Genomic DNA, 144,179 nt, shown 5'->3' with positions numbered 1-144,179 from the left:
GTTGGCAAAACAGTCAGTTCAGGAACTTCAAGTAACAATTACTTACAAAAGCAGAACTATCAGCGAAAAATGATTAACATGACCTATAGATAACTTTTAGGGGGTTATTTATCAAATTCCGAAATTTTGATAAATGTTTTAAATAAAAAATTTATTTCAGATTGTCGCACAGAAAAACTGAATTTTTCAGATTTGCTGCCCTTAAATCTCTGAATTATTCATGCAAATCTGCGGAAAAGCCGTAAATGTTTGGATTATCATACAAAACCCAGCGCAGACAATAATATCTTCAAATTGCAAATAGGACCTTTGCCATAGCATATCTAAAAGCAGTTCCATTGCGAAGTGCTGGCTCTTTCTGAAAGCACAGGATCAGGCAAAATGGCCTGAGATGGCTGCCTACACACCAATATTAAAAAAAGAATTTGTTGGTTCAGGAATAAAATTTTGAGAGTGGTAGATTGAATTATTTGTAATGTAAATAGTTTTTTTTAAAATAAGAACTACACCATAAAAATCATGACAGAATCCCTTTAAAAAGCAGGAAGCTATCTTTTTAACTGATAAATGAACTGCTAAAGAACTGCTTTTTTTACTTTGATTGATTAACACATGGCTTTGCACATAGAATGTGGACTGTTAATGAAAATTTACACATTGACTACTTTTTAGTTTAGCTGATGATTGGAATGGTGGTGCAAAATATCAAGTTATCTAGTCATACCCTACTATAAACATTATTAAAGAAGAAAGGGAGGGGTGACATCTTTGTTAACTGCATGTAAAATGCAGCATGTATAAGACTGTATTTGATGCTACTGAACAGCAATGAATATGATTACAATAAATATAATTTAAACATTTAGGGGGTTATTTACTATTTTCCGAATGCAAAAATCACGAAAAATTTGTTTTTTTTATAAAATCGGACTTTTAAAAAAATCATGACATTTTCGGAATTTATCAGCATCTCAGACCTGTTGAGGTTGCATAAAAGTCAATGGGAGAAGTCCCAATGATTTTTTGATGTGTGCTGGGTTTTTTCGGGTGAAAAATCTGAAAAATTCATGAAAATGGGATGAAAAATCCACTAAATTGGTGAAAATCGGATAAAACCTCAGGTAAAATCATTTTCGGGAAAATGTAACAATAAATAACATAAGCATAAGCGGGTTTGATCTGAGTTTGTAGCAGAAAATATTGAGATAAATTCGGACTTTGATAAAGAACCCTTAGACTGGAGTTCTATGCTGTGAAAAAAGTGCATTTGTAAGGAAGTTCAAGGTTTTACCAGTGCTGGCAATGAGTCCAACTGGTCTGAGGAAATCTACTGAATCCAACATTTGTTGCATTCCCAACACAATTAAACAGTTATGGATGATAACCGCTTTTACATTGGATTTTCAAGTGGCTACGGCTTGTTAGGCTGGATTTTATGCAGAAAAATGTAAAGTTTAAAGTTGAATGTCTATACACAGCTTGATAAATATGTAATTTTGTCTGCGGATCTTGATAAACTAGCCCCCAAACATATTGCTCTAAAGGGTCCAGTAACCTGTCCACATGGTATGTTTCTCACAAGCCACAGCTATGCACCCCAATTAATATGGATTTCAAAATAAATTACCAGGAAGGTAAACATTTCCACTGAGCAGATACACATATTGGACCTGCTATCCAGAATGCTCGGGACATAGAGTATTCTGTATATGGAGTCTTTCTGTACTTTGGATCTTCAAACCTTAAGTCTGCTAAAAATCATGTAAACATTAAATAAACCAAATAGGATTATTTTGCTTCCAATAAGGATTAATTAAACATTAGTCAGGATTAAGCACAATGTACTGTTTTATTACTACAGAGAGAAAAAAAGAAAACATTTTTTTTCAACTTGAAACATATCTGTTTTTAATGAAGAGATGAATGATGGCTTTCCTGAAATAACAAGTTTCCAGACAAGGGATCCCATACCTGTCAGATACACAGGTGACTTTGTCAGCCTTATGATTTTTATCATCATCTTAACCACATTTGCTGCCTGGAATACACAGAAGACTGCATGCTGTATGTTTCCTATCTTGTTCACTATGGACCATAATAGCTGGAATCAGCAGGATACAAGGGTTCATTTAAATTCAGTTAATTTGGCATCTACCTGCACTTTAGGCACCATAATTCCATTGTAATGTCTATGTGCAGGAACTTACTATTGTCAATGAATAAATATTGTATAGATTTACATATTACTATCATCATATAAAACATACAACTACATACATACATACTAAAGACTGCTTTCTTTAGTGAGCTATATCAGATTACAGCCTTAAATACGATCATGGTTAATCCAGCAGATAAGGAACTGGGGCATGAGATCTGATATTCTGGTGGGTTCTTTGGCATTGGCTGATTGTGAGTTACAAGCTGAAAGGATAGTTAGCCTTGGCACACCAGCTGGCAGCATTTTATATAATGACAGTGACATACAGACAGGTTATAAAAGAGGCCCTCCCAGCAAACATTTGTGACATGTCAATCTTACAATACAAGAACAGTGTAATACTCATATCAGTGACTCCCGTACTATTTCCAATACAAATCTAAGTGAGTTTTGGGATTTCATATACAGTTGATTCCGCTGTTATTCCTGAAGGAGAATTCTCATTCTGACATTCTTTTGGAACATGCTTTTCTGTCGGATCACAGTAAAACTTAATACGAAATAAAAAAAGAGTTACCAATCTGACCAATAAAGACAAAGGAAAGTAAAGTTAGTTAGACTAAAACTGTAACACAGAGCACTTAAAGAAACACCACTAGTGATGGGCGAATTTATTCGCCAGGCGCGAATTCGCGGCGAATTTGCACGATTCGCGGCAGGCGAATAAATTCGCGAAACGCCCGCGAAAATTCGCCGAAAAAATTCAAGTCAAAAACGGACGCCGGCGTAAAAAACAGGCGCCGGCGTCAAAAACGAGACGCCGTTTCGCGAATTCCGCGCGAAATTCGCGAATTTTTCGGCGAAGCGAAACGGCGCAAATTCGCCCATCACTAAACACCACCTCTATTTCTATTAACAATATAGAGACAATTGAAGTACATTGTCCTTATTCATGGGTAACCCATTTACAAATAGAAATACAAAAGAGAACTTAAATTACTATGAGAAAAATAACACAGAAGACAATGTTAGGATAAAATAAGAATAGGTACATAATAGTCCAGTACAATATTTACTCAAATGTACAATAATGACAGACACAAAAGAACAAAACAATGATAACATTAGTACCTGTTAAAACCCATGAGAAACATACATGAGTACCACAACAAAAATACAGATATGTATTAATTACAGATGTGTCAGACTCATACAACCTTCAATTCCTTTTCTTTACAGCATACACACAAGTATTACATTCTACAAATGTGCTAAAAAGATATGCAGAAACACACAAACTACAACCTATGTTACAATGTAAGAATGCAAAAACGCTTAGCAGCAATCTGTTAATGTTTATTTATAAAAACAGGGGAGACAAACATACATATACGGTATACTCGAGTCTTCTGCAGGCTATACCTTTATAAACATACTCACACCACGGAGTCTTCTGCAATATAACATACTTCAGATTCTTCAGTCATCCAGCAACCGGCTTCACTATCACGTAGGGGTCACCATCTAGGGGCAGATTCATCAAAGGTCAAAGTGAAAATTCAAATTTAAAAAATTCAAATTTTGAGCTAATTTTTGTGTCCTTTGACTAGGGAATAGTCCAAATTCTATTCAAATTATAAAATAATTAGAAAGTTCGAATATCGAATTATCATGTACTGTGTCTTTAGAAATTCAACTTCGACCATTCACCATCTCAAACCTGCCAAATTGCTGTTTTATCTTATGGGGGACCTCCTAGAACCTATTTAGCGTCAATTGGTGAACTTTGAAAAAAAAAAAAAAATTCAAAAACTTTGAATCAAATTCGATCGAAAATGGACCTATCCACCCAAAAAAAAAAACTTAGATTTTTTGATAAATTTCGATTGGTCTCAAAAAAACCTCTTCCCCTTAATGTTGATAATTTTCTTACCAGCACCTTATTATTAAGCAAGACTACAAGACAAAAAAGGTTCTTTAGAATAACTTAATTATTTATTAGACAAAACATTGGAAACTTGGGAAGCTTGTCACACTTATCACGGAGAGCTTCCAATATCACACCTATAGCTCCAAGCTTAAATACCCTTTGTCTGGCATTTACGGGAAGAAACAAGGCATAATGATATCCATAAATGGTAATAACCTTTCTGCGATCAGGCCAAGACTCAATTTCAGTGAAGCACATTTCCCAACTTAATGGTTTCCTGAGCACACATGGAGCAAGTGTTGCAGTCTTGTTCTGCCAAGTGCAGATTGGGGTAGATGCTGTGTATAATCCTGTCTCATATTTCACTATATGATAACCCTTTGACCTCTGGTATGAGGGTCTTAACATTATTTGACCATGGGCTTATATTACTTACTAGATCACCATTAACACCCTCCTGCCCATCTGCCTTACGCTTGCCTTCTTTGGGACTGGGGGTGCAGTAATCATTTTATATTATTTTCTATGTCGTTTGGTACAGACAAAAACCTGTCATTGATCAGCTGCCTCTATTATTTCCCATCACCTCCCATCGCTATTAGGCGCAACTCATAGCTGACCACACCAGAGGATTTCCAACCAGTCTGGGAATTCCAGAGCATAGGGGAATTTAACCCTAGGGACCCCTACAGGTACATACCTACAGATGTACTTGTCCCCATCTGATCTCCTCTTTGTTTACAATCCAGTGTAGTAGTAGCAAGTTATATCAGTATAATAACAGATGAGTTTGCTAATGACAATCTCAGAGTTACTGTTCCGAAAGCAGAATAATAGGAAAAGCAGCATTTGAGCATTTGTCTATGTTTGGAGGATAGATCTGCACTTGTTATCATTTTACCCTACATAAATGATTATACTAAAACCCTCTGTTTTACAATTTACTGATTTTGCACCAAAATGAAAAATAACTGCTGACCCAGCTTAAAGGGGTTGTTCACCTTTTTTCAGTTCAGTTGGTTTCAGATAGTTCACCAGAAATAAAGACTTTTTCCAATTACTTTCCATTTTCTATTTGTGGCCATTTATGTATTATTGAAGTATAAAGTTTAATTTTTCACATTCTAAAGCAGCTCGGGGGGGGTCACTGACTAAATTGATACATTTAGTTGATATATTTGTTATCTTTTGGGTCTGCTAAACAAAATCCCTGAGTTTCATTAAAGACAGCTGTTAGAATTAATACAATAGTTGCTAGTATTCCACAGATGCTGCTAAAAAATGTATCAACTAATTGTATCAACTAAATGTAGCAAATTGTAACAGTTCAGATGCTCCTGGATCACTGAACTGCCAGATTGAAACACCAGAGGCAGGAACATTAAACTTTAACTTAAATTTTAAAAAATAAAAGATGGAAAGCAAATGAAAAAAGTCTTTGTTTATGGTGAACAATCTGAAAACAACTGAACTGATAAAAGTGTTTGGAAGATGAACAACCCCTTTAAGTTGACCTGTTTCCTTTTTGTCTGTAGCATATTAATAAATATACAGATTTCTTTCGTGAATGTCAGAGAGATGGTTTTGATTTAAACATTACATACTCCAAGAAAAACGTGCACACAAATATATTGACATCCAAGTGAGAGTAGTGTGAATAATTAGCAATATAGTTTAATGGACTCGAGAGACTCAATAAATAACATTGGCTTACAAGAAATATAAACATTCCAATAACTCTAAAGCAGTAAGGATAAGATAATTATATTGCAGTACATTTCAATATTTTAATTATTAATACTTAGAGGATCTTTGTTTTATTAGCAGAAAGGTTTGTGTTTAAATTAGGTGTAAGTGTTGAGAGAGTATTCAGCTACACAGCTAAATAAAGTACCAGCCATTAAGGTTGGTTTAAGCCTAATCACTGACTGATCCACAGTTATTTAGTCTTTTAACGTGTTATAGTTAGAAATACACTGGAGAAGGATATTGGGCAATATTGCAGAATATCTCATTATCTTAGAGTTATCAGTGAATTAACACTAAAAAGCGATAAAGCTATTTCTCCTAAGGCAGACATAGAAATAAATTAAAAAACAAAATAGCCATAGACTAATTTAGAACATCACCCCAACTGATCTAACAGAATATATGCACCATTATTTCGCTGAATTAAAATATGTTAGCATAATGTAGAATAAAAGGGACAGCATGAAAGCCATTTATTGACTTTTAAAGACCTTTTTTATAGAAAGTTCATGATTTTACAAGACCTACTTTATGAAAATGGGTATAAGCATAATATAAACGAGTAAATAAAATAAAGAAGGAAGACTCCAAACAGTATTTAAAATGTATTTTCCTGCATTCAGGGTTCTGGAGATCTCAACATGTTTAGGTTAGAACCTTATGAACCATATGAAGAACTACTTGAATTTATTGCAGGCTAATTTCAGCATTGGTGTTGCAGTAGCTTGGCTGCAGGAGTAGCACATAAAGCCCACAGGTGATGAGTGCGGTGTTCGAAAAACAAAGGTTAGTAGACTTAGGTCCAAATTTTGACAGCAGAGACTGTAAATACTTGATCTTTTATATGATTATTACACTAAGGGTGGAATTATCCAATTAATTAAGTAACCAATCTGTGCTGCTTTATTAGTTCTTAAAGGGCAAGTCGACCCCAAAATAAAAATTTGCCTAATAAAAGAAAACAGAATGTCAGTTCTTTAAAAGTTGTTTGTAAATGTAATTGCTATTGAAAGCAGCATTTGCTTAACGCCTGGTTGTTACTTTTTAAACAATGTTCCCCATTAAGGACAGGTCTGTTAATCAGCTGCCTTGTCTTATATTGTATCAACAGTCTGATACCCAGTGGCGGAACTACTGGGGTGTGCAACCGGACCAGGGCCCACACCCCTTCAGGGTCCCCCGGCAGCCCACTCACCACTGCTCACCAATGAAATCCGGCGTGTGCGGAGGGGGGGGGGGCGGCTGCGTGTCACGCACCAGGGCCCGCCCCCCTCTAATTACGGCACTGCTGATACCAGGGCAGAGACTAGAAAGGGACAGAGAAACACTGCTTTCAATAGCATTATATATAAAAATAACTTAAAAACTCATTTGTAACCAATGTATATTTCACAGTTGCTTAGAATTATGTTTTCTTTTATTAGACAAAAAATATTTTTGGGTTGACATTCCCCTGGATGTCTAAAATGGCTAAAATGGCTATAGAAGTTTTCAAAAAAACATGTTTTAGCCCAATACTTACGGCGGAGGACCCTTACTGATTTTGTGAATCCCTTTACCCATTCTTTTCAAGACATATTTTAATCCTTTATCTATTCTTTAAGATAACGAAATAGACTCGCTTTGTATTAGCTGTTTAGTTAGATTAATCCTGGGAGGGGTGGGTTGTCTACTTAAATCTGAAAATATCTCACTATTTTCTTAAAACTACTTCGACCAAACTCGTGTACATTTTTATCGTATTTATCAATAAATAAACTCAAACAATTCTGGTGCAGGATAAAACTCAATAAAATCATGAAAAAAAATCTGAATTGTATGATTTTGTTCATATGTGTCGTCCGAAAACTAGGACTTTTATCAAGTTAAAACCTGAAAACCACAAATTAATTGGCTTATTGTTAAAAACCAATCACAGATCAGGATATCTTTGAATTGTAAACAGGACATCTGCCATTGATTCTTCATTACCTCAGCAGGTTTGAGATGGAGTACTTTTTTATCTAGATTTTAACAGCATCAGGTTTAATAAATCATGAAAAATTCTAGGTTTTTTTTTGTCCGAAAAAATTATATTTTTCCCCTTTAAAATTCCGACCAGAAAAAAAACAGACTTTAATAATAAATAACCCCCCTGGTGTTGTCCTTGTGATACTATAGCAATGTCAAAGGACAAAGAAAAATGAATACAAATCTAAGTTGAGAAAATGTAAAATACATATATAGTGTGTGTCTGCATTTATTTTAATATGTAACACTAGGTTTTTGATGAGGTAGATGGAGTAAAACCATGTATATATATATATATATATATATATATCTGACATTTTTATCCGACGTTTCGGTCCCACCTGGGGACCTTTTTCAAGGATATTGTAGTGTAACAAGCCATGGTTTAAATACCCACCCCCTGAGTGAATTCTGGCGCCAACATGACGTCATGTTGGCGACAGAATTCACTCAGGGGGTTCATAAGACTATATATATATATATATATATATATATATATATATATATATATATATATATATATAATATATATATATATATATATATATATATATATATATATATATATATATATATATATAGAGACAAATACAAGATTCCTCTGCACTCAACCCATTATCAATATATTTAAGACAGCGACATTTTGTGCATACTGCTACTGAAAAATGCCTTACCCTTTAAACAAAACAGGGATTGTTTGTCCATATATTGCAATATATTTAAGCTGGCCAACTACGTCAAAGTCATCCCATATCTGGCCAGTCCTACGCTCAATTTTCATCTGATTCATTAAGAATTCTATGGTTTAATTATACATTTTATAAAAGGGACGAAAACGTTTTACCTGCAACTTACTAGCTGCTTTCAAAGTAAAACTCCCAAACTTGGCTGCCCTTTTATTAGACACCAGTGGGATCACCTGACTATAGTTGGAGGGGGTGGGATAAAAAATTATATTTTTCCCCTTTAAAATTCCGACCAGAAAAAAAACAGACTTTAATAATAAATAACCCCCCTGGTGTTGTCCTTGTGATACTATAGCAATGTCAAAGGACAAAGAAAAATGAATACAAATCTAAGTTGAGAAAATGTAAAATACATATATAGTGTGTGTCTGCATTTATTTTAATATGTAACACTAGGTTTTTGATGAGGTAGATGGAGTAAAACCATGTATATATATATATATATATATATATATATATATATATATATATCCGACATTTTTATCCGACGTTTCGGTCCCACCTGGGGACCTTTTTCAAGGATATTGTAGTGTAACAAGCCATGGTTTAAATACCCACCCCCTGAGTGAATTCTGGCGCCAACATGACGTCATGTTGGCGCCAGAATTCACTCAGGGGGTTCATAAGACTATATATATATATATATATATATATATATATATATATATATATATATATATATATACATATATATATATATATATATATATATATATATATTTAAAATGTCATAAAAATAAGAACCAGCCAGCATATCTTTGTGTGAGTGGAAAAGAATACAGTTTGATGTAATGAAGCTTTCTGAGACATTTGATTGCTGGTTAATTGGGTTAATTTGGTTGAAAAAAATTCAACCTTCGAATTTCAAAGTTTTTTCAAATTCGAATCGAAGTACACAAAAAATAGCTTGAAATTCAAAGTTTTTCACTTCGAAACTTCACCTCGACCTTTGATAAATCTGCCCCTTAATGTTTACATGATTTTCTAGTAGACTTAAGGTATGAAGATCCAAATTAAAAATTGAAAAGATCAGTTATCCGGAAAACCTCAGGTCCCGAGCATTCTGGATATCAGGGCCCCCTATGTATCCAGAGGTTGTCCAATATATGTTGAATTTACTCTTTATTGGGGCCTCATGGGCCCCCTATACCTCCAGGGTCTGCTTCCTCTGTAGTTACACCACTGAACATGAGCCAATTAACAGGCAAGTTATGTTTTTTGCTTCCACACTTCCTTTTATAGTTAGAGTTGTAGTATCAAAGCAAGTTCAAAGCAAGAGATGTTAATGGGCAATATTTACTTAAATATATATTCCAGTTCGGTAAGATTCTTTAATATGCCCCTTAATTTGATATAAACTATCTGTAACTTAAATATTCATTTTGGGGGTATAGTTTTCCTTTAATGCACTGGGGAGGGACCAGACCATATGACAGTAGTCACTAGGGGTTTAGGGAAGGCCCATTAAAGAGATATAGCCTGGTATATATTATCTACCTATTTAAAGTGGACCTGTCACCCAGACATAAAAAGCTGTATAATAAAAGTCTTTTTCAAATTAAACATGAAACCCAAATTATTTTTTCCATTAAAACATCCATACCTGTTATAACTGCATTTAAAGATTTCAGCTGTGAATCATATATTGCCTGCCCCTCTTCTATGAATTAGGCTAGATTCCTGCAGCGGGTCGTGTACCCGTGGGTTACTCTCAAAAACCTTCGGTACTCTGCTGGTTGGGGGTGCGGGTATAGACGTGGGTCAGTGGTTCTGTGGGTTTGCGGGTCTTCTCAATAGTGATTTCTACTCCTTTTTTCTGATTACACCTACTTCCGATGAGGTCACTTCCAGTTTACAATGACAGCACTTCCTGATTCTTGATGGTCAGCGGGTCACGGGTCAAGGTTGTGGATAAGGTACTTCCAGGTCGGGTCGGGTAGCAGGTCCAAGTGGGTAAGAATGCGGGTTGCGGGTCCGGGTTGCGGATTTCAGGTTGCGGGTAAGGGTCGGGTACAGGTTCCAAAAAATGGACTTCTACCTCGCAGGACTCTACCTTAAGCATAGAGGCAGGGCAGGCAATTACTTTCGCTTTCTATTTTGCATTTCCTACATTTCCCTGCCCTCCTCACATTCCACCTCCCTGCTCACAGTCTATTACTGTGTAGCTAGTAGGCATGGGCATCAAGTCTCCCATACTGGCACATAAACAAGATTTTAAAGGTGTTACAAGCTTATCTTAATAACAGTGTCCGCAAAATGGCTGCTTTCTGTGGTTGTGAGTTCGAACGCAGGTGGCAACAAAGATTTAAATAATTTATATAATGTAAGAAAAGTTTATTTTGCTTAAAAAACACAATAGATGAGAATTTGGAATTATTTCTTACGGTGACAGGTCCCCTTTATTCTATGATTAGTTTAGCTTCTGTCAGAAATAACTTGTAACCTGTTTTGGTCCTAATAAACAGGTGAATTAGCAAGTTTTTCATTGCAAATCCTGGTAAGTGTGTTGGTATAGCTCAAAGATTTTCCTTCCTATTATGGTGTAAAATCCAGGACAATGTAAAATCAGGGATACGCATTATGCATAATATGAAAAATGAGCGAAAACTTAAAATCAGGGGATGTAAAATTGAGTTTTTGCTGTATAAGGAACAGCCTAGTGCTTTACATTCATAGACAATTACTTAGCAGTAAGAAACTGATCTGCAAAGATAGGAAACTTCAAGGAATGCCAGATTCTGGATCAGGATTTAGAGGCTTAAATCCATTTAAATGACAAAATAACCAAACTGCCTCATCCAGATTATATTTTAATCTCCTAGTAAGGTTGGTTGTATTATATAATATGTGTTCAAGGTTATCATTGTTTGGATGGATTCATTTTCTTGTTTGACCTAGCACAATGACATTCCTTCCAAAAGCTTCTGTTTTATACCAGTTTCATTTTATCCTACTCGTCTGTAGCTACTTAGTTTAATTCCAATTCAGGCCATCTGAGCTTATCTGAATACAGTGTCCCAAAGCCAAGATAAGAAGTAATAGACTTTAATAATTCATTAGAATCAATAAAACAACCTTTGCAAAAGCTTAAAAAGCCAGTACATGATATTTTTAATGTTTTCACTGTAAGTGCCCTACAGTATAGCTCTCTCGTATAATCAGTTATCAAACTCATTCTGTTTTTGGCATGCACATAATCTTCAGCTACATGCTTTGCTTTTCTCTTCGTTTAGCTCTAATTTTAAATATATATTTTCTTTTTAAATTAATATTGATCCTTAAAAAGGAAATTAGCATCCACCTTTTAAATGCAACATTACATTCCATCCCCACTAGAATGTATAACTTTTACAATTCTCTTTTTGTTCATGCCCATGCACCATGCTTATTATAACATGTGCCCTTTCGTGAATTGTTCCCCGAGTTATTAATTTGGTGCTAGTTAGTGTTATATTGAGGTAACATGCCAGAGAAACCCTGGTTTATACTGTGTCTTTGTGCATTATACAATCGCTCATTATTATACAAAGCATGTCTGGCTGAATGCCATTAATGCACACACAATTTAAGCATGCCACACTTGTAGTTGTTTCTTTATAAACATAGATGAGAAGTCTCATGTATGACCACGTGTCGTGGACATGGCATGTGCAAACTGCATCGGCATAACAAGCCCAGGGGCGTAACTACAGAGGAAGCAGACCCTGCGGCTGCAGGGGGGCCCAGGAGGTACAGGGGCCCCATGAGGCTCTCATTGATGAGCAATTTCAACATATATTGTTAAAACAGGACAAACACTGGATATGTTGGGGGCCCTAAAATTAATTTGCTGTGGGGCCCTGTAACATCTAGTTACGCCACTGAACAAGCCGGTACCAGACCCCCCCACATAAGGAGGGCCCTCCATGCGGCCACTCTTACCTGGATCCCCTACATAACCCTCCACATGGCCACTCTTACCTGCAGACCCCCCCCCCCCCGTTCCCTCTCCCCACGACCGCAAGGTCTCCTTCCTCTATAGTTACACCAGTGGCAAAGTTCCACCATTCATTTCCATGTACTTCCACTGAACGCCACTACAATGCATATCACTGACCCACTTGTCACCATAAGGCAGAATTCATACAGTTATCCCCCAACATATATGATCAGAGTGCTTACGAAAAAGACAGCACCCCCCCCAAAAAGAACCCAGTTCATCATGTTTTGACAGAACCAGAAAACACTTGACGTCTGTCAACCCTATTGACATGTCCTCAGCTAGGAAAAGTTATGTATAGAATAGAATACTACCTACTACCTTCTTGTAGTGTTCAGGAGAGAAACAAACAGAGTATGAGCAGAAGGGCTTAATAACAAGGCAGTTATATGATACTTACAGTGCTACGCAATATGTTGGCGCTATATAAATACATGTTAATAATACTTGGGGAATAATGATATAAAATGCGATCCATATATATATATATATTTTGTGAAAAAAGTGGTTTTCTTGAAGTTTAAAAACCACGTGACCTCAAAAAAAATCAATGAATGGTGTTATAGTCATTCTGAGAGCTCATCAATTTTGTGCAGTAAATCGAACTAAACTAAAAATGAATAACTTCAACACCTTTCACACTTACGTCAACACCAGGATTTCCTGTTCTGTCTCATCAAGGACTAAATACCTGGGAGACTTTAAAGGGATACTGTCATGGGAAAAAACATTTTTTTCAAAGTGAATCAGTTAATAGTGCTGCTCCAGCAGAATTCTGCACTGAAATCCATTTCTCAAAAGAGCAAACAGATTTTTTTATATTCAATTTTGAAATCTGAAATGGGGCTAGACATTTTGTCAATTTCCCAGCTGCCCCTGGTCATATGACTTGTGCCTGCACTTTAGGAGAGAAATGCTTTTTGGCAGGCTGCTGTTTTTCCTTCTCAATGTAACTGAATGTGTCTCAGTGAGACATGGGTTTTTACTATTGAGTGTTGTTCTTAGATCTACCAGGCAGCTGTTATCTTGTGTTAGGGAGCTGCTATCTGGTTACCTTCCCATTGTTCTTTTGTTTGGCTGGTGGGGGGAAAATGGGAGGGGGTGATATCACTCCAACTTGCAGTACAGCAGTAAAGAGTGATTGAAGTTTATCAGAGCACAAGTCACATGACTTGGGGCAGCTGGGAAATTGACAATATGTCTAGCCCCATGTCAGATTTCAAAATTGAATATAAAAAAATCTGTTTGCTCTTTTGAAACATTGATTTCAGTGCAGAATTCTGCTGGGGCAGCACTATTAACTGATTAGTTTTGAAAAAATTTTTTCCCATGACAGTATCCCTTTAATGTAGATTCCTTCTTTGTACATACCAAAACACATCCCTGCAATGCAAATCTGAAAAACCACAATTATTCAGATACTCTCAGCTGAGACATACTTTTCCTGTTCAATCCTCCTCCCTTAGACCAAATTTTATTCTCCTTAAAACTGAACACATACTCTGTATTTCAGACCCCACCAAACTCCTCTCTTGGATATACCACAATCTTCTCCCTGTGGATACAGTAATACACCACAATTGTCTCAAGAGGACTGGGTAGAAGCTACTGGTTGCTATAATCTCCTGATTGCTATTATCTCCTGATTTAACCATAAACAGACTCATGCAATACAAAAGTGAGCACCAATTGAAACTAAGATTCAAGATATAGGTGACTTGCTAATTACTGTACTGATTGTAACACTTCTTCAGCTAATGTTAACTAGATGTTAGCCTGGGCCTGTCCCACTATATCAAAAGATACTGGACCAGAATTATTACTGTACTTGCATATAAATTGCCTCAGATTGGCTCACCTTCAGTCTGCCTTCAGGGAGAACTTGATTTTTTTATTTTACTTTACAAACATCCAGCGTTAAAGACAAACGTTGGGTTTTCCCACCAGAAAAGAGACAGTAAAGGAAAGAAAGAAAGTTAAAAGAAGAGAATAGGAAAGCAATAAGAGAGGGGATGGTCTCTTTGACATACAGTGGTTACTTAGAAGGTCTGGATTCCATTTTCCTGCTATCCTGATAGAGTCAAGTGGCTTTTAAATTTAAAAAGCAACTATATGCTTACTTGCTGAGGTAGATTGTTTTTTCCAAATCTTTTTTTTGCCATATTTGAGACTTCTTCCCAGAATGGGGCTAGCAAGGGGCACGCCCACAAAATATGACAGAGTGAACCTTCTGTTTTATCACATCTCCAAAATGTTGGGGGTACTAAAGGGAACATTTGGTGAATAACTGATGGTGTAGAACTTAATTAACTGATTATGATCAGACAAGCTTACATTAGATGGAAAAGGTTATTGCAGCAAGGAGTAAAAAAATCTGTAAAATAATTAAACAGGAAGGGGTGGGCCCTTAATATCAGGGGGGGGTCAGCTGGTTGATGGGAAGGGAACAGAGAATACCAGACATTCTGCACTGTTCTCATCTATCTATACAAATGAGGAACCAGTTAATGAAGGTTTCCTTATTAATAGTCCCAAATTTAGTAATACAACAAAGAATGCATGATTCATGCAAGAGGAAATTCAAAAGATTTGTTTAGGTATTTCAAAATATTTGATGAATCAGTGGCCAGTTGGACAATACTTACAGACCTAAAACTAAGTAAAAATATACAATAAAAGAAACACATTGACTACTTAATGATAATGTTTCATCTTATTGTTTGATTTTTGTTGTCTTTTGTTGTTGTTGTCTATTTAAATCATGAAGAAAGTGCAGCTGATGGAAGCGGGTTAGCATCTGTGCTCCCAGAAGCAAACAACAAATAATCATACCCTGTCACACAGAAGAGCATAGCAAATGGTGTCAAGTATTGTTTCAATTTCAATCTTATGTCAAGCATTTTGCTTTTGCAGTGATTGGTGTTATCATTATTTCTTGTGCTTAGTCACTGATCTTTCATTAATTCCTACAAGAAAATACAGTAAAAAAAAAGACTACAATTCCAATTGTAACTACTAAAATATTCAAAGAAACCAGAAAAAAATATGACAGACAGCAAAAAATGATCTCCTACAATCTGTCTAAAATGTCCTCTAAAGTACTTGTAAAGCATAAACATGTTGTGTCTCAAGCACCTTTTCTTCAAAGAAAACAACCCCACAAAAACAACAAGTCCAAGTCTTTCCATAGTTTAAATCTTCCCCTTTGGAAAAAGGCTGGGGTTTTAAACTGGAAAACAATTTTTTTTGTGGTTTACTATACCCTGAGGCTGGTAAAAGTCAAAATCCGAAATACTCCATCTTAAACCTGTGGGTCATGATGAAGTCAATGGCAGATGTCCCTTTTACAATTGGAAATTATCATGATCTGCGCTGGGTTTCGTACAATAATCGGAATAATTTGAAGTTTGTGGGTGTCAAATCCAAAAAATTTGATGGAAGACAGCTAAGCAGGACTGGTGTTCTTAGGTAGGGGGTTTAGTTCTCTTTTAAGGAGTGGAATCCAAAACTGTACTGCATACTGAAAGCTTTATTTGCCTTAGTAGCTATTGAATGACACTGCCTAGAGTTGCACAGATTATCCACTCCCTCCTCGATCTTACCTATTTAAAGATATCCCCAACACAGTACCATTTTGCCAATTTGCTGCCAAGTTTTCCATTTTAGTAAAGTTTCTGCAAAATGGCAACATCCTGCATGGAACTTATTGTTTTGCACAATTTAGCTTCACAATTTACTAAATTAGTGTTAGTAGATACAAGATTGGTTTCCCAATCATATATAATTGGCTCACTTATGATATTGTCTTGCCAGACTCTTCTTCAGTTAGAGCAAACAAGAAATTATTTTAAAGCTGTGAAACAGACAACTGTAGGCCAATTCTATTCTTACATTTTTTTATTACAAAACACCACACTTCACATTGTTTCACTTGACATAACTAAAAAAATACATTCATTTTGTATTATAAATGTATTGCAAAATTGATTACCGTATATACTCGAGTATAAGCCGAGTTTTTCAGCATCCAAAATGTGCTGAAAAAATCTACCTCGGCTTATACTTGGGTCAGCAGGCAGTAGCTGAGATTGCAGTCACTTTTAATCATTCCTATACCAACAGTTCGCTTGGGGAGAGACTGCAATATCACACAGCGCCCTCTGTTGGTTATATGAAAGAATAACAGTGCGCCCTCTGTTGGTTATATGAAAGAATAACAGTGCGCCCTCTGTTGGTTATATGAAAGAATAACAGTGACTGCAATATCACACAGCGCCATCTGTTGGTTATATGAAAGAATAACAGTGCACCCTCTGTTGGTTATATGAAAGAATAACAGTGACTGCAATATCACACAGCACCCTCTGTTGGTTATATGAAAGATTAACAGTGACTGCAATATCACACAGCGCCCTCTGTTGGTTATATGAAAGAATACCAGTGACTGCAATATCACACAGCGCCCTCTGTTGGTTATATGAAGGATTAACAGCGATGGCAATATCACACAGCACCCTCTGTTGGTTATATGAAAGATTAACAGTGATGGCAATATCACACAGCACCCTCTGCACATGGTAGTGGGACAGTGGGACAATGCACACAGTAATCCGTTTGGCAAATCTCTGTCACCATCAACTTTGCAAAGAAGTCCAGTTGATCGCTGGGGGGGTCACTTTGGCGGAATGTGCGCTGCTGGGAGACAGGGCTGTAGTTGTGTCTAGGCTTATACTAGAGTCAATACGTTTTCCCAGTTTTCGTAGGTAAAATTAGGTACCTCGGCTTATACTCGGGTCGGCTTATACTCGAGTATATACGGTAATGTCTGTAAAGCTGAATCAATTCCACAAAAAGATCCAAGAGACATCTAATAACACCAAGAAGAAGTAGTGAAATGATGTGCAGAATTCAAATAACCCAACTAGAAGAGCCAGTGCCGGGCCGAGTCGGCTGGGCGCCCTAGGCAACCCAGCCGACTATGTTGCCATCCTCCACGAGTGTGCTCGCGAACAGGCGTGCGCACATAAGCGAACCAGCGCGCGCATGTACATGAAGTAGAATGAGTGGCTGGAATTGCTGCCGCAGGTAGGGAAACAGGGGTCTGAACTAGGGGGAATCCCTAAACGCCAAAACCTCGTTTAAACGTTTGTGAGTACCCTCACATAAGATTCACTTCACTGTGTGAATTCTAATAAGTGACACGGCAAATAGTATAATCTGTAAAGGGCACTTTTTTAGTACTCTAATTTCACAAAGTGGTGTATTACATATATGCAAAAATACTACACTATATGAGAATCATTCTCTTGTTGTCTATACCTCGTGCTGGATGAGCGCTGGTTTCCTTTCGCAACTCTGAATTGGATTTCCGACAGAAGAGGTACCATGCCTGGCGCCCCTTCAACTTTGCGCCCTAGGCACATGCCTCTTCTGCCTACCCCTAGTTCCGGCCCTGAGAAGAGCGCTCCAACATTCAAACAATCACACAGAGCAGATTGATATAGGTCTAAAATTGTTATGCTTTAGGTTCTCCAGGTGTAGGCAACCGAGTCCTGATATGAGCATATTCCCTTATGCATTTTATGCAAAAAAATACTTCAAGCAAAATGAGACAGAAAGGGGGTTATTTATCAAAGTCCAAATTTATCTCAATATTTTCTGCTACAACTTACTTTTCTGCTACGCTTATTTATTATTACATTTTCCCAAAAATTAGCTTTGCTGGAAAAAAAAATCAGGTTTTCACAAATTTTGTCGGATTTTTTCATCCAACTTTGACGAATTTCCATTTTTTTTCGGAATTTTCACGCGAAAAATCTGAAAACCTCAGGGTATTGCACAAAACCCGGCTCACATCAAAAAATATTTGGGACTTCTCCCTTGACTTGACTATGCAACCTTGACAGGTCTGAGATGCCAGATTTTCAGATTCAGACTTTTCCATCCTCAGGGTTTAATAAATTCCGAAAAATGTGTGATTTTTTAAAGGTCTGATTTTATAAAAAAAAACGCTCATGTAAAATTTGTAAATGACTAGCCAACAAGTATAAAGTAAAGCTATTTGCATAGGTTTTTCATCAACAATCGTATAAATATTTCAAGATTTATGAGAATTTGGCATGACTGCCAAACACATATTTTCTTGCAATGACTGTTTATTTTCTCACAATTAAAAGAAAAAAAAGATATCAAAAGACAGAATGCTCAATAGGCATAGGTGGCAAACTGTGTATCTTTTGAAAAATAAGCTTGTTTGTTTTTTAAAAAAAAAAGTTGTGGAAAAGGGAAGAAAATCTAAGAAAGATAATGTGGGCAAGACTATGATCTTCTGATAAATCAGACCCTAAGCATCCAATATATCAGTGATGAAAATTATACATGTAACCTTGGCAAACTTAATGGTTAATTTTACTTATTTATTAATTTTAAACTTGAACTCTATCCAATGTCTTGAACTCTATCCAATGTTTTAAAATTTTAAACCCTGCAGCTAGTATCAAGGCATCAAATTCTAACCTATATTATTATTTTATGTATTTGTTTTCGCAAGCAAATAAATAACACAGTATTGTACTCTATGAACAAGACTCCTTGGTCCCTCCAGATTCCTAGGCAATGAAGTCCTCTTTAGTCATCTTTCCTGTACAAAAGCCTTGGCATTCAGTTACTGTATTGTAATCAAACCCTAAAGAAAAATGAACATATAATTAAAATGTTCCACTGGTTGATTGGTTGCAATACATTTGTGAATTTGAATTGCACATATTTTTGCCATAAATAATTTGACATTCTTTTTGCAATTTTGAAAATTCAGATTTCTTATGCTTTTTGCCTGAAAACTTCAGGGTATTGCACAAAACCCAGCGCACATCAAAAAATCATTGGGACTTCTCCCATTGACTTATATGCAACCTCGACAGGTCTGAGATGCCAGATTTTCTGATTCTGACTTTTACATCCTCGGGGTTTAATAAATTCTGAAATATTCGATTTTTTAAAAGTCCGATTTTATAAAAAAAACAAATACAAATTTTTGGGGATTTCTGCATTCATAGTTTTGTAAATAACCCCCTTAGTATTTAACAACCCACAAAAAGTAGTGCGTTTTGTATTTTGTGGTATGTGGCTATTACAGTACTATACATCTTATTTGTGCTCAGTCATTTTCTGTTATGGATTTATGTTCTGGAATGTTAATATGTTTTAATGAAATATTTAATTAGGATGGAAGTTCCCTAATATATCTGCAGTTCCATGGTCCATAAAGTTGCAGAGTAATGGTTTAATACATTGTTTCCTGTTAGAGGCCGTAATCAATGATCCATGTTGTTTTCTTTTTCCAAACAATCAGTGGACTTCTCCCATTGACTTATATGCAACCTCGACAGGTCTGAGATGCTGGATTTTCTGATTCTGACTTTTACATCCTCGGGGTTTAATAAATTCTGAAATATTCGATTTTTTAAAAGTCCGATTTTATAAAAAAAACAAATACAAATTTTTGGGGATTTCTGCATTCATAGTTTTGTAAATAATCCCCTTAGTATTTAACAACCCACAAAAAGTAGTGCGTTTTGTATTTTGTGGTATGTGGCTATTACAGTACTATACATCTTATTTGTGCTCAGTCATTTTCTGTTATGGATTTATGTTCTGGAATGTTAATATGTTTTAATGAAATATTTAATTAGGATGGAAGTTCCCTAATATATCTGCAGTTCCATGGTCCATAAAGTTGCAGAGTAATGGTTTAATACATTGTTTCCTGTTAGAGGCCGTAATCAATGATCCATGTTGTTTTCTTTTTCCAAACAATCAGTGGAAGTCAGCTGTGCCCAATTCATCATTTGATTGTACTAATTGTGTTGCTTTGCAATAATTATTCAAATGTGGTACCTAACCAAATCTGATAATTATTACACTCCTTCACGCAACTTTCGCTCTGCTTCTGATCTTCGCCTCGCTTCTCCTCTCATAACTTCTGCCCATTCTCATCTTCAAGACTTCTCTCGGGCTTCTGCTTTTCTCTGGAACTCTCTGCCTTGAGCTGTCAGACTTTCTCCTTCTTTCCAAACTTTCCAAACTTAAAGACCCACATGTTTAAAGGAGCTTATTTAATGTACCTTAATTAATCAATCATTGCTGTATCAAAAATCACAAATTGTTTCTAAAATCCTAATGTCTCAATTGTACCATAACCTTTAGTTTGTAAACTCTAATTTGTAGGGCCCTCTAATCCTATTGTACTCTGTAACCCTTGTTTGTTATCCACCATGTATTACCTGTTTGTTATAACTAAGGTAAAGCACTGCGTATCTTGTCGGTGCTATAAAAATAAATGGTGATGATGATGATAATTATCCTATGTTTTTTTTATCAATATAAATGTTATACAGGGATGTGAAAACTACGGTCGATGGGGATGCAGAACAAACAACTATAGTGTTGTGAATACTCACTCCAATTGCCTTTGCATCCATGGAATTAGTACTATTTAATAAGCATGTAGAATTATATTGATATTAGGTAAAATAGTCAACTATGTTATTTGCTTTAACTCTACATAGTGTATGCATAGTCAGGCACTGGTGATCTAACCAAACCACTACAAACAATTGGGCGCTGATCCATTATAAATTATGATGAACAACGTTTTTTGCATGTGAACCTAAACTCAACAGGAATTTAGTTACTAAATATTTAATTAAAAAGTTTCTTTTAACTGGATATCTGCACTTCATTCACTGCTTGGGAACACTTAGGGGCAGATTTACTAAGGGTCGAATATCGAGGGTTAATTAACCCTCGATATTCGACTAGGAACTAAAATCGTTCGACTTCGAATATCGAAGTCGAACGATTTAGCGCAAATCCTGCGATCGAACGATCGAAGGATTATTCGTTCGATCGAATGATTAAATCCTTCGAATCGAACGATTCGAAGGATTTTAATACAACGATCGAAGGAATATCCTTCGATCAAAAAATCACAGGCAAGCCTATGGGGACCTTCCCCATAGGCTAACATTGACTTCGGTAGCTTTTAGCTGCCGAAGTAGGGGGTCGAAGTTTTTCTTAAAGAGACAGTACTTCGACTATCGAATGGTCGAATAGTCGAACGATTTTTAGTTCGAATCATTCGATTTTAAGTCGAAGTAGTAGTCGAAGGTCGAAGTAGCCCATTCGATGGTCGAAGTAGCCCAAAAAACACTTCGAAATTCGAAGTTTTTTTAATTCGAATCCTTCACTCGAGCTTTGTAAATGTGCCCCTTAGGGTCATTTGATGGGCAGTGTGAGATTTAATGGCTTTAGTGGTCCTCTAGCACATGATAAGATGATGAGGTCATTTCTGATATGTTTGTACAAATGAAAGTTAGCCTCATTCAGAACATAACTTTTAAACTAGCTTGTTGGTTTGTTTGTTTGTTTGCTTGTTTGTGGTAACTTTTCATGTGCAGCAATCTAAGCACAAGTTGAATTATGCACGTAAGAAAATATTTATATGTGCTGAATATTTGTTTATTTGTGCTGGTGTCATGTATTTTAAGCCCACACACAAGGGCATGGCTTAGTAGGAATATGTGTCGGGGTGATGACCCATTTCACTTTGCGAAAATTTGCAAAATGGTGAAACTTTGCTGAAATGCATTCAAGTCTATGGGTGACAATTTTTTTTTGATGCCTGACAATTTTTTTCACCCATTGAAGTCTATGGTCATCACTTCCGCTGCCATACATGAAAAATTTCGTTCAACATTTATGGGGAGTAGTGATTATGTAGAAAATCAAATATCTAGTACACAATTCACTGTTGAGAGGGTTCTTCACTTTTTTCTGAACGTTACAGGCCTTGATGGAATTGGGATATACTAAAGAGAATCCTGCATATGGAATAATTCACCTTCTTCACCTCTTCCCCATATACCACTCTACCTTTTAATAGAATGTTGGGGCCTTATAAATCTGATAAAAGAATGGCTGATTTCAGTTGTGTTCAATATTCATTAGAAAATATGTCACGTATGGCTCTCTAAATTCAGAACAAGTGCTAAGGTCCCTGGTCACGGCTCAATCTTCAACCTGTAGCAGCCGCCTTTGGCCTTGGGAGGAACTCGCGGCTACTTAACTTGAGAGGAGAAAAGCAGATGTTCTGAATGAGCAAAGGGGCACGTGCGTTTCCATGGTTTAGGATGGAAGGCAACAGTTCAGGGAATAGACGGAAAACGTAGCCAGGCAGGTCGGGGTCGGTACAGGCGGAGTTCAAGCAGGGTCAGACAGATAGTGGTAAATACAGGCGGAGTTCAAGCAAGGTCAATCAGGCTGGGGTCGGTACAGGCAGCGTTTAAAGAATAGTCAGGCAGGCAAGGGTCAATACTGGTAGAGTTCAGAATATTCAGGCAGGCAAGGGTCAGGATTGGTAGAATTCAGAATAATCAGGCATGCAAGGATCAAAACTGGAATCAAACAGACAGAAATAACACCCAGATACTAAACAAGTTAGACCTACCAACTGGCAATGAATTCAAACCCGAAGCCCCTTTAAATAGTTTGAATTTCGTGCCAATGCGCAATGACGTGATTACGCATGGCGCGTAAATTCCAGAAGTGTGCGCCGTGCGCCCCATAGGAACCTGGCAGCTAAGAAGAAAGGACACCACGCGGCGGGCGTCCGCTACACCATCAGGGTGAGTTGTTGCAATATGTTTTTTACTTTTATGTCAGATTGCTATGATGTACAATCAAGTTAATTCAAATTTCTGGCCATATCATATCTAACTGGTATTTCACTGATTATTAATGCATCTATTTACAATTCAAAACATTTTATTTTAAAAAAAAAAATCAATGGGGTAAATCATTTTACATGTATGCCTGCAAATCCACGTTCAATATTTCTTGTTCATTTTTTTTATTAAGTAGACTAACGCACTAGATTTTAATGATGTATTTGAAACATTCATGTATTATTTATATATTTATTAGCTGTTATTTCTATCTGGTTGCTCAAGTTATTAAATCATTTTTAATGTACTAAACTGAAATTTAAAGAAGACATTTAAAAGAAGAAACGTTAAGGCTTTTCTGGCAATATGTCATACCACAACAATAAAAGTATAAAAAAGCTGAGTGGAGGTTTCTCTGCTGTGACCAAAATGAATGTCAAGTAGGGGACTCTCTGATTTAAACTACCCATTTTATTAAATTGTTATGATAACCCAAGTGTATATTAAATAAGTGCAAAGGAACAAGGACAATATCTTATTTTTATACCGAAGAAAGGGACCAGCTTTTTCCTTACAGACAATATTCTTTACAAAACTACAGGCGGCGTTCAAATAAAATATATTCCATCCATATGAATAATTGCTGTCAAACAATGACTAAAGTTCTGCTATGTCACATCGTTTGCATGCTTTCTGTGTAGCCAAATTCAAGTTAACCCTTTTTCTTTGCTTTCCTCCGTATTTGTATATGGTGACTTCTTGCTGAGTTATTTCAAAGACTTACAGGCAGGAATCTAATGGGCAAAGAGGAAATACTTGCTGTGAGATCATATCTGTACTGAAAATATCTGCAGAAGGTCTAACGTGTTTCTGAAACCTTTGCACACACAGATTTTTATCAATAGTTTTTTAACTAAAAGCACCTTAAATTTTAGATCATTAAACAAGCTGTGTGTTTATATGGCTCACTGAGTTAAAAGAGCCAATAGTATTATATTAGTCACTGCCATAGAGTTTATTTGTATGTATATACAGATACATTTATTTAACTATAGTATCCACAACATATTCAGGACCTTTCAGAGTAGAAATCTGCAAATGAGAGAAACGTTCCAAAACGATTTACACTGAATTGAGTGGGAATGTCTTGAGAACAATTTCAGAAAGTATTGTGGGGCTAAATCATTACTGTAGGAACATTCAGCTGTAAGTGGCTAAATATATATAGTGCCAATCATGGCAAACCTCTTATATTGATGCTAGACATATACCAATGAGGCTATGACAATGGGAACAGTGTCAGCACAAGCCTATTGACCTGAGGCCATCAATCCCATCATCCAAAATCAAAACTCCAATGTGTATAACGTGTCCTGAGCATCACTCACGTCACGTAAAACTCCATTCCTTCACTTACTTTGCCTAAAAGGATCTCAATGATGTTTTGGACAAAAAGGTGCTGAATTGTTTTATATTAGGCACAAGTTAAAACAAATGGCTGAAGTCTAAGCTGAAATATTGTTAGAATGAAACATGCATAAGAGACAAGTTTTAGGATCCCTGAGTACAAAAATATCTGATAGGGTTTTCAGTGAATTAAAAAGTAATGGATTTTCAGTGCATTTGTCCCCTGGTAGATACTTTTGTCAGAAGAGACAGCACTGACTAACGATAGAACTTTCACTGAAAAAGAAAAGTTTTGCATGCAATTGGACTTGTTTGCATTTGGGTCTAAACACAGAGGGTTTGCAGTCCACTAAAATTGGGAAGTAATACTTGCAGGGATGGTATTGTTTTGTCTATGTCATCTGGCTTTGCATTATACATTAAAGCTGCCCTATGCTGCATGATATCAGTGTGTTCTTTATTTATTTATACTGTCCCAGCTGACCTTGTTATTATGATTTAAATGAAACAAAAGTGCTGTCAGAAAGTCCCATAACCGCTGCGAAATGTCTTCAGAAACAGGCTTTGTAATTACAGTTCCGCATAAAAGCCAGAATAAAACAGAACACAAACTCTAATGTTTTTCTCTCTATCTCAGGGGTTTTTCCAAGCAGCTATAGCTGTAAAAAGCAAAAGTGGCCAGAACTTAATTGTGCAGTATGCGTCATACAAATGACATGTCTGTTGAGATTATCAATGAGTATGCTCAATAGAGTAGCTGCGAAGTTAAATTATTTACACCCCTCCTCTTATACCCATTTATAATAATGCGACAAAATTCACACAGAATTCAGACTTTGTTACCAGCAGCTGTTTAATTCTGTAGTATTCAGTATTACACTGCACAGCACCTAAATGTTATTATGGGGGGTCTTATTTATGAAAATCTGAATTTTTCAGATTATTTTAATTAAAACTAGAATCAACAATTGCACTTTATTTCTTAATATAAAAGCACGATTCAATCGAGGACAAACAAGAAATAATCAAGCGAAAATAAGAATCATACCCTTTTTTCAGAATCGTTCAATTTTTTCTTGCCTTTTTCTAAAAAGCTAGAATTTTTCAGATTTTTGCCTGAAAAGTCAGAAATTGAATTTTGGGCTAATTGCAGCACAGATTACAGAAACTTCCAAATAGTATAGGGACCTTTCTCATTGAATTATATAAAACCTTGGTAGGCCAGAGATGCCGTATTTTATGGATTCTGACTTTTTCCATCCTTGGGGTATAATAAATAACGACCTTAATGTCATTTTTACATTCAAATACAGAAGTATGCAGTCTAACCAACCAGAAACATTCAGGAAAAGAAATGTTACTAGGCATATGGGCTCATACCTGCTGTATATGCATGGCTGTAGTGCAACCAGATGACATCCCAGGTCAAAGAGCATCAGGAAAGCAAGGTCCACAAATAAGATAATCATTTGGATGGGGTCCTTTATATATTAAGAGGGACAATAGTCAATAGTGCACCATGAACATGCAGCAGTGTGAACATTGGAGGACATTGGACACCATTAAAAATTTGCAAGCATAATGGGATCCAGAATTTGTATGCTGGTGCTTGTTGTACAGGAGACACTATAAAACTTAATAAAAATGTCTATAATTCTCCATTGTAATTTGCTTTAATTAACCCTGGTGAACTGTGGTTGCAAGGTAGAAATGATTTATGAAATGATAAAAAATATCTTCCTCCAAAAAGAAACAAACTCTCCTGAAAATCAAAGAAATAGAACAAAAGCTCCACAATAGGGTCTTAAGCTCCCCACAGACGCAACGATTCTTCTTGCCGAACGACTGGTTTTAGGGAAGTCCGACCAATCCTTCGAAATTATTGTGTGGTTAGTGGGATTCGAACGATCGTACATCTTACGATTTTTCCGCCGACATCTGTCAGGAAATTGATCAGCCAGGTCAAAAAATCTTTGTCGGTCCCAGTGCAATCTATCTATGTTTGCAGGGCCAAGCAGGCAGCTCCCCTTTGTTTTCCTGGCAAATTGGTCTTTTTAGTTGATGGGAAATTCGTACGATCGTACGATCGTTCTGAGAAGATCGTGGTCTCACGATCAGGATCTGATCTTTTAAAAATCTCAACATCTATGGCCAGCTTTACAAGACCAATCTTCTCCATCCCCTTCCTTAAAGGTACTTATCCACCACTTTCAGTGACACTAAGAAGGATCCAAAGAACTCTGTATTGAACATTAAGATATCCAACATTAATAATTACACAAGAATATTAATAATATTTATTTTCTTAGCAGTTGAAATTACAATCGAAAAGTTTTGGGAAAAAAAATGTTTATTCCCATTTCAAAGACAAAACAAAATGGATCATGGCTGATGAAAGCTGACCAGCATACTTATGGATAAACGCAAGAAATTTGGTATCCCTGGTATATATATTCCTTCCCAGCTGCTGTGACCCTCTCTATGCTTTCACTCTAGATTAGTCCCAGGTATGTATGTTGTCCTCCTTTTTGGAATTGTCAATGCTGACAATTCCTTTTTGGTTACATTCTATATGAATCTCTTCTCCATTTTTTGAGTTAAGGCTTTTTAACTGCTGCACCCCCCCCCACAGCTTCCAGCCATTAGAATCATTTTTCATTTGTATAAAAAGGACCTCATTGGGATTGTTAAGTTAATTATCCATAAAACTTGGTGAACTGTCGATTTAACATTTTGTTTACTTTTCATTTTCTTCTTACTTTGGCCCTACAGTACGGTTGGACATGGTCCATTCTTTCTTCTTTCCTCTACCTTTCTTTTGCTTTCCTTAGACTCCAAATATCTATTAAAACAATGTTATTGTTTATGATCTGTCTTAAACATGTTGAAAAAGCAAATAAAAATCATTGAAAAGAAACTAGCTAAATGCTGAATATAAAAGGGTGGTTTAAACAAACTATTTTGATATCTCATAAAACCTACACAAATCAGTCTCATTTATATTGGCTGGTCACTCTGGCCTCACAAATACCCAGAATGAATATTACATTATTTTTTATAAATGCAGAAATTCAGATATTAAAGGTAAAAGTTCAAGGACTGGTTCTGGGGCAACAGTTGTTTCTGTTATAGATGGTAGCTTACCTACACTAGAAATTTATTGTGTGTTATCTGTGACAATTTACAGAATATGACAACATTTAATTATTGTATTGCCTTTTATCTTTCTGACAGTGAGCATTGGTCTGAGTGATGTAGCTTAAGTTAGCATTTCAAAGCAACAGCAGAAGAGTTGAAAGGAAGTCAGTAGATTGTTTCTTTGAACATTACGGCATTGTATTTTCCAGAAATATTCATGTAAATGCAGTGGCGGAACTACTGGGAGGAGCAGGAGGTGCGTGCGGGCCAGGGCCCGCCCCCCTCTAGTTACATTACTGTGTAAATGATGTATCTAACAGCTGCAGTCAACTTCATCTGCTTTGGTGCCATGAAAATAAATGAATAAATTAGTTATTTCAAATTGGTGGTTCGATAAATACAGTATGTAGCTCCATTTTACATGCAGTCTGCTGTGTATATACTTCAGGGAAATATGATCCTTAGTAATGGCTCCTTTATGTCTGCAAGTGCCGTGCAATTTCTGATTCAAATGTCCATTTTTTACTCATAGTGCAGTGCTTTTTTCTCAAAATTCCAGCTTTATGGGGCTCAAAACAGTTTGAACTTGCAATTATATAAATAAGCTTTACAGTCATTAAAAATAGTATTTGTTCTTTTTGTACACTTTTGAACTAGTATTTTTCATCCTTTCAGTTTTACTTTGACATTCTGTCTTTATTTCAGTTGTAAAATATTATTTTCAGAGTTTCAGCTAAATTTTTGCTTGGTCAAATTTTCCGATTATAAATTACTATATTTTATGAATCTTTAATATTTTTGTTATTGCTGTGCTGAGTAAAAAAATATAACAGAAGTAGCTTAGGTCTCATGAAGACTGCTTTGGTCACACTGAAAACAGAATTCTCTGTTTGAACCAAATTCTGCTTTTTTTAAAAAAAAAAAAAAAATGTAATTCATGTTTTATCACCAGGTGGCATGGATTGTGTACTGTTAAAATGGTATCTATGGAGGTGCAGGGGAGCCCGGGCAGTCTGAAACACAAACTGGAGGATTGATCCAGAACACTGGACCCCCATTTGGATGGGACTGGTTTACTATATAAAATAAACCTTTTTTTTTAAAATAATAGGCATTAAGGGGCTTATTTATCAAGTCTTACATTTTTCTGGTAATGTTTTAAAGGTAAAAAATCTGAACTTTTAAAGAAAAACTTGGAATTTAAAACAGAATCGAAATCATGTTGATGTCAATGGCAGATGGTCCCTTTAACAATTCGAACATGTTTTTTACCTTCAGGATTCTCAATATCTTTGGGATGTTTGTGCTGGTTTTCCGATAAATTTGAGTTTTTCGGGCCATAACTTGATAAATTTGAGTGTTCAGAGCAACAATTTCGAAAAACTTGTATTATTCAATTGAAGCTTGATTTTGTCACTTTTTCTGGCACGATTTAATTGAGAATAATTATTGGTAAATTAAGGGCATTTGGGTTTAGGAGCTTGTTCGAATTTTTGTTTTTAATAAAGTGAGAAAAAGTCGAGTTTTTGTAATTATGACCCCTAAATATTCTATCGTTTGTGAAAATTAGCAACATGTTGAGGTCATGTAGTTTGAGTTTGAAACCCAAGCAACCATTAATAGTAAGATGTTCTTCTTGAAATGTAAATTGTACATGCAATAAGGACACATATTTAACTCTTTAATGTACAGTATGTATTTCTACAGTCAGATTCAACTAGAATTGACCATGTTCAAGGCATTGTAACCCTAGACTCTACCTGTGCATTCTGACTTCTTAGACTGATTGTGTCAGGCCTCACCTGTCCAGAGTCCAGATGTGAGGAGAACGAAGTCCAACAGGAGTGTCACCAGCTGTAGCAGACAAGTAATCAGAGGGAGTAGGCAGAAGAATAGTCGGAAGGCAGGCTGTGGTCGGTGCAGGCGGAGTTCAGTCGTAATCGGGAAAGCCAGCCGAGGTCAGATGCAGGCAGAGTTCAGTCGAAAGTCGATATCCAAAGCCGAGTCAAAACCAGAATCAAGAAGTCAGGGTTCAAAAGTTCAGGAGCAGGTTAAATTATCAACAAGCACAGAGCCTTTCCCTGAGCGTCCTTTTAAAGGGGTACTTTGGCGCCAAACGTAATGACGCCTGCATCCCGCGTCATCACGCCGCGCACGTTCACGTTAGCGGGCGTTTTTGCGCCCACGTCCGTTTCGGCGCGCGACGCGAGATGACGCACGCGCGTTTGCGCCGGCGTTCGTCTTGGCGTGCGCGTTCATGCGCGCTGAATCCTCACAGATTGTTGGGAATCCTAAATTTGCATTATGTGTTACTGTGTTTTATTTCACAAAAATACAAGCTATTGTTACTGTTGTTGCCGGTTTATCACCACTTATTATTTTATACATTTTGATTTTTATAATTAATTAGGGCATAATTGAAGTTTTTTTTAAAGAACCTTACTGATATTGTTAGTTAATAATACATGTGTGAGTTAGTGTGAGAGTTAGTTTGAGAATTATTCTGCAAAGTTAATGCATTATATATCACCCTCAGAATCTTTTGTCTCCAATGGCCAAATTAAACTACAATCTGAAACTGCTTTTACATAGCATTCGGACTTCTCCATGGGGGGCAGGATCACCTTTTTATGAAATATATTAGTATTAGGGACAATTAGTAACTAGTATTTACCTATCTACAGATGGATATTTTAATTACGCTTTAATATATCTATGTGATTGTGCATTATACACGCTACAAAAGATTGCTTGGAGCTTCTCCTTTCTCCCTGACAGTTTTTGTAAAAAATAACTACAGGATAGTGTGTGTATAAAACATGTCAAAAAAAGATCTGTATGACAAAGATGCTTGGAGGTAGCATTATCATGATTTAGCATGCTGGTAAAACTAAAATTATTTGCCAAGTCCAATGATAAAACACACCATATATCTATATCCACTAGGCCAGGGTTTTTCCATAGCCCGCACAAACGTTTCCTCTAATAAGTTACACCTGCAGCTTGTTTTTCTCAGAATATTCTACTATAGATTAGTATGGCAGTTATTACCATGTAAACCATTATTCTTATCTGTCATATTATCATAATTCATCAATGCTCATAGGTGATTATGATTATGAGATTAAGGCCATAATTCTGAATTCTGAAGAGTAATCTTGGAGGTACTATACATTATAATAATTAATAACACTGGATATTCTGCTGAGCATCATTTCTTACAGTTTATACTTTCACATGGATACATGCCATGAAACCCATATACAGTATATATAGTCAGGGGATTTTTAATAAATTCATTTTTTATCTCTCAGTTTAGTAAAATCTAAAATCTAATAATGTCAACAATTCACCCTCCCATGAGTTGTGTCTAGAATATCAAGGCTATGCACTAATAAAGACGTGATTTTTAGTTAAGTCCCAGTTGCATTAACAAGACATTTTTCCTAGAATCCCTTTGCTTTTATACCTCATAGGTAATCCTCTGGGGCTTCTTGACGAATGCTATATTTTACAGAGACTCTGTCAGAGTCAACAAACACTATAGACATTTGAATGTGCAATAGGTAATGTTGCTAGGGAAGCCTCTGACACTTCATCACCTGTAAATGTGCATTGCCACTGCCAATACTGTCAGACAAATAGATTCTGGTGCTAGTGTCTATAAAAAGAAATGGTTTTCTACTCTACTTAACAATAGATAGGTCAGAATCACCTTGTGTGCTGTCTTTTTTTAGATTCAGGGAGCACTTCTGCATGGTTTCATTATCTATTTAACCTTCTTTACCCATTAGTTTTAAAACTCTTTTCAGGAGTAAAATGACAATGACATAATGAATGACGAGGAAGTTATCTGATAAGTGTCTTTTTTGCTTTTAATGAATAAATGTGACATTCCAAAACTCCAAAAAATAGAATAATAATGCCCACCGACTATGCACAAGGAGGGGTTGCTTTGCTTTTTAAGGTCAATCTTATTTATATTGCAGTAATTTCTTTGCAGCTCTAGATGATTTGTCAATAAAATATGTTAAGAGCTTGTTTTGGAGCATTATACTTTTGGCTTTACTGTGTAACCTTATTAACTAGATTATAATATATAAATTACCATTATCTTTGCACTTGCTTGTTACTTGCTCAATTTCAAATGCCACTATCTGCAGGCTGCTTATCATGGCACACACAATGACAATACAAGTTTGGCCTTGATTCTGATAATAGAAAGGAAAATTCCACAGTTATACTTATTACATTTTGCCTAATTACCTTTCTGCTGTCAAGTAGGCTTCATAGCACTGCTGATAAGTATTTAAAGGGTAAAAAATGCAGCAGGAGGTTTAAAAGGGTTTCAGAGATTGCATATACACAAATATATATCCACGGGATTTTAAACTGTCCTTTCCCAATTTATGTTTGCTACTATTACTGTTGTGAAGATTCTCATTCATCCAGGTCATGGTATATCATGGTATTGCTGTGTTTTTCTTGAAGACATTTCACCAGTCATCCGACTGGCTTTCTCAATTCTTCTGAACACATCGGGGCAAATTCATCAAGGGTCGAATATCGAGGGTTAATTAACCCTCGATATTCGACTGGGAATGAAAATCCTTCGACTTTGAATATCGAAGTCGAAGGATTTTGCGCAAATACTGCGATCGAACGATCAAAGGAATAATCGAACGATTAATTCCTTCTAATCGAATGCTTCGAAGGATTTCAATCAATTATCCTTCGACCAAAAAAACTAAGCCAAGCCTATGGGGACCTTCCCCATAGGCTAACATTGGGTTCGGTAGCTTTTAGGTGGCGAACTAGGTGGTCGAAGTTTTTTCTCAAAGAGACAGTACTTCGACTATCGAATGGTCGACTAGTTGAACGATTTTTAGTTCGAATCATTCGATTCGAAGTCGAAGTCGTAGTCGAAGGTCGAAGTAGCCCATTCGATGGTCGAAGTAGCCAAAAAAACACTTTGAAATTCGAAGTTTTTTACTTCGAATCCTTCACTCGAAGTTAATGAATTGGCCCAATGAAGTCCAGTTGATTTAAATTTATTTCTACAGATATACTGTGTCTTCATGTTTTCAGGTGCTTACAAGTCATTTTGCCAGAATTAGTGTCTACCTACAAGCAGCCCCATATATTTATGCCAAATTGTATATTGTTTACATGACAGTGTGCACTAGAGAAATTTAAATAGAAATTCTGGAGAAGGAGAAATCACTACCATGACAAAAAAGAACCACCAGTTGGAAAATGCTTCTGGGGTCTAGGGAATTGTGTCAGCACCATAGAGTCTCTTTTTCTGGTTCGGTTAATAAACTAAATTACAGAGCAGTAAAAAATAAGAGTGACAATTTTCATGCTGTAATGTAATAATGTTCTTCTTTCCTGTAGAGACTTTTAAGTTTATAACATTTTTCACAGGCCAAATAACATGGATTCTGTGCCAGTTCTCTAGACAGAATAAGCACATGATATACGATATATAAAAAAATCTCATTTTGTGTAGTAGTTGCTAGATCATATTATATAGCATTATAGTCCTAGTAACTAATTCTTGTACTAGGAACCTGTTATCCAGAATGCTTTGGACCTAGTAAAAAAAAATCACAGAAAAATGAAAGAAACCCAATAGGACTGTTTGCCTGCAGTAAGGATTAATTATACAGGTATGGGATCCTTTATTTTTAAACCAGTTATCCAGAAAGCTCCGAATTACAGAAAGTTTGTTTCCCATAGACTCCATGTTATCCAAATAATCCACATTTTAAAAAGTTATTTATTTTTTCTGTAATAATAAAACAGAACCTTGTGCTTGATCCAAATTAAGATATTTTAAGGTTTATTTAATGTCTACACAATTTTTTTCCCATATCTGTATCTGATCAAGTACAGCAAGATACTGTTTAAATGGAATATGTTTTAAAAGTTTAAATTATTTGAATGTAAGTCTATGGGTAATTTTGAGCTTTCTAGATAAAGGGTATTCAGATAATGGATCCCATACTTGTACTACTAAGTGAAAATATTGCGCATTAAACTCATAATTAATAATCATCATGTATACTACATAGCACAGTTCCTGCTCCTGCTCTATAGAAAATGTTGCCCCGAAATATTCCCAAACCATGTTTATTTGTAAAGACGTTTAGACAGTTTATTTCATGATCATTTATTTCACATTTTAATGAGACTTTTTATTTTAGCCTATATAAATTTGACCATTTGTTACCTCTAAGACAGGCATCATTTTCACTGTTCTCTCAAAATTGGAATTCTGTTTTTCTGAGAAAAGAAATAATTTTTGACAAGTTCCTAGTAGTCTCAGCAGTATATGCTTGCCTGCACAGACAGAGGATCAAAAATGTATAAGAAATCTAAAGGTTAGAATTTTAAAAAAGGAAGCAAGTTTATTGGTCCAGAGTCACCAGGAGTCAATACAGTACTGTACTTGTTTGTATTCCCTGCTGAATATGCAGCTGAAGTGTTCAGTCATATTGGCAGTATTCATGAAACAATATTTCTGTGATTTCAGCTAGCTCTGCAGGGTTGATCCTACTTTAGATGGATGCAAGCTCCACAGAACATTTTCCAGTTTAGTGCAGACACGGGTCAGTAGTTCTGTAGAATGCAATAAGGTGTTGTTGTGTTGCTGAAGATTTGTTAGTTTTGTGGAGCAGTTTTTTACCCCATTATGGTTGTCTCCTATTTATAATACTGCAAATAAAAAAGTTCCCACTGTACAGTATGTGTGTATTTTGGCTATGGTTCTTCCCCATCACCAGAAAATACTCAGTAATCTGCAAGATAATGCTTGCATATTTAGTTGAAGGTTATATTGATGGTTCTTTAACTACAAGAAAAAAAAGATTAAATTCAATGAACAATTATGGGGGTGGCCCAGAGAGTAATTGGTAGACTATTAAAAGGGGAAGAAACAAACAAAAACAACAATGTAGTCTGACATCAGTGGTAGGAAAGCAAAAGGGTATTAAAGGATAAGATTCTAGACTTCAAATCATAATACTATGGGGGTTATTTACTAAGGTCCGAATACCCGAAATCTGAAAAATTTGTGATTTTTCTTATAAAATCGGACTTTTAAAAAAATCAAAAATGTTTCGGAATTTATTAAACCCACGAGGGCTAAAAAGCCCGAATATAAAAACACGGCATCTCAAACCTGTCGAGGTAGCATAGAAGTCAATGGAAACAGTCACATTGATTTTTGGTTGTGTCAGGGGTTTCGGGCAATTCCAAAATGTTTTTCGGGGTTTCGGGTGAAAACTCTGAAAAAATCCTGAGTTTTCGGGAGAAAATAATAATAATAAATAAGCGTTAAACCCGAGCGGGTTAGATCAGAGTTTGTAGCAGCCGATATTGAGATAAATTTGGACCTTGATAAATAACCCCCTATGAGTCTGTGCCAGCATGGTTTTATGTGTAATAGATCTTGCCAGACTAATTTATTTTCCTTTTATGAGAAGTTCAGCAGGGACCTTAATTCTGTAAAGGCAGTGGATGTGATCTACTAAGGGGGTTATTTATCAAGGTCTGATTTGGGTTTTTAACGCTTATTTATTATTACATTTTCCCGAAAATTTGCTTTGCCTGAAAAGCTCAAATTTTCGTGTTTTCTTCGTGAATTTTCACCGAAAGCTCCAAAAATATTGTGGAATTGCCTGAAACCCCCGACACAACCAAAAATCAATGGGACTGTTTCCATTGACTTTTATGCAACCTTGACAGGTTTGAGATGCCGTGTTTTTATTTTCGGGCTTTTTATATTTTAGCCCTCGGGGTTTAGTAAAGTCCGAAAAATTCGTGATTTTTTTAAAAGTCCAATTTTATAAACAAAATCACAAATTTTTCGTATTTTGGGGAATTTTGGGTATTCGGAATGTGTGTCCCAAATAAAATTTTTGAATGTGTGTCCCAAGTAGAGAGAGATGGTAAAAACAATTACCATGATGAAGTACAGTATGTTTCACCGCTTATAAGGATATATTTTACAAGATATTCATGGCTTTTGTATATATCTTATATATATAAGAACTGTAGAGATCGCACTTGCAGGTCCTAGTTAAATATGAAGAACTTTTTATTAGTGGACAATCGCAAGCGATATAGTTCTTATACATCATTTTCGTGAAGGACTGCACCCAGGTGATCGTATACACTCTTTCTCAATACAGAATGACCTCTACAAAATTTTTCTGTGGTTAAATACCCTGGAATCTTGCTCCATTCAGCATAGTTTATTTAGTACAATCAGCATGGGATCAGAAGAGACCTCATGGAGGCGAGTTGTTGTATGTAGTACAATGATTAGTGCTATGAGACGTTATTACTCTGTCCAGGGAGAGGTGCTAAAACAGCATTTTATGTGACAGACAATAGGCGCAACCCCCTGCCTATGTTCAAACTTAAACCAGGGTTACAGGCCCATAGATGTCTATCAATAAATATGGCCCTGATTGTATTACCATGTGGTATTATGATAAGAAATTTTCTGCCCAATCCAATACATATATGTGACTTAGGCCAATATCTGCCAGTGGGCAATATACACAGCTTATCTTTCTTTTATTATATAGATATATATATATATATATATATATATATATATATAGCAGAAATAAGAAAACATTTCCAACTGGAAATATTTGTCATCCTAAAAAAGAAATCGGTAAATCCAGTAGCTTTCATGTTATTTATCATAAGCCTGTCAAACCATTTCTACAGCAGTAAATGATCTGTCAGTTTGAACTGCCATGCATGTAGCTCTATTATCTGAAATATCTTATATATATATATAATATATTTCTGAAAAACGTTTTCTTGCCACATTTTAAAATAAAAGCACCCCCAATCCAGTGATGCACAGCTAATATTTTCACATGGTTACAGTGCTGTGCACAATGTTGTTTATGTTATTTATGGTTTGCAAAGCTACTAAGTAAGTGCTTAAAGCTGTGACCCTATTCCATACAGGTCACTGAAGTGCAAAAACATATTTCTCCAAGGATATGGATAATTTATATAACTGGAAATGACACTGAACTTTATGTCATTTTAATTTGTTTGGCATTCTTCCCATTATGGATTTCTGTTAATACATTTTTCTATTTCTTCATTAATGCAATTCTATCACTTGGATGCATTTCTAAAATATAAAACACAGTTCCTGCTGAATAAAGTGCTTAGGGGTGACCACTTTACATAATGGCTTTTTTCAGGTTCTCTCCATTCCTCCATATGTGTTGGGAGACAGACCCTATGGGCCCAATTCATGATTGCTCCAGCATAGGGGGGTTACTACCATGAGGCACTTAACTCAGGCTGCAGTGCCCATAAGTTACCAAGGGTGGAAAAAAGACCATTCTCTTTACTTGCACTTAACTCAGGCTGCAATGGACAAGTTGATCCAGGGACTAGTCAGGAAGGATTTTTTTCCCCCTCTGAAGCAAATTGGAGAGGCTTCAGATGTTTTTTTTGCCTTCCTCTGGATCAACTGGCAGTTAGGCAGGTTAAAAAAAGTTAAAAGGTTGAACTTGATGGACGTGTCTTTTTTCAACCTAACTCACTATGTACTATGTTCTTATTACGTTTTCTATAACAGGTGCAAGGACAGGGCTGGCCTGTGCCCCCTGATGTAGCCTTTTACACATGCAGAAGCCCAAATGAGCACTAACGGTCTGTTCTTTCACTTCTGAAACAGGGAAATGTAAATGACCCCGGTAGTGTTGATCATTTTTATTTTTGATGAGTATATTTCATAATATCAATTTTCATTTAAATGCCTTAACATAGTAGTAACCGAGTAAGTTAGGTTGAAAAAAGACACACATCCATCAAGTTCAACCTTTTAGCTCTTTTTTTTTTTTAACCTGCCTAAATGCCAGTTGATCCAGAGGATCCACATCTGAAGCCTCTCCAATTTGCCTCAGAGGGGGAAAAATTTCTTTCCTGACACCAGTCCAGTCCCTGGATCAACTTGTACTATGAGCCATCTTCCAATAGCCCTGTGTCCCTTACTTAAGCCAACCTTAAAATGTCTTGATTTTCCTGGGAAGGTGGGGTTGAAGGTAAACGTTTGTTTTACATAATGAACTATGGGCACGTGAAAGATGCATTTGTCCTCTTGTGCAAAAGATGTGCATGTATCTTACATTTTCGGACTGCACAGTTTTTCTTCATATAGTAACTGAGATATTAATGTTTTATTAGTGCGATCCCTCAATCTAACATGTTGTATTCATGAGGAAAACTTTTGTTTGGCCTTTGGGCATTCTACAGCTCTGTACCTTGCTAGAAGCAACTTGTTAGACCAGGTTAAATTAGCCTGTGACTCAGAATGAGAAAGTTGTCTGCAGTGAGTGAAATTGGGTAAAAATTACTGCAAAAAATAAGAGTTATAGTAGCTATTCTGTTCTCATAACTTTTAAAGTGTGTTTAAACTGAATATCATTGAGTATATAACCAGACATTCAAACCATTACTTTTGCAAATTTAAATAGTGAATTATTTTTCTCAGGCATTCAATAATATACTGCAACCAGAATGATAATGCATTTTAAATTGCAAGTCTGCATTTTAGAATGGATACCATGCTGTCACTGCATTTCAAATAAAATTCTGCATGCGTGTTGTCATAGTCGAGTAATATTGCAGCCACAATCAAAACTCCTGATATTTAAAAAAGTAATCTGAGTTAGAGAAGAAAAAGATATATTTCTTGGGATAGAGGGAATACCTGGTGCCTGATTTACATTGGCAACCCTTTTGGCCCCTGTTGTGATTGTTTATAAGTAGTAGCAGACTCTACTTTGCATATTTACCCAGGAAACCATTTCATCAAGGTGTCTAGTAAAGTCGGAAAATGTCACTGACCAACCAAAATTTCTATTTGCCAGAAAAAAAGCCTATTTCCAATCAATGTTTAAACTCAAGCTAAGTTCATGCCAATATTGCTATTTAGTCACATATATGTCTGCTCTGGTTATCTGGGAAACTTCTGGTAGGAATAGCCATGGTATGTAGTCAGCTTGGCCAATGATCTGCTGATTTGATATTTGCAAGATCTTCCAGTAGGCCTAGCAAATAACAGTGCTCCCTCCCACTATTAAAGGACAAGGAAAGGCAAAAAAATACAATCCCATTTTTACTTTAATGAAAAAGAAACCTATCTCCAATATACTTTAATTAAAAAATGTGTACCGTTTTTATAAGAAACCTGACTGTATGCAGTGAAATTCTCCCTTCATTTGCTGCTGTGGATAGGAATTGTCAGACGGTCCCTAACTGCTGAGCAGGGAAACAATCGTACTTATGAACAGCAGGGGGAGCACCCGCTTTACTTACCAGCCATGCAGAATTCAAGCAGCTTTGTTTATGATGATCCCTAAGCAGCCCAGACCACACTGAGCATGTGCACTTAGTCTTAGTCTTGCAAAGATGTTTAACAAAGCTACAAGATGACAGCCCCCTGTGGCCAACTTTGAAAGCATAAATCATTTGTTTGATTAGGCTTTGTGGTGCAGTAAGTTCATGTTTATTGCATCTCAAATTGAATTGTGTCCATTAGTTTTCAAGTAACAATTGTTTTTCTTATTGAGATGAATCTGGCCTTTTGTTTGAAAGGGTTTAGGCATTCACTGGCATGCTGCAGATATGTTACTGACCTTTATTATTATTTGGGAAAATTCATAGACCCCATGCATACATCATATTCATTAAAAAAACACACATACCTTCCATAACTTATAGTTGTCCTCCAAATTTCTAGCAAATGCTGTATCCAAGAATAACAGTTCTCCTCATTGAGGTAGACCCTATCACTACCACAGAGCATGAAACCAACTGTCAATTCTTTACTGATCCATAAATATATACAGTTTCTATGTGGGGGCTTATCTTCATTTTATTTCAACTTAAATAAACAACATAAAAGGCTTATAGCTTATCTTGTGCAGTATTAATGAATGTGTATGCCTATATAGTATTCCATGTGGTCAAGGAAAAATCTATTTTTTATGGTTTCTGTTGAGGCAAACAATGTGGTACCCAAGATCACTGCAGAGAAGGGATGTGTAGTTTTGTGGGGAAAAAATGGTTTAATTGCCCTTTAACCCCATATTGTAACATATTGATTTTCCTTGAAATTGATTGAAATACTGAATGGCATTTGAGTTATATCACAATGTACAATATTTTGGGAGTTTGTTGTAGGGCTTTCTTCTGATTTTCTGAGCTGCATTTAGTGCAGGCTTTGTGTATATTATTAAAATCAGAATTTTGCATCAAAAGTAACTAATGCAAAGGAGATTCATAATTGAACTACAGTTTTTTGTGGTATATGAAACATGGCTGTTTTTGAGCTATTTAGTAAGTTTATTATTTTGTAAAGTATCAAATGTTGTAAACTCCTCTGTTTTCTAAAAATTAAGAGCAGTTTATTATATGAAATAATGCACAACAGAATAAACTGAAATAGCCTGAATATGACAGATTATGTATAAGCAGCAGCATTTGCTCCAGTTCTATGCCACCTATTGATGACTGATTTATAAAGTGTTTATAAAGCGTTTATAAAGAGAAGTGTTGATTTATACAGGTGTTTTTCTCTAAATTTACTGCATCACTGAATACAAAAAAAGGTCAGATTCTGCCACATTTTTTGGAAGCCTCAGATTTTATATCTGTTAGCTTTGCCCATAGCAGTCTATACCAGACACAGTACTTGCCTTCGGCATCAGGCTTCTTATTGCTTTATCTTAGAACAAGCAGAAAGAATAAGGTCTCTGGGGCAAATCAATTTGGATAAAAAGATTTGCATCTTTTCCCTCTATTTGATATCTCTTTATTTTAAAACAGGTTGTAAGCCATGTAAAATACATGCAGAAAACAACAGAAAAGAACACATATTTGCATTTCAAAAGCACATAAATAGTGCTCTGGTCACTAGGTCCTTGCTCTGTGTAGAGTCCCTCAGTCTGAAATTATGTTGGACAGCTTCGGTTTCCACAATGGCTGATATTTGTAACCTGTTTTAAATACACTAAGGGGCAAATTCATCAAGGGTCGAATTTCGAGGGGTTAAATCCCTCGAAATTCGACTGGGGAATAGAATCGAATAGAATCGAATAGGCAATTCGGCCAATTTACACGCTGGCAAATAGTCGAATTGGCGAATATTCGCCAGGCGAATAGGCGCTCGATCGAATATTCGCTCGAAGGATTTTCATTCGATCGAATGCCTTTTTATTCGATCAAAAACTTGGAAAACAAGCCTATGGGACTTTCCCATAGGCTTTTAAAGCAATTCGGTAGGTTTTAGGTGGCAAAGTAGGCAGTCGAAGTATTTTTAAAAGAGACAGTACTTCGACTATCGAATGGGCGAATAGTCGCAGCGTTTTTGCGCTCCATCCAGTACTTCGACTATCGAATGGCGAATAGTCGCAGCGTTTTTGCGCTCGATCTATTCGAATCATTCTACTCAGGCGAATTCACGCCAATTCGATAGTCGAGGAGCACAAAAATTAGACGTTTTTTTACTTCGAATCCTTCACTCGAAGTAAGTGAATCGGCCCCAAGGGGTGAAATGAAAGGGGTAATTGAAAAGTCTGCAAATAAATTAACCAAACAATACTGACAACACCTCCTCCCAGTGCTGACAATTTTTTTCGTCATTTAAATCCTTTCTCATTAGGGTTTAATAGCTTTAAAGCTTAATGAAGTCAAATTTCACCAAGGAAAAATGTTGGAGACATTTTTAATACCCTGGGAGAAGGGGTTGTCAGTGCTGTTTCCCCATATGGTACATCTGAGTTTGCCCAGATAATTGGTCATCAGAGATGTAAACTGTGGGAGCCTTGGCGAATGATCTTTTCCTTCAGGAGTGCTTTTTGGTGAGCTTGTGCTATTATATAAAATGTAAGTGTGATTTTAGATACATATTAAATTATTTTAATTTTATGTCACTATGGATACTACACCTCTCTGTCTTATAAACAGTCTTATCCTAAGTAATTATGTGAGACTTCAACTGCTTAGAACCAAAAGTCCATTTGCTCTCAAATGAGGCTGTTGTTTATCCATCAACCAGGTATTAGATTCTGATTCTAGATGACTGCAATCAAATGTTTTGATTACAAATCCTGCATGTGTCTGTAAAGACAGTGCACTCTCTAACAGGACAGTGTGGTGACTGTCCAGGTCCATTATATGGAGTATATTCAATAATACTGTATATTTAGTGGATATGAAATAAAAACGAATTAAAACATTCTCAATCCCGCTAAACCTGCTGAAGCTTTTTATTATTTTGTCAAGGAAAAAATAAAAAAATGGTAGCAATTGGTATTCAGATGCAGAAACCAAGTATAACTTTAAGAACTCACACGTGGTTTTAGGTACCAAATGCTCGAACCCAGAAGATCTAGCATTAATACAACAGCCACTTAGAGGCACATTTATCAAAGGTTGAATTTAGAATTCATGTGAGTTTTTAAAAACTCTGCTAAACTCCCATAAATTCGAAATCCGACCAATCGATATTTATTTAAAAAATCTAATTTTTACAACTTGGATAAATTAGATCGGCCCGAAAACTCGAATCAAATTTGATTTGAATTTAAAACAACTCCAAATGGATCCCTGGACCTCTCCCATTGACCTGCCAACTTAATTTGGCAGGTTTTAGGTAGCAAATAGTCAGATTCAAGTTCGTAAAGGTTCAGAGTATGATAAATATCGAAAATTGGATTTTTTTTTAAAAAAACTTGAATCAAATTTCAATAACTCCCTAGTTGAATTTGACAGTTTTGAACATTACAAAATTAGAAAATTCGAATTTCAAGTTGAAAAAAATATCTACAATTCTACATCTTAAATATGTAGAATTGGGGTAGAGGTTTATGTTATAGAGCCCCCCTTCTTTCGCTTCTGAACTGATTGCCACAGTTTCAGCCCAATAATGTAGAGTTTTTATAACCCCAGTTTATGTTCAAGAGGGTGATGGGAATCAAACAGCAAATACTGATTGGTGTGAGTGGGTTTCTACTATACTTCAATATCTAGGTTTCCCCTTCTTTAATAAATATTGCACAGTCCAAAAATGCCAGTTTGCCATCATTCATATCTTGAATTTGACCCAGGTGTCGTTCACATATCTGAACCAATGATGTTCCTTTGAAAGTATTCAGGGCTTTCTTTTCCACTTCTTCCATGTAAAGGTTCATAACACAGAATGCCGCTTGGACATCCTTAACCTGGCGGCTTGAAAACAATTCACACTTCCAGTCATGTACACTAAAAGATTAACACCTGCCTCAATAAAAACATGGTACCACTATGACGGGATCACACCTTCACATATCTCAAAATCTTACTAAAGTTTGATGGAACCATTGTGATTGGATGTCTGTGACTTTACTACCCTCAAGGGTTTAAATGCCGGGAAATTCCTTACCACTTCAGTTGAATGGGAGAAGCTCCTTGGATGAGTGGTGAAACGTTTGTACTCTAAATATCATGATCTCGTTAAATGAGAATCTTCGTGGCCATCAACCTGCTTCTGTGTTTCTAATGGAATTCAGAATTATGTATGTTCCGTCAATATCCTCCAGAAATCGTATATGTACTAAACTCCAGAGGGCTTTCTGTAAAATATTTAGTACAATTGAAGGGTAGCTTTATTGATTTATTTGCAGCTTAAAAAACAAGTGCAGTATTAACATAATAATACTAATGCTTTTATTTAGTCACAGTGAATTGCTGTATGCCATGGCAGTCATTCTAATTCTGACTCAGAAAATGTATTTTTATGAGTAAATGACGCTGCGCAGCCCAGAATATTGTCTTCCAAGCTCAGAGAAAGCAATGGATAAGAAATCTAATTAGTAGGATCATGATTTATGGATCTGGTATCTACAGTTATACATTTTCATTTAAATCATTAAGACAAAAGTGGCAATTATATTAAAGTCCATTCTGCGCTTATGCACAACTATAAACTTGATGCAGTGGTGAGGCCTTAGATTTGAGAACTTACAGTGTAGACATCACTCTGTGATCCATCGCTTCTTGTTCCAGTAAAGTAGGACCCTCTGTCCAAGCAGCAATTCAGAAGCAACAGAGGTGACCTCTAACCTTCAGCAGAACAAAGGGGCAGATTTATAGAGAAAACTTTATAGGCAGAAATCAATATATTAATTAGGTTCAGTATATTGGACAAGAACCTTATTTTCATTGTGAAAACCTGCCATATAAATTAGGTTTTACAGTACACCCAAAACAAAGTAAACGTATATACAGAACACAATACCAAACCAAGTTCAGTTCCATCAAGTCCATCTTATGAAGAATACAATTATACAAAGTCCAAGAAAGTGCAGAAACCAGTTTAAAGGAGAAGTAAATCTATAATCATTGGGGCATTAGGCACCCCCCCGCCATGATTATAATTGCTTACATGATAATCCGGTGTTCCTATGCCTACTCTAGTGAGGCTGATATAAGTATAGCTATACATGTGCATCTATTCTCGAACTCCATTCATTTTTTATGACTTCCTTGACCAGAGTTTCTCATGCATTGATCTCATCTTTAGCATACATGTATTTGTGGGATATTTATTACATGTGGCATGTGGAATATAGACTTCTCAATTCAGTGATTTATAGGGGCAAATTTACTAACCCCTGAAAATTTGCCAGTGACGGCTTCGCGCGCATCGCAACACTTCGTCAGGTGTAGATTCACCAGGACAAAGCTAATTCACTAAAATTGTGTCCAGGGCGCCGAGCAATGGCAAAGTTGCGCTAGCATTGCCTAATTTGCATACGGCAGGAAGTTAAATTTCAATGGACGTATATGTTGCAGCAAATACATTACACTACACAAGCCCAGGGAAACTTAATAAAATTTGTTATATTGTTGTTATATTGCCCTACACATGAGCCCAGTATATTTTATGTGCCATATGTTAGGAAATGTAGGGGGAAGGCGGGTACCCCAGAAAAAATTTACGATCTTTTGCAGCCTATCACCGTGAAAAATGGAAAGTCGCCAGCGTTTTTTTGGGACTTAGAAACATTTTCAAGTATTTTTTGAGGAAGTTCTATCTACTCTATTGCACTTCACCTGGTCTGAGTTGGCGAAGGCAAGTCTGGCGCAAGATGTAACGTTCAGTAAAATCTGCATCTTAGTGTATTTGCATAGTTATGTCCCTTCGCCAGAGCGCAAATTCGCCAGGCGTTAGGGAGCGAAGTACCGATAGAGTCTATCTCCTTCACTAGCGAATCTATGCCTGGCAAAGTGTTGCGATGTGAGCGAAGCTGTCACTGGCGAATTTTCGCGAGCGTTAGTCACTTCGCCCTTTAGTAAATCTGTCCCATAGCATGTAAGCTTAATATCCAATGCTGCTATCTTGTTTCATGTGCTAGCTAAAACATATCCGCTGATGTTGTCTCATACTGTTAATCTAGAGAAATCTCTAGCATAAATATTATATATTTTTTGTATTTACTGATTTTGGGGCACATTTACTAAGGGTCAAATTTCGAAAAAACTTCGAAATTCAACCATCAAATTTGATACTTCGATAGTCTAAGGCAAATTCATCAAGGGTCGAATTTCGAGGGGTTAAATCCCTCGAAATTCGACTGGGGAATAGAATCGAATAGAATCGAATAGACAATTCGGGCGAATTTACGCGCTGGTGAATAGTCGAATTGGCGAATATTCACCTGGCGAATAGGCGCTCGATCGAATATTCGCTCGAAGGATTTTCATTCGATCGAATGCCTTTTTATTCGATCAAAAACTTGGAAAAAAAGCCTATGGGACTTTCCCATAGGCTTTTAAAGCAATTCGGTAGGTTTTAGGTGGCGAAGTAGGCAGTCGAAGTATTTTTAAAAGAGACAGTACTTCGACTATCGAATGGGCGAATAGTCGCAGCGTTTTTGCGCTCGATCCAGTACTTCGACTATCGAATGGCGAATAGTCGCAGCGTTTTTGCGCTCGATCTATTCGAATCATTCTACTCAGGCGAATTTACGCCAATTCGATAGTCGAGGAGCACAAAAATTCAACGTTTTTTTCGAATCCTTCACTCGAAGTTAGTGAATCGGCCCCTAAGTATTTTTTTAGATCGTTTGATCGATCTATTAAATCGTTCGATTTTACAAAAAAATACTTTGACTACTCAAAAGTAGTAAGGAGGTCCCGTCTAGGTTAAACAGCAATTTGGCAGGTTTAAGGTGGCGAAGTGTTAAAGAGACAGTAATTCAATTTTCGAAGTTTTTTCAATTCAAATAGAATTTTGGCATATTCAAAATTTGAAATTTTTGAATTCGAAAATTCACTTCGACCCTTAGTTAATGGGCCCCTTTGTGTCACCAAAGTATGCTATTTTTATTTCTGTATTGATTGATAAAGGAATTTCTCTGTTTAGATGCTGTGAGTTATGACAGTGCTACTTTAGATATTTCCTCTTAGACACACCAGTTACATTTTAATTCACCAACCTTATGAGGTCAGATATAGTCTCTGAACTTTATAATGTCTTATTTTCTTTGTATTACTCACACACATCTCATTCTTCATTTCTCATTTAGGTTGTACATTGCCATAATGATTCATTTTCTTTAAAAACTTACTATTTCCATGCTCAATACAGTAGGAAATAAGAAACTCAGCTCAGCGGTAGGCAAGCATATCCTAATATTAAAGCAAATGTGAAAGCATCTGTGTGAACATGCCCTTATAGTTATACATATCTGAAAGCTATATTGTTCAATCCTTACATGTATCTCTCATAATCACTATCGCACAGGAAAATACATTGAACTTGAGCTGTGCACCTTTCTGTGTTAATAACAAAGGAATAGTGTAAAATAAAGGTTGAATGTAAATATAGTGTAAACTGTTCAAGTCAATGGGAAAATGTTTCTGCTGGAGGATTGCTGGTTTTTACTCAGCATTTTCTCAAGCAGCTTTTTTTGCTGGAATTTTACTTGAAAACTTTTATGCTAAAAATGTATACGCAGCTTGATAACTAAGCCGTTTTTTACATAGTGATGTCAGCCGATAAGATGGTGATGTGTGGTGTCATTTTTATAATTAGGCCCCATACCCACTATTAACATAAACACACATTTAGATTCAGATGGATACTCCAAACTAACTGTAGGCCTTGCATTAATAGAATCTACTATTGCATCACCACAGCCTGACTGCCCTCACGGTGAAGAACCATTTGCATGTAGACTCTTGACCATTGTTCTTTTCTGTAGGAAAAAAATGATCCTCTGCAATCTATCTATAATGTTCTCCAATATACTTGTCAAGCGTAATCATGCCCCCTCTCAGGTGTCTTTTCTCCCTGACCTTGACAGTCTACCCTCTTTTTAAGTTTAAAATCTTCCATCCCTTTTACCAGTTTAGGTGAACATCACTATACCCCCTCCAGCTCAATAATATCCTTCTTAAGGACTAGAGTCCAAAACTGCACTGCATACTCAAGGTGAGGCCTTACCAGGGACCTATAAAAGACATAATTATGCTTTAATCACTTTAGTCAAAGCCAATTTTTTTTTTAATAAGAAAGTACTTTATTGGCTTAAACAGATTTGATTTACACTGCATAGAGTTGCAAAGTATTTTAACCACAATAACCCCCAAAGCAATTCCTTCGAATATATAACTTGCATTTACCAATGTTAATTATAATTTACCATAATGCTTTGCAATCCCCAATCTATTTAAATCACTTAGCAAATTGAAAAACTGTGCATCAGATTTATTATTTTGCACATGTAAGTATTGTGGTAATATATGTAGACCTATGTTTATATGAATACACATTTCTTAAGTTCCTGTCTACTTCAAAGGATTGTAATTAACCCCCATCTAGCTAGTATATGTCCTGAGTTTTTATGACCCATCCTGTCTTGTAATAAAATGCAAAAATAAGATAGGATGCTTTGTTAAATAGGTGGGACACATCCAGAGAAACCATCTGTAGAGGGACTTTTACATTTCAAAGAGGAACTGTTTGTACAGTTATTATTGGTAAAAGGGACATCTAAAGTGATAAGCTGGTTTTCCTGTTTAACCTGTCATCGGCAGATCAGAACCTTTCCTCATTTGGGTCAATGGCATAGAAACAGTATAACAATGGAGTTGGTTTTTGGCTGAAGAGAAAGGGAAGCAGAGGAGAAGAGGAAGGGAAGCAGAGGGAGAGAGAAGGATTGGGAAGAAGAAAAGGGAGAGAAGGAAGGAAGTATAACCTGTGGGCACATTTTGAAAGATCTCTGTATAATTTGCTGTCTCTGGGCTGGATAATCGGAATAAATCGTTTCATCTCTGGGAACCTCGGTTGCAACATTATACCTGGCTGTGGTAAATTGCGGACTCTACATTTCATAACACTATATGGATACTTGGATATATCTATAAAATACACAACATTTTGGTGCTGTGACTAGTGACCAGAAGAAGCGTTAAGGATTAGTGACCCAAGAGCCTGCAAGCCCTGTGGAGCCCTGAAAGGAAGGAAGGTTGGAACCCTAGGACTGTTGTCTGGACACTGTATTATCACCAAAAACAGAGATAGTACTTACAATGCAAATGCCCAGTACTTGGGTAGACTCTGCAAATGTCCATAACATGTACCGTATTTATGTTTAATATAGGTATATCCAGAGAATAATGTAGTGACTTTGGTTTTGATATGGGTATTGGCTAAATGATGATTCTGGACAGCATATATACACAATGATATTGTAAATTAAGTCAGTGATTGTTGAACTACAGTATATATATATATATGCAGAATTTTACAAGTGAATTTTCCAACAGTTTATTCATATAACATACAAAAATAGACAAACTGCAGACATAAACAGACAAAAATGCCAGTTAGGCGACTATACTCTTTACATTATGCTACTGCTAGATATTATATGGTTCTCACTAAATAAGGTGCTCATCTCCTAGGCAGGGCAGTGGCTTCAACTGTTGATTTTAATGAAAAGGCTAACATATGTATACTTTTTGTTAGTTATTTTAGTAATTCAATGTTTAATAGTAACACAATTATTGGATTCCCTGGAGTTGTGCAAACTTGTCACCCAGGCAAGTTGTATAATAAAAGTCCTTTTCAAACTAAACATGAAATGTTTTTTTCATTAAAACATCCATACAGGTTATAAAAGCATTTAAAGATTTCAGCTGTCAATAAAATATTACCTGCCCTGCCTCTATGCCGTTTGCAAATTCACTTTCCATTCTGCATTTCCTACGTCACTGCACTACTGACATTCTCTCTCCTTGCAGTCTATAATTGTGTAGCCAGTGCAAAGGCATGGGCATCAGGTCCCCATTCTGGCGCATAAACTTGGGTGGAAAATAAACATGTTTTGATATGGGTCTCTATTAAAGCTGGGTAGAGTGACCTTATGAAGCAATCATTTGCTGCATGCAAGTCTTCCGACAATGACCCATATTGAATGTTATCATTAAATTTTAATAAGCCCCCAGTGCATACTCACATCAGAAGACAAATGTCAGGTGATATACTGCATTCCTGGAATATTGCTAATAAATGCTCTTTTTCAGCTACTCAAGTTTAGAGCTTACCGCTGGAATCATTATCAGTAACCTTGTCTGTTTATTTCAAATGTAAAAATATATTGTATGTACTTTGATAAGCTTCCAACCACATCACAGTCTTGCCCCTTTAACATTATTTGATTATTTTTTTTTGTATGATAACAAGAAAACTATTTCTATTTCTCCAAAAGGAGCAGAAGATCACTTCTAATATTTCTTGTAGAAAATGTTGCAAGAGATTTAGCTCTGATTGACCAGTAAATGCTATATTTTTTGTTGATTTATTACACCTGTGGCAGACTTTGCACTTTAAATTATGTGGGGGGGGGATTTCTTGGGAGCATTAGTGGAAGCATGTGATCATTAAAGGAATACTGTCATGGGAAAAAAACATTTTTTCAAAATGAATCAGTTAATAGTGCTGCTCCAGCAGAATTCTGCACTGAAATCCATTTCTCAAAAGAGCAAACAGATTTTTTTATATTCAATTTTGAAATTTGACATGGGGCTAGACATTTTGTCAATTTCCCAGCTGCCCCAAGTCATGTGACTTGTGCTCTGATAAACTTCAATCACTTTTTACTGCTGTACTGCAAGTTGGAGAGATATCACCCCCCCCCAGCAGCCAAACAAAAGAACAATGGGAAGGTAACCAGATAACAGCTCCCTAACACAAGATAACAGCTGCCTGTTATATATAAGAACAGCACTCAATAGTAAAAACCCATGTCCCACTGAGACACATTCAGTTACATTGAGAAGGAAAAACAGCAGCCTGCCAGAAAGCATTTCTCTCCTGAAGTGCAGGCACATGTCACATGACATGGGGCAGCTGGGTAATTGACAAAATGTCTAGCCCCATGTCAGATTTCAAAATTGAATATAAAAAAATCTGTTTGCTCGTTTGAGAAATGGATTTCAGTGCAGAATTCTGCTGGAGCAGCACTATTAACCGATTCATTTTGAAAAAAAATTTTTTTCCCATGACAGTATCCCTTTAAGTGGGTGAGAACAAAGCACAGTTTTACCTATGATGTTCTCTGGCAACATATGGTGTGATACAAATCAAAATAATAAAATACAGGATTACATTTATGGCAGATTTTACCATCCCTGGGACTTAAAAGGGTATGTTGTAACAGTGGTATGGAAAGGATTCCAACAAGGTCTATGTTGTCCGTCTACAGGTATAGGATGCGTTATCAATAAACCTGTTTTTCGGACAATGCTCCAAATTTCAGAAAGGTCATCTTCCATATAATCAAATAATTCCAAAACTATTTCCTTTTTCTCTGTTATAACAAAACAGTACTTTACACTTGATCCCACCTAAGACAGAATCGATTCTTATTGGTGGGATAACAATCCTATTGGGTAAATTGGGAGGCACATTTCTCAACATTGTTATTTTTGTGGTTTTGGAAGCCACAAATAAACTCATTTTCTCTACAATCACAAATGCCATGTCATTTATTAAAATATGTGAATGTAAAAAAACAAATAAAAACAAAATACTGAATGATGAAAAAAATAAGAAAACCTTGAAAACTTTCAGACAATTACTAGAGAAAAAAAAAACGAAAATATCTAAAAGTCTTGAATGGCTATAAAAGGTCCAATAGGATCAGAGCACTTCTCATTGGCTTCTATAGGACCTTGACTGCTTTTATTCATCCATTTGTAGTAGTTTTCAAATTCAATTCATGAAAATATAAAAATTCTAGCAAAAGGCCCCTTAAGGGTTGAGTGTTTTTTTTAGCAGAAGGTATGGATTTCCAAATTACAGAGATATCCCTTATCTGTAAAACCCCAGGTCCTGAGCATTCTGTGTAAAAGGTCCCATACCTGTACTAGGTGTAAGTGAATGAAAGATGTTTCAGTTATAAATAAAAAATATATGTAAATATCACAATACATTTGTGACATTTCCCAAATAAAGGGATTTGGGATTAATAGCAATGTCTGGTTCTGTTTTGATTTTTTTCATGTTTATTAACAACATGTGTTATGTTTAATACACCATTTATAATTACTTTATTGTTATATTGTACATCCTTTGCATTATGCCATATTAATTGAACAGCTTTGAAAAGTATCTTGGGGGATAATTAACTCTAATAAGTAAAAATATAATAATACAACTCTGTTATCATATGAAATAAGTTGACCAAACATTGACTTCCCTTTAAAACCTAATTTAAAATGCATGTATTTGTTAGATAACAGATTCCTCTAGTACAAATAAAGTAAAATTAAAATCCAGACATAGGGATGTTATGATTTTATTGCTTGGATCGAAACTATAATGGGGACCAATGTTTCATTTATTTAAGACCAGCTGCCATATAAAATCCTTGAAAGTCAGTCTCTTGATTCCAGGTTTCTTACAGCCACATGATTCAAACCAAAACTAATGTGATGGGTCATAAATCTGCAGTAAAAATTTACGAGGTTTTATAATCTATGGAAAATATATCTGAGGTTTTGCAGGTTATGTGAAATGTTTCCTATATAAACAGTCATGCATGCAATTGATGTACCTCTGCCTTCCAATTGCTCCCAGCATTAAACCTCTTACTTGAACAAGTTTATCTTTAATATTTGTTTAGCATTTTTAAACACTCCGCTCCGCTCCCCTTTTGGACATATCTATCTATTTATCTATCTATTTACAGATGCATTGTGCCAATGAGGATCTTGCCTCAGGTGGCACTGCCCCCACAGGTTACCAGGGGCAGCAAAAGAGCTGCTCCTAGTAACTTTAAAGTGATACTGACACTAAAAAACTACTTTTTAAAATATGAAAGTATATTAAAAGTTACCTATAGTTCATGTTTTGTTTTTTGCTGAGAGGTTTGTTTTTGCAAGTAATTGTAAGTTGAAGTTCCTAAACCTGACTGTTTTGCCAACCTGACTGTCCCACCTCAGCTTGTCAGTTAAAAATTTCCATTGCTAACGGACTCTTGCTGCACAAATATGGCAGCCCCCTCATACAGGAACATGGGGCATCAGACAGGTAATGTAAAAGCATTGTGGAAATAGTTCATGGGAAAGTTATAAGTAGCTTTCAAAGCCAATATTATGATAGATGTAGAAAAGTTTAATTTCTGGTGTCAGTATCTCTTTAAGACCTGAATGTCTGCTTTTCAAACCAGAAATTTGTCTCTTCTAGTGCAGAGAGTGCAATTGCTAGCAACTAGAGACGTGGACCCCCTCCAGCACTGAAAAGGTGAGCGCAGGGAGGGGGGAGAATGAAGGCCGAGGGGTAAGCATCGCCCATGTCTATCTTAGTTAGGCTTTTTTTTCAACAGCTTCCCAGTTTGAAAAAAGCAACAGCTCACTGGTTGCTAGGGTCCAATTTATGATTTGGGGACTGGGGGGAACTAACCTCAAAGAGAGCAATAATAGCACAGTGGTTTCCTTTGTGGAATCAGGCTATGTTTGTGTTTAAAAATTAAATTTTTATATTTATTTTTGGAAGTACAGACAGTGTTTATGCACCTTTTCTAAATAAGCTCAAATCAGTGATCTCTTGTCAAAAAGGGTTTTTAACTTTTATATTTTACGTTGTGATGTAATACTAAGGGGCAGATTTATTAAGGGTCAAATTATAAATTTGAATTCTCAAAAAAAAAAATTGTATTAAAACTCACAAATTCGCCACCTAAAACCTGCCGAGTTCATTTACAAGTCAATGGCAGAGGTCCATTGAACCATTTGAATATGTTAATTGCCTTTCTGACATTCAAGGGTTTTTTTCTAAGGAAAACTAGATTCATATAATTCGAATTTGATTTAAATTTTTAGTGTTGGAACTATTCGATCAAATATTAGATGTTCAAGTTTTGAAGTTCAAGTTTTGAGTACATTCGAATTTATTAGAGTAATAAAAAAACTTAGAGATTTGACCTTTATAAATCTGCCCACAACTTTGATGCAATACAATTGGCAGTAATTAGTTTTCTCTGTATGAGAATGGACGTCAGAGGATTCCTCGTACCTTGTATTGTTCTAAGGCAATACCATTAAAATCAGCACATTTGTGACTGTGAACTGACTCGGACTAATGGAGAGTGAAATTAAACAACCCAAAAGGCCATTTATATTTTTTTCTATGGATAATATCCTTACAATCAAATTTAGAATACAGAACATTCCAGCCTAAAGAACAAAAAAAATCATATTGTAATAGTTAAGGTATTCCACATAAGTTTGCATAGTGCTGTTGAGTAGCCAAAAAACAAGATGAGAATTAAAGAGATAGCTAAAAGAAAATACAGGAATAGAGAGTTGCAGTTAGTATGAGGGGTAATCAAGAATAGAAATTGAAGCCAGTGAATTTCAATATTTTATTATTCCCCCTCTAGTGTTGGGTTAAACTGCAGATGGTAAATTAAATATGGAATATATAAAAACATTCTACTTGCTGCAAACCTAAAAAATGTATTGACAAATGACAGGTAGACAGGGAGAAATAATTTATATTATGTTGCTCTCAGGCGCTCCCTGCCAAGGAGGTTTTCTAAAATCTACTGAGTGTTTATTATACAAAAAAAAAAAAACAATCTATTGATTCATCTAACCAATAAAATAAACACAACAGAGTTCCAAAAAAGAATAATTCCCAGTCAAGTTTGTAGAGCTTTTTATTACTAAAATGCATGAAACTTGTATCATTCTGTATTTGTTGTTATTACATGAAAACATGTCATGGTCTAGTTTAAAAACATCTGAGATTGATATGATACCTGCTGGAGAAGACAGAGTGATGGGATCTTACTTTTGCTTTTAAACATGAACATTGTCACTTAAGACACTGGTGTTCTAGAAGCACTTCAATAGTTGCAAAAAAGAATAAAATCACAGGACAAACTATAATTTTACTTTGTATGAACAGTCCTCCAAGATATACATGTAAATGTATGTGTAAATATATATATATAATTGTCCAGAAGTGCACTCATACTTTTAGGTGCATGATCAAGGGTTATAATATAAACAAATGAAGGGTCAACTCTCTCTGTAATTTGAGAAATTATGCTCTTTAATTGATACAGCATCTCATCCAACGTTTCGGGCCCACCTGAGAAACGTTGGATGAGATGCTGTATCAATAAAAGAGCATCATTTCACAAATTACAGAGATCCTTCGTTTGTCCATATATATATATATATATAGTGGAGTGCGGATAACCAAGGACTTTTATATATATATATATATATATATATATATATATATATATATATATATATATATATATATATATATATATATATATATATATATATATATATATATATATATATATATATATATATATATATATATATATATATAAATAAATATATATATATATATATATATATATATATAAATATATAAAAGTCCTTGGTTATCCGCACTCCACTGTATTCAGCAAGCTACCCAGGTGCTCCTCAACAAGCATAATTGATATAAGTCCAAGGTAAATGAGTGCACACTGGGAACCTTTCCACAGATTTACTTTAAAAATCATAATTTTAATTTACTTAATAAAATTATGATTTTAAAGTAAACCCTGTGGAAAGGTTCCCAGTGTGCACTCATTTACCTTAGACTTATATATATATATATATATATATATTTACACACACATACATACTGTATACAAGAATTTTGTTTTCAGTTACAGTCAGTTTTGCATAATGAGTACTAGCCTATAAAAATAAATCACTTAACCCTGTTAGTAATCACGTTTTAAAGAATGATAGATTGCTAAGTCTTCCACAGTTCAAGTCCTTTATTTACTTAAGAATTAAAAAAATAATTTTTTCATTATTCAATAGTGAAATGTATCCTAATTACTTACAGAATAATGTACTTGACTGGAATACCTTCAAAGACGTGTTAGGTACTATTTAAAGAAAGATGACGTGTATTGTTCTTAGACAGCAGTAAAATTCACCTACTGTATATTTTAGAAAGGCATAGAGGTTTTCCGGCAAAAAATTAGAACTCATCTTTGTTCTAATGATATTGAAACGGTTACCCATTTCCTCCCCCGTCTTTTCTTAATAACTTGATACTATACCACAGTGCTAATGTCATCAGCTTCGTCAGGTTTCTTTTGCCTGCTTGGCAGGGATTTCAAGTATTCAAGATGCCTGCGTGCATCCTCCTGATTTTGCCTTACATAGTATACAACATAAGATATCACCATGGTGAACCAGCCAAACATAGTGACCAACATGGCATAATCAGTAGTCTTTTGCTGAAGATTGCAAAGGTCTGCATGATTAGCATGTGTAAAGAAAGCCCGTCCGGCATGTTCATCCAGTACAGACGTTTTGCAGATTACATTGCTAGCTGTGTCATGGTTTAAAGACATGCTCCTCAAAACTTGTTGTAGAGTACAGTCGCAATGCCACGGGTTGTTTGCAATCCTGGCCCTTCCCTTCAAGTTACGGAATGCATTCTTATGAACACTCTTAATCTGATTGTCTGACAGGTCCAAAATCTGCAGGGTTTCAGCAACACCTTTAAAAGAATGTTCATCTATAAATTCAATTCCGTTCTTTGATAAGTTGAGAACTTTAAGTTGATGGAGATCCTTAAAAATGTCATTAGGGATTGAGGTTATTTGATTGGAGTCAAGGTAGAGTATAACTGTTTCCGGAGGAATGTCTCTAGGTATTTCCTTGAGATTCGCGTTACTGCAACTGATATTTAAGCCTCCTGTATGCGAGCAGATGCAGCCTTTGGGACACATACTGGCAGAATGAAAGCACAGTATCATTAGGACAAAGCTTTGTAAGAGCAGACACATGGAGAGGGAGCGTGTTAGCCACAGGTCTACCAAATTCATGCTTAGATGTCAGCATAATAACATGGCTACTCCTCATTTAGCCAAAGGAAGTAATCAAGGAATCTTCAGAGAAAATCCATGGCATCATTTTCTTTAATAGTCTTCTGAATTGAACATCAGTTCCACATTAGGGACCTGTTTTTATGAGAAAAAAAAGAAATGTTTAACAAAGTAGTACATTTTTGCGTTTTAGTTATAGCGGACAATATAGCAATGATGTATTATAATTCTAGAAATATTTTAAATGATCAAATAGGTTAAAATAGGTCACATTTTGTTTGAAAAAAAAAATACGTATATTAAAAAGTAAAAATATATATAATCGCACGTTTATTATTGGAACATTACAGAGGAATGGCAAATGCAAGAGTTATACACCAGTTTGATTGATAAGCACCATATTCTGGATAAGAAAACAGAAGAACATATGATGGAGTGATCTACACCATATCATTTTTTAGATACATTTGTGAAACAACTAGAAATCGTGATGCTGCTTGTCTGACAATATGTCCCATGTGAAATGTTAAATGAACAAGGCCTGGGCATCTTATCAAAGTACCCTTTGTTTTTGGGTTAGAAATGTTTTTTGCATTTTTTGAGTGACACATAAATGCTACCAGCTAGTTCAGTGCTGATTGGTAGCTGTAGGTAATTACACTTATTGGACAGCCAGAAAAAAAGGTAGTCACGAATGCTGTTCTAACATCTTTAACGCAGCAGTTTCCTCTATGGTCATGTATCTTAAAGGAGCATTCAACCCTTTACCAAAGGAAAGCCTACCCCCCACTCCACATAGACCCCCCTCCCTCCTCCCCCTCAACCTAGCATTCCCCCCGTAGAAATGCCCCAAACTTTTTACCTACCCCTCGGTGCAGTTTCAAGGATCGCAGTTCACGGCAGCCATCTTCCGGGTCTTCATGTCTTCTTCCGGCGCTTCTACAATTTTCGTCCAATTCGGTGCACGAGCAGTTGTTTCAAACCGGTAAATTGCTGCACCACTTCTGCGGTCTCCGTCTCAGCTTACCGAAGACCGGAAAGATGGCTGCGGTGAACTATGATCCCTGAATCTGCATGGAGGGATAGGGGCATTTCCCCGGGGGGAGATAGGTTGGGGGGGAGGAGGGAGGGGGGTCTACGTGTGGTGGGGGAGTGTTTTTTTGGTAAAGGGTTGAATTCTCCTTTAAACAATGAATTCTTGCACTAAGTTCAATGGTCACTTGGCAACTGGAATATGGCGACAGTGCTGCCTGTTTAAAAATACCAGGCAATTTGCTACGTGATGAAGTGTTTATTTGCAAGTGGCACTGCAATAAACATCATACTCTGTTCCCTAATGAATAAAGACCAATGGTAAGCATCTTGCTAGTCACAACTTTAGCCTACAGAGGATTGATTTAATTTACTGCTTCACTGAGGAGATGGCATCTCATTAAGAGAAACCAAAACTATTTTTGAATTGTATCTTTGTAGATAAATTGGATACTGTGATGCAAATTAATCCACATCCAGTATAATTCCAAGGAACATTATCTGTAAATGATTTGTACTTTAAAAGATAGATGGCATTTTTTTAAATAATAATTGGCACTTATATATATATATATATATATATATATATATATATATATATATATATATATATATATACACACACACATACATACATTTCTCAATATTGTTCAAGCTCTGAACCTGTGCAAAACATAATAACATCATACCAACCAATATCCATGGAATGCAGATTTGCAGAATATAATTCAGAAATGAGAAAAACAAACATTTGCTGATAAAGCATTCAACCAAGGAAAATGTGACTGATAACTCTGGAGCACATGGAAACTAAACAAAACTGCAGAAATGAAATCAAATTACTGTCATCACTCTCAGGCAATTTTGAAGAAGAAACATTTGAAAGTACTACAGAATCCATATGGCCTCATCATGACCAAGCTATTTTTGCACTTGGCACTATGAACAGAAAAACAATAAAATGATTTGCTGTTCCTTTTTCCTTAATCTTTGAACAATTTCAAAAGCTAGTACTGAAAAACATACAAAGAAAAAACAAAAAAAGCTTCACTGGTGTATTAACTTTTCAGACCAAGATGCCTAGAGCATCAGTTATTAAGGTATATTTGTTTGGGAAATAATCCATGATCTATTCTGCACTTCTATGGAAGGTAATGGGGAAACATTGGAAGCCCACAATATGGTATTGTTGCAGTTCACATGGAATTTGACATTGTGAAGTCAGTTTTGTGTTGATCTTTGAGGGCTAATATCAGTCAAGGCTTGTCAAGCTTATATATAATAGATAAATTACTTGTAATTAAAAAATCATAAAATTCTGTATGCTTTGACCACTTTCAATGTTGCACAGCCCTCTTCAGAACAGCTCAATGCCTATACCATGATCTACAAACAAAAAGGATAGAAAGCTAACAAAATAATGAAAACACTGACAAAAACAGACTTACATAAAGTACAATGGCAAAATTTGTAAAATCATACTGACACTAAAAACTGTGCTTCAAATTTATGAAAGGTCGAAGTGAAAATTGGAATTAAAAAATTAGAATTTCGAGCAAATTTTTGTGTACTTCAACTAGGGAATAGTCCAAATTTGATTCGAATTTGAAAAAAAACTTAGAATTTCGAGATTTATCATGTACTGTCTCTTTAAAAATTAGACCAACCATTCGCCATCGAAAACCTGCCGAACTTCCGTTTTAGCCTTTGGGGGACCTCCTAGAACGTATTTGGAGTCAATTGATGGATTCAAAACGTATCTAATTTGATCAAATGCGCTATTACTTCGATTCATACGATTCTAATTCTATCAAAAACAGACCTAATCGGCCAAAAAAAACTTTGATTTCATTTCTGTTGGTGATTTTAAATTCGAATTTCAAAGTTTTTCAAATTTGAAATTCGACCCTTGATAAATCAGCCCCTGATTACTTTGATTCAGACGATTCAAATTGAATGAAAATAGCCTTTGTTTTTTTTAAATAGATTTCGGTTGGTCTTTTTTTATTCGAATTTCGAAGTTTTTTTTTATTCAAAATTCGACCCTTGATAAATCTGCCCCTCAAATTTACCTGTAAGTTATTTTGATTGTTTTTTTTAAGCATTAGGCAAATACTTTTATGGCAAAATTATAAAAAGCATGCAAAGTCAATGTTAAGAAAGATATAAAAAAGATTTAATTTCTAGTGGCAGTATCCCTTCAATAAAAATGGCCAGCCTACTAAAACTTTTGAGTGCAACACATTTCACAATGGTGAGGAACATCAAAGCCAGTCTTCAAGGCAACCTCAAGTCACAGAACCAGACAGCACCAACAGATCCTATACTTTACATCTCCAAGCTGGACACCTTGAAACACTGAATCGTTAAATCGTAAAAAAAATTGCAGGGCCTTATCAAGTCCCATATCAAGACAAAGTCTACACTGACATCTTCAATGCTTCTCTGAAGTAATGCTTAGTATCCTGCCGCTTTATGAACACAATAATCATGCTAGTTACAATGAAACCTAAAATCAATGGTTTAGTGCAGGGGTCCCCAACCTCTTTTTTTTTACCTGTGAGCTACATTCAATTGTAAAAAGAGTTGGGGAGCAAAACAAGCATGAAAAATGTTCCTGGGGTGCCAAACGAGGGCTGTGATTGGCTATTTGGTAGGTCCTTTGTGGACTGGCAATCTAGAGGAAACTTTTTGGCAATATATTTTGTTTTTATGCAACTAAAGCTTGACTCCAACCAGGAATGCCAAAAATAAACACCTGCTTTGAGGCTACTGGGAGCAACATACATGGGGTTGTTAAGCTACATGTTGCTCATGAGCCACTGGTTGGGGATCACTGGGTTAGTGCTACGGGATTACATGCTCCTTGCACTAATACCAACTGCATTGAAACACTGGGATCCTAATTTACCAATTCCATCACTACAAACTCACTGGACCCAGTTCAAAAATTTACCATACAGATCTGCAGTCACTCTAACATTGCATTCCCCACCATTACACTTTGACAAGACCCATGCATATGTCTGCATGCTTTTTCTATATAATAGTTATGCATTCAGTATTATAAACCCCACTAAACTTATTAGCAAACTAGCTGATCTTGGCTGCCCTGCTTTTCAATTCATTTTCAGACTTTTGACTTTGACACAGATGCTGCTTAAATCTCATCCTATTTTATAATATATGTCTCACTTTATCTCCTGACAACAACTGCAAGTCTTTAGATATAGAATAGCACTACAAAGTTGGGTCTCATGCAGAATCATGATGAAAACAGAAAACAAGCATTCAATATAATTTAATACAGCAAAAAACTACAGACTGGTTCTTAATACTCCTAAAATTAAAAGAACTGATTATAAATGTCAGGAAATACTCAAGACAGCATTAAGTATTACAAACTCTACCAGGTGAACACCATCAAGTTCCTCTAGATATCCAGTTTATAAAGTTGCATATATACTGTAAACTGTATATATAATGTAAATCTAATTGTGATCTATCTAGCTGGAGTTTCTTGATTTAGCGGAGTCCAAATGCACATGGTACAGCAGAAAATCTGATCCCAAGCCTTTCATCTCACATAGAGAGCAGATTTTGTCACAAAAGATTTATACTTTAGTATTTCCGCATCTGAAAGCTGCTCTTTGTGGCTGATCCCATACCTTCCAGTGAACAAACGCATCCAAGGTTCAAAAGGCAGTGGATCAGGTTGTGGAAAAACAGACCCATGTACTTTAGTCCTAAAGAAAGAGTGGTCTTCTATATTGAGTCCCATACACAAACATTTTTATTGTACTTTTTTCCCACTGGATTTAAATAAATATTCCTGAAAGAGTGGATGTGCTTTCCTGAGTGTTTAGTTAATTTTGTAAATCATTCTGATTAGACCTGCTAAAGGTCCTTTGAAGGTATACAGGTATGGGACCAGAACGCACAGGACCTAGGGGTTTTCAGATAACGGATCTTTCCGTAATTTGGATCTTCATACCTTAAGTCTACTAGAAAATCATGTAAACATTAAATAAGCCCAATAGGCTGGTTTTGCTTCCAATAAGGATTAATTATATCTTAGTTGGATCAAGTACAAGGTACTGCTTTATAATTACAGAGAAAAATAAATCATTTTGAAAAAATTTGGATTATTTGTAAAAAATTAAGTCTATGGGAGACAACCTTTCTGTAATTCAGAACTTTCTGGATAACAGGTTTCCGGATAAAGGATCCCATTGCTCTTGGCTTATCACACCATTAGACATGATATAGAACCTAGGTGTGACAAACTGTGGGCTCACCCACAGACAAAGCGTTAAATAAAATCACTATTCACTATGAATTAATATATATGTACCTGCCTGGGGTTCTTTTCTTGTGAATCTAGTAAGTTATCAAGGATTCCTTGCTGCATGTACAATATAGAACCCTTGCAAGTTTGTGCATGCCCAAGATAATAGCAGAGTACATTTGACTATACAAACCAACCACCCCCTGCCCTTGTCCTTTAAGCTCCTGGCAATGTTTGTGCCCACATGTGGTAGAAATAAATTATATTTGTTCTCCTGGGAATATCAGTAGATCCAATCTTAAATAACTTTAGAATTTAGGGAAAATTATGAAATGTGTTTACATGATTTCTAATTAGGGATGCACCGAATCCACTATTTGGGATTCGGCCGAATCCCCGAATCCTTGGTGAAAGATTCAACCGAATACCGATCAGAATCCTGATTTATATAACTTATAATAATATAATATATAACTTAAGGTCAGGAAAGGAAAAAGGGGAAAATTCTTCTTTTGTGACGAAAAGTCACGTGATTTCCCTATCTGCCTGTAATTAACATATGCAAATTAGCATTCGGATTCGGTTTGGCCAGGCACATGGATTAAGTCGAATCCGAATCCTGTTGAAAAAGGCCGAATCCTGGATTCGGTGCATACCTATTTCTAATGATAACCATATTTTAGCAATACAGCTAAAAACTGCCACATAAGATAACTAATAGCAATGTTGAGTAAGTAAAATCCAGCATAATAGTCATGTATTATTGGAGTAGGAACAGAGCTACAAACTCAATTACATTCTGAAAAATGGTGAAGCTAACAAGTCTCCTTTGGAGAGTATGACCCAATTAACACAGAATATGGTGCTAGTAGCTGGAAACCTGTTCAAGATTTCCTGAAATCATTTATATGGAACTGCTTATTTAATTTACTACCCAGTGACAAAAAAAAAAAAACAAGCACATTTTCATTCTGTTATATACTGTATATTCAGGACAGATTCTACTCTAAGCATTATTGGCATGATATTGTATTAGGACCTTTGTTACAGTAAATTTATATGATTGGTTATAACTTTAATATAGAGTCAACAACTATTTAAAAGGATTGCCAATTTCTAATTATTTAAGAATTTTTGAGGACCCAAGTGTAAATGCGAACATTTTGGTGGCAACTCTGCCCTAGTGTAATGTACCTGTAGCCTTTTCCATACCTACTTTATCTGTATGTACTTGGAGATTTATCTAGATCTCATCCAGGCACAAATTCCTAGCGAATCCTCGCGATTCCCGCCGGCAAATAAATTCACCACTGGCAAATAGATTTGCGTAATTTGGACGCTGGCGCCGTTTTGCAAATTTTTTGGCGAAGCGAAACGCCCCAAATTTGCCCATCACTACACACAGGACCTTGGAAGTACTACAATGTGTGTAATCCATCCTGGGCACTGCATTATATAGTCTGGCAGTCTGGTGTCCATAAATAGGACAAAAGAACAATTTAAGGTTATGTGATAATATTATTGACACTGCATTTATACCAATATGTGCACTGTACATTTAGCACTAAATTTATACAACTGTACAAACTATAAAATTCGCAAACAGTCTTTCACTGTCAGAAGTGGTAGCTAAACAGTTTCCTGGTTTTTTTAAAGCTATATTAAATTCGCACAAAGCAAAATTTGTTCGCACAAAGGCATTGCGAATAGTTTTTCCGTTGCCTACTTTTATTACATTCCCCCGAAAGTCTCTAAATCTTTTAGTTCAGTAAGACATGACCTAACTGCTATAGGAAAATATGCATTCATTTCTAATTAAGAAAAAGGTATGACACAAAATAATTTATGGTCTTAGGTGAATTATATCTAATAGGTCCTAACACAATATCAAAGAGTGTAAGAATATTTTCACATAGATCTCAATAAATAAGATTCAGCTCTTGCTTAAATGACGTATGAAATAACTTTTCCTAAATTTGAATAACAATTTAAAAAAAAAACTAATTGTTTCATTAAGGTGGTAATTTTTTTTAACATTTCTTGTTCTCCCATAAACAAACCAAGGGATTGATTTATAACATTAACCTTCATTTGTCTTTCATTACATTAGCATTTAAAAGTACTAGACAAAACCAACAAAATATACATGAAAATACATGAAAAAATTACCTCTTCTTTTCTGGGCCATAGTTTGCTAATCACCTATGTGATGCACATAAACTGCCTGTAGTCTCAAAACAACAATCAAAATTGATACTGTATATAATTTATGTCATAATAGAAATGAGGCATGCTTTATGCTGCCCAGACCAGGATAAATTCAGATGTAACCAAGCGAACTAGAATATTCTGTCTAATCATTCATAAAATCATATTGCATATAACTTAATAGTATCTTCTACAGCAATGAGTGTTATTTCATTAGTCACACCCAGTAACAATAACACTTCAATATTGAATCAGAGAAAACAGGATTTCAACCTTTAGCCAGCATTTCCAGTGAGTATACGGTAATACAAGATTAACTTTGTCCTGATAGGTTAGTATCTGTTGATTGAGTACTTACAAATATATTATTTTGTGGCAACAAATATCCTGTTTTAGATGCAAGAGGTTTTCATTCTATAGTCCTGTAAAGAGCCATGACTTTGACATATTTTCCTATGTAAGAACCTTTCTGTCCTGTTCAGATTGTTATTTTTTAAATAAACTATAGTAGTGCTTCTAAATTCAAACACACATTTTTTTACCTGGTCAACCTGTCTAAATGCTTATAAACCTTTTTATAGTTTTGCTAGCCCTTTAAGATTATCATCCCAATCATTACAGCACCTAGAAAAAAAATCTATCTGACTTCAATGTTATGTGATGTGAGCAATAGCCACAGTTCAACCAGAAGGCATGCAACACCCATGGGCATACAATATGTATCATTCTGCGAATTTCTTCTGGTCTTGGTATAGGAGAAGTATTCGATAAACTGAGAAACACAAGCTTAGAGCTTTTTACACTTTCCATAACACCTTTGGTCCATTTTATGTAAAAGATTGAACAATTTGAGATTTGTGTGTGACCTTAGTTGGTGGTAACCCAATTTATATTCCATGCTACCTGTAACTTAAAATCAACTCTTATATTGCATCTTACTACAAGGGACTACATAAGTGCCTGTCCAACATGGCTACTATTTTCAATTACACCCTTTGCTGAAGGTCTGGGGCATGTGCACCTGCCCAATTAGTTTCTAACCCATATTCCAGTTTCTAAATGAGCATTGCATGATGAAGCAGAAATAAGGCAGACACATTTTTACACTTGAATAAAAGCAGCTAAATCCTTAAAGTATATGTATTCTGCAGTCCTGTTCCTTTACAAATCACAGCATTAGAAATGACAAGTTAGTGGTAACGAGTCATGAAGCATTTTATTTGGAATGTTCATTCTGACCTTGACTAAAGCACCTTTCTCTCACTCAGGATGAAAGCATTTCCATGGAAACCTTACAAGTCTGTCTTTCTCTTTCGCAGTTTCCTATTCGATGTACTGGTAACTGCTCAAATCTAGAGTTCTGCAACTGGTGTAGTCATGATGGCATAAGGAATTCACATCAAGCAACTGATGAGAGTACAGGTACTTGTAATGAAGAAATGTCAGACAAATTATGGAATAAAGTGGCATTTCCTCACTAACAGATAAAATGCAACAATTCCCTATAACTTGTTCAAATCTCCCTTTTAATAAACAATAACAACCTCAGAGAGTTAATAATACAAATTTCACATAGAGCCGCACACCATTTTCTTCTTTGTAAATCAAGTGATATTTATTTGCATAGATTTGTTTGCATAGTATATATATATATATACACACTCTTAGGGGCACATTTACTTAGCTCGAGTGAAGGATTAGAATGAAAAATACTTTGAATTTCGAAAAAAAAAAATTTGACCACCTACTTCGCCACCTAAAACCTACCGAGCACCAATGTTAGCCTATGGGGAAGGTCCCCATAGTCTTTCCTAGCAATTTGTGATTGAAGGGAAATCGTTCCTTCGATATTCGAAGTCGAAGGATTTAACTTCGATGGTCGAATATCGAGGGTTAATTATTCGACCCATAGTAAATGTGCCCCATACAACAGGGGTCATTCAATTAGACCCTAGAAGTGGAAGATGTCAGACATGCTATACCAGATGCTTGTGATGCTGGGTGTGGCTATATTGGGTTAGACACTGCATGGTTACAAACCAGTAGCATCACACCCCAAACTTACTATACTGCCAAAAACACCACTTACCAGGCTGTAAAGAAGCCACAAACTGTCACACACCATCAAAACAAAGTCAAAGGATTAATTTCCATCAATTCACTAAGCACTACACTACCAGAAACCAAATGGTTAATTAGTATATGCAAGAACAAGCTTTTCCTTTAAACACACAGAGAGTTAAGGTAGAGTTACAGTCACTCATAAAGTCTATAAATTTATGTAGAGCCACATTCAGATGTAAAAAGAGACCGGGGGCAACACAAGCATAAAAATGTACCCTGGTGGAGCAAAATAAGTGCTGTGATTGGCTACTTGGTAGCCCCGATGTGCCTCCAATTAAATAATTCCAAAATAAGCACCTGCTTGGAGCAGCATCCAAGGGGTTGGTGACCAACATTTTGGGCACGAGACACTGGTTGGGGGACCACTGATGTTGAGCATCATGGGAAAAGTGTATTAAAGTTCCAGTTTTGTTATACAAAAATGAGTTACAAAATGACATACAAATATAAACAATACAAACAGTCAATAACATTAAAAAGAATTTAAAAAGCACTAAGAACCCGTAAACGTTACTGTCTAGGAAGTTGTTTTGTGTCCACCGATGCATGGTAAAGAATGGGCAAACAATATAAAATTTGGATTCTCAAATGGTATACTATAGAGAACTGGCTCTCATGCCCCCTCTTATTTGTCCACTGGATATTCCTCCTCTTCACCTATGTATGAAGTAGAAGTGCAAAGGTCTAATTGTACAACCCATGCTATAGTAATAGGCTTTAAAGGTTGGTACTTCCAAGTACTAAATACAATCAGCAAAATATGGTCTTTCTTTCAGGTGTTTGATCAGAATGATTCCAAACATTAGAATATCTCTCTGGATCTTAAGTAAATTTTAACAAATAGGCCCAGGTGAACCTTACTATGCTAAAGCACTACTGCTCTGGTATTACAGAAGCGCAAGAGCACTAGGGGGCATAAAATTTAACCTCTTAGCACTCTTACAAACAGCACTTCTGTCCTAGGTTTGCCATCTTCACCTTTGTATTGGTTACTGGTCACAGTGTCGGACTGGCCCACCGGGATACCAGGAAAACTCCCGGTGGGCGCAGGTGTCAGTGGGCCCTCCTGCTTCTAAACATTTGCCCTATTTCATGGTCATTATCAATTTCTATATTAACAAAGAAGCTAAATAGATGGATTAATATATTACAGTATGCAAAGAAAAGAGACTAGAAGAATAGAGGTTGAGTGAGGAGAGGAAGAATAATAGAACTGAGAGTGGGCCCCTGATATAAGGTTTTTGGGTGGGCCCCTGGTGTCCCAGTCCGACACAGTGTGGGGGCCCCTGAGGTAGCAGTCTCAGTGGGCCCAGGACCCCCAGTCCGACACCTATGCATGTATGTTCTTTCTGTTCTGTATGTTCTTTGTATGAACCCATTTATTTTACAGTGCTGTGAAATATGTTGGCGCTCTCAAAATACATGTTAATAATAATAATAACATACCTCCCAACTATCCTGTTTTTCGCAGGACAGTCCCAATTTTGAAAGCTCAACCTGCAGTATCCCGACTTTCTGTTTGATCTCATGCACTGAACAGCAAGAAAAAGATACAATGTTTCCAACACTTAATTGGCTTTTGGCAGAGAGCTCAGAATACGTGGCAGGTGAACTTAGATTCTTTTGTAACAATTTAAGATAAGCAAAGAAAGAATTGTAACAATTAAAGATAAGCAGGTCTCTTGGGGAAACTGTGACTTGCATTTTAAAGGGCAATTCACATTTATTAGCAAAACTGTAATAAAATAAAAACCACAGAAGTGTGTGCAAACTTTCATAACCTGCCAAATTTTGTAAAATGAGCATGGTAATTAGGAGGTGCGGCCACAAAAATGGGCATGGTCAAAATCTTTTTGTCCCTCTTTCTATTTTCAAAATGTTGGGAGGTACTGTATGTAATAATAGGGCAGGCAGTTAAATACAGTGCCCCTTTGCATTCTGTGCTAGCTAGTGCTCCTTAATCCGCATATCTGAATGACAAGCAATTTAGGGGACAGGAATGTTTATGTGCCTCTCCCTGTCCACGCCTGTCAAACGCAGCTATAAACATCAAAGGGGATGGAGGTCTCTGTCCTTCATTTTGGCACTTGTATGTACAGAGATGGCTGCAAAGTGCAAAAACCATGGTGGGTTGCACATAATAAATGTATTTACCATTTCACACATAGCACATACATCAAAACATGCAAACTATACTAAGACCCCTAATACTCTTATACAGTATGGCCTGAAACACTATGCAAAGAGCTGGACTATTATGTGCAACAAGCAGAAGTGTAACAAGTGGAGCCATTATGTTTGTTATTAAAAATGATTTTGCAGACATGCATTACTTTTGCTTTTTAATACTTTAAGTCTAGGTTCATTCCAGGGATAGCACTTAACCCCACATTTACCAGATGGCAGCTGGACAAGATTTCATTCCAAGCATGCTTAATTATCAAATTCCAATTAAATGCAGTTAAAAGAAAAGCCAGCTATACGTAAGCAAGCCAACACTCGTGAGAATTCCTCTAAGTCTAAAATCAGCAAGAATGCCTTCAAAAATATCCTGCAGGGTTAACTGTGGTTTCAGCAATGCTAAAAAGCTAAATTCCATCGCTGGCCAGTGAATAATATGCTAAGAACTTGAAAGACAGGCAATGAAAGGATGCACCCTGGTAGCTGGCTGCAGCTTGTCACAATGAGGCTAACAAGGAAATCAAGTGTACAACGCTGACATGCTCCCGGCCTGCTTCCAGCTGATCTATAGACACTCTGCCTAATATAACCTGCTCCTCGTTGGGACAGGGTTCTTCAGACAATTAAACAATAAGGGACTAAGCCACATTTGTCATTTTTGTCTAACAGTAGAGCACGGAGGCCACTTTAGGAAAGGACAAATAAAACGAGAAAAACAATGCACCGAGCAAGGCTGTTAAAGGACAAGGAAAGGCAAAAAAATAAAATCCCATTTTTACTTTCTTTAATGAAAAAGAAACCTATCTCCAATATACTTTAATTAAAAAATGTGTACCGTTTTTATAAGAAACCTGACTGTATGCAGTGAAATTCTCCCTTCATTTACTGCTGTGGATAGGAATTGTCAGACGGTCCCTAACTGATGAGCAGGGAAACAATCATACTTATGAACAGTAGGGGGAGCCCCTGCCTTACTTACCAGCCATGCAGAACTCAAGCAGCTTTGTTTATGACGATCCCTAAGCAGCCCAGACCACACTGAGCATGTGCACTTAGTCTTAGTCTTGCAAAAATGTTTAACAAAGTTACAAGATGACAGCCCCCTGTGGCCAACTTTGAAAGCATAAATCATTTGTTTGATTAGATTTGTGGTGCAGTAAGTTCATGTTTATGTTTAGTATACAAAATACAGCATTTCTAGCCTTATTCTATTTTAGACTTTCCTTGTCCTTTAAAAGAAAAAGAATTACAGAAAACGATACCCTTTTTTAATAGCCTATATACAGTAGTGAAGCTAAAATGTATTTCAGTGTAAGAGCCCAGAGCAACCAACATTTTAAGCTTCAAACAAGCTTATCAATAAACACCAGCTCCAAATGGTTTTTGATTTTGTTCCAAATATTTTCTTGAGGCTAAACACAAAAAGGACTGGGCTAATTTGGTTAGGAATGGTCAAACTGGCCACTCGGTCTATATTTGAATAGATAGGTATACAAATAGCTTAAAAGCCTCTTGATAACAAGGGATCTTGGTAATATTGTTATACAGGTATGGGATCCGTTATCCAGATTTAATAAAGGGCGAAGTGACTAACGGTCACTGGTGTAACTTCGCTAGCATAGGAGATAGACTCTAGCGGTACTTCGCTCCCTAACGCCAGGTGAATTTGCACTCTGGCGAATGGACGTAACTACGCAAATTCAGTAATATGCAGTTTTTACTGAATGTTACCTCTTGCGCTAGATTTGCCTTCGCCACCTCAGACCAGGCAAAGTGCAATAGAGTAGATAGGAGTTCCTCAAAAATAGCTGAAAATTTTTCTAAGTCCCAAAAAACGCTGGCGTCTTTTCCTTTATTCAGGGTGATAGGCTGCAAAAGAGCGTAACATTTTTTTGGGGTAACCAGCTTCCCCCCTACATTTCCTAACATATGGCACATAAACTATACACTGGGCTCATGTGTAGGGCAATATAACAACTTTTATTTTATTAAGGTTTCCCGGGCTTGTGTAGTGTAATGTATTTACTGCAACATATACGTCCATTCAACTTTAACTTCGTGCTGTATGCAAATTAGCAAGCACTAGCATTAGCGTTGTCCTGGCAAATCTACACCTGTGCTGCGCTGTGAGCAAAGCCGTCACTGGAGAATTTTCGGAAGTTAGTAAATTTAGCCCATAGACTCCTTAATATAATCAAATAATCCAAATTTTAAAAAAATTATATCCCTTTCTTTGTAATAATAAAAACAGTACATTGTACTTGATCCAAACTAAGATATAATTAATCCTTATTGGAAGCATAACCAGCGTATTGGGTTTATTTTACATTCATGTGATTTTTTAGTAGACTTAATATATGAAGATCCAAATTATGGAAAGATCCATTATCCGGAGCATTCTGGATAACAGGTACCATACCTGTACACTATATGAATTACAGGTATATCATTTTTATTTACAGGTATAGGATCCATTATTGTTAAACTTGTTATCCAGAAAATGTAGAATTACAGAAATGCCGTCATCCATAGACTCCATTTTATCCAAATAATCTAAATTTGTAAAAAAAATTAATATAATTTTTCTCTCTAAAAATAAAATAGTACAGGTAAGGGACCAATTATCCAGAATGCTCAGGACCTTTCTGTAATTTGGATCGTCATACCTTAAATCTATTAGAAAATCATTTAAGTATTAAATAATCCCAATAGGCTGGTTTTGCTTCCAATAAGGATTAATTATATCTTAGTTTGGATCAAGTACAAGCTACTGTTTTATTATTAAAGAGAAAAAGGAAATCAGTTTTAAAAATTTGGATTATTTGGATAAAATCTATGGGAGATGGCCTTTCCATAATTTGGAGCCTTCTGGATAACGGTTTTCAGATAAAGGACCATACATGTACCTTTACTTGATCCAAAATTAGATATAAATGGGGAAGGTTTTGTTATGCAAAAAGTTTGTAAAAACCATTATGAATGTTAATTGGTGTGTTTGCTTCAGAAACTATAGTTTCTATAAAAAAGCTGCTGTGTAGCCATGGGGGCAGCCATTCAAGCACAGGAAACACAGTAGATAACAGATAAGTTCTGAAAAATCGCTTGTATACCTTTTCTCCTTTTTTTCCATCTTAAATGGTTGCCTACATGGCTACACAGCAGCTTGTTTATTTAACTATTGTAGTATTTCTGAAGCAAACACACCAGTTTACCAGTGCAGGGCAACAGTACATTATATTATCATTCCTATAAAACAATTTAATTTTTTGGTGTTACTGTTCCTTTAAGAATGGCATTAAACCCTGGTATGAAAACCTCTATAAAGCCCTAGAAAGACCATATCTTGAGTATGCAGTTCTTGACACTTTAATAGAAAGCAGGGTAATAAGCTGGAAAAGAGTGCAGGGATGTTCATCTAAAGTGGTAGGGAGAATGGAACAATTGAAAGGATCTATCAAGATCTATCAAGTAGCTATCAAAGATCTTTGGAAAAGAATAACGTATTACAAATATGTTAAAAGACACCATGAAGGCTGCGATGGTGATGTGATGAGCGCCTTAATGCTTTTAAAATGGGTTTGCATTTCTTCTTAGGTGAAATATCCAGGGCTATGATTATGTGTGTATTTATGGAAATTTGTGTTTTTTAAAGGTGCAGAATGTGCATTTTCCCTAATGTTGTTAAAGGAATCTTAATCCAAAAAGTGAATTGATATAAACTTGTTCAGAGAGGTCCTTGGAACATCATTGCATTTTACACAAATGTTCTATTTCAAGTGGTTTCTGAGATATTAGTCTAGACTGTTAATCAGGTATTCAGAGCAACAACATTTTGAAGGTCCAGATTTGTCAGCAACTATCTGTCTATGCACTTCCTGTATTCTGTTAACCATTGGGTTGATGGATCTCATTTAAAACAAACCCCTGCTATTAATGTAAAAATGCAAAATTCTCAAAAACTACCTATAACTAACTATAAGTCAACTGCCATATGTATGCAGATTTGGAACAAGAGATCCAAAATGCTTACCTCAGTGATGGTTGTGAGCAAATTGCCACTTTGAAGGCTGGAGTTAGAGCACTAGAGCAACAAATTGCAACACTGCGGTCGTTTGACAATCTTGAAAGGTGTCTCTTGCTCACTGAGCAGGACCTAGCGGGGTCAGATAGTTTTGGGGGAACAGAACCATGCCCAGACTGGCAATCTGTGGGTTCTGGCAAATGCCAGAGGGGCTACTGTAAGGTCCCATAGAAAGTCAGTATTTAGTGGGCTGGTGGGAGCTGTTTGGGCCTCTTTGTGGGCTGATTGGGCCTTTGTGTACCTGAAATGCCAGGGCCTATTTTAATTCACAGTCCGGGTGACAGTTAGAAAATCTAAGGTGGGCAAAAGGAAAATGGAGGCTGATCCGGAGCTTATACATCGCAACAATTTTGCCAGATTGTGTGATGATGATGGGAGTATGAACTCTGGATTGGCAATTCTAGATGGGGCTGATCTCTCTAACAGCCGGGAGACCAGTTTCTCTAGTAGTGGTGGGGAGGAGAGCAGAGTCAGGCCTAAGCAGATTGTGGTTGTAGGGGATTCAATTATTAGGAAATTGGATAGGGTAATCTGTCATCCGGATCACTACAACCGAACAGTTTGCTGTCTACCTGGTGCCAGGGTTCGGTATGTGGTTGATCGGATAGACAAAATATTTGGTGGGGCTGGGCATGGCCCAGCTGTCTTAGTGCACATCGGTACTAATGACAATATAAATGGTAGATGGAAGACCTTAAAGAGTGATTTCAGGGATCTAGGCTCTAAGATCAAGGAAAGGTCTTCCAATGTAATTTTTTCTGAAATGTTGCCCGTGCCACGTGCAAGTTTAGGAAGACAGTGGGAGTTTAGAAAGCTAAATGCGTGGCTCAAGTCTTGGTGTAGGAAGGAAGGGTTTGGGTTCCTAGAGCACTGGGCTGATTTTTCCTTGGGGTACAAGCTATACAGTCAATGGAAGGGGGTCCACTGTGCTAGGGGAAAGAATGGCTAAGAGGTTGGAGGAGTGTTAAAACTAGACAAGGGGGGGGCGGATGAGATAAAGAAATATGGGGAAGCTAGGGTAGAATGGGCAGTGGGATTAGTAAGGGGTCATGGGGGAGGAGTGAGGGGGGCATACAGTTTACCAGCAAACAAAGGTCCAGGGCCAGATGGTATTCATCCCAGGGTACTTAGCGAGCTTAGCTCTGTGATTGCCAAACCTCTTTACTTAATTGTTCAGGATTCATTGAGGTCTGGAATAGTGCAGAGAGACTGGCAAATTGCTAATGTGATGCCTCTATTCAAAAAAGGATCCCGTTCTCAGCCTCAAAACTATAGGCCAGTTAGTCTGACATCAGTGGTAGGAAAACTTTTTGAAGGGTTAATAAAGGATAAGATACTGGACTTTATAGCAAATCATAATACTATGAGCGTATGCCAGCATGGTTTTATGCGTAATAGATCTTGCAAGACTACCTTAATTTCTTTTTAGGAGAAGGTAAGCAGGGACCTCGATTCTGGGATGGCAGTGGATGTGATTTACTTAGACTTTGCTAAAGCATTTGATACAGTGCCACACAAAAGGTTACTGGTTAAATTAAGGAATGTTGGCCTGGAACATAGTATTTGTACCTGGATAGGGAACTGGCTAAAAGATAGACTACAAAGAGTGGTGGTAAATGGAACATTTTCTAATTGGAACAGTGTTGTTAGTGGAGTACCGCAGGGCTCTGTACTAGGTCCCTTGCTTTTGAACTTGTTTATTAATGACCTGGAGGTGGGCATTGAAAGTACTGTTTCTATTGCAGATGATACTAAATTGTGTTCCATGAAGGATGCTGCCACTTTGCAGAGTGATCTGTCTAAGTTGGGAAACTGGGCAGCAAACTGGAAAATGAGGTTCAATGTTGATAAATGCAGGGTTATGCACTTTGGCAAAAATAATATAAATGCAAGTTATACACTAAATGGCAGTGTGTTGGGAGTTTCTTTAAATGAGAAGGATCTGGGGGTCTTTGTAGATAACAAGTTGTCTAATTCTGGGCAGTATCATTCTGTGGCTACTAAAGCAAAGTTCTGTCTTGCATAAAAAAGGGCATTAACTCAAGGGATGAAAACATAATTATGCCTCTTTATAGGTCCCTGGTGAGACCTCATCTGGAGTATGCAGTGCAAGTTTTGGACTCCAGTCCTTAAGAGGGATATGAGCTGGAGAGAGTGCAGAGACGTGCAACTAAATTGGTTAGAGGGATGGAAGACTTAAATTATGAGGGTAGACTTGTAAGGTTGGAGTTGTTTTTGCACTTGCGAGGGGACATGATTACACTTTACAAGTACATTATAGACAAATAGCAGGGGACCTTTTTACCCATAAAGTGGCTCACCGTACCAGAGGCCACCCCTTTAGATTAGAAGAAAAGAACTTTCATTTGAAGCAATGTAGGGGGTTTTTCACAGACAGGACAGTGAGGTTGTGGAATACACTGCCGGGTGGTGTTGTGATGGCTGATTCAGTTAATGCCTTTAAGAATGGCTTGGATGATTTTTTGGACAGACATAATATCAAAGGCTATTGTGATACTAAACTCTATAGTTAGTATAGGTATATATATATATATATATATATATATATATATATATATATATATATATATATGGGTATATAGAATTTAATTAAAAGTAGGGAGGGGTGTGTGTATGGATGCTGGGTTTCATTTGGAGGGGTTGAACTTGATGGACTTTGTCTTTTTTCAACCCAATTTAACTATGTAACTAGTAACAGTTAATATTATACTTAGATTAGAGTTTTTGTTGTATTCATCTTTATTTTTACATACATTCTTATTGGCAGCCTACATCTTCAAATTAAAATATATATATTTAAAGGCACAAAGGCAAATTTAATGAAGCTATTATATTGTTATAAGACTCTCAGTTAACAAGGGGCCATGGTTTTTGTATTGAATAAGCTCTCTCTCTCTCTCTCCTTATAGAAGAACTAAAACTTAACTAAAGAACTATTGTAGAAATGTTGTACATCATGTTTCAGGACCAGCCCTAGGCAACCACAGCCCTTTAGCAGTAAAGATCTGTGTCTCCAAAGATTCCCCAGTAGCTCCCCATCTTCTTTTCTGCTGATTCACTGCACATGATCTGTGCTGCTGTCAAATACTGAGCTTAGGGACTGACTTACAATATACAGTACAGTATCTACTGAATAGAAATGTCACAATATAAGGCTGATTAGTAAATAATTCAGATTATTGGTACATGGCAGCTCAGAAACCAGTGCAATTAGCATTAGAATGTAATAATCAGCTTTGTAGCATTAGCTTGTATGACCTCATTTTCTGCTTGATTATTTGTAACGACCCCTAAGCATGTGTGCGTCACAGATATTCCTAAAAAAATCACAGTTTGTAAACTCCTGTGACAACACTGAAGCCCTGAATCATTACTACTAACATGCTAAACCTTTAGATTGGTTCAAAAAGTTCATTATATAAAATATAGCATTTTTAGCAATTTAGACATTTTAGAAATTTTATGGTTTAGTTCTTCTTTGAGGATGAAATGAGGTTGTATGTTTTAAGTAGGAGAAGCTTATGTATAATGCATACCTCCCAACAAAGAAAGAGGGGCAAAAAGAAAAAAATATTTTGAACATACCCATTTTATGGCCACACCATCTAATTACCATATCCATTTTACGTCCCGAGTATAGGTCAAACTCATTTCCTGGGTGTTTCTAAATCTTTGATCCTTGGACTTCTGATCCCTTTGACCCTGATATTGATCCTTGGTGCCTGACTATTGAATTCCTGCCAGAAACTTGACTACGCTTACGCCTGACCCCTTTTGATACTGCAAACTTGGACTTCAACTTCCTCCTTGGTCCGGACTTCTCTGTACGTGGAGCCACAAGGCCCCTGACAATCAACAAGCAATTTTATGTTACGTACACCAAGAAAGATTGTATTACTTATACCTCCTAGGTAAAAAGGTAAGATAAAAGTGCAATTAGTTTAAGCATATATTCTCCTATATTACTTATTTCAAATTGCTCTGTGTGTGCCGTACTCTTCCCGTCCTATGCTCCCTGGGTGTGCCATGCTATGCCTGCCCTATTCTCCTTGAGTGTGCCATAGTCTGCCTGTGTGTGCCATACTCTGCCTTCTCTATGCTCCCTGTGTGTGCCATACTCTGCCTTCTCTATGCTCCCTGTGTGTGCCATACTCTGCCTGTGGAACATAAGCCTGATATTTGTTCTGGGGGTTTGTTAGCATTTCAAAACTATTGTTAGTGGCCCATACGATGTTTAATCATGTGCTTTGGTTGGTGCTGAGTTATCCACAGGGGAGGAGGCATATGGATTTAAGGGTAGGTCCTAATACAACTTAACTTTTTAACATATGAGTGATAGTGATATACCTGCAATGAGCACCAACCATTTTTTTTGGTGTGCTACCACAATTAACGTGGACATGGTCTTGTGGTGACATCTGTGTGTACTGTAGATCATGTGTGTGCTTTAGGGGAGCTGTCACCATGCTTTAATGGATATTTAAGGAGGAATTGTATATTATGGAGCTTACAATACGTACTCCCTGGATGAAATAAAGGTTAAAAAACTGATTATTGAGTGCAGAAAGGCGTGTGTATTCAGAATGATAAATATTTAATATGAAAGGAAGTAAAATATGAATGTCTTGCATTCATATAAGACTATTTAACTTAGTCAAGCAAGATAAATAATCCCATTCGGATATTCTGTTTGCAAAGAAATAAAGTGCAGGGATTTATGAAAATACCAGCTGGGGAAAGATTACAGCAGTAAGAAGTATTGCATGCTATTCTGAAGGTGTCTTGCGGGAGAAATTAATCTGTACAAGCAATATTTTACGAACTCTGAATAGAAAGGAACGAGTTTTAGTCCAAGACTATTTATTAAACCTTAAATTTTTCTGGTCGAGTTTTTAAAGGGAAAAATTCTTTTTTTAGACTTATTATGCTCTGAAGCTGCTAAAAATTTGAATCCTTCATGGTTTTCGAAAGTTTTGGGCTTTTAACACTGGTTTTCGTTCAATATTTTTTTGAGAATAATGGGCTTATTTATCAGAACTCGTATTTGTGAGGTTTTTGCTAATAAGAATTAACTCACAATTTAAAAAAACCTGAAATGTTTGCTTATTTACATTAAATACAAATGTAAAAAACTCTGATGAATACAATCACGAAAAAACTCAAATATCTCGAATTTATAGGCTCTAACGCCTTGAATTTGTGAGTCTACAAACGCAAAAATCTCAAATTAAAAAAATGGCTTGAATTTTGCCCTATTGTGGTCATTGCACTAACAATGGGGCCACCCTTTAACCCACTCCAACGCTGACTTTTCAAGTATAAAAACTTTTTAGATTCAAATAGTTTTTTCTATTGCAAAAGCCCCTACAGTGCAACAGCATTTTTGCAAACTATATATATATATATATATATATATATATATATATATATATATATATATATATATACATATATATATACACATACATACACATACATATATATATTATATATTATATATATTATATTATATTATATATATTATATTATATTATATTATATATATTATATTATATATATTTTATATTATATTATATATTATATTATATTATATTATATTATATTATATTATATTATATTATATTATATTATATTATATTATATTATATTATATTATATATATATATATTATATTATATTATATATATATATATATATATATATATATATATATATATATATATATATATATATATATATATATATATATATATATATATATATATATATATATATATATATATATACACAAAGCCATGTGGAGTCGGCACTCTCGATAAGATGCAGTAAGTTGCCTGGGTGCACGATCAACAAAACATCTCCATAAAATCACAAAAAGGGGATCAGCACTACTCAGGTCTTAAAAATTAAACAGAATTTATTAAATAAAGTAGCAGCAGACTGACGTTTCGGCTGACTCCTCAGCCTTTCTCAAAGTGCCAAAGTCAATACGGAACATGTCTTTTAACCACACACTGGCGTTAAACCACCAGCTACAGCTTAATCACATGATTAAAAGCTAATTAAAAAATCGACTGGGTATATTTCAGTTTGTATTCATCTCTCCTAGCAGAAAAGACTAAATTAAAAACAACACCATAATAACAATAATATAACAAAATGTGTCCAAATGTTACACACAAATCAGGAAATGTTCCTATATGTTACTACTTTTATCTGTTACATTAATACATTGTTTCAGTACTAGATTACGCTCAAGGACACCATTTTCGTAAATTATATTGTTCATGTGAAAATCATTAAGTCTAACACAATGATCTCTCCTTCCTTTGGGCATATTGCCTCTATATCTTTAACTCTTTTACTCTATAGCACTATAGGGAGCGACCCACATCGGGGGTAATCATATGTATGGCCTCAACTAGTATCCCCAACCGTTGGTACACCTCAATTAATTTCTTAAATATACGTGTATAAGAGGACTAGCAGAGCATCTCTGTTGCGTGTTATATTCTATGCCAATACTAATATCAAACAGGTAGCAGGTGATCACTATTTCAATAAATAAACACTCCCCACAATATGTATTACCCACTACCACCAGTAGGTGTATTCCCAAAAATTAGGATTCAACTACAACTCCCATGTATCCTGGTACACGTAGTCACATAAAACCCACAAAAATTGCAAACTACCAAGTGTCACCCATAATTACTCTACATTACTATGTAATCACATTAATATTCATACCACATTTTGTAATATTATTGTTATTATGGTGTTGTTTTTAATTTAGTCTTTTCTGCTAGGAGAGATGAATACAAACTGAAATATACGTAGTCGATTTTTTAATTAGCTTTTAATCATGTGATTAAGCTGTAGCTGGTGGTTTCCCGCCAGTGTGTGGTTAAAAGACATGTTCCGTATTGACTTTGGCACTTTGAGAAAGGCTGAGGAGTCAGCCGAAACGTCAGTCTGCTGCTACTTTATTAAATAAATTCTGTTCAATTTTTAAGACCTGAGTAGTGCTTATTCCCCTTTTTATGATTTTATATATATATATATATATATATATATATATATATATATATATATATATATATATGTTTTCCAATGAGTATCCGCACTCCAAAGCTGTTGTCAATGGCGGGGTGCACGGTAATTATTTATATATCAAAAATCTTCTGACCAGCACTCCCTTTAAAAGTTTAATAATTTTATTGTCATTCTGTAATATCCGACGTTTCGGTCCACATTTGGACCTTTTTTTGAAAAAGAAGGGTCTTTTGACGGCTTGAGTTTTTAAGCCGAAACGTTGAAATAAATCTACCAGCTTTTTTTCACTTATCAAGACCTATGTGTGCGGAAGTTTTTTGCTTTATAGATATGAATTTTTGTCCAGCACCTAGGCATCAACATGGCTATCTGAGTGCACCTATCTAGTTATATGTATATATATGTATATACACACACATAGATAGATATAGATATAGATATAGATATATATATATATATATATATATATATATAAATATATATATATATATATATATATATATATATATATATATATCTAGATGCACTTTCAAAACTGAAACACAGAAGCAGTAATCACATGAAATTACATTTTCTATAAAGGTTGCAACTTCATATCTATGTATTTTCATGCCCTGCCTAGAGCAAATGAAGAATATCCTTTGATGAAATTTAAATAGACAGTATACTGTTATTTAGTATACTAATGTTTGAAAAAAACTTATGATCAAAAAGGTTATCATAATGCCATAAGGAACATACAATTACTGGGATGCAGAATATACAGCACTTATTTTTGCAAGAGACAGATAAAAAAGAAACCTGGAATAGCCTATGATATCTTATCTTACCCTCAATAGGACAGGTCATGAAGAAAAGAAGAGGTCAATAGCATTCTCTATCTCTGATTAAGGTATAATGTCCAGCTTCTATGAGTATGTAAGAATAGAAGCCTTTTTGTTTGAGTATGACTTTGTAAACAAAATTTAAAAAAAAAGCAAAATCATTTTTGCAACTTGCTACTTTAAAAATAAATTGTTGTATACTAATGAGAGAAAGACACAAAGAGAGTTGGAAAATGGCTTATACAGACAGAAAGTGAAATAAAGGATAATGCTAAAAGTATAGGTAAAGGTGGACAAAGAGATACAGTATGATTATACTGCACTGCAGGTTTAAAGATCTGCCAATATTTCATGTTTCTTATTCCTAGACTTCACCATAAATGCTCTCCTGTGAGGTTTGTTTTATCTGAATTCCTTCAGTTAATGTATTTTCCATCCTAAGCAACAAAACCCTGACATTTCCATTAATTTCACACTATCGGATCCTTTGGCTTCTTTACTCATATTGTTAACTTGTAATTCCAACATTCATGCCATTATCTGTAAGGCGACTCGGCCGCCTGATACTTTAATTATAACCACACGTCAAGGGTTTCTTTCACTCTGAGCAGCATTTATTGAAACTGTTGTCATTTATATCCATAATAAGACACCACATAAATAATCTTTCTATTAGGCACACTTCCACATTAATTAATGTACTTACTGGTATTCTCAAATGCAAACGAGCTTTCCTTTATCTGGGAAGCTCCAAAAGTCAACAGAGACAATTCCCACATTGACCTACAAAAAGATCTTTGTTTTCTACTAATTCTCGGTAATCAAAAATCAGTATCTGTTACTTAAGGTAAATAAGCCAAAAGAAGTTCATGGTGACAGCAGAACACCCTAAAAGCCTATTTGTACAGCATTTAAGTGCTGCACATTATGAAAGCACCAGTTACAAGCCTTCCTGATAACATATTCCCTGTTTACAACTGGATAAATGTTTTTACTAAAACGTCTAATACTTAAACATACAGTATTAGTAATTTAAGTTTTTTTTTTAATCTTTCCTTGGTCGTTGTGTTAGAATGTATCCTCTTCATTCTGACACAGTTAACTGATTTTTATAATGGTTTAAAACTATATTTTCCAGAGAATACTGCTGTGAATATACTCTTAGAATTGCTTTTTTGTCTTATGTATCTCCCTGCACTGGAAATTTGCTTTGTTCTTTAATCTTTTCTACCATATTAATCCCAATTGTGTATATCTTTCATGCAATTTTCCACTTGTTCCCCTTTCTTCGGCTCACTCTTTTTTCTACTCTTTCTGCCTCTGGCTACTTTCTGTTTAAATCTATGATTGTGCTCTCATCCTTAGTTTTTCTGTTATTGTGTCAGTCTCTTATGAGCTATGTATGTAGCAATCTAAGCAATATGTGCAATTGTCTAACAAACCATAGCAACCAATTCTAAACTTATTTTTTATTATTCTAAGACCAGTAAAATATAGTAACTGGTTGCCATAATTTATAAAATAATTGATCATTAGGGATGCACTGAATGCAGTTTTGGGATATATTGGGATATAGTGAATCTTTCACAAATCCCAAAATGAATCTGAGTTGCATATGCAATTAATGCACAGAATGGGAATAGGGAAAAAAGGAGGAGGGAAAAAGTGACATGATACAATTTGGAAGGGCAGAAAGAAGCCCTGATTCAGCCTCCAGGATTCAGTGCTTTCCTACTGATCATATTAATACAAAGTACATTTACTGATTTATACTACTGTTACTTGTCACTCTGTTATTATTTTATAGTTTATCATTAAATTATTTCTTGTATAATATATATGTATAATGCTGCATGGTTGATGAGTAGTGTCCCACAATATGGTTGCTAAAGAAATGCATCTGAAGAGCGGAAGTAACTATTTATTATTATGATCTGGAAACCCTAAGCATAGTCCTATATACAAGTGCTAAATTTTGGTAAGCATTCTTTTTCAATAAAGAATGTTAGGATGTATGGGACACAGGAGCAAGCATGCAGCAAGGTGATAAGCGTGTGTCATACTGTGCCTCTTATCAATCAAAAAAAAATGCTACGCATGTTTCCCCAAACACATACAAAGGTATAATGTGTTTAAATAAAGCCCATTTGCTAATGTATTCAGATCACCACTGTAGCAGTTTCACAAATGTTCATTTCTGGTTCAAATTTCTCCTTAATATGAACAGGAGTTCCCAACTCGTTACAGTGGCAATGCGCAACTAAACATTACTCATCAGATCCAATTACACAGTGCCCCAGGGGCAGTATATTGTACAAATATACTATAACTCGTGCTTGGTTTTCCCATGCAGAAATGTAAAAAAAGCAGCATCTCTCATGTAAAGCAGTCCAAACGATTTACCATTTATCAATTTATAGCTGGTCTTTTATGTTAGTACTAGAAATATCAATGCTATTAACATATTGAACTTGTAGTATGATGCAATTGCTTTGTTTGCTCAACCAAATTATTACTTAATGAATAAAAATGAAGACATAATATATGGCTTTGGAGAATTTTAGCTTATGTATATTTTTTATATTTAATAAACATTTTATGCAAGGCACACAAGGATACTGCTTTATCAATATGAAAGAAGCACTGAGTAATAGCATGTATCCATGTAATAGCACTCTCCAATAATTGGGCCAATTATCAATATTTGCAAATGCTTAAAGTTGAAGGAAAGGACTATTTAATTGGGGGTGCCAAACGTTAGGCACCCCCAAGTGATTATATATACTTACCTGAAACCCCGGGCCGGTGCTTCTATCAGCAGAAAACTGCCCGGTCTGAGGGTTCTTCCAGAGAGCACCACAGATCGATCGGCTTCCTTCTTCTTCTTTCTTCAAATTTCCTGGGGCAGAATCATGCGCAGTATCCAAAATACGATCATTTATCAGCCAAGATGCTGCCACAATTCTTATTGACTCTCTCATCATATCACGTCTAGACTACTGCAACTCTCTTTTAATTGGCCTTCCCCTCCAGAGACAGTCGCCTATCCAGTCCATAATGAACACTGCTGCAAGGCTTATATACCTCAGCAACCGCTCCTCCTCATTCTGTCAATCCCTGCACTGGCTTCCGCTACCTTTCAGAATTAAATTTCAAATTAATGACCCTGACATTCAAAGCACTTTATAACTCTGCCCCACCCTACATCCTTGAACTCATCTCTATATACTCACCCAACCGCTTACTACGCTCCTCTACTGACCTGCTACTCAGTTCCTCTCTTATTACCTCCTCACATGCTCGCATTCAAGACTTTGCAAGGGCTGCACCCCTCCTCTGGAACTATCTCCCACGGTCTGTCCGACTTTCTCCCAACCTTTCTGCTTTCAAGAAATCTCTTAAAATGCACTTCTTTCGAGAAGCCTACCCTCACACTGCTTAACTACCAAATGCAACACCACATACAGTACCACATTTCTCACCCACTTAATTCAAACTTGCCCACTCCCACACCTTGTGTATTACTCCCTTCCCTTTAGAGTGTATGCTCTTTCTGCATAGGGCCTTCCTCACCTTTTGTACCATATTGATTGTGATGTATGTAACTCTATATCTTCTATGTATATAATTCATGTGATTTAGTTGTATAATCACATTTACTTTACAGTGCTCCGCAATATGTTGGTGCTATATAAATACATGTTAATAAAGTAGAACAAAATAGCCGACTTTGCGAAGAGAGAAGAAGCCGGAAGTGGTGCTCACTGGAAGAACCCCAGGCCGGTGCAGTTTCTGCTGATAGGAGCACTGGTCCGGGGTTTCAGGTAAGTAGACCCAATCACTTGGGGGTGCCTAACTTTTGGCAACCCCCAAGTAAATAGAGCATTTCCTTCTCCTTTAAAAGCAATTGCTAGAGAACTAAGGTGCCTTACTGCATACTGCAGCTTGCTTCAGATTAAAAAGGGTTAGAAGGTAGCACAGCCAGGCACAAGGCAGCCCTGTCCTTACCATCTACTGTAGAACATATGGTACAGACAGAGTTCCTTAACACCCTAGTACGCGGATGATGTGCAAGTTAGAAGGTAGGTGTGGGGCAGGATGGATTAGGTGCATACCCTAGCCATGAATATGTTGGGTACAGCACTACTAAATGGCCAGTGATGTATTCATAGGGGTAACATACATCCATGCTGGAGTGCAAAGGCTTGCGTTGGTAGAGAAAAGTTAAAGGCTACATGCAAACATGCTCTTTTTTTTGCACTTTGCAGCTTGCACTTCACTATTTTTAGGTCTACAAGTGATGAGCAAAAAATCCCCTTGGAAGCCCACATTTGGTCTACAGTTTTCTTGTTAGACAGCCCTCCTGCAAAAGTACTGATATTTTTGCACAAATAAATTATAGCAGCATATTGCATACATTTCATAGCAATGGTGTTTCTTTTAATTGTCAGTTATGTTTTTATTAACATTATAAAACAGAATGCCGCTTTTACATTTCTTCATTTTATTAGAACTACTCAGCCTAAATGAGTTAATTAAAAATTAGAGAAAATCACAAGTCATAAACATTTTAAGCAGCATTGTGGTATCAGTAAAGCAAGATTTAATTCTGATTGATTACAGGTATTTCCAAAGCTTACAATACTTTGTAGTGGCAGCATTAAACAGATTAATGAGACAGAAAAGCAGCAAGCAATATGTCTGTCTGTCTACTTAAAGTATAGTTAAGTCAGAATGTACCCTTTTTAAGGATATATTTTACAGCTTGGGCCATGATAAAAGAACCAGGAATTGCTTGTCCATTTATTGCTTCAAAGTAATCCCTGGTCTGACCAGTCCTACACTCAACTTTTATCTGATTCATTAAGAATTCTACTGCTTCATTATACATTTTGCACAGGGACTACATTTTACCTGCAACTTATTTTCTTTCAAGGTTAAGGGAAGAACTCCATGGGCGATTTCGGTTCGAACCGACGCGCTGCGCAAAAACTAAGGTGTCAAGTCGGATGCAACAGAAATAAGGTAAGCAGCAGCAATGTCGTATGGTGTCGCAGTGTTCATCCGACGCGACACGACTGTCGGATGTAGACGATCCACGCTGCGTCTGCAACAGTCGTGTGGGTCGGACAGTGTATTACCCTGCCATTTTTTACAAAGCATAATAAATATGTCGCTTAATTTGTATTTTCTCTGTCAGAGAAGAAAGGCTTATTAAAATTAAATCACCAACTTTTTCTACAAAGACCAGTATTGTACTTAAGACATTTCTGAACAATTGAAAGGTAATCAGATAATAGCTCCCTGGTAGTTATGGGAGAAGCACTCGGTAGTAAAAATCCAAGTCCCACTGTGTCTCTTCCAATTACATTGAGTAGAAAAAACAACAGCCTATCTGAAAGCAATTCCATTGTGAAGAGCTGGCTCTTTCTGAAACCACAGGATCAGGCGCAATGACCTGAGATGGCAGGCTACACACTAATATTACAGCTAAATAAATAGACTTGTCGGCTAAGGAGGAAAATTTTTATATGTTATAGTGAATTCTTTGTAATATAAACAGTGTCATTTAGAAATAAAAAATACCCGATAAAAATCATGACAGAATCCCTTTAAAGGAGAAGGATAAGTTACAACTAAGTAAGCTTTATCAGAAAGGTAATGTTGCTCTGAGTCCTCTTTCTTTCCTTCTATTGTGTATACATGGGCTTCTGTATCAAACCTTCTGTTTTTGCATAAACCTCCAGGGCTAGGGCTTAAAGGAAAACTATACCCCCAAAACAATGTAGGTCTCTATTAAAAGATAATGAGTAAAACACCTCATATGTAAAACCCTGCTTCATGTAAATGAACCATTATCATAATAATATACTTTTTTAGTAGTATGTGCCATTGGGTAATCATAAATAGAAAATTGCCATTTTAAAAAATAAGGGCCGCCCCCTGAGATCGTAAGATTCACTGTGCACACATACAAACCACATGTAAGGTCACATGAGCCAATTACCAGACAGAGTTCTGCCTTTTGCTTCCTCACTTTTTCCTGTTACAGTTAGTGTTGTAGTATTTCTGGTCAGGTGATCTCTGAGGCAGCACAGATAGAGTCACAAAATGGTGGTTCAAGGCAAGAGATGTAAAAGGGCAATATTTATGTAAATATATATTCCAGTTTGGTAAGATTCTTTAATATGTCATTCAATTTGATATAAACTATCTGTTGCTTAAGTATTCATTTTGGGGGTATAGTTTTCCTTTAAACATGCTCAGTTTGCTCATCTATTTGTTCTTATTGGCTATAACTTCGGCTTGCAGAGTAGGAGAGTTGCAGGCCCTCTCTTCGGATCCTGCATACATATCTTTTCTGCATGACAGAGTGGTCTTGAAGCCAGTGAAATCTTTTCACCCAAAAGTAGTCACGGCCTTCCATTTGAGGAAAGAAGTAACTCTTCCCATATTTGCGAATTTTATATTGCTTATTTGTCTGATTAGATTTAAAATTACATACATTTCTCTCATTGCTTTTCAGCGTTTTGCAGGCAATACACTGCATACATTTAAAGAAACCTTTATTTTTGCCCAACCAAGTGGGATTGCCTATCTCTTTCCTCAGGTAACTAATAGCCAATGACTGTCGCAATGTGTTTGGGCGAGTGAATACAATCGATGTATGCCAAAAACATTGGCACATCCTACAAATGGATAAAGATTTGCGGGGAGAAATTGGGGAACAACCATCGATTGTATTCACTCGCCCAAACACATTGCGACAGTCATTGGCTCCTAGTTACCTGAGGAAAGAGATAGGCAATCCCACTTGGTTGGGCAAAAATAAAGGTTTCTTTAAATGTATGCAGTGTATTGCCTGCAAAACGCTGAAAAGCAATGAGAGAAATGTATGTAATTTTAAATCTAATCAGACAAATAAGCAATATAAAATTAATAAACTAATAACTTGCGATACAGTTAGGGGCAGATTCACTAACTTCGAGTGAAGGATTCGAATAAAAAAATTCGAATTTCGAAGTATTTTTTGGGTACTTCGACCATCGAATTGGTTAAATTCGTTCGAATTCGAACGAAATCGAACGGATCGAACGAAAAATCGTTCGACTATTCGACCATTCGATAGTCGAAGTACTTCCCCTTTAAAAAAAACTTCGACCCCCTACTTCGGCAGATAAAACCTACCGAAGTCAATGTTAGCCTATGGGGAAGGTCCCCATAGGTTTGCTAACCTTTTTTTGATCGAAGGATTTTCCTTCGATCGTTGGATTAAAATCCTTCGAATCGTTCGATTCGAAGGATTTAATCGTTCGATCGAACGAAAAATCCTTCGATCGTTCGATCGAACGTTTAGCGCTAAATCCTTCGACTTCGATATTCGAAGGATTTCAATTCGAGGGTCGAATTTCGAAGTATTTTTAACTTCGAAATTCGACCCTTAATGAATCTGCCCCTTAATGTTGTATATTTATTAGAATGTCCCTGCAGAAAACAGTATGTTGGGAGAACTACTAGGAAATTAAAATTGAGAATAGCAGAACACATAAGGAACATCAAAAAAGGTCTAAAAACACATAGGGGCAGATTCATTAAGGGTCGAATTTCGAAGTTAAAAATACTTCGAAATTCGACCCTCGAATTGAAATCCTTCGACTTCGAATATCGAAGTCGAAGGATTTAGCGCTAATCCTGCGATCGATCGAAGGATTTTTCGTTCGATCGAACGATTAAATCCTTCGCATCGAACGATTCGAAGGATTTTAATCCAACGATCGAAGGAAAATCCTTCGATCAAAAAATCACAGGCAAGCCTATGGGGACCTTCCCCATAGGCTAACATTGACTTCGGTAGGTTTTACCTGCCGAAGTAGGGGGTCGAAGTTTTTTTTTTAAAGGGAAAGTACTTCGACTATCGAATGGTCGAATAGTCGAACGATTTTTCGTTCGATTCCGTTCGAATTCGAACTAATTTAACCAATTCGATGGTCGAAGTACCAAAAAAATACTTCGAAATTCGAATTTTTTTCATTCGAATCCTTCACTCGAGCTTAGTGAATCGGCCCCATAGTGTTTCAGAACATTTCTCCCTATTTCACAATAGTGATCCTAGTGAGTTAAAGTTTATGGGAATTGCACATAAAGTAAAAACCTGGAGGGGCGGCAACAATGTCCAAATAATATCACAAGAAGAAACCAGATGGATAATATCCCTAAAAACGCTACAACCAATGGGTTTGAATATAGATCTTGATATAAATTGTTTTATCTGAGTAAATAGTTTTTTAATATATCTATTTAATACATACAAATGTATCTTATTTCGAGATTTTTAATTATTTATAATGTATCAGTTTTAAATGTATTAATTGAAAGTATCTATCCTTTTTTACCTCCTTTTTTGAATGGTATTCGTTGGTAATTGAAATGAGGTAACCAATTATGCCAATTAGGCAGGCTACAAAGGAGTGACCAAGTAAAGTGAACTTTAGCCTCTGAGGAAGTGATTGACTCACGAAACGCGTTAGGCAGAGTATTCTAATCTGAAGTGTAAGTGGTTACTATGTTTTATAAATAAAAACATTCAAATATTTGAGTTTCCCTCTGTTGCTTGCAATTCCCCAGTACAAGGCATCCTTTATCCGCTAAGTGACCCCGTGAGGACCTGACCGCGGTTGAACTAGGAAGTGGATGAGAAGACGCCGAGACTGTGGGATACGAGGCGACTAATGTGTCGATGAGCAAGATCGCAAGGACAGCGAGCGCAGCATATTTTGAGATCGTGAAGAGAGCAGCGACATCGCTTAGAAGGACAGGCTGAGCCTTACCACTCTGCGGATCTATATCTACGTGTAGCCGTGTCCGGGAAATCATGTAAGTACTAACCAAGCAGGGCCCTGATACCGGCTTCTACGATATTTCACATTGGTGTGCCTTTTTTCTTTTCTTTTGTTTTAAAGATAAGAAACAATCGCTGGCTGCACGTACGTAATATTGGGACAAATCCTTTGGCTCCGGATCACAGGGAATCTTTGAGACATTTGGGGGACACAAAAGTTGGTGTATTTTCTTGAAATTATGTTTGCTTTTCAAAAAGCTTTTGTGGAGTCCCCCTTAAAAAATAAAATTTTAATGTGTCAGGGTTCAAGGGACCTTTACAAGTTATAGAGGCTTACCAATATAATGTAAGGTGCACAAAATGTGTGCAAAGTACAGGAGGGACCCTGGTATTTCCCTAGCATACACATCATACAAAAAGTTTACTAACAACAGAAAACAATAAATGTGTGAATTTGCAGAAAGGGACCTTACAAATGCATATTTAAATGCATTTTTTAATGAAATTCCAAGTTTGTTTATTTACAGTATACCTGCAACATATCAAAATAAATTTTAAAGGTGAGCATCATTTTCATTTGACTGCTTCAACATACAATAGCCGTGCCACCAGTCATGTGCAAATTAAATCCTCTGCACTATTGCCTATGTATTTTCCTGTTCTGCCCATGTAGGACTAAAATGAATAACAAGTAGACATCTAAATAACAAGTACTCACTATATGGTCTTCTATCATATAGTTATTTTTAGTAGGAAGAAGAAGCAAGCAGAAACTGGCCTTCCCTGTAGCCTTCTGATTTATTTACTGCACATTCCACTTATGAATGCATTGATTTTTATTAACACTGCGCTAATTAAATATAGATTTCCTTGAAGTTACAACAGAAGAGATACAGTATAACAATCAGTGCTATACTATATTACTATGATAACCAACTATATATTGCCTATACAAATGTATTTTATAAATTATCCTAAATTTAAAAAATTATTTTCTTTTTTCTCTGTAATAATAAACTGTACCTTGTACTTAATCCAAACTAAGATAAAATTAATCCTTCCTGGAAGCAAAACCAACAGTTTGGGTTTACATAATATTTACATGATTTTCTAGTAGATTTGGGAGTTATTTACAAAAATCCGAAGATTTCTCACTATTTTCTTAAAACCACTTTGACCAAACTCCCGTGCATATTTTTAGCGTATTTATTAATATTAATATTAAATTAATAAACGATGGTGCGGGAAAAAACTAGATAAAATCATGATAAAATCTGAATGGTAATTTTTAAACCACGATTAATTGGATTATTGTACAAAACCCAGCACATATCATATCTTCTTATTGTAAATGGGACATATGCCATTGACTTCTACATGACTTGTCCCATGGTTCGGGATGGAGTACTTTTTTATTTGGACTTTTAGCAGCATCAGGTTTGTACGTCACGAAAACAAATCGAGTTTTTTTTTTTCTTCCGAAAAATAGTGTTTTCCCCTTTAACACTCCAACCAGAAGAATTCGGACTTTAATAAATAAACCCCTTAGGGGCAAATTCACTAAGATGCGAAGTTGCGCCAGGCGCAACTTCGCCGTACTTCGCCAGGCGTAGTTTCGCCAGCGCTCCGCAAATTCACTAAAATCCAAAGTTGCGCTCAGGAGTAGCGTAAGGTTGCGAAGTTGCGCTAGCGTTCATTTGCTATGTAAAGCGAAGTTACGCTAGCGAAGGCTAATTTGCATACGGCGCCAAATTCAAACTTCAATGGAGGAATACGTATCAGCACTACAAATGCCAAGAAAACCTTCAAATCATCAAATAAAATTTTTATTTTGCCCTACACATGTGCCCACTGTCTAGGTAAGTTGCCATGAGTCAGGAAATGTAGGGGGGAAGGAGGGGAGCCCCAAAAAATGTTTCGATCTTTTTCAGCCTATCACCCATAATGTAGAAAACACGCCAGCGTTTTTTGGGACTTTAAAAAAAAAGTCAAAATTTTTCCTAACAATCCCTATCTACTCTATTGCGCTTCGCCAGGTCTGAGGTGGCGAAGGAAGTCTAGCGTAAAAGGTAGCGTTCAGTACACTGCGCAAGTTAGTGAATTTGCGTAGTTACGTCGCTAGCGAAAATTCGCCAGGCGTAAGGGTACGAAGTAACACTAGCGAAACTACGCCAGCGTTCGTTAGTGAATTTGCGCAGTAACGAAAATGACAAACGCTAGCGAATTAACGCTAGCGTTCGGCGCTTAGTGAATTTAATGTATAAAGATCCAAATTATGGAAAGATCCATTATCCATAAAACCCCAGGTCTCGAGCATAATGGATAACAAGTTCCATACCTGTACACCATATTTCTCTGAAAGTTCTTTTACTGTTTGTCGACTGTTACCTTTTGGCTGTAGTTTAATCTATATTCAACCTCATCCCTGCACTGGAGGCAAAATGTACTTAACTTTGCTGAGTGGGCTTTGTAGTCCTTTGGAGATAAATGCAATTCAGTCAAATAGATTTAAGCCCACTAAAAACAATAAATAAGACAATACGTAAAATAAAATGTAATTTTGAATGAAAATGTTTTTCATCGCAAACATCCCACTGGTCCTGAAACCAAGAGTGTTTCTAATATAATGCAAAGAAAGAAGAGTGCACTTAGAGAAAATCACACAGATGAGTCGAGGGCAACATTTGTTTTCATGTGATTTGTCAAACTTGAATGTAATATTTAGCTGAAAGCCTTTGTGTGGGTTGTCCTGGCATATTGCTTAGTCAGAGCTGCCAGAAGCCAATTTAAGTGTCGTCTCATGTTGAGGGAGGTATGCAATGTGTTCATACTTTTATATTGCACTTCCCTGCCCTTTATTTTGGAGTTATATTACAGATAAACAGTCAGGCTGCGAATTATTGATCTTTTCCTTCAGGCAGTATCTATTCAGCTCCTTTCCACAGACATTGCAATAATATCTCTATTGATTTCAGCGAGTAATATTTTCTGTTTTTTCTGTTTCTTACATACACGGTCTCCAAGAGATTCAGCTACTAGACATGATTTCTGTATGATGTGAGCCATGGTCTCAAATCAATGTTCTTGTTCTGTACATCATACTTTTAAGGATTTGGTATTGTTCTAGATAGAACATGGAGATTAGATATTCATTGTAATGTTTGTCCTTTTATGACTAATACCTAAATTGATACTTAATAATATCTGCATTACTTAACATTATTCCTGATCACAGACTAATGTAAAAATTATTTTATATTCTTCAGTAAAAACGGTTTAAATGCCAAGAGCAATTAGAGATAAAGAAATAAATGTAGCTTTAGCCTTTTCACTATTACGTCCTTTATACACTACATTTCAAATAATGTTTTAATAAACTGATGTAAACCTTAAGGGTAGAGACACAAGGTCAGATTGGGGAGAATAGTAGCGATGGGCGAATTTGCGCCATTTCGCCAGAAAATTTGCAAATTTCCCGCGATACGGCGAAAAATTAGTGAAACGGCGCCGGTGTCTCGTTTTTGATGCCGGCGCCCGTTTTTGACGCCAGCGCCCATTTTTGACGCCGGCGTCCTTTTTGGCGGAAACATTTTTTGACGACGGCGAATTTTTTTGGCCGAATTTTCGCGGGTGTTTCGCGAATTTATTCGCTGGCGGCGAATCGCCCAAATTCACCGTGAATTCGTGCCTGGCGAATAAATTCGCCCATCACTAGAGATTAGTCTCCTGGCGACAAATCTCCTCTTCTTCGGGACGACTAATCTCCCCGAACTGCTTTCCCCTGCCTTTCCGCGGGCTTGAATGTACTGTAAATGGGATGGCACTCAGAGGGCTTCGTTTTCTGAAGTCACCCGAAGTTTCCGGGTGAGGCAACTTCGGGCGACTTCGGAGAGCGAAGCTTTCCAAGTGCCATCCCGCTAGCAATTTACATTCTAGCCGGCGGGAAGGCAGGGGGAGGCAGTTGGGTGAGATTTGTCGCCCCGAAGAAGAGGAGATTTGTTGCTGGGCGACTAATCTCCCCTATTCTGAGCGTGTGTCTCTGCACTAAAGGGCAATTTACCTTCATTAGTAAAACTGTAATAACTGAAAAAAAACACAGAAATGTGTTCAAACTTTCACAACCTGCCAAATTTTGTAAAAATTAATATTTAATCATTCTTCTCTGTAATAATAAAATAGTACATTGTACTTTATCCAAAATAAGATATATTTAATCCTTATGGGAAGCAAATCTGGCCTTTTGGGTTTATTTAATTTTTAAATTATTTTCTAGTAGACTTATGAAGATCCAAATTATGGAAAGATCCATTATTCGGAAAACCCAATGTCCCAAGCATTCTGGATAGCAGGTCCCATACCTGTATCAATCCTCCAGATTTAGGCTCGGACCATTGGCCACCCCTATATCATGTGGGCCTACCCTATCCACCTTTCAGCCTCAGTTTCCCCTACTATGCCAAGGTTTTTATCTACACTATGTTCTACAGTTTTTCTCTAATCTAAAACAATAATCACTAAAACAAATTATGTAGGAAACTGTAAATAGTTATAAATATCTATTGATTGTGATTAAACTTTGTACTATTATCATACATTACCCATTATTGAGCCAGAATGTGCAGCTGTGTAATGGCTTCCATTGTCTTGTAGTATGTTTTTAAAGGGAAGGTTTGTATCACCTCTTTGTCTGATATACAATATTACTGCTGCATTCTACATTACATATCTCTCTGAAAGCAGCAATCATTCACATGGCAGTTGACAAGGAAAATTTAAAAAGGATAGAATACAGTAAATTCTATCTAGAAGGGGTAACATGATTTACCAGCTTATCTTATCAAGTCCAGCAAACCTGTGGGTCAGTCAGATGATTGCTATTCCATACAACATACTCTCCTTATAATATATATATTGAGAAACCCATAAAATATCCTTCATCAAATAGAAATAAGAAAGGCATTCATCTACACAAACACGAAAAATAAAAGCTTGCAATATGGGAAATGGATGAGTTTAAAGGCTTGTAACAAAGAACAAATTCAAAGAAACAATATTGCCAAGTGACTTGCCTGGTTTGCAAGTAACCCTTAAAAGTAATCTGATTGTCAGTGCAATGCAAATTGTAACACACTGTTCATAAAGTTATGTAAGCTCTGGAGAAATGGCTGTCACTGGTTTGCATGCCTCAAAACATATGTACAACTTTAGCCAGAAGGTACAATTTAGGGGCAAATTTATCGAATTTCGAAGCTATCTTTATTTTTTATAACTCTAATAAATTTGAATTCACTCATAACTTCAATGGGTGGTTATTTGTGACAAAAACTCGAACGTCTAATATTCAATCGAATACAAACGACCCAAAAAAAAAAAACTTGAATGTCAGGAAGGCAATTAAACATATTGAAATGGTTCAACACAGTGTCGGACTGGCCCGGCGGGATACCGGGAAAATACCCGGTGGTTTGTGACAAAAACTCGAACGTCTAATATTCAATCGAATACAAACGACCCAAAAAAAAAAAACTTGAATGTCAGGAAGGCAATTAAACATATTGAAATGGTTCAACACAGTGTTGGACTGGCCCGGCGGGATACCGGGAAAATACCCGGTGGGCCCCGACCCTAGTGGGCCCCGCCGGGCCCTCTCCCAAACAGTTTTTAAAAAAATACTAACATTTTTTTTGGCGCAAGGATTCGCCTAACAAGTAGGTAGCAGGGGCTAGTCAGACCCTGGTTCAACAGACCTCTGCCATTGACTTGTAAATGTACTCAGCAGGTTGTAGGTGGCAAATATTCGAATTAGAACTGTTTCCAGGGTCAAGGTGTGATAAATCTCACATTCAAATTCAAACTCGAGTTGGTGAAATAAAATTCCAATTTGCGAGTTTTGGCCAAATTTTTTTCTCAAAAATTCAAATTTACCATTTGAACGTTAATTAATCTGCCCCATAGTTTGGCTATCCTATCATGTTGCTTTAACTCAGGTATTATTACTCATCAAAATATATTACTGTGATTTCTTGAAAAGTACTGGTTCCACATTCCACCAGCCTATCAAGTAAGGCAAATCCAAAAGTGGTGATATTTTTTGTTTTGGGAGGTTGAAGTTGGCACACCATGTATTACCCACTGATTGGTCTGTAAACTGAATACTTATTGTTGGCTTTTTAGTGCAAAATACTGATTTTTTCAGTAAGATAAAAACTTTTTTTAACAGTAAATTTGCAGTGCGGTTTACACTAGGGGGCATATTTATTAAGGGTTGAATTTCGAACTAAAAAAACTTCGACATTCTAATTCAAAAAGACAAACCGAAATTAAGTGGAATGTTGTACTAAGTGAATCATACTAATCGAAGGAATAGCGCATTCGAACAAATTCGATTTAAAGTTTTTCACAAAAAAAATTAGATTTTTCCAAGTGCATAAATTGACTCAAAAAAAGTTCTAGGAGGTCCCCTATAGGCTAAAACATTAATTCGGCAGGTTTTAGATGGCAAATTTTTAAAGAGACAGTACATGATAAATTTTGATATTTGAATTTTCAAATTTTTTCAACTTCTAATCGAATTTTGGACTATTCCCTAGTTGAAGTACACAAAAAATAGTTCAAATTCATTTATTTTCATTCAAAAATTCACCTCGACCTTTGATAAATCTGACCCTAAGTGTAGTCAGGTGGGCCAGATGAAACCAAATAAACAACCAAATATTCAGGAGGCAAACCCATAACCAGGAACAGACCAGTATCAAAAATCAGAAATGAATGCAAAGGACAGAGTAAAAGCAGGACCAGAAACCAGAATACAGTATAGCAAGCAGTAGTAGCAACAGAAATGAGCAAACTCAGGCACAAGCAGATTTGACCTACAGGTATCGAGTAAGCTCAGAGCTAGGGATAAAAAAGTTAGGCTGATAGTAGATTCACCATCACCAGGTTAGACACATCTAAGCAGAACAAAGCCTACATGAAAAGTCAAGGATAACAAAGCAGATACATAGCACATCGCATAACACTACGAGCCACTGGTTCAAATATAGGCAGGATTTTACACAAGTAATGTGAACATTAGGTCAACTACTAAGTTTCCAAATACAAAGCCATCTGTATAACCCACCAGAAAACCTTCAGTCTGTCCTGCCTTATTCATTATCCAGTTTTTTTTCAGCTGCCAGATAAATAACGCAAATAATAAGATCATATATGTACAGGCACTAAATCTAAACTTCTCCCACACATATTTAAAAAAATACAAATTAAATTTAAATTATTACATTTTGATTCTAACCTTTATTTATTGAGCCCTGCTGGATGAAGTGAATCAAGTTAAAACCACAGTCTAGGAGGCCATTAAATAAAAATTCAATTGTGATTTTTTTTCACCAAAAAATTGTGGTTTTCCTATATTTCTAAAAAGTTTTTAACATTCGAGATTGATTAAGTGTAAAAACCTATAATGCCAAACTTCACCAAGTAAAAGTTGTTGAGGTCCTATAGAAGTCAATGGGAATGTAATGTATAGTATCCCAAAACCCAGAACAAAACCGGTCTCAGCTCACGATTCTGCCTCTAACCACCACCTTTCGCTTCGTGAGGAGCCCTCCACTACTCGGATGCTGGCAGGTCTTAAAGTGAGAGGACCAAGGGGGAAGTTCTGGGCAGGCAAGGGAGCCGTAATGTATATAGTAAGGATGGGGAACAGAGAGTGCAGATGTGGAATAGGAAGGGACAGTACTAATCAGACAGAATCAGGAACCATGAGCATAGTCAGGATAAACAGGTCGGAGTCAAAACTGATCAATAACACGGTACCAAGTCAGGATCCAGAAGAGTAGTCAAACAGGCAAGGGTCAGTTCACACAAGGTCACAAACAGGCAAAAGTCAGGAACAGAAAATCCCACAAGAATCACATCCAGGAATTATGGAACATAGACCTACGTTGGACAATGAGTCCATGCAGAGCAGGGGGGTTTATAGCCACTGATCACTTGTAGCCAGATTGTCAACAGGCTAAACAAACAATAAATTATATCCAAAGATATATGTCCCAAGGCTTTTCATTAGTTAAAACAAAGTATTTATTTAGGTTACATTAAAATTATGATACATACTGATCCCACATGGCCCACCTTACGCGTTTCGTACCCTCCGGCACTTAGTCATAGGTGTCTCTATTGACAACATGTTCCAACCAGTATTTAAACCCTGTTAACCCCTCCCATTTTACTTAAAACCAATCAAGATTCAGTGGGGATTAACCCTGTTCTCTTCATATAAACACAAAGGAGCAAATATACTAAAGGACGAAGCGCCTAATGCTAGCGTTAATTCGCTAGCGTAGTGCATTTTCGTTAATTCGCCAATTCACTAACGGACGCTGGCGTAAATTCGCTAGTGTTACTTCGCACCCTTATGCCTGGTGAATTTGCGCAACGGACGTAACTAAGCAAATTCACTGACGCGCGCATTTTTCTGAACGCTACCTTTTACGGCAGACTTCCTTCGCCACCTCAGACCAGGCGAAGTGCAATAGAGTAGATAGGGATTGCTTCAGAAAAACATTTTCTAAGTCCCAAAAAACGCTGGCGTTTTTTCTTTTTTTATGGTTGATAAAAGATCGAAAAAATGTTTGGGGCTACTCTCCTTCCCCCCTACATTTCCTAACTAATGGCACCTTAACTATACAAATAATTGCAGCAAATCTTTGTTCTTATCTATTTAAGATAACAGCAGGTAACGTCAAACTCATAGTTGAGTCCTAAGGGCAAACGTGTCCATTTAGGACGTTTATTAGAGAGGTAAAAAAATTTTTTTAGAAATAAATCCAGTGACAGCTTTTATAGTTAACAATATTTGCAAAGTAACTGATGTTTGATAATCTTTTAATAGATTCAATGACAATCATGGTTTTAGAGTTTGTGAGTTTCTTTGTGGTTTCCAAAACTTTTAAAACCACTAACATCTGACCTTTAATAAATAAGTTTAAGATCCTCTTATGTTTAATGGGGGGGGGGTCACCTCCAACACTGTTAACTTGAGATGAACTACAGTATTCCCTTTTCTCTTAAAGGAAAACTATACCCCCCAAACAATGTAGGTCTCTTAAAAGATACTGAGTAAAACAGCTCATATGTAAAATCCTGCTTCATGTAAATGAACCATTATCATAATAATATACTTTTTTAGTAGTATGTGCCATTGGGTAATCCTAAATAGAAAATTGCCATTTTAAAAAATAAGGGCCGCCCCCTGAGATCGTAAGATTCACTGTGCACACATACAAATCACATGTTAGGTCACATGAGCCAATTAACAGACAGAGTTCTGCCTTTTGCTTCCTCACTTCTTCCTGTTACAGTTAATGTTGTAGTATTTCTGGTCAGGTGATCTCTGAGGCAGCACAGATAGAGTCACGAAATGGTGGTTCAAGGTAAGAGATGTAAAAGGGCAATATTTATGTAAATATATATTCCAGTTTGGTAAGATTCTTTAATATGTCATTCAATTTGATATAAACTATCTGTTGCTTAAGTGTTCATTTTGGGGGTATAGTTTTCCTTTAAATGTTTCAGAACTTAAAGTTACCCAGACATTCGTTTTACCCTTGAAGGCATGTCTATGCTGTTACATGTGGATCCGTTTTTTGAAAACCCAAGTGTCTGTTCAGTCCTGCCTCCTGTTTCTATGGAACAGATTTCCACCTTATGTGTGTGTAGTGATTGACATATACATGGGAATTGAACGACAGATGGCACTTATGGCCAGGCACCAACAGCAATGTATCCACCACATCTGGTAAAGCCTACAGCTTAAACATGGGTACATACTACAATTTGTAAATCCACAAAAAGTCCCACAAAGCACATGAGAACAGATTTTTCTGGTACTTTAAATTCCTCTAGATTCAGATATGCTGTCTGCAATGGCAGCTTTCTCTATCAAGTTGTGTCACAAAAGTAATTCTGAGTTGTGAGGCAGAACAATAATACTTCTGCCCTATCCTAGATGTTTTGTCCTCATCTTTCCTGCTTTACCTCTCCTAACTTCAGCCAGGCCTTAGTCTGTGTACACGCTTAAATTGACTTTAATACCTTATATGGGAATTTGAAGGGTGAAAACATGTATAAAGCAAAATTTGATTCCAGTTTTTCTACTTAGTTTTAAATCCACGAAAAATTAGCCAGATATATTGTCAATGCATTTCCAAATTCTGGAGATAGATATCTTAGAAGTAAACATGAAAAAACACATTAATGGCTTCTTTTGCCAAAACTACCATTTTTGGCAGTAAAATAAAATGGTTATTTCTGATATCATTCTTGCAAAAAAGGCCCTTCAATAAGAATACCACTTGTTAGGCTAGACAGGAATCTATTAGGCATGTGTGGTTGATAATGTTTTGGTAAATTCCTCTGTTCTAAAGATAAATCATAAATATTATTCACATCAACATTTAAGAAACAATTAGCAGGTTCTGAGACAAAGAAACAGTCATTCTTATAGTTCTGCTAAATTGTTTTTAAATTGTGCCACTGATATTAATAAGACAATGAAGAACTTCACATAAATCATTACAAATAGCACTTATTTTGCTAGGGTTATAACAACTTGCCTGTTTCACACAGCAGCAGTGCTACATTTAGAAAGCAATCGCTAAAGGCAAAATCATACAATATGTGCTTTGCTTTTCTCTAAGGAACTCCCAAATGGCTGTACCAAGGCAGACAGTATAACAATGAAACACAAAATCATATATATTGTGATATCTGTAGCTCCCAAAGCTCAGTGCAAGTGCATGAGCGGTAAGCACAGCGGGGGGTGCAGGAGGTGGCATCGGGTCTTCTACCTCAGGCAAACAGCACAGAATCACCCATGCAGTACACATTTGGATTTTGGATTTCTCATATTCAATGCAACACTGAATAGGATACTACCCTTTTGAAAAGGCAAAATAAAATGTCGTGCTTTTCATTTTTCATTCCTTTTGTCCCAACTCCTAGCCACTAGTGTTGTGAAACTATCACCCTAAATGATACATTTTTGGAGACATTTATCTTCTCTGTTTTAATAGAAAGACATTTTGTAATTTATATACTGTAGCATAATGTACACTAATAATTTGCAGAGATACAGAAGGCACATGCAGCTCTGTTTTATAAGTAGCCTTAAGGGTTAGGATAATCGTAATAATGTATGACATTTCCTATACATGAACAGCTGTGCACTGTGTTACCAATGAACGCTGATCTTGGCCTAATGAGTGGGTTTATGCATTGGGAACTCACTTGCCACTGAACCAGATGCTGAACCTTACATACAGTTCTGTCATCCAGTAACAGAGGATTGAATTAGGCTCTGGGGTCTCCATTTCTCAGTATGACTTTCCATTTCATCAGTCTATTGTCTATGGATAGGAATGAATATTCAAGGATTGCCATACTAAATTGAATCCCATTTCACAATTATTTCTGTGCTCCATATTAAAAAAACAAACTTAAAGGACAAGGAAAGGCAAAAAAATAAAATCCCATTTTTACTTTCTTTAATGAAAAAGAAACCTATCTCCAATGTACTTTAATTAAAAAATGTGTGCCGTTTTTATAAGAAACCTGACTGTATGCAGTGAAATTCTCCCTTCATTTACTGCTGTGGATAAGAATTGTCAGACGGTCCCTAACTGCTGAGCAGGGAAACAATCATACTTATGAACAGCAGGGGGAGCCCCCGCCTTACTTACCAGCCATGCAGAACTCAAGCAGCTTATGACTATTCCTAAGCAGCCCAGACCACACTGAGCATGTGCACTTAGTCTTAGTCTTGCAAAAATGTGGCCCTGTGGCCAACTTTGAAAGCATAAATCATTTGTCAGCATTTCTAGCCTTATTCTATTTTAGATTTCCTTGTCCTTTAAAGGAGAAGGAAAGTAAATTATACTTGTGTTTTATATATAAAAGTTAGGCACCCCCAAGTGGTTGTATTTACTTATCTGACCCCCCAGGCCGGGGGTCTGCCAGTGAGCACCACAGAGCGATCGTCTTCTTTGTAATTGCAAGTAGGCTTGGCTTGTTTAGAGTGTTGCCAATCTGGCCACAGGTGATCAGTGTAAGCCATTAGTCTGACTATAAAACCCCCTGCTCTACACAGACTCATTGTCCGACGTAGGTCTATGTTCCATAGTTCCTGGGAGTGATTCTTGTGTGATTTTCTGTTCCTGACTTTTGCCTGGTTTTGACATTGCGTGATCTGACCAATGTCTCTGGCCTGTTTATCCTGACTACACTCCTGGTTCCTGATTCTGTCTGATTTGTACTGTCCCTTCCTGTTCCACGTCTGTTCCCCAGCCTTACTGTATACGTTACGGTTCCCTTGCCTGCCCAGAACTTCCCCCTTGGTCCTCTCACTTTAAGACCTGGCAGCATCCAAGTAGTGGAGGGCTCCTCCCGAAGCAAAAGGTGGTTGTGCCTAACTTTTGGCACCCCCAAGTAAAAAAAGACTTTCCTTCTCCTTTAAAGCGATGCTGACAAAATATTATGTACATTAAAACTTTTTTATAGATCAAGATGATCATTATTCGCTGATAGGTCTGCTGTAACTGTTACTTGAAGTTCCTGAACCTTACTGTTTTGCCAACCTGCCTTCTCAACCTCACAGTTAAGAGTTTCTACTGCTTACAGACTACTGCAGCATAAATATGGCAGCCCCCTCGTAGTGGAACAAGGGGAATCAAATAACATAAAAGCATCAGGCAAATACTTTTGTGGCAAAATTATAAATGCAAAGACAATGTTATCATAAATGTCAAAACAGATTTCATTTCTGGTGTCAATATCTCTTTAAGAAGTATACAACATATGATGAATCTATCTGTTAAAACTAAATACAAGGGAATATAGTGCAAAGGCTTAGGTTAGCCTACATCTAGTAACCCTTAGCAACCAATCAGATGTTTGCTTTCAAACAACTGAGCAGTAAATATGATCTGGTGATTGGTTGCTATGGGTTACTAGACAATAAGCAAACTTGAGACCACTTATTACATTACCCCCACATTGTGTCAAAAAATAACAGTGGCAAATCTCTTTGAAATGAATCACAGTCAACGTTAATAGTTAAGCGACACAAAGTCCAGTAAAACAAACTAAATTTACCAGGGTGATTCAATTCATTAACCCACTGCTACACCAAAGCTAGTAATAAAAACAACAGGTGTCTCAGTACTGTCACACCATTATACCAAGATAAACAACAGGCTGCAGATGGAATGAAGCTACCATTCTAAAAATGCCTTGCATTTTATTCTATGTGTGAGTTATAATTAAAAATTCGAGCTTGCCATTAGCCTGTCCTTGAAAACAGTTATCATTAGTCAGACACCAGGATGAATTTTGCAGCTGCAAAGGAATGGGCAAACACAAGAAAGCGAACAATAACGAGTCTCAAATCTGACTTTCAAAAAACTGTTCTTTAGATAGATTTAAAGGAAAACTATACCCCCAAAATGAATACTTAAGCAACAAATAGATTACATCATATTAAGTGGCATATTAAAAGAGAAGGAAAGCTACGGAGGCATTTTATTGCCAATAGATTAGCTACAATAGTGCAAGCTAATAAATACAAAACGACTCCCAAACGCAGTGTGTTCCCAATCCAGTGATCACCAGGCTCTCTTCCCCTCCAAAATTTAAAGTTTCAAAAAAAATCGCTGTGTACCTCAAAAATAATTTGAGGAGGGAAAAAAACAGAAAAGTAATATAGTGTAGTATTCTTAATTATAACACCACCATATAAGTGTTCAATTACTCATTACGTGTGTCCCATAAAATTGATATAGTGAACAGTGGGTTAATTACAACAAACAAGTGATCCGTTGTTGGTGAGGTGGGATCTACCCACAAAACAATCCTAGTGTTTCTGGTGGTATATCATACTCACAACATGGATTCCATTCCCAAATTTAGTCTTCCTTTCTCCTTTCTCCTTTATGGGCAATAAGAAGGCAGCATGTGTAGAAGCGCAGTTAAAATTTCAACAATAAACAAAACACAGTCTGTATGCTTCTGCACCTGCTACGTCACCACTGACGCGTTTCGCCAGAAGCATACAGACTGTGGAGCTGGGGCAAGCGCAGTGAATCCAGGTGAACGCTGAACAGACACGCTGGATATGGAGGAGAAACTGTGACGCTACCAGCAGCCGATTTGATTTTAAATCGGATTTTTATACGAATGGAATTTCTATGCTTGTGAGTGCAAACTTTTATTTATTATTAAAATTTTAACTATGCTTCTACACATGCTGCCTTCTTATTCCCCATAAAGGAGAAAGGGGAAAGGAAGACTAAACTCGGGAATGGAATCCATGCTGTGATATGCGTTTGGGGTACAAATTTAAGCATGGAATTGGTTCCCAGCCAACTCTTTGCACCTTGTGCTAAACTAAACAGAAGTTGCCATGTTGGTCTTCCTTCTCCTTTGGGGACCGTGTCACATGTGGAAACTCACTGGCTAACCAGGGGGACATTTTGTGCTTCAAGAATCAGGCATAAATATTTGCACTGCTTCCAGTACCTGTGCAATGGCAATATATCAAGGGATGTGCACACGGACACCTATGGGCCAGCCATTTGCCATCCCTTACATGGCGGATACAAGTTGAACCTGCTTCAGAAAATATGAGACGAGAAAGGTGCATTGCTGACAAAGAAACATGATATTTCCCTTTTCTCCAATAATAAAGAAGCCCTATGTTATCTCTCACAAGCATATACAGTATCACTTCCATATAAATGAAAACACTATGCGGTTCAATTTCAGTCTTCTTTACTTAATGGCTAATATATCAGATGTAATATGATGATATATTCCAAGACTGTTGCAGATAATGATAAGAAATAATGTAGCACAAACACAATGACCACTAGTTGAAGCTGCTTTATTTTCCTTTATCACACATTCTTTCCTCCATACATCAAATCATAGAACTAAAGTCTTGTTGCAAGATTGCTTGTGACAAAAATGGTCAAAATGCTCAACAGTAAACTTAAGTGTTAAATTCCATTGTCTGTATCTAAAAAACAAAACATACGATAATAGCCATCAATCCACACCCAGCCGAAAAGGAACAGTAACACCAAAAAATGAAATACATTGAAGTAATTAAAATATAATGTACTGATTGCGCTGCACTCATACAACTGGTGTGTTTGCTTTAGAAACTCTACAATAGTTTATATTAACAAGCCAAGGGGGCAGCCATTCAAAAGGCACAGGATACACAGCAGATAACAGATCAGTCCTGTCCAAATACAATGGTGTTTTATCGGTTAACCTGGGTCTGGCTGCCTCCATGGCTACACAGCAGCTTGTTTATATAAACTATAGTCGTTTTTATACTTTTTAAGCAGTACATTACATTGTCATTCTTTTAAAACTCTTTCATTTTTTGCCATAACAGTTCCTTTAACCCAGCCCAGAAGCACCACCCTGCCCTCCTGTGACATCACATATAGGCTAAGTATTCTTATATCATGAAGTATCTTTGTATGATATAGCAATATTAACACCTTTTATCTAGCATATTCTACTATACTTGTGCTATTTATTCTTCCCTATATTTGTGACTACATAACATTGCTACGTGCCTAAGGTGTCCTTCAAAACTGGATCACTCCTCTATGAGACAGTATAAACTGAGAATGGGGAGAGTAGAAAATGGAAGGAGCAATATGCCAGAGAGAAAGCCACACAGCAATAATGTCTACTTCTAGGTGAAGCATACTTGTTTATTTCTTTATTTTAACAAAAAAACACAACATATGGACAATGCTTTTTATAAATATGTAAAATGTGATTCATGGAAGTGTTGAAAATATTATTAAACAAATGATGCCAGTATCACTTTGATAAAATAACACAACATACCATAAATCTACACGAACCTCTTACTGGTTGATTGCATAAAGGAGCATATCAAAACTAGCAGTTAACTCTGCTCTTATTAAATTCAGTTCTCTGACTTCATGTCTCAGTAACTCAGTTTCTTTTTGCCCAGTTGCTGAGTTTGCAAAGTCAATGACAAATAACGACATGTGTACACAGGGTCGGACTGGGGGGCTTCGGGCCCACCGGGGCTATTGCCCCAGGGCCCCGCTGCCTCTCCGGCGTGCTTCAGCGGAGCAGTGCGCATGCGCGCGGCGCCGCGTTTGTGCGCACGCGCGATGCAATACCTTTGTGCGCATGCGCAGATCCTCGATTCTAGCGCGACCCCCGACAAAGTGGGGTCGCGCAGCCAAACTAAATAGCGGATCTGGGATCTGATCCGACACTGTGTGTACAGAACTGACAGAGTTGAAGCAGTCCAAAATGGAGTATTTCTTTTGGGCAACTTTCCAAAATGATACTGTTAATCTGATATAATCACATATAGCTTTGTACTACAGGTATGGGAAGTCTGCTACGAATCAAACCCGATAGGATTGTTTTGCTTCCAATAAGGATGAATTCTACATTAGTAAGGATAAGGTACAAGGTACTGTTTTATTATTACAGAGAAATAGAAAATAATATTTCTTAATTTGAATGATTTGACTAAGATGGGAGATGGTCAGTTATGGACTTTAAAAACTTTTCAAGGACAGTCAAAGAAGTAGTTCATTCAAAAGTTTTTGGGCAAATCCATGCTAGTAGTTAAGCATTTGGCGTGTCTGAAGGGCACTAAATTCAGACAACCAGTCTGAATTTAGTGCCAGGCACCCTACGCAACCCGACTGACTACCTCGGCCCTCCTTGTGCACATGCACAGAAGATCGTTCGCGCCAGGGATTCACTTGCATGGAAGAGCACACACAGGGGAAGATTTACCTAGGGTCGAATATCGACGGTTAATTAACCCTCGATATTCGACTGCCGAATTAAAATCCTTCGACTTCGAATATCGAAGTCAAAGGATTTAGCGATATTCCTACGATCGAACAATCGAAGGAATAATCGTTCGATCGAACGATTAAATCCTTCGAATCGAACGATTCGAAGGATTTTAATCCATCGATCAAAGGATATTCCTTCGATCAGAAAATTGTTAGGAAGCCTATGGGGACCTTCCCCATAGGCTAACATTGGCCTCGGTAGGTTTTAGGTGGCGAACTAGGGGGTCGAAAATTTTTTTAAAGACAAAGTACTTTGAATATGGAATGGTTGAATAGTCAAACGATTTTTAGTTTGAATCGTTCGTTTCGAAGTTGTAGTAGTAGTCGAAGGTCGAAGCAAAGCCGGGCCAACCCGGCCAGGCGCCCTAGGCAGTCTGGACGGGCCAAGGCTCCGGCTCTGTGCGCGCTCGACTGCGCGTGCACGAAAGTGCGCTCCAGTGCACTCCAGTGCGCATGCGCGAAAGTGCGCTCTAGTGCGCATGCGTGAGATGTGCGCGCGCATGCGCAGAAGCGCATTTACGCCAGTGCCAGACGAGGAGAGATGGGACCGGACACGGGGTAGGCGACAGAGCAGGTACGTGCCTGGCGCCCCCTCACCTTTGCGCCCTAGGCATGTGCCTACTCTGCCTTGCCCTAGTTCCGGCCTTGGGTCGAAGTAGCCAATTCAATGGTCGAAGTAGCCATATTCGACCATTCAAAATTCTAAGTATTTTTTCTTCTATTCCTTCACTCGAGCTAAGTAAATGGGCCCCCACAGCGTCTATAAAGCAACTGATGTCATACTGTAGGTGGGGACACAAGGGTTCTAACTAGAGGAAGGCAGCAGAAGAGGTATGTGCCTGTCGCACCTCTACCTTTGCGCCCTTGGCACGCACCTCTTCTGCATACTCTTAGTTCTGGCCCAGTAACCAGACCACGTGGGCTTTAGATCAGAAAATTACGTTTTTACTTAAACCATGACCTAACAAAAGGCCTCTCTAAGCAAAAATTTATTTTTTTTAAAGTTAAGACTTTTTTTTAAGGTTAAGACTACTGCATACTTGCACTGTGCATGTATTAGTTAATCAAATAACCCATCATTTACATTTTCGATAGACAGTGGCCATATTTTGTTACTGAAGGAACACTGCTGGAGATTAAGCCAGTAAACTAACTCACATGTGCTTCAACAACACACAAATGCCTCCTGGTACCTCATTGTCACTGAAGCACATTACAGAGCCCACTTTGTCACAATAATAATAAACGCAGAATCCACACTTTAATCCCAAAATTCCCACATTCAAACTGATCAATGGAGTTTTTTAACAAGGCACACAAACAAGTACTAACAATGTTAATATTGGCAAATCTGTGCGAAGGGTAGATTTGTAAGGTAAATGCACACAAATGTCATTTAAAGGAGCAGGTAAATAGCTTTAGATGAATTCTATAATTTCCCTCTTATGCAACTAATTTGTTAAGTACTATGAATGATTGTAGTGCATTGTGTTCCTAAAACCCTGACCCTGTATATCTTACTGTGTAAATGGAGATTATGTAACTCTTCCAAGGTCTTAAAGTGTACCTGTCACCCAGACACAAAAAAACTATATAATAAAAGTTCTTTTCAAATTAAACATGAAATCCAATTTCTATTTTTATTAAAGCATTCATAACTGTTGTACGCTCATTTAAAAAGCTCAGCTGTCAATCAAATATTGTCTGCCCCTCCTCTATGCCTTAGGCCAGTGATCCCCAACCAGTAGCTCGTGAGCAACATGTTGCTCTCCAACCCCTTGGATGTTGCTTCCAGTGGCCTCAAACCAGGTGCTTATTTTTGAATTCCAGGCTTGGAGGCAATTTTTGTTAGTATATCTAATACAAGTAATTCAAAAATAAACAACTGGACTTGCTAAGTAAGTCCAGTTGTATAAAAACCAGGTGCACTGCCAAACAGAGCTTCAATGTAGGTTGACAATCCACATAGAGGCTACTAAATGGCCAATCACAACACTTATTTGGCACCTTAGTGTTTCACATTAGTGTTGCTCCCCAACTACTTTTACTTCTGAATGTTGCTCATGGGATCAAAAGCTTGGGGATCCCTGCCTTAGGCATAGAGGCAGGGCAGACAATTACTTTCACTTTCTATTCAGAAAGTGCCCACAAAATGGCTCCTGCCTGCTTGCTATAATTATAAATTCACAGACTGATGGAAACAAAATTCTGATAATTTATATAGTGTAATTAAAGTTCATTTTGCTTGACTAATGTGATAACATAGGATTTTGAACATTTTTTTTTTGGTAGACAGGTCCCCTTTAAGTGCATTGTATTTCCTGTGCCTTTACATATTTTAAAGAAGGCCCTTTTTATTATCTGCATTTTATTATTTTAGTCCTTCACAGCCAAATCATGCCTCATACTGCAGAGTTAATACTCATATTTCATAGATAAGAAATTCAATGGCAAAAAACACAGTTTACAGAATGCTGTGGAACTGGGGTCTTCTGCATAAGGTGATCTTTCCGTAATGTGGATTTCCATACTTTATGTCTACTAAACTATCATTTAAACCCAATAAGATTGTTTTGCCTCCAATAAGGATCAATTATATCTTAGTTAGCTGGTTGGATCCTATTGGTTAGTAGACCCGGCCGAACTCTGCTTCTTTTTTTACATTGTCATGTTGGTCCTTGTCCCCACCCCCACTCAAGAGTCCAAAATGTTTTGGTACTAGTAAAATCAGATATTTGAGAATGGGAAAGAATATAAAATATGTAATAGCTGATTATTTACCAACGTTATCAACCTCTTAACAGCCACTTTGGGGGACCAGAAACAAAAATGTCCCCTGTCAGCTCAAGACATTTTGTCCCCATGTCTTTAGCTTCAGAAGTATTCACAAAATATGAGCATAGTGCAAAGATCTAAAAAAACTATGCACTTGATGGGCAATGATATTTGTGGGCCTGCCACTGTTAGCATCAACTATCCCTTGTTACAGCTTAGCCATTCTAAAGTGTGTTCAGCTTCACCCCAAAACCAGCCTAATCCTTCCCACTCTGGTCTTTGCAATGTATGTAAGGATAGGAATAACCATTTCCACTTAAAATTCATTGCTAGAACTTTCACTTTTAACCGACAAAATGGAAAAATAGCCAGAGCAACACTAGACTAACTAACAGCTCTCCCAGTTATTTTTCCCATGGAAACAGTCCGAATTTAAATAATCGCCACCTAAAACCTGCCAAGTTCATTTACAAGTCAATGGCAGCGGAGAAAAACTCAATTTCGTGCGGATCAAATATGAATCAAATACAATTAGAATTTTCGGATCAGAACCATTCGTTCAAACATTAGAAATTAAAATTTTTCGTTAAATAACTGCCCAGTTGGGGGGCGTGGCTTGGCAGGCGATAGGAATGGCCGCATGATTCCGGCTCTCCTGTGGCTCCTTGGGGTGTAGTGCCCCACACCGCTGTCCCGGCTCACCCAGCTTTTATCCTGCGGATCCGGATGACTGCAGCAACGGCGAGTACCGGGGAGCGCCACAGCTAACTGCTCCGTTTGAGGCCTAGCACCGTGTGGCAAGCCGCGGCCTCGCGTGATCGCGGTCCCCGGCCTAGGACGCACCAACGGCGCGGTCCCTTCCAGAGGAAGTTGGAAGGCCCTGAAAACTTTCAGCACGACTGCTGGGGGACTGTGGTGGAGGGTGAGTGGCGCTGGAGTCCTGCGGGGCCCTTATTTTCCCTTATCCCACTACAAACTGTTCCAGTGGGTGCTGCTTTCCTCCCCATAGCCTACAGCTAGAGACCAGGCTGAGTGAGGCTGTGCATTCTAATGCCTGGGAGCCTTCTTGCAACACACTTTGCACTTGAGTCCTGTACTAGTGATAGCACTGTTGTGTCCATGTATTTTGAGGACTGTCACCCCATTTTGCAGCACAAGTTACAGGCAGGTCAACTTGCCCAGGATTCATTAATGCGACTGCAACAACTGATGGGGGGTTCTATACCAGATATTTTGCTTACTGGACATTACTCCGCATAATAGGCCCCCTGCCAGCCTGTGGCCTAATTTAAAGGCCAAGTAAAGACCCCCAGGGGCGTGGCTACCGCACCTATGTGAGAGGTCGCATCTCTGTTGGGTTCCGCCAGCCAACCCAAAATTCCACCCCGGTGAGATACCGTGCCGCTTCATTACTGTTTACCCTGACTTCCTTGTCCAGCCCTGCCTTGCTATTACAAAATGGGCCCCAATAAAACCTTCAAGAAAGCCCCAGAGGCGGCTGCGCGATTGGGCAGATTCGCCCGGGATAGTGGGCCTAGCAAAGATACTGGGTCTCAGTCTGCGTCTTCATCTCCAGGTTCATCTCCCGCCCATAGCCCTGCCGCAGCACAGGAACCAACGCTAGCTGACCTGCTTGCTGAGATTAGAGCCACCAGGGAAACCTGCACAACATTGATTACTGCCAAAACTGAGGAGCTCAAAGTGGAGTTTTCCATACTTAAACAGGACATTCAAAAGCTTCGGGAGCGTACGGTAGAAGCTGAGCACCGTATTGATACCTTGGAAAATACATGTGCTCCTGTCCCACAACAGATTAGTGAGCTCCAGCAGGCACTCACAGTGTGTCAAGCAAAATCTGACGATTTGGAGAACCGTCTGCGACGGAATAACGTACGGTTTGTGGGCTTCCCTGAAAGGGTGGAGGGGATGGAGCCTGAGAAGTTCCTCGAATCTTGGATAAGTGACACCTTTGAGGTGCCCTTACTCTCTCCTGTCTTCACAGTAGAAAGGGCCCACAGGATCCCGATGCGCCCTCCTATTCCAGGAGCCCCTCCTAGAGCTTTAATTGCACGGCTATTGAATGCTAAAGACAGAGATGCCTTACTCAGGATGGCGCGGAACATGCAACACATCACTTTTCAAAATACCAAGATCTCTCTCTACCCTGATTTCTCGCTGGAAGTTCAACGGCAACGGTCTCGGTTCCAGGACGTCAAAAAACGTCTGGGGGAAAGGAAAATCGAGTATGCCATGCTATATCCTGCTAAACTTCGGATTCAAGCGAACGGCAGCACCCAATTTTTTTCTTCTCCACAAGACGTCTCTGCATGGTTGGATAACGCGGCACTGTAAAGTTTATTTCTTTGACGTCCTCACAGACCCCTGATTGGATTACAAAATTTGTTTACTTCAGCTTTGTTCGTGGGGACCTTAATACTCTCTCCTGGGTGACTACTATTCACGTGAGCATGTGGTTAATTTCTTACTAATGTTTTCTATGTTTGCATACAGGACACTTTATGACTTTTTTGAATGGATCCATGTTGACTTCCTATAAACGCATTGGTGTCGCAATTCGCTCTAGCATGGATTGCACATGGATTGCTTTGTTTCTCTACCCATGGCTCAAACTATGCATCCTGGCTGTTGGCCGGCGGGCCTAGTATACTTTAACTGTTTTCAGTCTCCTCTCAGCTGTCAAGTACAGCATTTCCTAGGAAATTCTGTTACTAAATCTCAGGCATTACTCTCCCCTCCCATCGGATCCCTACGTAGGGTGTGGAAAATGGCAAACACTCTTCTTAATTCTCCTGCCACTGACCCACTTACACCGGTATGGAACAACTGAGATTACCCCCTCCTGTTAAAACTAGGCCCGATGAGTCTGTGGTCGGACCGTGGCGTGCATACGTTGCGCAATTAAAGGACCAATTTTGGGTTCCACATACCCAATGACTGACCTTTCACAAGCTCAGCCGTGCTCTCAATGCCACACACAACAACCATGACTTATCGCTATCCACGCACCCCCTTTTGCTGTACATTAAGAGAGGGCATACGAAAGGTCTGGTCACAGTGCTATATGCTAAGTTGCTACAAGAAGTACACAAAAACAACCTAGATGGGCTACGGTCAAAATGGGAGGTAGATGTGGGCACCATCTTGGATGAGGAGTGGCAGGAAGCGCAGGAATCCCCTCAGTTAGTATCCCCCAACCATAGATTACGGCTAATTCAACTGTATATTCTCCATAGGGCTTACTACACCCCTGTCAGACTTCATTATATTAGTGCCAGCACCCCGGATGTTTGCACTAGATGTGCTTTGGAAAAGGGGACTTTGTTGCACATGCTGTGGAGCTGTAATAAGCTCTCTACATACTGGAGGAAAATTCTCGACACATTAGATGCGGTGCTCCAGGTGACCATTACCAGGTCGCCAAAGGTGTGCATCCTAGCCATAATTCAAGACTTGAAGCTGACTCATCATCAGTCGTTTTTCCTTCTTGAGGCCTTGCTACTAGCTAAAAGGTTAATTACTCAGAATTGGAGAGCGGTGGCTCCTCCTACCTTCTCTTCCTGGAAAGCAATAATGCAGGATACCTGTAACACTGAATGCTTAATGTACTTAAAAAGGGGAGTCACCATCAAATTTCAAAAAATTTGGGGTCCCTGGACCGACCTTTACCCCCAACACCCAAGACAACTTCTATTTTCTGCAATATTTTTTGTCTATGACATGTAACTTGTGATACATTGTTCTTCCTTGTTTTGACTTTATTTTGTAAACTGCTACTTTTATACACTCAATAAACTACCCGAATTTAAAAAAAAAAAATAACTGCCCAGTTGAATTGTGAGTATATTCGAATTAGAAAAAATTCACATGAATTTGAATTTCGACCTTTGATAAATGGGCCTCTAGATCTCAAAACAGTTAGCTCTAGACAGAACTTTAAACACTCTACCCATTAAGCCAACATAACCAGGGGAACTATCACTGATATAAAGGGATTTAAAGGGATTTAAAGGTTTACTGGATAAAAATATTTAAAATTTAATACTTTATTACTCTGATCTTTTTGTTATTAGGTTGCTGAATCTATAGAATTGATTTTTCATGAGTTATTTCATATTCTAATCTAAAATGTCAAAAGTCATTAGCCTTGAATTGGTTTTTGTGCAAGAATGAGTTGCAAGCTGAGTGTCCAGAACAAAAAACAAAATCTGTTTTGGGCTATTTATTAATAATAGATGTAAGATCCCTGAGTTATATATCCCAACCCTATATTAAATACAATATATCCACTATGGTGAATTAGTAACGTGGTGAGCGACTTATATAGGAAATAAGGCAGTACTACTTTGCCCAGCTCTGATCACACTTGTATTCAGGGCCAAAACTAGGAGTAGACAGAAGAGACACCTGCCTGGGATGCAACAATGGGGGGTGCTGGGCAGGTTCCTGTTAAATGGTCTTCTGCCTACCCCTAGTTTGGGTTGTCATGCTCCCTCTTCTGCTTTACCTCTTTCCCCTTCCCCCTGTCACTCTCCCCTCCCTCCCCCCGTTCTGTTGCTCGCCCCTACCTCCCTTGCCTTCCTCGCTCTCCCCTCTCTCTATCTTAGCAAGTGCGTGTGCAAGGGGGGATAGGGACATTGTGGTAATTGCCTAGGGCGCCCAGTCGCCTTGGCTCAGTCCTGACTGTATGTGCAGGCCTGCTATTCACTGGCATGTCCCATTTGTGGGAGTTCACCTTTCTTAATCTTAAAGCTTGCCATGTACCACCACAGAGCAGCATACAACAAAGCCATTTATGAAGCAAGATCAAATTGCAATATTTGCACACAAGCCACCATATTTTGTACCCACAATGCAAAATTGTTTCACGTAATTCTAGTGTAAGGCAGGTACCAACAAAGAAGTGTGGACCACAACTGCAAACAATGTACTGTTTTAATTTATTTAGCATGGGAATTAATTAATAGGGTTATTATATCCATAAATCATCCAATTGTGTGTTTTGCAATTTACCTTAAGATCATAAATTAACCCCTAGATGTAATAGGCAGGGGCAGAAGCATAGCATGGGGAATCGATAACTTTACTTTCCTCAATTCACATAAGATGACAATTCCCCTTCACACAAGGGTGAAATAATGTGTTTTTTGCTTGTGGTGCCATGGTTAGCATTGCTGCCTTGCAGCAGTGGAGTCTTAGATTGTGTTTCCACTGGATATTGGTACATACAGGCAGGTAAACTGGCTCCTGATAACGTTGGCCATAGAATTTGACAGGGACCTAGACTGTAAGCTTCACTAGGGCAGGGGCTGATGTATGATCTCTTTAAAGAATTGCAAAATATATAGGCGCAATAGAAATAAATAATAATATTGTAAAGAGCTCATCCTATATTTCTGTCTGGAGTTGAATTTCAGGGAAATTTTATGAAACAGTGTTTCATTGCCACACACTATGTCCACATGTTGGTCAAAGTATTGTGTATAATGTTCAAAGTGTGGCAATTATTTTTCAATCAATTTATTTAGTCATCACTCGTGGTGTATCCAACGTTTCGGTGCTCGTTGGGGCCTTTATAAACGTTTCTGCCCCAACGAGGGCCAAAACGTTGTACACACGAGTGCTGGTCCACCTTGAACATATATAAATACATGTTGATAATAATAATAATAATAATATAGCCTCTTCCAGACACAGAAGTACCATTGTTTTACTCAATAAAAACAGCTAGTGATGGTGGATTCAACTGTGCAAACCTGTAACAACTTTTTCATTAAACATTATGCCTAACAACCTTCAGATATCCTTTTCACAATGAACCGCTTCATTATTTCATACATTATATACCATCTAGTTCTACAGTGTCCTCCACTTCCTTTACACTTCATAGACTGTAAGATCATTGAAGCAGAAAAAAACTCACTATTCATTTTATTATGCATTATTACAGGTTAATTTGCTATGGCAATGTCTTTTAGCTTCTTTTTTGCAGCATTCAATTGTGGTATGGTAATAATGGTGTTAGCATTAATTACAGCAATTGTTAATGTAATAAATAAAATCTCACGTATACAAATTAATTTCCATATCAATTATAAAACAAATACAATGTTTCATGCAAACTGTCAATGTATATAGAAATATAATGTAAATAAATTTACATAAAAACTAATTTAAACATATACAAGTATGGGATCAGTTATCCGGAAACCCGTTATCCATAAAGCTCCAAATTACGGAAAGGCCATCTCCCATAGACTCCATTTTATTTAATTTTTGTAAAAATGATTTCCCTTTTCTCTGTAATAATAAAACAGTACTTTGTACTTGATCCAAACTAACATACTGTACAATTAATCCTTATTGGAAGCAGAACCAACATATTGGGTTTATGTAATGTTTACATTATTTTCTAGTAGACTTAAGGCATTAACATCCAAATTAGGGAAAGATCTGTTATCCGGAAAGGTTCCTAGTATTCTGGATAACAGGTCCCATACCTGTAATACTTCTTCCCAGTTTTGTTTACGTTGTTTACCATTTTACTGTCTTTACTTGGGTCTTTCAGTTGCTGCCACAGTTTCATCTTAGACTATTTTAGTATTGTCATTTATAAAACAATTAATAATCATATGGAAAGTTTGCTAAAAGTCCTTTTAGTAACTGATATCTGACTTACAGAATATTGTTACACCCAGAGCATGTGTAGGTATTCTGGTGTGCATACAAGATAAAAGCCCAGACAGTAATGGGAAGGATGTGCATTTCTATCCTGTCTATCATAATGGATTTAACTTCTTAGCATGGGTATGCTGTTTGGAATGTTCTCACTGTGCGCCTCATTTGTAATGCAGATCACCTATTTCCGTAGTATAATCATATAAAGGACAATTTAATCTCAAGGTGGAAAAACTCCAGAAACATCAAGACATTAGGAAGATCCATTATAGAATGTATAGTATAGTATGTTAAAGATGACAAAAAGTTAGAAATGTTCCAGGCAGGATATGCAGCACATTATAAAAGGTGATATATAGGGGGCAAATTTATCAAGGGTCGAATTTTCGAAGTTTCTCTACATCGAATTGGAAAACTTCGACTTCGAATATCGAAGTCGAAGTTTTTTTACATCGAATTTGGCCACTTGCGGTCAAAGTAAAATTGTTCGATCGAACGATGAAATCCTTCAAATCAAACGATTCAAAGGATTTCATCCATCGATCAAACAATTTTTCTTTGACTTCAAAAAACTTAGAAAAATGCTCTAGAAGGTCCCCATAGGCTAACATAGCACTTTGGCAGGTTTAATTTGGCGAAGTATTGAAGTCGAAGTTTTTAAAGAGTCAGTACTTCGATTATCGAATGGTCGAATAGTCTAAGTATTTTTACTTTAAATCAAATTCGAAGTCGTAGTAGCCTATTTGATGGTCGAAGTATCCGAAAATTCTCTCGAATTCACTTCGACCCTTGATAAATCTGCCCCATAGTGTATGCTATTTAATAAAAATAATACTTTGATTTTAGTTTTGTCAGTAATTTCAGTAATTGACTGTTTTAAAGGACCAGTAACATCAAAAAAAATTTAAAAAAAAATCTTTAGTATACATTGAAAAATAAAGACCAACACAAACTAAACTTTTAAATTGCAAAGCCTTTATTAAAAAATAACTTACTGAAACTCCACTTCCGTTCTTCTTGAGAAAAGGCGAAAGGCTGTCTGGCTCTGTGTGTGCAACTACAATCTTCAGAACAGAGTTACAGTCCGGTGTGCAGCAGCTCACTTCAATCTCCTCATAAAAATCGGGCAGCACGGGAGGAGGCAGACGGGGCAGCGCAGTGCGGGGGCTGGGGGTTCGGGAAGAAAAAAACATGCCAGGGTGAGACGGAGGAGCAATGCTGGGAAGTGTGGAGCAACTTGCAGGCAATGGCGACGTCGGCTGGAGGATACATGTGCATCACTTAGAAGTGCTGCCCCATCTTGCCGGCAGAGCACAGCGGCCAGGAGAGATAGCCAGGGAGGAGAAATCAACTGCTGCAGAATGGATGGTCACCCTTTCGCCTTTTCTCAAGAAGAACGGAAGTGGAGTTTCAGTAAGTTATTTTTTAATAAAGGCTTTGCAATTTAAAAGTTTAATTTGTGTTGGTCTTTATTTTTCAATGTATACTAACGAATTTTTTAAAAAATGTTTTTGATGTTACTGGTCCTTTAATGCCCTAGTCACTTCTTTCAAACCCAAAAGGTTTGATGCACCTTTCTGACCCATGTAACTCAAGAGTTTGCACATGTATATTAATAAAGAGTTCCCATATACATGATTTTTGGAACCAGCGCAAAGTGAGTGTCACAATCTGTGTAGCAGGAACTCTGCACTGCTTGACTGCATGCCATGCATTAGTGATGTGTAGGTTGACCCTGATACCCAATGCTGACTGCTGGTTGGGTAGGTTCAGGTTAAGATTCGGTCAACCATTGTCGGATTAGAGTTGGGTGCAGGTAAGATTGAGGAGCACACTCCTCCACTACTCCCAAAGGTCCTCTGTCTTGGAACCAGACGTGCATACAGAAGTGGCATACTGTAACGGTTGGCACCCTAAACCCAGAACCAATGTCAAGCACCCTAGTCTCAGCTCATGCTTCTGCCTGTAGCAGCTGCCTTTGGCCTCGGGAGGAGCCCTCAGCTACTCAGATGCTGCCAGGTCTTATAACGAGAGGTGCAAGGGGAAGGGTTCTGGACAAACAAAGGGGCACAACTGTGAAGCAAAAATCTTTGGGCAGAAGGTCGCGGTACAAGGCGTTAGACAGAATCGTAGTCAGATTAGTCGGGGTCGTGGCAGGCAGAGTACAAACGAAGTCCCTGCTGTCCCCCCCACTAGACCACCAGGTACGTTTGTTACACATACAGAGCTAGAAAACATGGGCTAAGATTGGATACAAGTTAAGATTTTGTGTGTTATGGGTTCAGGTTGATTTTTTCCTGACCAGCATATGCATATGGATCCCAAACTGATTAACAGTGGGCTCATCCCTTCTATCAGACACTAGGGGGCAGATTTATTGCGGTTCGTATGGTAAATTCGAATTTGAACTTTCACATTTTTTTGTATCAAAACTCGACCATTCGAATTCGAATATCCACCACCTAAATCCTGTCAAATTCATTTACAATTCAATGGCAGAGGTCAGTTCATCCATTTGAAGATGTTAATATCCTTCCTGACATTCAAGTTTTTTTCTGGAAAAAAACTCAAATTGTGTTTCATTCGAATTCGATTTTATATTCTGGTCAGTAACATTTGTTCGAAATTTACAAGTTCAAGGTTTTTCTTAAATAAGATTACGTACGAGTTTTATTCAAATTAATTATATTGGAAAAAATACACATAAATTTTAAATCCCAACTTTGATACATCTGCTTCCTAGAAGCACCATGGTAGCTGCCATATAAAAAGCATTCAGAAAAGCCATAACACTGAAAGTAGTTTGAGAAAACCAAGCTTTCCCACATCTGAAATACACAAATAATATTATTGCAGGTGCCATCCAGTGTGTTTAGTTTGTGGCTAGACCACGCTTTAAGACTGGGTTACTTTATTTCTTTTTATAAGGCTACAGAACCTGTGCAGAAGTGTGAGTAGCAGTTTATATCAGATAGATGATTAGACACATAGGGGCAAATTCACTAAGCGCCGAACGCTAGCGTTACTTCGCTAGCGTTACTTCGCTAGCGTTACTTCGCTAGCGTTACTTCGCTAGCGTTACTTCGCTAGCGTTACTTCGCTAGCGTTACTTTGCTAGCGTTTGGCATTTTCGTTACTGCGCAAATTCACTAACGAACGCTGGCGTAGATTCGCTAGTGTAACTTCGCATCCTTACGCCTAGCGAAGTTTCGCTACGGACGTAACTACGCAAATTCACTAACGCGCGCAGTGTACTGAACGCTACCTTTTACGCTAGACTTCCTTCGCCACCTCAGACCAGGCGAAGAGCAATAGAGTAGATAGGGATTGCTTCAAAACAAGTCAAAATTTTTTCTAAGTACCAAAAAACGCTGGCGTGTTTTCTACATTATGGGTGATAGGCTGAAAAAGATCGAAATTTTTTTTGGGGCTCCCCTCCTTCCCCCCTACATTTCCTGACTCATGGCAACTTACCTATACAGTGGGCACATGTGTAGGGCAAAATAAAATTTTTATTTGATGTTTTGAAGGTTTTCTAGGCATTTGTAGTGCTGATACGTATTCCTCTATTGAAATTTGAATTTGGCGGCGTATGCAAATTAGCCTTCGCTAGCGTAACTTCGCTTCACTTAGCGAATCAACGCTAGCGCAACTTCGCAACCTTACGCTACCCCTGAGTGCAACTTCGGATTTTAGTGAATTTGCGAAGTGCTGACGAAACTACGCCTGGCGAAGTGTGGCGAAGTGCGGCGAAGTTACGCCTGGCGCAACTATGAATCTTAGTGAATTTGCCCCATATACTGTAACCACAAGGAATAATGATTTGTATTATTGTTTACGATAAATCATATTTTAATTGACACATGCAATTTTCGGCACAGATTACTAACAATGATCAGGTCTATGGGGGACAGCCATCAGAATAGAGAATAGGTTCATTTTAACAGTCTATTACGCTAAGATTTCTACATGCTCTTTGAAATATAATTACTTCAGGGAAATAATACAGAAGCAATTAGGCAGCCATGGTTTTCTCAACGTATCACCTTTTGACCTACAATTAAAGAAGAGAATGAATATTGCGTATCATCATGTCACTGCACTAAAATTGTGCTACTGGCTATTGAGAGTTCCAATTGTCTGTTTACTCTAATAAAAGAAAATGTACCCTACTTATACTTTGATTTTCTGAACATAAAACTACTAGAGAGCTTTATTACAATAATTTGTCAGCATCCTACTTTCAATTCATATATCTTGGACCTGCCATACTGTCCCTCTTTACAGCCACTACTTAAACTGCATCCATTGATTCCAGTGAAACCATTGCCTTCAGGGGCCATGAACTGTCATAAAAATATTAGAATGCTTGCTTCACTTAAACATGAAATTACTTTTGAATTATGGCTGCACTGAATCTAGGTTTCGTTCAAATATCAGCACTTTTTGCAGCATCCAGCTGAATACTTATGTGAACATAATCTAATCCTTGGATTGTGACTCAGTATTTAGACAAACTCTTTCTAATTATTTTTACAATAAACCTAGTTACTTTTACTGGTATCTAAACTGACATAGTAACTATAAAAACCTCATCCTAACATGTAGTATCAGATTTATAACTATTCACCATCCATGTTCAGGCAAATCATTACAAAAACATGCTATCATTTTGCACTCCAATCAGTGAATGCAGCACTGCCTGCTTTCAGCAGCACTGTATTCACATGGGACCGGTGGGGACAGTGTCAGATTGGAATGCCAGGGGCCCACCAGAAAACCTTTCTAAACTATTTTCCCTCCTCTTTTCACTCAACCTCTTTATTCTCTATAGTCTTTTATCTCTACACACTATACTCTATTCTTCCATTATTAAGCCTCTTAAAGAAATAGGGAATGACCATGAAATAGACCAATTGGTTTAAATCAAGAGGGCCCACTGACACCTGGGCGCACCAGGAGTTTTCCTGGTATCCCAGTGGGCCAGTCTGACACTGGGTGGGGGGGGGAGCACATATGCATTAGACTCACAAGTAAAGGTGTGCCAGCAGTCACAGGCCACAATGGAGTCCTGCACTTACCTCCTGCACTCAGAAGCATATTCAGGTCCGGTGCTGCCCTAGGCACCGGACCTGTGAGCACCCCGTGTGACTGCAGAGTGATGTCACAGTGCAACACGTAAGTGTGTAATATCACTTCTGCCACATCACTGCCAAGGAACCCCCTACCCACCACCTCTGCTGCCAGATTTGATAGAAAAGTACCCAGTAGCAGGCTAAGTGGGTTTTTTCCCAGAAGGTTTTATTTTTTACAATACAGGCATCGAGGGCCACCCCTTAAAGCTACTGCCCTAGACACAGGACCTCAAGTGCCTCTATGGTAAATACAAGTGTTGGGCGAATCTGTGCAAAATCGAAATTTGCTAAAAAATACGGTGAAAGATTTGCGAAACGCATTGAAGTCAGAGAGTGTCAAAATAATTTTGACGCACGACAATTTTGACTCGCGCACCAATTTTGCACGCACCAATTTTTTTTTTGCAGCAAATTTATCCCCAGCTTTACTTTTGCTTTAGCCGCGTTTTTGCAAAGTTTACTGTTGGCGGCGAAACACGGAAATTTGCCACAAATTTGTGCCTGTCGATTTTATTCGCCCATCACTAGTATATACACCTCTGCCAGGCTGTCTCATGCCAGCTGGTGCTAGGCTCCTAACTCTTGCTAATGCAGGGCTAGGTGTAAAGCAAAGGCCCCCAGATGCATATGCTTTTTAAATTATCACTAAGGAAAGCACTTTTGTTCCCCATAATGTTCTAGCACTTATATTCAGCTTCTTAAACTTCTTCATTTAGCTAGGCTAAAAATAAAAATACAGATACACACATATAATCACATATTCCAGTAAACCCTCCACATAGCTTTCTATTCAAACACTGTGGACTACTGATTTAGCTTAACATTCAGCACCAAAGAAAATAATAAATACGTTTCATAAGGCAATGAATTATTTCCTAGTGTGAATATTCATTGTACTGCATTTGCTCATTAATCATGAGTAATCATTTAAACTTACACCAAGGTTCATTTACTGTGTTAAAATTATAATCAGAGGAAGGGGACAGACAGAAATTCTTATTTAACTTTCTCATTAAAGGCAAGTAATTACAGCAATTACTATAATCATAATTTATGTATAAGTTTCGACAGTATCCGACTGCTCTTTACTGTTGTAGAGGGGTAATTAGATTGACAGTAAATGCAAATAATAACATGGTTGCAAACAGAAAAGACAAAGAAAGGATATTGTGGCATATCATGCAGCCGTTAGAGTTTGACAGTTGAAGATATGCCCACTCTCCGTGTGTTCTACTAGGGTCAAAGGGGCTTCACATTTTTATTTTCCTCTGAATGTGGCCATATAAATAAGTTTACATTTAGTATATGCAATATGGGTGCAGGCCCACAACTCGGGGCAGGCAAGACTCCTGTTCCAGAGGTAGGTCCCAATAGAAAGCACAGTTCAGTTCTGAGGCCCCAAATGGTGTGGAGCTTCTTGAAGAATGGCCAGGATTTGGGCAGATTAATGGGGTTTAACTGGACTTCTTAGGGACATAGCCTGTTTCAATGAGCATTTTTTAATCTCTTTAGCTGGCACAGCCCACACACCTGTGGTCTAAACACATACTGTTAATATTACTGTATAAGCCGAGTTTTTCAGCATCCAAAATGTGCTGAAAAACTCTCTCTCGGTTTATACTCGAGTCAGTGGGCACTAGCTGAGATTGCAGTCACTTTTAATCATTCCTATACCAACAGTTCGATTGGGGAGAGACTGCAATATCACACAGCGCCCTCTGTTGGTTATATGAAAGAATAACAGTGCGCCCTCTGTTCGTTATATGAAAGAATAACAGTGACTGCAATATCACACAGCGCCATCTGTTGGTTATATGAAAGATTAACAGTGACTGCAATATTACACAGCGCCCTCTGTCGGTTATATGAAAGAAAACAGTGACTGCAATATCACACAGCGCCCTCTGTTGGTTATATGAAGGATTAACAGTGATGGCAATATCACACAGCGCCCTCTGTTGGTTATACGAAAGATTAACAGTGATGGCAATATCACACAGCACCCTCTGCACGTGGTAGTGGGACAGTGGGACAATGCACACAGTAATCCATTTGGCAATTCTCTGTCACCATCAACTTTGCAAAGAAGTCCGGTTGATCGCTGGGGGGGTCGCTTTGGCAGAATGTGCGCTGCTGGGAGACAGGGCTGTAGTTGTGTCTAGGCTTATACTCGAGTCAATAAGTTTTCTCAGTTTTCGTAGGTAAAATTAGGTACCTCGGCTTATACTCAGGTCAGCTTATACTTGAGTATATACAGTAGTATGGGGCATCATGAGTTCTGATGACGACCATGTGTAAACACTCCATAAAATCTGTGCAGGCTGCAGACAAAGGCTTCCAAACACAGAAGAATAATAGGGCCTCCTACTGGGCAGCTGGTTAGACCTTTTTGGTGGGTTGTTTAACAGACCAATAGTCCAAGCTTAAATAATACAACTGATTCAGTAGTCCAAATTTAAAGGGCACCTGTTTGGTAAAAATGTTATCCCCAACCAAAGGTGCGGGCTAATAGACGGAGCTCCTGGTGCATAACGCGCATGTGACGTCATGAGCATAACAAGCAATTTGGGGCAGATTTTCATTATGCACATGCGAGTCACCGGACATGGCTGCTCACAACGGGTGCTTTGTCCCGGTACGGGTAGCCTATTGCTGTTGGGGGCAAAAAAAAAAAATATATAGTTATCACCAACCGGAATGTGGACTCTATTAGCCCGCACCTTTGGTTGGGGATAACATTTTTACCCAACAGGTGCCCTTTAAATATTACAACTGAAATGTACTGCATTGACTGAATGGGGGGGGCAGTGATATTCCTTGAAACAGGACTGAATAATGCTTTCTTTTGAATCACAAATATTGGGTTTGCACACTCAAAAAAACGGCAAATATAAAATGGTATGAAATATAGGAAAATCTTTATATATATTTTATGTTAATACATTGCATAAAAGTCAATAAGTTTCTCTCCGAAAAATAATATATACCGCTATATCATCACACAATTTGTGAAATCACGACAGAAAGAAACAACAAGCAGAGGATACACAATGAGAATTAACCCCTATGAGAATTAACCCCAACGTTTCGACGTAATACTCTTTGTCAAGGCTTTGTTTGTACACTGACAACCTGTACCCTAAATACGTATATGATAAGGCCCAGGGTGGGCATACCTTGTACATACACCGTAGTCTTTTTTTAGCTTCCTATCATTGTTTGGAGTTCTGTTACATAATTAAGTACTCTTCGATGTCACCAGATCTAAAGCATTGAATGATCAACCTGACCACTAAACAACAGCATATGCCACAAATTACCAGGAATGTGACCAGGAGACTACAGTATTAATTCCGTTGCATGTTTTCAGCATAAACCTCCAGGTATTTAAATCTAAAACATATCTACCTACACAATTTATTGTTGTATAAACAGGTAAAGTTGCTGTACCGTGTTAGCCAGTAAAAATGTTACAGGGCAACCCTTTTGAAATAAAAAAAAATAACAAAAGTGGTATAAAGGTGATCCCTTTATTGGCTAACTAATATAATCATAGCAAACATTTTAGTTCCTTTTTCAAGCTGATTACACTGAAGCTGTGGTGTTCACTGGTATATATACAACATTCAGCTCATAGGTCAAATGACCAACAAAAAGGAATATCAATCTATGTGTTAGGTGTCAAAATCATTTAGGAGGGGATCTGCAGATAAGGTACAAGATAATGTGGGTCAAAGAGGCTGAGTATAAATTAGGGCTGAATTATTGGAGTATAGAATCAAAGGAATTCCATATGATCTCTTAGTCCATATCCAGACATGTTGGTATTTCTGACCTGGTGCAGTCTTTTCTCAGTCCACTTAATTAGCCATAAATCCAAGGCCCAGGTTTAGTCCATTCTTCAGAGAATTGAAAGTTTCCATTAATTTCTATTCCCACACTTTTCTTTCATTATCTGTTTTAAAATTGCCCTTAAGAACCAAAATTCTTAAATTCTTTATGGAGTGATAAGGGCTATTGAAATTTTTCCTATTGGTGTGTCCAGTTTTTTATTGGTTATAGTGAATCGGTGGTGTGTATTTCTCTCTCAGGCTTTGCCCAGTCTCTCATATATATAGTCCCCCTGTTGTGCATTTAGTGCATTTTATTAAGTACACCACATTGGAAGAAGAACAGTTGTAGTGACCATGGATGCTATATTCCTTTAATATGTCCGGAATTGGTATTTTGTCTGAAGTCAGGATGTGTGGGCAGGTTTTACATTGTTTTTTGCCACAGGGATATATTCCATTTTTGGTGGAGTGCAATAGAGCACTTCTTGTTATAAGTGACTTTAGGTTGGGAGGCTATCTGAATGCTAAGAGTGGTGGGTCTGAATGCTAAGAGTGGTGGGTCTGGGAAGTCTTCCTGATGACGGCTTAAGTGAATAGCCGAAACGTTGAAATAAATATCATTTTTTCATTTTGCACCTTTAAAAAGTCCTGTGAGTGCGTTTTTTTTTGCTCTATCTCTATATATATATATATATATATATATATATATATATATATATATATATATATATATATATATATATATATATATATATATATATATATATATATATATATATATATATATATATATATATATATATATATATATATATATATATAATACACAAAAGCCATGAATATCCTGTAAATTATATCCTTATAAACGGTGAGTAGTGATGTCATCAGTTATAAACGGTGAGTAGTGATGTCATTTCTGTCACATGACTCACTAAAATTTGTGTATTATAATAAATAAAGTACCCCCAGTTGTAAAATATGAGGATATTAGAAGTTACCTCGGAGTTCCATGACCTGTATAAAAACACTCGGCCTTCGGCCTCGTGTTTTTATATGGTCATGAAACTCCTCGGTAACTTATAATATCCTTATATTTTACAAGAGGGGGTACTTTATTCACTATATATATATATATATATATATATATATATATATATATATATATATATATATATATATATATATATATATATATATATATATATATATATATATATATATATATACCAAAACGAGCAGGAACGCACAACCATAAATGCTGTAAGGGCCGGGTGCCAGTCTGTCAACACATACAGAATCCCTCCAATGACGGCACTCCGAAATCAATCACGCTTGGGTCAGTAGATGTCGATCATAAAGGTTTATTAAGGTGGACCAACGTTTCGATAGGGACGAAGATACCTGTGTGGTATCGAAACGTTGGTCCACCTTAATAAACCTTTATGATCGACATCTACTGACCCAAGCGTGATTGATTTCGGAGTGCCGTCATTGGAGGGATTCTATATATATATATATATATATATATATATAATATATATATATATATATATATATATATATATATATATATATAATTTTTAAACAAACAAGCTGAAATGCCGCTCCTCACCTTTCTTATTGGGTGCACATGGGCAAGGCTTAATTTACATACTAAACAAGGTAGCCCCAGCACTCTCAATATATAACCCCCTGAAAAAATATACTTGCACTGTAACTGAACTGTAACTTTCTTTAAAAAGACACTTTTAATTACAAAGTTTGTACAAAGCATGCATAAGCTGACGCGCCCCATCAAGGCAGTGTCCATCCGTCAGTCCTATCCTCAAAGGTAACACTTTTTTTATTTTTTTCACTTAGGATAGGACTGACACATGGATACTAGCTTGATATATACCGGATATAAATACCTGTCCTTTCAATTTGAATTGCTTGTGTTGCTAGTCTTTAAATAAGCTAGGTTTCAAACCATTAACAGTGACTATAATATATTTCTAGAATAAGCAAAGTAATGTAGGCCAATGGCGTTTAAGCACTTGCATGCCAAAGTTTATTCAAGCAGATGAAAATGGCAAGTATCTGTATGATCTATGAAATCCTTTATTAATGGCATGGCTGACTTGCTTGTATAATGGCAGCTTCCCTTTCATAATATATTCCTATCATAGCAGACTACTGAAGCTAGTAGAAATGGCTTAGTTCAATGGAGTGCATATATAGCAGAATACTGCCAGTAAGAATCCAGTCATACATACCAATATTTTTAGTTTTTAAGAATGGCCGCAATTCGATTCAAATAGCAACAGAAATACTGAATATTGTGTGCAGATTTGTGTAGCCACCCCTAGAGGGTGCAGTCCCAAACTAAACAAAAGCAAGAATCAGGGAATTCTAACATGTCCCTTTAACAACCTATAGTATTACCATTAAATAGCACATTTAAGTTGCACAATTCTCCTCTTGGATCTTTCAGGCATGAGCACCTTCCATATGGATCTTACCAGATGCACAAAATCATAACATAGCCAAGAGGGGACACCTTAACTAAGGCCTCTCTAAAGTTAAAGATCATTAAAGCACCTTAAGACAACTAACTAATCATGTTTTACCCACAACACATTATGCAAAATCTCCTACTCAGGATATCTGCTAGAACTGATGGATCTCTAGCATGTTGATCATAGACATTGGTACTAAGAAGAGACTAAGGCTAATATTTAGGGGTTCTGTACCAAGGATGGAGTACAGCAATCCTATGCCAAGCAACAACCTTTACTTAGGGGGTTATTTATCAAGGTCCGAATCTATCTCAATATCGGCTGCTACAAACTCCGATCTAACCCGCTCGGGTTTTTAAAGCTTATTTATTATTACATTTTTCTGAAATTTTGCTTTGCGGGAAAAGCTCAAATTTTCACATTTTTTTTCATGAATTTTCCCTGAAATCTCAGAGTTTTCACCCGAAAGCTCAGAAAACATCGTGAAATTGCCCGAAACCCCCGGCACAACCAAAAATCAGTGGGACTGTTCCCATTGACTTTTATGCAACCTTGACAGGTTTGAGGTGCCATGTTTTTATATTCGGGCTTTTTAGCCCTCGGGGTTTAATAAATTCTGAAAAATTCATGATTTTTTTAAAAGTCCAATTTTATAAAAGAAATCACAAATTTTTCAGATTTCTGGGAATTTCGGGTATTCGGAGCTTAGTAAATAACCCCCTAAGAATACATTTGTGATTATAGATTATAGATACAAGCGAGTGGTTTGTGTGAAGGGTCACTTTAATTTATTGAAGTCATTGAGGAATGATGGGCAAAGGACCGACTACATATTAATATTGCTTTGAGTTTTAGGATGTCTAATTCAACAGCATCTATCTCAATAAGCATTTGTGATTTCCTACATTTGATTTTCTAAAGGTGAGAGTCCCAAGCTTCCAGCATCTCCCCCATCTCACATCCTGCCCGTTATTTCTCTGTATAGTCATTCATTACAACTGAAAGGTTTGCAGGATTCCAGAGCTCTTTTAAATCCATGTTTTGCCATTGTTAGTTGCTCTTTCATAGCCAGAGGGCGATTTAATGCTTTCCCTTTATGCTTCACTCAACCAAGTCTCATTCTCCGCTATATAATTGATATGCCAGGTCACCAGGAGACTGGGTCCTATGACTTCATGCTAGCTGATAAGGTGTGTGCTAATTGCAGCTTGACCTCCTTACCTTCAAATAGATATACATTCACATTCCTTCTCTAAATCTCAGGACCAATAAATCAGCCCCCCTTATGGCTGGTTGAGTTCACCTTCCCAAACACTCACTAATAATTAATGGTACAATAAATACGCACAGGCGCTCAGTTATTTAATATGCAGCCTTTCAAATGAAATGGAAACAAGTCCAGGCTTTGGTATGAAATCAAAGCTAATCTCATTGACTCTTGATCCTTCCAGCTTTCCCTCTGCTTCTATACCGTATGCCATCTGACTGCAAAGGCACCCAGCATGATAAACAGGAATAATCAAATTGTTTTCAGGCTGTTCCGTCCAGCATGACTGACAATGAATAAGACTTTGTTATGGCTACAGTACAGTAGGGTGTGCTCATATTACTCACACAAATCCACAGGCTAATGCTTGGCATGACCATTTTTTTTAACCTATCAATGACTGTGTTTTTTTCTTTTAAACTAACACTTGTAATTTTTTTCAATTACCCTCCCAGTGACATAAATTAAAAGCACCTTGGCATTCATTGTAGTTATAATAACAAGCCTTTTCCTCTGTGTTGTCTGTGTTCAAGTCTAAAGTAATTCAGTTGTGTGGCCTGAAGTGCAGGGTATGTACCAGGGGCAAGGTTCCAGTCTTGGCTCTGTCTCAGCAATCACCAGCTGTATTCAGCACACCCAAATAACCTCATTATATTGGCCTCTCTATAAACAGCACGCTTCATGGAACCCAGGATTACTGTGTACTGAGCCTAGTGACATAACAGCGATATGTCTATGTAGGAGAATTCCATCTGGGTACTGTACATACATGCACAGAACATGTATACGTGGCCTTGCTTATGTTAATGCTACAGAGTGACCACAAACCCTAAAGGGCTCATTAGACCAAAAAGGGTTGAACCAAATGCAGTCAATATAAGCTGGGCACCATAACAAATGCAGTCAATATTAGCTAAGTGCCATACTTTAGCTACTTTATGATATTTCATGAGTTCAAAGATGTTTTTTTTAATAATCAATAAACAATATGATTGCAGACTGAGATCAATGATTTCTTCTGTGGAACAAAGTGAGCAGAACGAGAAGAGCAGCACACGGACAAGAGCAGTGGTGTAACTACATATTACTGGGCCCCACAGCAAATCATTTTTCAGGCCCTCAAAATATCTAGTGGTTGACCTGTTATACCAATATTTATTGAAACTGTATATGACTTAAGGCCCCCATACATGGGCTTATAAAAGCCGACGACATACCGAGTCAGCAGTTTATTGGCCCGTGTGTGGGGCCATCCTATGGGCTTCCCCAATCCCCGAAAGTCAGCCAGATCTTGATAGGGCTGGTTAAAAAAATCCTGTCAGATCCATTATGATCCGATCATTGGGCCCTAGGGCCCTCAATCGGATCAACCCAATATCGCCCACTTCAATGTGGGCATATCGAGAGAGATCCGCTCATTTGGAGACATCGCCAAACGAGCGGATCTCTAAGTCTATGGGCCTCCCTTTACATGGCCAATGACGACTGCAATTCTTTAAGCAGCACCCACAAAACAATCCCTACATACCCCAAGTATCTACCTGGAAGTTTCTCTTAGACATTATCTGTAGCAGGAATAAAGTTCCATGAAGAACTAAAGCTTTTGGAAGTTTTCCAGGCTGTTTTTATAATAGAATATCCCAATATCCTGAGATCAAGGCAATTGCTACCTTGACGAGCACAGAAATAACTACTGCTGGGATGTACGTGCTGCTGATGCGGCATAGAGACAACTCCAACGAGCAGCCAGCCCTTCCTAGAACTTGATGGAATGAAATCCCCATGCACCTGCATGCTTCATGTCCCAGCGCCCTGGCATGTCTAGCACAGGCGAGGAAGACTTGGCTAGTGAAGAAAAGAAATGAAGGCCACAGAGAGTCGCTGCTGCCTCCCACCATGAAGAGCAACAGGCGTCACACAGGGAAGATGGAGCTGAGCCCTTACCTGGGGAAACTACCTGACGCCGCTGTTAGGAGATGGGGAGAGCGATAACATTCTTGCTCCAAGGTGCCGCTCGCTTTTCTTAGCGCGCTGTGTAGCCGGGGGTCCTTCACTACTTGTAGCTGTGGATCTCACCGAGCTCCTTTATGAGTCCCGTGGCTTTGGCTGTTATACAGGGGGCTCCCTTCACAAGCTTCAGCTGCTGCTGCTCCTCCTGCTGTCGCTGCTGTAACCCAGGGAAGGAGAGTCCGGCTGAGCGCGGAGAAGACAGAGAAGCGGCGCACACGCACAGACGCGCACTGGGCTCAGACTGTCAGAGTATGTTGAGCTGCTGCTGAAGTGGGTGTGACTGGGATTGCACAAGAGTCGCATCTCTGCTGTGTGTGCCTGATCTTCAGACATGACCATGATTCCAGCTAATCAGCTCTCACTGACATTTCTGTGCCAACCTCCATGTCCATCAACCTGTTCTCTCTCTCTGCTTATTCACCAGCCACACTCTTGCCTGAGTTGCTCTTATTTACTCATTCCATTACACCAGGGGGAGTCCCACCTTCGACCCAACAGCTGCTGTTGTACTACATTTCCCAGCATGCCCTGATAGCCTGCATGATGGAGTAAATGAGTGCTTACATAAAAAAGACAGTTGATTTCTAAAAGTCATGTGTAAAACTGGGTCTTACAATTCAACTGTCTTCTTGTACCTTTATAAAATCCTGAATTGAATATCAATTTAATAGGAGCCATAGTGGGCAACAGGTGCCAGTGAGACCTTCAGGAAAATAGTTGTAAATGTGAAATATTGTGAAAGGGTGGGTTTATAGCCTTGTTCTCACATTCCCAAGTACATGAAAAATTCACTCTTCTAAACATGACCTTATTCATAGTTACATAGTTAAATTGGGTTGAAAAAAAAAAGACAAAGTCCATCAAGTTCAACCCCTCTTAATGAAAACCCAGCATTCATACACACACCCCCCATACCTTCACATAAATTCTATATACCCATATCTACACTAACTATAGAGTTTAGTATCACAATAGACTTTGATATTATGTCTGTCCAAAAAATCATCCAAGCCATTCTTAAAGGCATTAACTGAATCAGCCAGGCAGTGCATTCCACAACCTCACTGTCCTCACCTACGTTGCTTCAAATTAAATTTATTTTCTTCCTCTTTATGGGTAAAAAGGTCCGCTGCTATTTGTCTAAAATGTCCTCTAATGTACATGTAAAGTGTAATCATGTCCCCTCTTGCAAGCGCCGTTTTTCCAGAGAAAACAACCCCAACCTTGATAGTCTACCCTCATAATTTAAGTCTTCCATCCCTCTAACCAGTTTCGGACTGGGGGGCCCACCGGGGCTGCTGTCCCAGGGCCCCCCTCCGGACCCCCCTGCAGTGCCAGCATGTGTGGTGCATCAGCTCACGGCGCCGCGTCTGCACGCACACAGTTTTCTTCCGCGACCTCTCACAAAGGGGGTCACAGCATTAAGAGCCACATGTTGGTGCGGACCTGGGCCCGCCGCGGCCCACAAGAACCGAGGTCCACCTGCGTCTCTGCACTCTCTCCAGATCATTTATATCCCTCTTAAGGACTGGAGTCCAAAACTACACTGCATACTCCAGATGAGGCGTCACCAGGGACCTATAAAGAGGAATAATTATGTTTTTATCCCTTGAGTTTTTATGCAAGACAGAACTTTATTTGCTTTAGTAGCCACAGAATGACACTGCCCAGAATTAGACAACGTGTTATCTACAAAAACCCCTAGATCCTTCTCATTTAAGGAAACTCCCAACACACTGCCATTTAGTGTATAACTGGCATTTATATTATTTTTGCCAAAGTGCATAACCTTGCATTTATCAAAATTGAACCTCATTTTCCAGTTTGCTGCCCAGTTTTCCAACTTAGACAAATCACTCTGCAAAGTGGCAGCATCCTGCATGGAACCTATAGTTCTGCACAATTTAGTATTAACAGCATAAATAGAAACAGTACTTTCAATGGCCACCTCCAGGTCATTCTGTTCTGGTTTTTACTCCTACTTCCAACTACTAAAATAGTCAGACAATAATATAATGTGTCTTTCTCACAATCCCTTTTAACCCATCAGTTTTCTATTCTACTTGTTGCTTGTCCTGTGCTGGTTCAGGACACTAGGTTATATTTGCTCAAACCAGGCAACCATTTGCCATTACTCATTACTCATGCTCAGGGCCAGATTTCCATAGCGGGCGCCCCTAGGCCTGCTTTCGTTCGTCACACCCGTTCCCTCCATTTTATTCACTGAAATTTTCATCATTGGGACTTGAGCAATGGGGATTGGAGCAGAGGAAATTTGAAAAACGAATGAATCTCCTGCACATCCCCAGTGTTTCTGAACCAATGTGGGTGTGGTTGGGCAACAAGCTCATAGGTCCCCCTAAAGACTAGGGATGTAGCGAACCGCCGAGTATGTGTTCGCGAACGCCGTTCGCGAACACCGGCAAAAAATGCGAACAGTTCGCGAACTGTTCGCGAACTTCGAACATCCGAAAATCGTTCGATTCGAACGATCGAAGGATTTTAATCGTTCGATCGAACGATTTTCGTTCGAATCGAACGAAAATCGTTCGATTTTAGCGATCGAATGGTCGAACGATTTTGACGCGAACGCCTATTGGCGAACGTCGCGCGACGTTCGCGAACTTGCGGCGGACGCGAACAGTCGAAGTTCGTGCGAACTAGTTCGCCGGCGAACAGTTCGCTACATCCCTACTAAAGACCCTGCAGTCACAGTGGAAATATTGACTCCAGATCATATGAGTAGGGCCCCACTTTGTCATAATACATCTATGTGCTGAACTATATCAGGGAGATAGGAATGTGACCTAATTAAGTGTAACCATATCATTGTACAAAGATGACTTGGATGCAAATAACCTCCTAGGACATCATGCTTCTGGAATGCACATTTGTTTGGTGGTCCCAAGAGAATGTTCTGGAGCATATGATTCATCATCCCATAATCAAATGACAACTTCCCCTTTAAGAGTCAGAAGGCTATTTTTGCAGTGTAATTCCGACTCCTTTCTGAGAGCATCTCTGAAAAAATTACCCTGCTGCAATTTTTATCTACATTTACTGACATCTTCCCTATTGGGTGCATAGCGCTACTTGTACTTAAACTTCATAGCTTTAAAGGGAAGTGAAAGTATAAACTAGTGATGGGTGAATAAATTCGGCAGGCGCAAAATCGCAAAACTGGAGTGAAAATTCGGCAGTGAAAATTTGCTGGCGTCAAAAAAATTTGGACAAATGGACATGCGTCGGAATAGTCAATCGCGTCAAAACCGTTGCGCGTCAAAATTGATGCGGGTGGCAAAATGTGCGTTCCGTGAATTTTTGTCATCTCTCGAATTTTGCAGAAAATTCGCAAATAAACAGGACAAATGAGTCTATCACTGGTATAAATGCATACTGTATTATTAACTCTTTGAGCATTAGCATGATAGCTAGTACAATGTTGGCTTTTCAACCAATCAGTGGTGTGATAAGTGGTGCTAGAAATTGTATATCTGTGACATCTTTAACTCTGCCTTTACAATTGGACACTAATTGGAAAATGGATTTACAGGTATGGGACCTGTTATCCAGACCTGGGGTTTTCCGGAGAACAGATCTTTCTGTAATTTGAATCTCCATACTTTGTCCACTAGAAAATCATGTAAACATTAAATAAACCTAATAGTCTAGTTTTGCTTACTGTAAAGATGAATTATATCTTAGTTTGGATCCAGTGCAAGGTACTATTTTATTATTACAGAGAAGAAGGAAAATATTCTAAGGGAGACAGCTTTTCCATAATTCAGAGATTTCTGGATTACAGGTTTCCGGATAACGGATCCCCTACCTATATTATATATTATCATGGCACCTTAGCGTCAGAGGCTTAGGTATTGCACCAGTGGTACTCCCACCAATAGCCACCAAATATTATTATATTACATTTAGGATTTTAATTTTTGCTAACCACCCATATCTGCCAGAGGTTAATATTAAAGCAATCTGATAGTTTCATGCTAGCTTAATTAACTTCTTCATCTAATTATTAGAGAGAAAATGCAAAATAGCATTGTTTACATACAGCACTATGGGAATGACATTGCCATATTTCTGGAGCTTTCTGTAAAACCCATACTCCTTAATAGTAATTTGATATGTCACTCAGATGGCTATACTATATAACAATAATGGGTATCAATTCAGTGTCATCCTACAATGTAGTACACTTTCATGAATAGTCTATGCACTGAGATTGGACCCCAGAATAGCCAATTTCCTAGTCGCATTAAGAGGGTCATTTATCAGAACTGTCCTTCAATTTAATTCTCTATAGAAAATGACATAAAACGAATAAATATTAAATAACCAAAGATACATACACATAAGGGCCTATTTACTGTCATACTACTACTGACATCTTACTAAATTTAAGATTAGCAATAAGCTTAGAACAGTGAACTTTAAGTTAGGAAATGAGTGCAGTGTTTTCATTGCTTGCTATGGGTAACTGCAATATCGCACCTAGATTCATAAATCAGTCCCGTATATATAGTATTTCATATTAGTATATGACCACTTCAGTTAAGAACTTATTCTCAGATAACCAGGGCCACTTAAAGGGAAAGCAGGGACTCGGAATGCTCTTTGGAAGAGCTATGGAATATTACCAATTTATAACTCTTGTTTAATATTCTAATTAACTAATAAAATCATTTAAAAAACTGTCCCCTGTAGTGAAAATTGTCTTATGTTGGGAGGTATGAATTAAATAGAAAGTATTAACAAAAAACACTGATTCCTAAAATGAACTTTTTGAATTGGTTATCTTAAATGAACAGTTCAGTGGAACAATGAAAATTGGGTAAATAGATAGGCTGTGCAAAATAAAAAATGTTTTTAATATAGTTAGTTAGCCAAAAATGTAATGTGTAAAGGCTGGAGTGACTGGATGTCTAACAGAACAAAACTTTCTGCTTTTCAGCTCTCTAACTCTGAGTTAGTCAGCAACTTGAGGGGGGGGGGGACATGGGACATAATTGTTCAGTAAGTTTGCAATTGATCCTCAGCTCAGATTCAGAAGCAACAGATATAACCCATTTGACCCCCCCCTCAAGTCACTGATTGGTTACTGCCTGGTAACCAATCAGTGGAAACCAAGAGAGCTGATAAACAGGAAGTAGTGTTCTGCCTATTATGTTAGATATCCAGCCACTCCAGCCTTTATACATTATATTTTTGCCTAACTAACTACATTATATATATTTTGCACAGTCTATCTATTTACCCAGTTTTTATTTTTACACTGAAAAATTCCTTTAAGTTATGAAGAATAAAAAAAACGTAGAATTTCTAAGTGTTTTTTTGGCTACTTCGACCATCGATAGTCAAAGTACTGTCTCTTTAAAAAAAAACTTCGACCCCCTACTTCGCCACCCAAAACCTACCAAGCATCAATGTTAGCCTATAGGGAAGGTCCCCATAGGCTTTGCAAGCTTTTTTTGATCGAAGGCAAATAAACAGAACAGTTAATACAAGGTCAAAGGTCAAAGTCAGGCTGATTGTCAGGGCAGGCAGACTTCATGCAAGGTCCAATTCAGGCAAGAGGTCAAGAAGGCAAAATCCAAAGTCAGGAGGTCACGGTCAAATACAGGAGATCCAAGACAAACTAACAGCAAGGGAGTTTGGCTTATAACCATGCAGTGCTTTATTGACTGTTTTAGGGCACCCATACAAAAGGGACAACCCTGAAAGACTGGTGCGTTATGAACTGTGCTAGAATTTTGTTGTTTTTTTTGTTACCCCCGTAGCTTTATTTTGTCTAGATTACTGTATAATTGAATGCAATGATCACTGTAATGCCTTGTTTTTTTAAATACATTTTATATCTAATAAAGTAAATTTTTTTTTTCAAATAAAAAAAGTTGAATTTGTGCAAAAAAGTCTTTCCCAGCAGAAAATGATCATATAATGCGAATACACAGTAGATAAATCTCAACCACAGCCCAAAAGTCATAAACTAGGGTTAGAGATTAGAAAAATTCCCCGAAAGTGCTATTGGCATATATGAAAGACTACAGTCTTACTTAAGAACGACTATCAACATTTATGTGTGAGGGCCATGGGTGGGCTTGCACTCTAAACCACTGCTGTATTCCGTTAAATAATAATGTGACTTACATGAGAAAAAGGTGGAATTGAGCATGAATGTCTTTATTCAACATCAATAAATAAAGTATGTTGCTGCATAGCAATCTACTGATGTAGTGTATATTCTATGCCAGAAGCCAATACAAATCTATGCAATAGCAAAAAGCATGTTGTATTTCATAACTATGCCTATATTGTAGTGAGTATGATTAGTACACTGAGATTTATAACAATGCTAAGAATGATTTTCTCTTCAATATACATGTTGAAATCTAAAGCAGTATAAAGAGTCGCTATACTGAAAATCAATCTGAAACCTTGTAAGATGATAATCTTTACTTGATAAGAAATCATACTGTGATTTATTATGACAATACCTTACATTAGCTGAGTTTTTATCTTTCATAATGACATGTCATTTCACATAGTAAAAATGTTAATCTAGAGTTGGCCTATAGTGTACATTACAAAAGACCTCAACATTTTCCACTTATAGGACACATATAGCACAGTACACTAATACATCATACAGTCCGATGATTAATTATCCCACAAACCACTACAAACTGCAGCTGATATACTATAATGACAAAATCAGTGGCTTAAACTACTGTACAACCAGTGTAACACCTTGAGTGCATTTTATCCACATTGTCCTTAACCTGTCCTTAACCAGGTAAGAAGTTGTCATTTTTAAAGTGGACCTGTCACCCTGACACAAAAAGCTGTATATGAATTCGAATTGTGGAACAGAAGGACAAAGTTGCAGGTTTAACTGCTAAAGTGCATATTTAATGGTCCACACAACATGTTTCGGGCACATCTGCCCTTTTTCAAGTATGCAACACAAGTGAAATACAAAAAAGCTGTATAATAAAAGTCCTTTTCAAATTAAACATGAAATCCAATTTCTATTTTTTATCAAAGCATTTATAGTTGTAAGCTCATTTAAAAATCTCAGCTGTCAATCAAATATTGTCTGCCCCTCCTCTATGCCTTAGGCAATTACTTTCACTTTCCATTCAGCACTTCCTAGATGTCACTGCTCTCCCCACATTCCCCCATTCTCTTCACCATTTAATTGTGCAGCCAGGACATGGGGATGGATATTAGGTCCATTCTGGTGCACAAACAAGGTTTTGAGATGATGCAAGGCTTGCCTTAATAACAGTGTCCACAAAATGTCTCCTGCCTGCTTGCTATAATTATGAATTCCCAGACTGAAGGAAACAAGATTCAAATAATTCATATAGTGTAAATAAAGTTCATTTTGCTTGAATAATTTTTTTGGGTAGCAAGTCCCCTTTAAGACTATTTTCTCCAGGACTCAGTACAGCATGCACCTTTTAGGTGCTGGGAGTGATCTTACAGTGAGTATTACATAAATGTACATGAGCAAAAGTACTGGGTAAAGCACATTACACAGATGTGACTCCTTTATGATAAGATTAAGAAAGCTTTGGTCAAGTGAGCAGGCTTTTACGTAGGATTTCAATTTTTCAAGATGTTATTATGTAAGCATTAACTAATACATAGTAGAGGCAGTTATGTCTACATATTTAGAAGTGCAGACCACAACCAATGATCATGTTACAAAAGCAACATGTCAGTATGCAGGAGCATTTTCAAGATGAAAAGATATTTTTACATGACCTTCCAGCCATAGAACTAAAGGCTGGGGTTCACTGGGGTTTTCCCAATCCCCTTTTTTAGTATGTCAAGCCATTAGATAGCTTTGTAAGGCCCAGCCCCATAACTTCACACTGGCCTGCTTATAACGCCAGGTGGTTATAAGGACAGGTAGCCCTTACTTCTTCAGACTAAATTAATAAAGGAGACCTAAACTTTTCTTTAAGTTTTGCTAAGGTGGCTTATCAATTTTATGATCATAACTTTGTAACAAAAAACCCTGTTTTTCTTTTTTAAATACATGCACTTGCATATTCATTGAATTATTTAGACAGGGGATTATTGTACTTAAAGGAAAACTATACCCCCAAAATGAATACTTAAGCAACAGATAGTTTATATCAAATTGAATGACATATTAAAGAATCTTACCAAACTGGAATATATATTTACATAAATCTTTCCCTTTTACATCTCTTGCCTTGAACCACCATTTCGTGACTCTATCTGTGCTGCCTCAGAGATCACCTGACCAGAAATACTACAACACTAACTGTAACAGGAAGAAGTGAGGAAGCAAAAGGCAGAACTCTGTCTGCTAATTGGCTCATGTTACCTTACATGTGGTTTGTATGTGTACACAGTGAATCGTACGATCTCAGGGGGCGGCCCTTATTTTTTAAAATGGCAATTTTCTATTTATGATTACCCAATGGCACATACTACTAAAAAAGTATATTATTATGATAATGGTTTATTTACATGAAGCAGGGTTTTACACATGAGCTGTTTTACTCAGTATCTTTTAATAGAGACCTACATTGTTTGGGGGGTATAGTTTTCCTTTAAATATGTTTTATATGGCCTTAGGAGTGCACCCACAACCCCTCTTTTTTAAATTAATAAAGGAGACCTAAACTTTTCTGTAAGTTTTGCTAAGGTTTCATGTGCTGATCCACAACCTTGCCACTGTGAAATTAAAGGCTGAGGTGCACATACAGTAGGTCCTTGCTGAGAACATAAGTTTATTCCCTAATTCAATCATTATGTATGAAATATATGGGGATGGTTCTTATTAGTAATTCTGTAAATTATAAATTTTAATTTTCGATTTTTTATATGATCAAAACTGTTAAATTCGACTAGGGAGCTATCCAAACTTGATTTGGGTTTTTTTAAAAAATTTGAGTTAAATTTTCAAGATTTATCAAACTCTGGCCCATTAAGAATTCGAATTTGACTATTCGCCACCTAAAACCTAGCGAATTACTGTATAACTCTATGGGAGAGGTCCAGTGACCAATTTGAGATGAGATGTTTGTAGCCTTCCTGACATTCAAGTTTCTTTCAGGGAAAAAACTCGAATCGAGTGATTGGTCGAGTGTGAATCAAATTTGATTTGACTTTTCGAGTCGGTAAAATCCGTCGAGTTTTAGATGTTCTATTTTTTTATCAAATAACCCCCCAGTCGAATTTCAAATATATTCGAATTTAAGGGAGTTTAAAAAACTCACATGAATTTGAAATTCGGCCCTTGATAAATGTACCCCTAATTAATATCATTTTTAGACAATCATTTAATAATCGAGAGCCTGCAGTATGCAAATAAGAGACTACATTCTATCTATTCTTAATCAAATCAATAAATTTTTCTGATTAACTCTCAAACACATTTTCCATGCAAGAAATGTAATGAATACTCTTTTTTAAATAAAAGGGACAAAAAGAAAGTTCATATCTGGACTATTACAGAGACCTGAAATAAGCAATTACAACTCATGAAAACAGTAGTTTTAGCTGTTTGTATCAACCCTTACTTTTAATACATTTTTTTGTGATAATATTACATGGAAAGAAAATGGCATTCTATCTGAAAACTTTCTTCTTTGTTTGCAAATTACCATGCAATGGTTACACATTCATTTTCATCATTCATTCAGTTTCATTATACAGGAGGACCAAGCCAAATTTGTGGAAGCACAAAAATGGACATAGGCATTGCATGAATCAACATCATTTATTGAAGGTAAAGGCATAGGATCTGATCTGATCCGATCTGGACTGATAGCCAAACAGACCCTCTGTAGGCTGCCAGTCCATATAGGGGCTACCAAATGGCCACATTGGGGACCCCTGCCATAGACAGTCACTATTTAGTTGCCCTGGGTCCTAGTCCAGACTTGGTCTGACCCATCTGTTCTTGGTCTTCCTCATCCACACAAAAAAAAACATATTGCTTCTTCCTAAAGCTTATATGTCTGTATCATGGCATAAAACCTTGCCTTCCAGATTTGAAGGGGACATTATTACTATATCATCCTGACAATTCAAATATCTCTGGAAAGCAAAGTGTGTATTTATAGTTAGCCAAAGTAGCCAATGACCTGTCAGAAACATCAATGATATGTCTCAGTTTACATCAGAGATGTAAAGCACTTCAGAACAATGCTTAATGCCTTTGCTTTAAATTTCTCTTATATAATGCTATATAAACTATAATGCTGAGGTTGTTGCTTTTCTCCTAGGAAGAGTTTCATGTTTTCAAAAAGCATCTTGTACAAGGTCAGTCTTTTATTTAGATAAACAGAGTTCTTCAAGAGCAGGAAAACAATATGTTTGATTATATCTCAAATAAATGAATGCCAGGAAAAGAGCCATAACAAGATGTTGTTTAGAAGAAAATGTAGAACTGTAAAAAAAAAGCAAAAATAAATGAATTTATTGTTACTGTTACAGTAAGGAGGGAAACAATCATTAACTGTATGCTAACAGCACAGAAATGTTTCTTCCGTTTCAGCTCTTTTCAGCTCAAGTGAAATGCAATAGAAGTAAAATAAGTCGGTGCTCAACTCAAACATATATAAATAGTAATCTGTGACTTAATTGTCCAGCTGTGTGTAAAAACATGAAAACACCGGGAAAAAAGGGAAAGCACCTGAGTCTTTATGGGTGAGAAACATACTACATTTGTGGCTGATTGCATTACCATTTCAATTGCTCTTGAAACACGTAACAATAAATCACTTCTTTAGCACATTGTTTCATCCTGCTCCTGTGAGCAGACATTGATGAACACAGTGCTGTGTAAATAGTGCAATTTTTATACACCAAACACCATGTTTTTACCTACCAATCAGCTTTCTCCCCACAGAATTCCAGCATAATTGTCGCCTGTTGTGGGTTATATGTTGCTATAAGTCAGGGGTCCCCAAAAGTCCTAGTGCCCCACTTCCGCTGGACACTATCCTTTTTTATATAGTCATGCGGCAGTGTGCCCTGCCCCGTTCCGTGACAGCACAGTGGGGCGGGTATATAAATAGGAATGCACACCAGGTTAGGGTCGAATTCAGGTTCTCGGGGGTAGGGTTAGGGTCAAGTTTTTCTCGACCCACACATCACTAGTTCCCGACCTTTCTAACAGTGAGCCACATTCAAATACAAAAGTAGTTGGAGAGAAACATAAGCATGCAAAAAGTTCCCGTGGGTGCCAAATATAGTATGCAATTGCTATTGGTAATCACTATGTTGTCTGGTAGCCAACAGGAGGCTCTGTTTGACAGTAGACATGGTTTTTATGCAACCAAAACTTGCCTTCAAACCAGGAATTCATAAATAAGAACCTGCTTTGAGGCCACGGTGTGCAACATCCAAGGGGTTTGGAGAGCAACATGTTGCTTATGAGTCACTGGTTGGGGAACAATGCTATAAGTGATATCTGAATCATCTCTGTTCTTTGTTTTTATTTTAGGAACCGTTTTTTTGGTAATCATGCTGGGTCTGTGTATACTATGATCTACAGTCATTGTTTCTAGCCCCTGTTATTCAAGTCTGTCCTACAAGTTCTGAGGTGCTGATCTCTTTCTTCTACAGATGAAGAAACGTTTGATATCTCACAGCACAACACAATATGTTACATCTTTATATAATGGAAAAGGGTATGCTAGTGATCTGTTTGAATACAGTAACCTGGAGGGACATATTGAGAAATCTGAATCAAATAGTTCAGTAACCTTTGCTCAATCTGCATGTAAACAGTGCTGAATTAACTGCATTTCACTAAAAATGTATTACAGGGTTACCAAATAAAGGACTGCAACATAATGCTTTTGTCAAAATGATATCTGAAATAATCAGGCAAGGCTAGAAATACATATAATTTTACAGGTTCCACCCACCCAGCAATCTACAAATATGGGGCATAAAACACAAGTATGCTAAAAAATGTTAAAGGTATACTGTCATGGAAAAACATGTTTTTTCCAAAAAACACATCAGTTAATAGTGCTGCTCCAGCAGAATTATGCACTGAAATCCATTTCTCAAAAGAGCAAACAGATTTTTTTATATTCAATTTCGAAATCTGACATGGGGCTAGACATTTTGTCAGTTTCCCAGCTGCCCCAGTCATGTGACTTGTGCCTGCGCTTTAGGATGGAACTACTTTTTGGCAGGCTATTTCTCCTACTTAATGTAACTGAATCAGTCTCAGTGCGACTTTTACTATTAAGTGCTGTTCTTATAATTCCTGGGAGCTGTTATCTTGTGTTAGGGAGCTGCTATCTTGTTACCTTCCCATTGTTCTGTTGTTAAGCTGGCCATAAATGCAAAGATCCGATCGTACGAATCAACGTACGATCGGACTTTCCCATCTCCCGACCCTCCAGTAACCATAAAGATCATAGTCTTACCATTCCGACCAAAAAAGTAGTAAAAGAACAGATCAGCCGATGTTCGCCCCGTAATCGGCAATACACGCAGAGATATTATCGGCAGACGAGAGAAATTTTTTAACCTGTTCGATCGATTTGCAGTACAGCAGTAAAGAGTAATTGAAGTTTATTAGAGCACAAGTTACATGACTGGGGGCATCTGGGAAATTGACAATTTTCACCACAGAGGTGCTAACTGTTACCAGTAGACAGAGTTAAAAATGTATTTTCTAATACATTTATAAACCGCTAATAATGTTTTTTTTGCCTTTACAGTATTAAAATATATATTTGGACCATTGCCATTAATTTATTGCTGAATCTACATAGGAGGAGAATTGCACAAGAAAATGTTACCCACTATTCTATTTCTAATTCTTTTTTGCTATGAGACAATACCATTTACACTTTTTAATACCTGAGCTCTCAGTAAAAAAACTTTATCAGTACAGTTCTGGCCAGCAGCATAGTATATAGCAATGTCAATACAGCAAGCAATGACAGATAACCATTGCATTTCAAAAGCATATTTCTCCCTGTGATGCACTATTGTATTCAAAGGGAGTCCATTTAAAATTCATGAATAAAATCCAAATCAAATTAAGAGAAGCATTTGTTATATATAGCAATAATTGTGTGTAGTTTTACAAAATTGTTACAGGACTACTTTATTTAATTCACTTTCAAAACCCTGTCCCTTTACCATCTGGCACACAATCACATTTATATTCTTTTTAAAGGCCCCCTGTGATCATCACTCTAGTACTCGATATGGCAAATCCAATCACATAGCTTATTGCACAAATTCACTTTCTTCTTAAACAAACTAGTGGTGGTTGTCTTGAAGAAAACAAAATCCCTTTGTTGATTTTCGTATTATACAAAAGTATTCATTTCCACCCTGTTGTTATTTTTGACGCCTTTAACCATCCATTAAGTGCCTTATGTAGAAACCCTTACTACTAACCCATTCAATAATAGCAAGTATTAAGTAATAAATACATGGTTTTATTTGCCCGTTGACTAGTTATGAGCAAAACTGGCCCGTTCTGCAAAAAATTTGCAAAACCATGGGAAAATTGTGAAATGGCGAAATCTTGCCTAAAATTGCCAAATGCCAAATGCAGTGGAGTCAATAAAAGGTCCAATTGCATTGAAGCTACCGCCATTGTTAGCTGTGCAATGGTATATAAAGTATATTGCCCTACCTTATCTTATAAGGTATCACTAAAGGTGGCTATACACATACTGGCAGCTTATTGGGTAGTGTATGGGGCCCTCTGTCAAGCTTCCCTGATCGATATGTGGTTGAAGGTAAGCTACACTGAGGGCAGCATCATCTTGATCCGACTACCCTCGTTGTTCTTGTTGTGATCCAATCTCTGTATGCATGGCCAAATTTAGCAATCCACCAATGTATTGGTCTTTTATTTATGACCTGAGAATGCAGACATGCTTCTGAGGGCATCTGGTTCATTTGGTGCCTTTCAGGTTCATCATTACAATACAGGGATTTTGTACATATCCAAAATGACCAAACTGACCACTAATAAATAATTATTCCTCTAACACTCTTTGGTAAACTGCTTCTGCTAATTTTACC

At 37.3% G+C, this 144,179-nt stretch overlaps 1 protein-coding gene across 1 annotated transcript; it reads right to left on the bottom strand.

The window, feature by feature from the left end:
• Positions 1-55,048: 55,048 nt before the first annotated feature.
• On the bottom strand, positions 55,049-130,570 carry lrrc3b.S (leucine rich repeat containing 3B S homeolog). Its single transcript, XM_018269289.2, has 2 exons — positions 130,044-130,570; positions 55,049-56,445 (listed from the first exon to the last, which is right to left on the bottom strand). The coding sequence occupies exon 2, from the start codon at positions 56,308-56,310 to the stop codon at positions 55,531-55,533; it is 780 nt and encodes a 259-aa protein (XP_018124778.1). The 5' UTR covers positions 56,311-56,445; positions 130,044-130,570; the 3' UTR covers positions 55,049-55,530.
• Between the last annotated feature and the right edge of the window lie 13,609 nt (positions 130,571-144,179).

This window comes from Xenopus laevis, chromosome 6S (genome assembly GCF_017654675.1).
Source record: "Xenopus laevis strain J_2021 chromosome 6S, Xenopus_laevis_v10.1, whole genome shotgun sequence".
NCBI classification, from domain to species: Eukaryota; Metazoa; Chordata; class Amphibia; order Anura; family Pipidae; genus Xenopus; species Xenopus laevis.
The sequence above is the reverse complement of the archived record's forward strand: the minus strand, read 5'-3'. Positions and strand labels throughout refer to the sequence as shown.

What these genes read in the sequence shown, in the direction of transcription:
- lrrc3b.S (XM_018269289.2), bottom strand. Translation starts at nt 56,310, where the DNA reads ATGAATTTGGTAGACCTGTGGCTAACACGCTCCCTCTCCATGTGTCTG.